Below are 144,179 nucleotides of genomic sequence, written 5' to 3'. Positions count from 1 at the left end.
GAAAAGGCTACTTAAGGAGCCTGAAGAATTATTCAGCCAAACTCTCAATGATCAACTGCTTGGTTCATTAACTTTCAGTAGTCATGACCAGTAAATCCCTGCTTTAAAAAATACACTAATGAACACTAATGCAACAAAAGATGGTATATATTTTAAAACTGTATAAAATCTTTCATTATGAGTATTCTCAGCTTCTGGTCTATGGGTAGGCTCACTCAGACCACCTGGAAAATAGATGAGAGAGCTGCTCAAGGGAGTAAGTGCTAAAGTCACAGAAATTTGGAAGGATGTACTCTTAATTGTTTAAATTGTGGAGGGGCTATTTAATAAATCTAGTCTTCTATAGTCAGCCTTCAGTGTGGGTAAGATGCTCTTTCTGTCCCCAATAATCTCATTGGTACATTCCCTTAAGGGTGTCTGTTCACTCATTCACCCACCAAGTGCTATTCAGTACTGAATGGTACAACAATACTTTCTACCTTACTAAGAAAAATACAAGGCTTGTGATTGTGACTTCAAGGTGCTAGCAAGTATGTATTGTGATTCACGATAAAGCAAGAGATTTTGGAATGGTATTCTAGTGTCAGCTCTCCTACCAACCAGCAGTCAGCTTTATGTCTCTGGACCTCAGTTTCACAAAATGAGGAGTACTACTAGATACACTACTAGATTTTCAGCCATTTGAGAAGAGGAGCCTTTAAAGCATTTCTCCTTGAAACTGAGCATTTCTGAGGAGTATTATGTGTGTGTTCATGGTGGGGAAGGAGATGCAGATGAACTCCCGTAATGAGTGAAATAAGTGTGTCACTGTAGCTTTATTACTTTTCTCTGAAGAATCCACAGAGTGGGTGACTCCTGGTTTGGAAATGTATCAGGTAAGGTTTGAAACCTCATGTTGATCCTAAATGTGCGAGTGGGGGGTCCAGGGACTAGATGCTCTTCAAAGGCAAACCCTTCATTTCATTTGTCTTTGCAGCCTCAGAACCCAGCAGAACCTACTGCGCCTAATGCAGGTGCAGGTGCACTCTACTTGTAGAATAAATGACTGAATGAATTCTCAACCCTAAAAGTTAATAATCCCAAAAAGGAAAAATATCAAAAGATAATTATTGCAAATGAAATCTTTAGTTTTTATTAACCAAGTATGAACAACTTTTTACCTATGACTAACAGTTGAATTTTTAAAGACATGCTCTCAATTTCTTGTGGGGCCATTTTTCTGCTTGTAATCAACACCTCACAGTGATGAAAAATAATCTCTGATTCTTGTGAGAAATTGCTTCCTTCGTTGTTCTTAACAATCTGAGTGGAAGTGGTCTTACTAGCCACTGTCATTCCTACCTTGGCAATTTTGACTGCAGACCCATAACCAGTGGAAAATGCACAGCCAATGAGGCAAACTTTCTCCAGCGGTGCAGCTGCATCAATTTTGGCCACAGAGTCCTCTTCCACCACGGTGTACTGGGAGAAGGTGCTGATGCCAGATAAGTGGTGGACGGGCTTCCCCCTGCAGGTGAACCTCGTGGTGCCATCCTGCATGGTCCCCCGAGGCTTTCCCACACTGGTCATGCAACACACAGACACACAGAGCATGAGACATGAGCATAACTAATGTATAAACTCAAGGGCTGTGCAAAGAGAGGATGAAAAACCTACCCGTTTTTCAAGCAGAAGTTGCTTTCAGGGTGTTTACAAATTCTGCATTTTCCACACTGAGGAATACAGAGTGGGATGACTTTATCACCTGGAGGGGGATAAAACAAATTCTTCTTAAATTTCCAGAAATTTATAGAGGAAGAACTTAGACCTCATGTGTATATATTCGAGGTGTATGGCTTTGAGAAGAGTGTCCATGAACTAGGGTCCAATCACCACTGTGCCACTGGTCATTGCCTGCCAACATTGGTTTTGGTTTGGGTTACATGTGCCTGCAGATTCCCAAAGAGGAAACATAAAGGTGGAAAACAACATGGATGTTAAAAATTATTTCTGTAGAGTTAACTTTTATTGAGTGTCCTGATTTCTCCTGGGGCTTTACACACATCATCTCGCTTAATCCTTGGCTAATTAAATCTCCAATATTCTCACTGTAAGTGTCAATAACATTTTCAGTTGGAAGTGGGCTGCCATAGTCTCACAGGACGTTGGGGAGATGTGATATTTTGTAATAGTTTGAGCTAAAATAAAAATGAGAATTTGGATAACCAATTTTTGGCCTTTCAAAATGACTATGCTTATCTTTCATATGTAGTGAATGCTTTTTAAAAATATCTCAATTTCTTTTTGAGGAAAACTGACAAAAATAGGACAAAGAAGAATGGAAGGAATGCCTCCAAAAACTTCAACCCTCAACAATGAGTTAGGCACTTTCTTTTAGGAGGAAAACTGACTTTCAAATGTTTTTAGTTGATAATTTATGAATTATTTATCCTTCTATGGTGAAAGCAGAAGCGGTGAGAAGAAAGGGTGTCATTTTCTTATTAACTTATTTCTGGCTACAGGAAGTACGAAGAGCACAAGCTCAAACTAGACCGTTGGTTTTATTTGCTGTTCACGGCTTATTTAAGTATTTTGTAAGTTGGAAGATCGAAATCTATTGGCTAAAGGGATTTCTTTAGAATTAAACATAATTTTTATTTATAATCATCTGTTCTACCTATCCCACAAGACCAAGAGAAATGGTTGGCCCATCATATTTTGTAGATATATGTTATGTGGGAATGGTGATATGAAAATTTTGTGTTTAGTCACCCTTTCCCTGTGAAAATATTTATATCACTACACAATAAAATTAGGGTAAAATAAATATTAAAAATAAAATAATTCATAATTTGTAGCCAGTCACATTTAGTCATGGCTAAAGGTGATACAACAGACTGTTTATGGCCAGATGCCTTCATGTATTCTGTTTCATTCACTCCCTGTTCAAGAAGAGAGGCTGTGTGGGAAGAGGAAATTGGTGAACGGGCTCCACGTGCTACGTAAGGAAAGGTCATGTTGATTCGGCTGTAGCCACACGGCCCCCTTTTGTGAACTCAGCACAGAGCAGTCTCCATGCACTGATCTAGAGCCTCAGCACCAAGGCTTGTGTTTTCTCCCTGGTCCCATGGCCAGTTCTGTTTGGGCCCTGACAGAGGACAGTGCCCAGCAGCACTAAACCGGGGTTATTAGGGGATGAACTCCACAGTGGCAGCCCCTGTGTCTCCTGTGATCTCTCACATCCTGTGCTCTAACCTAGTGTCTGGCGTCGTGTATTAATACGGTGCTCAGTAAACGTGCTGAAGGGGAGAACACGTGAGTGCCTGGATGCACACGTGCCCGAGTCAGGCAGGGAGGGAGGGAGGGAGGAGGACACACTTCAGGGCCAGCTGGGCTGTGACCTTGGGCAAGATCTTTCATCCCCATTGCCTCAGTTTCCTCATCCAGGATGGACATCTTGGGGTCTTGAACCAAGGCACCTCCCCTGAATGTGAATTCTGTACCTGGTTTGACTGTGGTCACCCCTTCTCCAACGCTCTCCACGATGCCAGCTGCCTCGTGACCTACTATCACAGGAAGAGGGATGGCAATGGTGCCGTTGGCCACATGGTCATCGGATCGACAGATTCCTGTGGCCACTATCTACAGAATAAAGAGAAGGTGATCAGATTCAGAAAAGATTATGACCCTCAGATGGATTTAGCATACCCAATTTTCCGGAATTGTGCTTCTAAAACCTTTTTAAGGATTTTGCGAAGAATCGTTACTCTTTCCAAATACAAAAGATCCAGTTTATCCCCAAGCAAGGCTATCCAGTCTAAAACCCTTCTCTACCTTCCTTTCCTGAATTAAAGAATTTAGAATAATCTGAGCAATAATCTATATTGAAATATTTATCTTACATAACAAAAGAATGCATTTTTATAGAAGTAGAAATTACACATTAACTACAAGAAAGTATCTAATGCTAATTGAGTTTGAAATCTTGATATATCCCTTTGCACTTTTTAAATATACAGACACACAAACTTTTTTATTTTACTGGGATTGTATCGTATATACTCTTTGGTCACTTTTAAAAAATTTAACAATTCATATTCACATCTCTCCTTGACAACAAATGTAATTCCATTGTCTGAATTACCATATAAAATGTGCCTCTTAATGGATTTTTGGTTTTTCCATTTTTAATATTTTCTGAATTTTTTTAAAGCTAAAATTAAATGAAAGTGGAAAAATGTTTCACCTTAACACGAACTTCATAGGCCTTAGGGGGCGCCACCTCCACCTCCTCAATGGAAAAGGGTTTGTTTAGCTCCCATAGCACAGCGGCTTTGCATTTTATTACCTGGAAAATGAAACAAATGATGATACCAGTTTGTCTCCACTCTCGAAGTCAGGGCTTGGGTCTTCTTGTCTTTGTACGTGGAACATCGAGGCCCATGTGTGATACCTAACAAGTGCTGCATAGACATAAACACTTCTGGTTTACAAAGAGAATAAAACTGTCTTTCTAAAAAAAAGTATAAAGCTATACCATAAGGAAAGAGAAATGTACTTAAGTGTAATAAGACACTGAGATAAAAGAGAATATATTATTTTAGGCCATCCCCATCATATTTTTTTCCCCAAAGGTGTCTATTTTGGGTATTTCCTAACGCTGTCCTAAAATCCATTGTTTACAAATAACTGTTGGTTTCTACATAAAGTTCCAAGTCACTATTATTTTCCTGACAGAGCTGGTGTCTGTTCCCTTAAATCCATTACTTCCTTGCTCAATATTCTGCTTAGGACAAAAGATCTGTCTTTGTAATGACAGTTACATACTTACTTGCCCCCTGCCCTGGGATGACTTCTCTATTTGCCTTTTCTCCTCTGATTTCTCTTCCCACCCCTTCTGAGTGCTACTCCTTTGCATCATTCATCTGAAACTTAGCTTTGGCAGCCTGTTTTGTTATGTAATTCATGTGTAGGGGCTCCTTCCAGAGTAGATTGGGGCCAAAAATTACAGAGGTTAGAGCTACCGGGGTGTGTGTGCATGTTTGTGTGTGTATATACACTCACAGAAACACACACATGTATTTTAAAACTGGAGAACTGTGTGTTTGAATTTCTAGCTGGCATACCTTATCCATAGATGCTCCTAAAAATAAAAGTTGAATACATATTTTCAGTGCATGGGAATGTGTCATAAAACCTATCTTCATTGTTGTAAAATGTGTACAGTTAACAGAGCTCTTTCTAGAGAGAATTGACATGATTGCAAATATGATAAATTCAATAGAAATTTAATCTTCTGAGAATTCATTTCATTATTTGTCTAATCCTTCCACTTTGCAGGGTGATCAGCATGGTCAATGCCAAAGTAAATATGAGAATCCTTGGGAACATCATCCTCATAGCAGGAAGGTCCTGACTCTCAGGTGCCTGTGATGTGGCAGGCACACTGTGGCCTGTGCGGGGTGAGTTTCAGGCTTCGCCTTTAAACCTGACCAGGGGCTGCCAGGATGGTATTACTGAATTATTGGGTTTATTTTCCAGATGAAAAGATTGAGGATTAATTGACTTGGATTGAATGATTTTCCCAAAGTCACAAAGCTGGCTGTCTAGGGAGTGAAGATCAATTCAGCCTTACCTTTCACTGCCCCATGGTAGTTAAAAATTAACAAAAAGTTTAATACGACAGCAATAATAGTGATGACTAGATTTATCAACTTATTTCTGTGTACCAGGTACTGTTCTGCATGCTTTACAGCATTAGTTTATTAAATTCTCATAACCACCTTATGAAGTAGATGTTAGTGCTATCACCATTTAGCATCTGAGGGAAATAAAATGCAGGCAGGACAAACATAAATGAAATGCTATCAAAGTGGAAAGTTACTAACGCTGCACCTGAGAGGGGAGGATCCATTGCTTATTTCATCATTTACTATTTCGTTAATATGGTTGGTTTACACTTCACTTTCACTTAATGAACTCATTATTTAGGTTAAGCTGAGTTTTGGTAAATTTAATTTTTCTTTTTCCTAATTATTTTTCCTTTAGAAAGCAAATTCTAATCAGTAATGTATGAAAATAAAGTGGAATAAGAACACTGACAATTGGCCACTTGTGATTTCCAACCAATCTTATTGACATGAGCCTGTTTTGTCTGACAGTGTGTGTGCATAGAAACGTCAGAACCTTTAACTTGAGATCCTAGCAAGACGTTTTACTGTGTGCTCCACTCCTAACACAACAAATGTGCTGGAAATGTTGCCCAGCCTCTTGGAAGGAAGCAATTAAATACAGGATTTGATTACATTGAATGGCCACATCCATTTCTGTGTCCCTGTCAACACATTGAAGAAATAAGTATAAATTTAAGGAAGGCTTAGGACCTGTGTTCCTAGCTTTAATAAGTAATTCAAATTGTATTGGTATTAATTTTCCATAAAATCATGCTGACTTTTGTATGGGGAAGAGATTGTTCTATAGGATTTCTATGGAAATTGCCTAAATTTTGCCTTCACAGACCTTTTTAAATCAGAATTTGCATGGTGATGTTTTCTTGCTTAACCTTGATGATTCTAATGCTTGGAGATCGATGTGCATTTTGTAAGTGATTTTATTTAAGGTTAAAAGGATATTTTGGTCTGCTCAATCAAACTCTTCTCACAAAACTTTTGTCACACTTAACTTTCTGGTGTTCATAAAAATAAGGTGATTACAAAGAATAACAGATTTAAATTATGATTTCTTAATATAAAGACAACTTTTTTTACAGCTCATTTCTCTGAAAAAAAGATAACTTCGTGATTAAAGGCTTTTCTGACTTTAGATTTACAAATTAGTTACAATTAGCTTGGAATAAACTCACTTTACTGCAAATATTTAAAGTAGGAAATATAGACTTTAACAGATAGAAATTTGATACATTTTTGTTGAAGTTATTTAGGATAGCTTATTTGCATTGTAGTTTAGTAGACATTATAAATTGTAGCATATATTGCATATTGTATTCAGTGTATCATTTCTAATTGAGACATCAATTTTAAATTAGTCACCAAATACTGTATCCTTTTGTCTATTATACTAACGAGAATGTATTTCCAACAGTAATGGTTTTTTGCTTACTTTTCCTGCTGTGCTCATGTTGTTGCTGTCTTCTCTACAGACCAGGAGACTGGTGAGTTCTTGTGCACTTCTTCCTTGCTTGAGTGCATAAAGTAGATATATTGCACAGATATTTTATTTGAGGAACACCCAATTCCACACGTGATCTGTGTCTTTAAGCCACACCTATCAGATTATTCTCAGAGTAAGCCAAATAGGAGAGAACCGGGCACTGAACCAGCACACAAAACCTTGACATTGTGATATGCTTATTTCAGATAACATTTGGTTTTCATTAGGTTAAATATTTCCCTGCACATAAATTTTAACCTCCCTCTTCCAGTCTCCCTCTGTCTCTTGAACTCTGTTTCTCATCTCTCAATCCTACATAGGTCATTCAGAATTCTGTTTTCCCTTTGCACTGAGCTCCAACCTTGAATCCACATGGTGCAGTTAGCAGGGAGGAGGACTGAGGAAGCAGCGCAAATAAGGTAGGACAGAGAGCTGGGAGCCAGAGGAATGTGCGTGATCCAGCACCTTCCTCTTACAGCAGGGAATCAGACACACAGTCACCATCCCTGGCATTTCTGCTCCATGCAACACCAATCAGCATTGACTGAGCACCTCCCTATGCCAAGCTCTAAGCTGGGTCCAGTGGGGGGCAGCGTTGAATAAGAGATGACTTCCACCCATGCCAAGAGGCAGTAAGGAGCAGTGGTTATGGCATGGCTTTTGGGATCAGGTGGACACCATTTCTTATTAGTTGTGTGAACTTGGACCTATTATTTAACTGTTCTTTGCCTTGGCTTTAGTATCTGTAAGATGCGGATGAATAATAGTACTACTTGAATGGACTGTTCGATGAGTAAATGAAGTGATCCATGGAAAGCATCTCTGGCAGATAGGATAATCTGCAGTAGATATTAGCTACAATTATTATCCATAAGATTTACGAGGGAAAAGGTGCACAGGTAGGCAAGCCTGCCTAACCTGGCAGTGCGACATCACAGGGAGGATTTCTGATTGCAGGACTCAGAGCAGGCTTTGTGGAGAGATGATGTTTGAGTTAGAGACTCAGTAATGATCATTTTGGCAAATAGATCAAAAATTGACTTGGGTATTCCATTGTCCTTTGTTCAATGCTGTAACTGTGGGAAAGAGAATACGAGTTTGATTTTTAATAAATCTCAAGTCTTCTACCAACACTTGGGGAACCAGAGCGCATTTAACTACTTAATTAGATGTAGTCTGTCCACATATGCTCATAAACATAAACTGCAAATTTCTCTAGAATTGTCAAGGGCACAACATTCTCGTCTGTTTCCAACTACACCAATTATGCAGGTGCAGAGAGCTATAGAAGGGGTGCACTACTCCACCCAGCAGAGGGGCTAGAAAGGTCTTCCAGCTCTTCACTGTGGTCTTACGAGCATTGAATAGGCCTCACTTTTAGAGAATGGCCATCAATCCTCTCTCCCACTCTCCCACCTTTCCTTGTGGGGAGCAGTGCGGAGGAAGGAGTCTGGCTGCTTATTGGAGAGGCTGAACGGTAGCAAGGAACTGACTTGCTGCAATCAATTTGAAAGACTCATTGGATTGGTGTGTTTGCAGAGTGATGGGCAGAGATGGTGGGGTGTTAGAAATCATTTGAATTCTTATGTTTTCAGAACCCTACTGGGAGATTTTCCATAGATTATCAAATATCATCCTCAAATATCATAAAGTCAGGACCCCACCATGACTGGCATTGCAGTGGACAGTTGGAATCCTAGGATCCAATGTTGAAGGAAAACAGGTATTATAGAAAACAGGAACTCGCTCTGAACGCCTGCTCATGAGAACAGGACATCAAGCAAAGATGCCCCAACAGAGATTAAAATTGGATGTTTACATGCAGTTTCATCTCTTCCGTACTCACCGCCTGAGCAGCTGACTGATGACCTACTGAGGGTGACAGAATCCTGGTTTTCCTCTTTATCTTGGGACCCACTGGTGCTGTTCAGTGGCATCAGTAATCAACCCTTCCCTGAACCGCACTGTGCTGCCTTAGAAGTGTTCACAGCCATTGTGAACCAACCCCGGGGTCAGACAGTTACATTTAATAGTCCAGGTTTTGTGGAATATGTGGTGGATCAGTCCGGGGAGCAGGACAAAGCTTTTATGACCACAGTACTTTTGCACGGGCATTTAGACACTCTTCCTTTCTCTGGATCTCATAAAGGCATTGCTGTCAAAGGATTAGGAATCAGTGCATGCATGCTCTCCCGGGGCCATCCTGAAGGCCTGCCTCGACCCCTAAATATCTTTTTCTTCGTTTTTGACATAATGATTATAACCATACTCTTCAAAGAAAACAAAACACTTTCGCTAATGTGGTCTCCTTCACTCATCATAAAAATGAGTGGCGTTGGCAGAGCAGTGATGAGTTCTCCATTTGTTCACAAATGAAGAAACAGGCTCAGAGAGGTTAACTGTCTTGCTCAAGGTCACACAGTATGTAAGTGGCAGATCCTTTTACTTTAACTCTTGTTGTCTCTTACATAATATAAAATGATTGCAATGGGAACTCGATTTGGTGGTACTTGAAGTACTTTTAAATGTACCAAACCTTTTATTATCTAGCATTAAAAAACTCACCCTGGGATTTATAATTGATATCAGAGTTTTCCCTGAGAGCAAGGTATTTGTAATGATTTAAAAAACAGGGTAAATCAGGTAGGTTAGTAGAATGCTGAGTCTTGGGAGAATTGAAGAGCAATTGTATCCTCTTCACAATTGTTTCTTAGGTTCATCTGTATTGGGACAAACACATGGGGAGGAACCATAATCTTAGTGCTAAAGCAATGGGTTAGGTTTCAGTATTTCTTTTGCTGGGAAACTCTGCTGTTTAAGAAGATAAGTCGTTTTAAACATCTTTGTTTTTTCTCTTCTATCTTATTTAGTTCATCCATTTATTCAATAAGCATTTGTATTATAACAGGGTTGAAAACTTATGCACTTATGCATACTACCTCTAATAAATATAGTCAAGATGTGATTTTAAAATTATGTCTAAAAAAATGCGGGCCACTGTAATGATTTAAATAATTCTTTTAGGTTGTTCCCTTTATCTTTTGATAAAAAGAAATGCTCAGTTTCCTAGAGTTTCCCTGTTCCCTGATTCTCTCCCAGGGCATCTGGGAGAAAGAAGACTTCACAACCTCCTTGGCTGGGGACAGGTGGGCTCCGCAGCCCTTGCGACACATTCCTTCCCTCTGTCTTCACCAGGGTGCTCCTATCTCCCTGGCCGCTGCTCCCTACTGCGCTTGTAGCGGGGGCCAGGGGCCTCCTCTGGTGGGGCTCCTGGTCTGGTTTCCTTTGGTTGTTTAGAGCCAGGGTTGCTCTCCTGATCACTCAGCTCACCCGACCTCTCACTGTGACAACAAACCCCTGTCCTCCATGTGGCCTCCTGCTCTGATGGTCCACCCCAAGCCAAGGCTGGGGAGTCTGTTACCCCTGGCAAATGCAGCCCTATGGGCAGGGCTGTCACCTAGCCCTCAAGTTACCTGATTGCTCAGTCATTCCCCTCCTCCTCTGGCTCTCCCCTGCAACAAGAAGATAATGGAATATTTAGTTTCTGCCCCTACGTTTTAGTACCAGAAAGCTGCCCTGAAAAGCAAATCTTTAGGGATGATTTCTGTCTGACCACTCTTTGTTGCTGAATTAAACTCTGAACTGGCTCTGCCCAGGTTGGGCTGGGTGGTTTCCAGCTGGGCTCTTTGCACAGACCCAGAGGAGACCCAACAGCTCCCTCTCTGCCTCTCCCCACAGTCCCCTCCCTTTCCTAGCCCCAGTCCTGGCTGAAGCCAGAGAGAAGAACTCAAGACACTTGGGCTGTTTTCTCCTTTTCCCTTTCCCGTCTCCGTCCCACAGCCCCCTAGGCCCAGGGGACTGGCCTCCCTCCCTTCCTCTGCATCACAGCCTCTTCCTGCCTCCTGCAGCAAGCCCGGGCTGTCACCAGCAGAAGGGACAGGCCTTACCATTGTGTCAGAAATCTGAGTCTCCTACAGGCTTTATAAAAAAGCAAGATACAAGAATTGCAAAATTCTCTCCCCTACAAAGCTTGGCTTGTACGTTTTTTGTCTTATTTCAAAGTTCTATTTTCAATGTCAGGAAGTAATTGGCAACAATCTTGGTCCACGTTTCTCTGGTCACCAATCACACAGAGGTTTCAGGTCAGTTGAGAAGAAGGTCTCCACTAAGCAGATAATGCCACAGAGACATAAACAATTCTCACCCAGAAGGCCAGCTGTAAAGCTGGGTGGAAAATTCCAGTGTCTTTTAAATCTCCCTTTTTTTGCCAGAGTTGAAGGTCATGGTTGAGGAGAGGAAACATCTGCTTCTCTCCTTCTGGACGGCCATCTCTGTCATCATGCATTCTGAGCTTATCACATGTTTACTGAACAATTGCAGGACTCACGTAACTGCAGGGTTAGCACACGAAAAATCAATGAAAATCTCCTGGTCTTTAGGAGACAAGCCCTCCCAAATATGCACATACTCTAGCAAAAACAGCCCAGCCTCTGAGGCTTCCTCTGCGTGCTCACCCTGTTTGCCTTGCTGCACAAAGAAAAGAAAGAGACATACTTCTCACTCTGTGTGGCTATGTTCCAGGCTGGCATGGCACCACGCATTTCAACTTGGTTTCCAAGGCTCTCCCCTTAAAAAGCAAATAAGGAAAGAAGTGTTTAATCTTGCTCTCATGGAATGAAAATCTACTTGGAACAGCACGCAGTGACTAGAAAGAGAAAAAGGCTCAGGCACTGAGTCAGAGTTGACAGGTGTCTTTCTAATCATGCTACCATAATTGCAATCATTAGTTAACCAACAAGGTTTAATATTAGGGTGTGTTTGTGCACCTCACATAAAATAATATTCTTAAGAGTCTGAAAAGTTCAGTAAAAGTTAATCATAAGGCCAGTTTGTACAATTTTTCTAGAAGCAAATAGATAAATAAAAAGAATCTGTGTGCAAGCTGATTATTTAGAGCATGAAAATGTTAGGAAGTACAATTAATCGCAAAAGAATATAATTTTTCTCTTTCTACCATCAACTTAAAATTTGACATCAGTTTCCATATGTTTATTCTAAGATCTCAGAATTGTATAGTTACTCTGAATTTAATGATAGTATTCGAAGCATTAGAATTCTAAGCATTATGCCTTTTGAAGATTTGAGAATCTCTGCTCTATAAGGCTTTTCTGATTCTAAAACTCTGTAGGAAAAATTAAAACATTCCTATTGCACTTTGAAGATTTTTACAAAAATTTTTACAGCTAGATGAGATTATTTAGTCTAAATTATTTTACACATGATGGAAACAAAGGTCCTCTGAGATTATGCAAGTTTTTGGGGTCATACAGAGTTGGCAAAATATCTGGAATGGGAACTCCATGCATTTTCTAGTATACCTCACTAATGAGGGTCTGATCACAGGTTTCTTAGTTCTCTAGGTTATTGTATTTGGGGATTAAATTATTGGGTTAACATGATAGGTGAGTAGCTATGCCTTCTATGTCTCCATCCAACAAAACCGACAATGACTGCCAAAACATGGCACCCACAGCGTAAATTCAAAGACCATAGTCAGATTAGATTTTCCATCTGTACTGAGAGTATAGTTCAAGGCAAAGAAGACTGAGACATGACAGAGAGGATCATTTTGTATCGATAAAAGGAAAACTGCACAGTCAAGAAATTAAACAATAGGACATTTTAAAAGTTAGAATTATAGAGAAAATGAGAGAAGTAAACACTTAATGGAAACTTGGAAGTGCCAATCTAATCTAAGGAGAGTAGGGCATAAAGCTTGGGCCACCATCCACGAGGAAGTCTGGGCACCAGGTTACAAAATACCAACCAAGGCTTAAGCCTTCACTTCTCAAGGTGAGGTTCACAGCCCAGCATCATGGGCATCACTGGGGAGCTTAGAAGAAATGCAGAGATGCCCACCCCACACCTACTGAAGCAGAATCTATATCCTAACAAGATCTCCAGGTAATTCCTATGCACATTATTCTTTCATAATCAGACATATACTTGATATGTAAAGAAGACCTTGAATAATAATAATAATCAGGTAACATTGTTAATGATATTAGTGCTGCATACTCTACATACAGAGACTATCTGTTCCAAGCATTTTTGGAAGACTTACAAAATGCACGAGGCTGTAGACAAAACTCCTATTATCTTCAAAGAGCAGAAATTCTATATGTCATATAGCCTGAAAACTAGATTAAAATGTAATTACACAGGTTTAAACAAACATGTTAACTAACTGATCAATAAACAAACAAAAATCCCAGTTAAGTATTGTTTCAAAGAAGAAATTGAAAATGAAATAGTGGACTTTTTGGAATGCTACATACTAAAGTTTGTAAGATGCTCTCAGCTGTATTCATAGGGAAAAGCCTAACTTATTTAATAAGAAAAACGACAATTGTGATATTTCAGTTAAGGAAGTAGAAAAACTCTAACAGCTTTGTGGAAAGGGAGAGGCCAATATACACATACCTGGTGGGAAAACTGATTCAATCAAGAGCTTCTTTACATGGTTTGTGAATCATATTCTTCAACAGTCATTGTTCTTTAACTGGCGTGGAAGCCAGTTACTGCTTAGACAGCACTGTGCTGCGCCCAGCCAACTCCCTAAACGTGGACATCTCCAATGGCCTGAAAAGTGCAGACCCAGTGCTAGAATTGCCCATTCACTAAGTAGAGACCTCAGAAGGGTTTCACCCCATTAGGACAACCTGATGACCTTCTCAGGAACAAGGGAGGGGGCGAGTGTCCTATTTCCTTTTATTAATTTCCCAGAGCAAATAATGTGGGCCCCTAGTGGTATATAATCACAATATTTTTCTGCCCTGATTTAAGACACAAACGATAAGCTTCCTGTCAAATTTTATGGACAAATGAAAGGTCAATACGTGTGATTTTCTAAACGAAGAATTTTAAAGAGATGTGTGTTCATCACGTGTGTGCTGCTCTTACTGTAAATATTCAGTATTTTTCAGAACAGGGGTCCAGCTCTTGGCATACTTTCCTGAAGAACAATCGCAAATAAACATCATTCGTCATATCTGTTCTCACAAGGAAATAAAAAATTATATGGCTGGGCCAGGAGGTTGAAGTCAAGCTAGGAAAGGTAACAGCCAGGTCCTGCCGGGCTTTCAGCAGGGCGTGGCGATCGCGTGACACCAGGTGATCCGGACAGAGCACTCGGCTGGGAGGTGCTGCTCTGTCTTTCATCACAGCTTGTGCAAAGCACCAGTAGGGTGGGAAAGAATGAAACATACAGAAGTAGCTCTCTTTTCTTTAGAAACTCAGTTCAGCCAACTCTTCTTTAAATTTTATTTTATTTTACTTTTATTTATTTTTATTTCAGTAGATTTAGGGGGCTCTAAGTGGTTTTTTGATACATGGATGAAGGGTAGAGGGGTGCGGTGAGGACTTTTGGTGCACCTGTCACCCAGATAGTGTACACTGTACCCAAAGAGGTAATTTTTTACCCCCCAGCCTCTTCCCCCCTCCCCCTTCTGAGTCTCCAGAGTCCATTTTGTCACTCTGTTATGACCACGTACGACCGTGGTTTAGCTCCCGCTTCTAATCGAGGACATGTGGCATTTCTGTTTTCTTTCCGGAGATCCTTCACTCAGGATTATGGCTTCCGGTTCTATCCAAGTTGCTGCAAGAATGTTATTTCATTCTTTTTTGATGGCACCCCGTTGCAGAGGTGAGCTTCCGCTGCATCTGTGGTGCTCCTGCTGCTCAGCCAAGTCTGCCTCCTGGGCCTGCTGTGACAAGTTTCTGAGCCACTGCTTGTGTATGGCCGCCTCACTGTCACCTGCTCCCTCCCCCACTGCCCCTTGCCTGGGTCACAGAGCACCAGGCACAGCTGGGTGCTGGAGATCAGGGTGGCAGGCAGGGGAAGGGGCCCCCAGACCGCTTCTGTCCCCAAGGCTAGTGCCAATTCAATCCCCACTGTCAATTTTGCCCGTGGCTCCCGTGGGGATATTTGGAGGCCGAGGGCTCCGGGCCCTTCCCGCACTGTCTGAGTCCTGGACCTAAAAGAAGCTATTTGCTCTCCTGGAGGCTTCCTGCCACCAGGAGTCCTTTGCAATTTTGGGTAATGCTCCTTTCAGGGTCCTTCTTCTTTACAAAACGTCATTCTGGGGCAGCTTTTCCACTCTCTCCTTTTGAGTGGCAAGGACCCTGTTGGCTGTTTCTGCACATTGAAGCCCTCTGGCTGTTAGTGCTGCAAACTGCCTGCTACGGCTAGGGGTTCCCTCTGGCCCAGATTGAGTTTGCTGCTGGGAGAGACCATTCTGAACCTGAGTCCTAATTTACCGGGCGTGGGACTGGAGAGTTAGCTGAGGCAGCAGTGGCAGCCGGCGTCCCTTCCCCTTCGCTGAGCACCACTTGCTGGTGGGCCACATTCACTGGGGTCCCTCCTGCCAGGTCTGCCCCTAGGTCGTGTCCCTGCCTGGCATCTCACCCTGGCTGGCTGTGGGGGCTCTGGTGGAGGTGGGAGGACCTCATTTACCAAAAATCATACAAACACAGATCGTTTTGTATATCATAAAGAGTGAGTTTACCTCAAGCAGAGAGCTTGAAGATTCACTCTCCTCTTAGCTCCCCAGAGACTGAGAGTACCAGGTTCTCCCACCTCCTCCTGCACCAGCTCCAGGGCTGTGTGGATCAGCCCTCACTCTCATTCACGGATTGCAGAGCAAGTGCTGAGACTCCCAGGAGGCGATCTCCTTCCTTCTCCCCAGTGTCGCAGAGGAGCACCAGAGTCAGGAGGATCCAGAAGCTCCAAGGCCAATAGCGAGCACCCTTCACTCCGCTAGACAGCCGTGAGCGCATCTCTGCATGGCCCTCTCTTTTCAGAAGGGCATTGCCTGCCCCACTCCCAACTTCTTTAGCCCCAAGAAACTGCTTCTTCCTTAGCCACATCCATGTTCCCAGCCAGAAGAAGGAGGTAAGCTCTTTTGCTGTACACAAGGCCACACCAAAAAAAAAAAAAAAAGGAGTCCACTTTGGATGTCTGTCTCAGTCCCTTTCTGCCATGTGGTAAGGAGCTGAAGCTGAAAGGGACATAAGGCACTCACATCCACAGATAACCAGCAAGTGTCACTCTTCCATTGTGACCAAGGCTAAGGGACCCCTTTGGCTTTCCTAAAACTAGTCTCATTCAACTGAGGCTATTGCAGCCACTTCTCAAACAGACCTTTCGCTACTCCTGTACTTTATGACTTTCATTCTATACAGTTGTAGGCAGCTCACAAGATTTTCTTAAACCCCATATCCTCCCCCTGCCCTGCCCCAAGGGAGGGCCCAGTCTATAGGGAAGCCCCTCCTTTTAAAAGATCTCTAACTGCAGGCTTTGGTCCTCACTTTGGGAATACTTGTTAAAAGGAGGCAGTTTGTCCTGGTGATGTCTACCGTATTTCTAAACTTCAGGTAGCTGAGAGCCAAGCTACTCATACACAGGATGAACTAAACTTTAAAAGTTAATGATTATGGCTCAAGCCTGTAATCCCAGTGCTTTGCTTGAGGCCAGGAGTTCGAGAGCAGCCTGAGCAAAAGCGAGCCCCCATCTCTACAAAAAAAGAAAATTTATTATTTGGAGATACAGGCAGTCTCCCCAAATGATTCCCTCAGCCTATGAAATTGTAAGCAAGAAAATAATTACATACTGAGTAGGCCACTTTTTGTCCATTTTTTCTCATTCCTAAAACAATTCCCAGGTCCTCCATGGCCAAAGGGGGAGGATGTGCTTTATTCAAATTGCTCAGCTGGCCCAGCATTTTGGGGTTTGATGTCTTCATCAAGCACAAAATTTTCAGCTGTGGCTTTATTTTCCTCGACTCTACTTTCTATAGTAGAGAAGCAAAGAAGGCAGGTAGAAAAGTGTCCTAGGACACAGTCAGAAGGGAACTGCCGCTTCTGACTTCTGCTCCTATGAGCAGCATGAACTCACTCATGGCTAGACACTGCCACCTTCCCACCCTCTATAATCCTGCAGAGGAAACCAGTTCTGCTGGAATCAAGAACCTTTCATTTATGCATTTCAGGAACACCATTGGACGTCTATTCCTGTCAGCCTCTCTGCCAGCAGCTGAAGAAAAATGAATAGACCTATGAAGGAACAAACACACAAACAGAAAATTAAAATATAGCATGGTACACACAATGACAGGATTAGAGACAGAATTATACCCAGGTTATTGAGAGAACAGAGACACTTGAGATCAGAAGAGAAGTTCTGGAGGAGTGAAGACTAAACTGAATCCTAAAGTATGAGCAGGAATTTGCTAAGATGAGGGGGCAGGACAGGAGAATATTCTAGCAAGAGGAATAGCAAGAGAGAAAGCAAGAAAGAAAAAGAAACTCCATCATGGGGGGTGCAGCATTTTGATGGAGCATGAGCATTGTGGGTAGTGCAGGGGGTGATGGGAGCCCAGACAGCCCATCTTGAGGGGCCCTTGATGCCCGTTAGTAATCCTGGAAGCAAAGTGGAGCCCTTGAATGATTGTTAAGCAAAAGAGTGGCACAGTTAGATTTGCCTTTTGGATGCTTCAGTATAGGGACGGTGTGGAAAATATATCTGTGAGGATGAAGGCAAAAGTAAGGGTATATAAAATTTCCCAGTATTCCCTTTGTAATTGCCTTGGTGGAAATAGGAGGATAGCAAAATTGCCCTTTAAGTACTGGCAATTTTCCAAAGAAAATTAAGTCACACAGGCTATGTTTTGGTGAGTACTTTGTGATTTCTGAAATATTACTAAACTTGTCTCTAATGAATAATAAAGCAGTTAAATCCATGGTAACTAGACCCTGACTCCTGTATCTTGGTTTTAAGGAAAATGCCACCCATGTTCCCAGCTTATCATTTTTCACATTTAATCCGCTTGCAAAAGAGTCATTTAACCATCTAGAGGAATTTTCTAAGAGTGTTGCATTAGTTGACAAGTGAGATAAGGTATAATTCATTTGTATCTGAACACATTCACTAAAATATTTTATAGAAGTCCTAGACAGCTTTGGGAGTAGTGCCAAGAGTTCACGACTCTCCCAACAAATCGGGTCCCGGGCAGGAATATCGCAAGAGATTGGAAATATAGATTAAAGTGATGGGGAAATCAGGGGACCTCCAGCATTCCCATGAGCCAGGAGGTCTGGGAGATGTGGAGAACCCAACAAGGATGTCTGGAAGGAGGAACTAGAGAGGGAGCAGAACAACAACAATGATGATCTAGAAGCCACGTGAACAGACTGAGAAAAAGGGAGCCACCAACTGTATCACATCCTCCCAATAGTTCATGTAGGACCAGTGTGAGATTGCCCATTGTCTGTGTCAAAATTGAGGTTGATGATGACCTTGACAAGACCTGTGCAGCAGAGAGGTTGGGGCAAGATCCTAATCCCAGTGGGCTCCAGAGACAATGAGAGGAAAGGAACCGGAAGCAGAAACAGTGAGTGGGAGACAATTCTTTTTCTAAAGTAAAGAAGTTTCTCTGCAATAGGAGCAGAGATATGAGGCCGCTGGAAAAAGAAGTGTGGGGTGGGTGTCAAGAGAGGGATGTTTTTGTGTGTGTGTGTGTTTCCTTGAGTCCTAGTTTCTTAAGATGGGAAAATACAGTTTATTTGTACACTTCTGGGAATAATCCAATATGGGGAAAGGTAATAATTCAGGAGAGAAACAGACAAATAAAAGATAGTAAACTGTGAGGATTACTCAGTGAAATCTAAAGAGAAATGTGTGCCTAGTCACAGGTTGGAAAAGCAGAGATGATGTCCCAAAACTTGTGACTGATTTTCTGGCAAAGAAATTTGTCCTGGACCAGTTGATAACCCACGTGTTACCTTTTAAAAAAATCAACGAAGGATTTGAACTGCTCTATTCAGGGTAAAGGTAGGGTTTCTTTATGGTGATCTTGTTTTTTCGCTACAAGATACTTTTAGAATTCAGGACTCACACATGTGCCTGTTATCTTTATATCCTGTTTGATTTCATCTAGCAGGATCTATATAGCTGATTACCTCTTCATAGACTTCATAACCACTTTTAAAAAATCCTTTGGACTTGGTGTATTTTTTCATATCAGGTTTATTTCATCTTGGCTATTTTAATTTCATCATAAATTTTCAATAATGCTATAAAATCTTCTGATTTTACAGTTTTCAAAGGGCTTTTTCAAATGTGCATTCTTCTGATTCTTGTAGGTCAGATATTGTTGTGTCATTTTTAGATGTAGACACTAAGGTAGTGTAAGTAACTTGTCTGGCCTCCTGGGGGCAGCACCAGGATGCAGACTCAGTGCAAAGCCTGTGTCTTCTCAGCAGGTGGCAAACCTCACTGACAGAGCCTGGCCAGCTCCAGGTAAACACGGGTCTTGCAGTCACTGCTCTTCTTGCCTCTGGAGTTGGGCAAGGGTGGAGGTGGAGTATGAAGAATTCGCTCAAATTCCAACTACAACGTTGGCTTCCTGGAGATTTGGAACAGCAATCAAAGAGCCTGTCTATAAGATGAAATGTGATTTCCTTTATGGGGTCTATACATATTTATTGAGCATCCATTACCCACCAAGGATTTGAGTTTCATCAATAAAAGAAACTGTAGCTTAATCTGAGATCCACATTCTCATTGACGTTTCAGCTGAGTGCTTTGTCCGTGTTATGTCGCGTCTCTACATCTGGTCTGGCCTATGGGATCATGTATCATGAACATACATTTAAATTATTTTTAAGCCACTAAACAGTGGGTTTCTGTAGAAAAACTGTTGGAACCACCCACTACTCCTTTACTCAGATAAGCAAAATTAATAGCTTAGTGTGCCCTACTTGAAAATAATTACTAGTTTTTTCCAAAGAAACAAAAATTCTGCTCTCACGAGTTTTGCCTCAATTATCACCTTAGCTCAGTGACTTCCAACGTGATGTTTATAAACGTAAACTCTTCAATTTTATTTCCTTCCTCACAGCTCTATTTGAATGTCCCACTTCCATCAACTGTCCTCAGCATAATTCCTGCACCAGGACATTTTATCTCAGCAAATAATGTCACTGATTCCACTTTTGCAGACAAGGAGCCACAGCATCGGGTCTTTCTTTTTCCCGCTTCCCCACCACACACAGATCGAGGCTGAGCCCCGATCATGCGACCCCTACTTTCTCCTCCAGCGCCCCTCCCTCTTCTCCCCCAGGGTAGCTGCTTCTGTTCAGTCTAATCATCTGGGACCCCCACACACAGTAGCGTGATAACAGGTTTCCTGCCATCTTTACCATCCTGCTCAGCTCTTCACTAAGCTGCCAGGCTCAAGTTACCCCCCAAATGGCAACGCCTTAGCATGGCTCTGAGAGCATTTACTATTGTATTATTGGACCCAAACCTACTTTCATTTATTAATTTGTCTAGTAACCTAATAAGCAAGCATTTAGCTTCTACCCTACCACCCTCTGCACTGGGCTCTGGGGAAAGCCAGGTGAGTAGGTCTCATACACTTGTGGGTCTCTCAGGCATCAAGGATTCTAAGCACATTGGATCCCCTACCCCATCCTGTCCACACCTTCCTAGGTTTATTCATGCTTTCCCTTTCACCTGAACACTCTTTCCATCTTGTCGGCCTATTGCAGCTATACTGATGCTGCCAGAATCAGCTCAGATGCCCTTATCAGAGATGGACAAAGAAATAGCAGTGCAATTCACAATTGCAAAGATTGGAAACAGCCCAAGTGCCCATCAATCCATGAGTGGATTAATAAAATATGGTATATGTATAGCATGGACTTCTACTCAGCCACAAAAAACAATGATGATCTAGCATCTCTTGCATTATCCTCAGTAGAGCTGGACCCATTCTACTAAGTGAAGAATCACAAGGATGGAAAAACAAGCACCACATGTACTCCCCATCAAATTGGTATTAACTGTCAACACTTATGGGCACATATAATAGTAACATTCATTAGGTGTCAGGCAGGTGGGAGGGAAGAGGAGGAGATGGTTGTATTCACACCTAATGGGTGCGGTGTGCTCCATCTGGGGGATGGACACACTTCAAGCCCTGAGCCAGATACGTCAAAGGCAATGTATCTAACCTAAGCATTTGTACCCTCATAATATGCTGAAATAAAAAAGAAAATTAATTGGTGAGGACATCAAGCCCAAAGGATTTCCACTTACAGAATTTACCAAAGTTTCTATAACAGATACGAAGGATAATTGTTTAAATTATTCTTGTTTGAAAGATGTGAAAACAAATCACAAAAAATTCTCCTTTTACATTTCAACATTCGTACTGACTGTCCTGATGTTTTGAGATCCTCAGTGGCAGGAGGTCTGTGTTGTGCACTGATGACCTGGAGCCTCCCTTTCTACACATCCCTCCCCAGAGATCATGGGTCTGTCTCACAGATACAAGCAGAAGTGGAATATTTGGTGAAGAGATAGAAGCTTTATGAAGGTTTATGCACCTTTCTAAATATTTAGAGTCTTATGAGCACCTGGGAATTAGCAGGGAGCTTAATAGCAATATTTTAAAACTTAATTTACATTTTAAAAGGCTGTAATTATATATTTGAAAACACATATACTTGGATTTCTATGTTGGAATAGAAATGTCTTTAGCTCCTATGCGTTAAAACTGATATAGCATATAAAGATATGGTAATTGTATTTCCTAAATATATTCGTTTAATACCTTGTAACCATTTTTTATTGGAATGTGATTGTTAAAAAACACTTGTCATAAATTAACTTGGATTAGGTTTTGAAATCAGCTCATTGCATCATACTTTGCTTAATTAGATTAAGAAAGAAATAGGGTTATTTAAGGGAAGGGCATTTTTTTCAATGATTAAGAATCATCATTATATAACATGCTGAAATTGAAAAAGTGGCTATCCAATTTTCCCAGCACCATTTATTGAATAAAGATTCATTTCCCCAGGGTATGTTTTTCTCTGCTTTGTCAGAGATTGGATGGCTATATGAAGATGGTTTTATATCTGGGTTCTCAGTTCTGTTCCATTGGTCTATGTCTCTATTCTTGTGCCAGAAACTTTTCAAAAGAAGACAGAAGAATGGCTAACAAACATATGAAAAAATGCTCAATATCTCTAATCATCATGGAAATGCAAATCAAAACCACAATGAGATATCACTTAACTCCAGTGAGAAAGTCTTTTATCAACAAGTCCCAAAACAATAAATGTTGGCATGGATGCGGAGAGATAGAAACATTCATACACTGCTGCTGGGACTGCAAACTAGTACAACCTCTGTGAAAAGTAATATGGAGATACCGCATAGAACTACAAGTAGAACTACCATTTGATCCAGCAATCCCATTACTGGGCATCTACCTAAAAGAAAAAAAGACATCCTATAAAAAAGACATCTGCATTAGAATGTTCATAGCAGTACAATTCATAATTGCAAAGCTGTGGAAACAACCCAAATGTCCATCAATCCATGAGTGGATTAATAAAATGTGGTATATGTATACCATGGAGTTCTATTCAGGCACAAAAAAAACAATGGTGATATAGCACCTCTTGTATTATCCTGGATAGAGCTGGAGCCCAATCTACTCAGTGAAGCATCACAAGAATGGAAAAACAAACACCACATGTACTCACCATCAGATTGGTATTAACTGTCAATGCTTATGTGCACATATAGTAGTAACATTCATCAGGTGTCAGGCAGGTGGGAGGGGGAGGGTATATTCACACCTAATGGGTGCAATGTGCACCGTCTGGGGGATGGACAAGCTTGAAGCTCTGACTCTGGTAGGGCAAAGGCAATATATGTAACCTAAACATTTGTACCGCCATAATATGCTGAAATTAAAGAAAACACAGTGAGATATTCTCTTACCCCAGCTAGAATGGCTTTTATTAAAAAGTTCAAAAACAACAGATGCTGGCATGAATGCAGAGAGAAAGGAACGCTGAGACACTCTTGGTGGGACTTCAAATAAGCACAAATTCTATGGAAAACAGTATGGAGAGTCCTCAAAGAACTAAAACTAGACCTACCATTCAATCCAACAATCCCACTACTGGGCCCAAAAGAAAATAATCATTTCATCAGAAAGACACCTGCACTTGAATGTTTATTGCAGCACAATTCAGAATGGCAAAGATGTGGAATCAACCCAAGTGCCCATCAATTCATGAGCAGATTAACAAAATGTGGTGTATGTATACCATGGAGTACTACTCAGTCATAGAAAGAAATGAATTAATGTCTTTTCCAGTAATTTGGATGGAATTGGAGACCATTATCCTAAGTGAATTTTTAATATCGTGAGAGTGTAAAAACAAACACTACATGTACTCTCTAATAAGTTGGAACTAATTGATGGGAATCTGTGGGCACAGAAAGTAAAAATTGTTGGAAATCAGGAAAGGGGGAAGGAGTTCAGGGGAGGATTAAAAACCTACCTAACAGGTACAATGAACACTACTTGGGTGGTGGGCACACTTATAACCCTGATTAACACATTATAAAAGGTATCTATTTAACAAAAATATTTGTACCCTCTTAATATTTTGAAATAATGATAATAGTAAAAAAGAAGTCCATGTAGAGTGCACCGTATTGTGACAAATGCAAAGGAGAAAAATAGAGAGAGGGCAGTAGGTAGTCTGGGAGAACAGGGGTGGGGGAGGGGATTGCTATTTTATAAAGTAGTGGGATCCGCAGGAAGTTTGTGTTGTGCACTAGTGACCTGGAGCCTCACTTTCTACAGTTCCCTCCTCTGAGATCGTGGACCTTTCTCACAAACACAATCAGAAGCAGAATATTTGGTGAAGATGTAGAACCTTTTATGAAGGTTTATGTGCCTTTATAAACATTTAGAGTTTTATGAGCACTTGGGAATCAGCAGGGGGCTTAATAGTAATATTTAAAACTTAATTTACACTGTGTATGGCTTTAATTATATATTTGAAAACATATATGCTTGGATTTCTATGTTGGAATAGAGATGTTTTTGAGAGTTTTAACTAGCTCGTAACACTTAAAACAGATATGGCATATAAAGATATGGCAGTTGTATTTCCTGAAGTATATTCATTTAACACATTGCAACTATTGTTTTCATTTGAATGGAATTTTCTCGAAACACTTGTTATAAATTAACATGGTCTACGTTCTGAAATCAGCTCATTGTATTTTACATTGCTTGATCAGATTAAGAAAGATATAGGGTTATTTAGAGGGAAGGGCATATTTTTCAATGATTAACTCTAAGAATCATCATTATATAATTGGGTAAAACTGAAAAAAAGTACATTATTAGGGTGCATGAGGCATTTGCCAGAATATATAAATATTTCAGAAAATTTACCTTTTTACAATACTACTTAAATACAAAAGTGCAGCTAGAATCACATTGTAATATTTACCACAATATTCAGTTTGATAAAGTAGAATTACAAGTTCCTAAGTCCCTATTTACTATTTGGTAATGATTCCATTTCATGGAAAGTGCTTTTGGTTTGGTACAACTGCACTGGCATATCTGTGTATACCCATAAGACATTAAAATTCTTAATAAAACTAAACACTTTAGAAAATGTTTTGTGGTGATAAATTTTAATTGAAAAGAACAATTTTATTTTGGTGTTTTCTTGATTATGGAAAAGTGTTGAAGTATCTAAAAAATACTTAAAATACTTCATGAAAAAATAAGACGTTGGGTGGGTGGAGCAGAAATTGGGGATTTCGACATATATCTCTCCCACACTGTTCCTTACAGTGAAGCATCCAAAGGCAAATCTAATTGTGCCACTCTTTTGCTTAACCATCATTCAAGGGCTCCACTTTGCTTCCAGGATTATTAACAGGCATCAAGGGCCCCTCAAGACAGTCTGTTGGGGCTCCCATCACCCCCTGCACTACCCACAATGCTCACGCAACATCAAAATGCTGCACCACTATGATGGAGTTTCTTTTCCTTTCTTGCTTTCTCTCTTGCTATTCCTCTTTCTAGAATATTCTCCCATCCTGTCTTCTCATCTTAGCAAATTCCTGCTCATACTTTAGGATTCAGTTTAGTCGTCATTCCTCCAGAACTTTTCTTCTGATTTCAAGTGTCTCTGTTCTCTCAATAACCAGGGCTGTGTCAAACCCACAAAGGAAAAGAGCAACGGGGGGCTCTCTGTCATCCCTATTGGCTTCCCCTCTGTTTACTGCTCTGGACATTTCCTTTCTTCTCAAGCCCCTTCAACGTACTCACTCTGGTGCTTTCTTTTCTTTTCCTTTTTCTTTTTTTTTTTCATCATTGCTTTTTTTTTTTCTTATTTCAGCATATTGTGGGGGTACAAAAGTTTAGGTTACATATATTGCCCTTGCCCCCCACCCTCACCCCCTCGAGTCTGAGCTTCAAACGTGTCCATCCCCTAGACAGTGCACATCACACTCATTATGTGTGTATACACCATCCCCTCCCCCACCCACATCTGCCCGACACCCGATCAATGTTATTCCTAAATGTGCTCTTAGGTGATGATCAGTGAAACCAACTTGATGGTGAGTACATGTGGTGCTTATTTTTCCATTCTTGGGATACTTCACTTAGTAGAATGGGTTCCAACTCTTTCCAGGAAAATACAAGAGGTGCTAGATCACCATTGTTTCTTATAGCTGGGTAGTGTCCATGGTATACATATACCACATTTTATTAATCCACTCATGTATTGATGAGCACTTGGGTTGTTTCCACATCTTTGCAATTGTGAATTGTGCTGCTATAAACATTCGAGTGCTTTCTATCTTAGCAAATTATAACCATTAAAAAAGACATTAGCTCAGGTAAGGGAAGAATAAAAAATGAAAGAATAAGGAATAAAGACATCAAGTAAATCTGTAACACATAAGTTTACTAGAGGGTGTGCTTCTGGACCAGCGGCCCGGGCCAGATGTCCTTCGCCTGCCCCACGCAGGTGTTCCACGGCTCCAACTGCGGGCAGGTGGATGCCCCGCGCTGACCCGAGCCTTTGGCATCCTGGCGGCCCAGGTGCCAGCTGTGCGGGTCCTGAATGCCAACCCCGCAGAGCAGGTGCGGCCGGAGGGCGGCGACGCTGGACGTGCTGGATGCGGGCGCCGCAGAGGCGAACTTGGATCAGGCCAGCAGGGCGGAGATGCAGATCCGCATCGAGGCCGGCGGGGCCCGGCGAAGGCCCTCGAGGGCATGCCCCTGGTCAGCGGGGACACCGAGGCTTGGGGCTGAGACGGGATGTCCCGGGCAGGCCTGGGGCTGGGCTCCGCTGTCCGGAGCACCCCCCCCCACGACAGGCGACCCGCCCTCAGCCCGCGCCCCAGTAAGACCACGAAGCAGGACCTTGGCGGGTGCCAAGATCTGTATGAACCTGTCCAGTTAGCTAAAGAGCAAACACCGTCTTTCAAGGTGCATTGAATACAGAACATTCGTTACAGACGTCTTGGAAGCCTAAAAGGGTATATTGAGGACTCCCAGAACATTAAGTCCTGGAGGGCTGGGGAAGCAAAAAGAAACTGAGACCTCAGAGGACGGTCCCCTGGCGCTTGGCGCGGGTCCTCTGGACAAGGGTGGAGGCCAGGGCTTGGTCTGAAGGCCCAGCCGGCACCTGCGCTGCCAGAGCCCGTCCTCTGGGGACAGAGCGCAGGTGCTGCACGGAGCGACGCTAGCCGGACCTGCCAAGAGTCCCCTGTCCCCTCTGGCTGCCTTCAGATCTCCCTGGCACCTCTCTGGGGCGGAACTGCTAGGACGGCCCGACGCCAGGAGAATCCGGGAAAGCCAGTTCTCAGCCCCAGCGGCGCAGAGCAAACTAGAACAGCCTAACATTTATATTTATTTACTTTCGCCCCAACCTGCGCTCATCCCTGCTTCCCTCCAGTTGCCCCAGACAGGGCGTCTCGCTGTTAGAAAACTAACGTCCTCCGTCCGGCCCTTCCAGCGCCTCCCTCCTCCAGCACCCAGGGCTGTGTCCCCGCAGGGTCACTCCTGGCTTTTGCACAGGTCACCAACTACTGTGAAACAAACTCCCGCTTGGTGGGTTTTTTCCTGCAGCTGCTCTCCTGTCTCCTTCCTTGCTTCCCTTTGCTGACAAACTTAGCTCATGTTGACTTCTGAGATCGTCTCTGTCTCCAAGAACACAATCACCGGAGCCAAGATGTCTCTGTTTTTTGCTAAAGGAATAGCCTTATCATAAAACTCAGTAGTTTGCCCCCAGAATATTTTGTAACTCATTGTTCCCCTAGATAGAGTTGATTAGAGGATCTGTAGTAGCCTTTTAGGAGACTTTGACCCTAAACCACACTGCCTGTTAGTATGTAAATCCCGTTGCCAAGAGCCTGTATCTACCCTATATAATAGCTGTGTGGAGTTTCAGTCTTAGATATATTTTTTTGTGGGAGAGAAATATATCCATCCAGACATTCTCCTTTCATCTATTTTCATAAACCTTTACTTTATAAACTATATCTTTGGCTCTGTCTATTATTATTATTATTATTATTATTCTTTTATTTCTGTTTCCTACTATTTTTTCATCCTTTGCGATGACCCCTGCCTGAGAAATCTGATCAGAATAAAAAACCTCTTTGTGAGGAGCCTAGCTAACTCCCCGCAATTAAACATATTACCCTTGAAGCTAAGGCGTTTTGCTCCTTAGCCTGACTCAGTCCTATTATATTTGAAAGCTATTAGACTCTTTATGCATTCATGCAAACAGGTGCACCTTTTCCCTTTCCAAATATCTTTTAAGTAAATATTTACCATATTGCTCTGCCAAGTCATCTGGCCTATAAAACAAGGAAACTGGACGACATGATTTCTGAGATCCTTGCCAGTTACAGTGTTTTCCCTTAGGCTGACCAAATGTGGGGGCTGACTTTGTGGCTAGGCTAGGTAGCTGAATGTCTTAAACTGTTCTGCCCCTCTCCCCTTTTGTAGAAGAGGGGAAAGAATATGGGCTTCTGAATCACAGAGATGGGACTTGGGACTCAGCCGCTGCCCCTGACAAGCTTCGGGACACCTGTGAGGATGATATGGCTCCCTACACCTGCATAACCTCAACCTTCTGGTCTGAACTGATTGTTTTATGGCCAGACGTCTGACCTACCTGGAGACCTGACCCAGCTGAGTGACAGACAGGTTCTAGGTAAAAGATAAAAGCATTAGGGCCAGGCAGAAAGGAGAGAAAAGAGAGACAGAAGCAAAGATGAGAGGTAGTCAGTTAGCTCCTGAGGTCCAGTTGTTCAAGACATACCACCCACTTCTCCTTTGATATTTCTATGATTGCCTGTTGTATTCATACTATAAGATTCTTATTAACCTTGGCCTAAGTGTGGTTCTATTCTTAAAGCCAACATCTCTGACTTAGAAAAGGCATTCAGGGACCTGTAATCTTCTCTTACTTCATCTGTAAAATGAGAATAATAATACCTTCCTTGTAGGCTTGCTCTGAGGATGATATTTGATAATCTATGGAAAATCTCGAGTAGAGTTCTGAAAACATAAGAATTCAAATGATTTCTAATACCCCACCATCTCTGCCCATCACTCTGCAAACACACCAATCCAATGAGTCTTTCAAATTGATTGCAGCAAGTCAGTTCCTTGCTACCGTTCAGCCTCTCCAATAAGCAGCCAGACTCCTTCCTCCGCACTGCTCCCCACAAGGAAAGGTGGGAGAGCGGGAGAGAGGATTGATGGCCATTCTCTAGAAGTGAGGCCTATTCAAGGCTCGTAAGACCACAGTGAACTGCTGGAAGACCTTTCTAGCCCCTCTGCTGGGTGGAGTAGTGCACCCCTTCTATAGCTCTCTGCACCTGCATAATTGGTGTAGTTGGAGACAGATGAGAATGTTGTGCCCTTGACAATTCTAGAGAAATTTGCAGTTTATGTTTATGTGCATATGTGGACAGACTACATCTAATTAAGTAGTTAAATGCGCTCTGGTTCCCCAAGTGTTGGTAGAAGACTTGAGATTTATTAAAAATCAAACTCGGATTCTCTTTCCCACAGTTACAGCATTGAACAAAGGACAATGGAATACCCAAGTCAATTTTTGATCTATTTGCCAAAATGATCATTACTGAATCTCTAACTCAAACATCATCTCTCCACAAAGCCTGCTCTGAGTCCTGCAATCAGAAATGCTCCCTGGGATGTCGCACTGCCAGGCTAGGCTGGCTTGCCTACCTGTGCACCTTTTCCTTCGTAAATCTTATGGATAATAATTGTAGCTAATATCTACTGCAGATTATCCTATCTGCCAGAGATGCTTTCCATGGATTATTCATTTACTCATCAAACAGTCCTTTCAAGTAGTACTATTATTCATCCGCATCTTACAGATAATAAAGCCAAGCCAAAGAACAGTTAAATAATAAGTCCAAGTTCACACAGCTGGTAAGAAATGGTGTCTGCCTCATCCCAAAAGCCATGCCATAACCACTGCTCCTTACTGCCCCTTGGCATGGGTGGAAGTCATCTCTTATTCAACCCTGCCCCCCACTGGACCCAGCTTAGAGCCTGGCGTAGGGAAGTGCTCAGTCAATGCTGATTGGTATTGCATGGAGCAGAAATGCCAGGGATGGTGACACCTTGCCTGTGACTAATTGGCTGTCTGATTCTCTGCTGTGAAGAGGAGAGTGCTGGATCAGACACGTTCCTCTGGCTCCCAGCTCTCTCTGTTCTACCTCATTTGTGCTGCTTCCTCAGTCCTCCTCCCTGCTAACTGCACCATGTGGATTCAAGGTTGGAGCTCAGTGCAAAGGGAAAACAGAATTCTGAATGGCCTATGTGGGATTGAGAGATGAGAAACAGAGTTCAAGAGAGAGAGGGAGAATGGAAGAGGGAGATTAAAATTTATATGCAGGGAAATATTTAACCTAATGAAAACCAAATGTTATCTGAAATAAGCATATCACAATGTCAAGTTTTTGTGTGCTGGTTCAGTGCCCAGTGCTCTCCTATTTGGCTTACTCTGAGGATAATCTGATAGGTGTGGCTTAAAGACACAGATCACGTGTGGAATTGGGTGTTCCTCAAATAAAATATCTGTGCAATATATCTACTTTATGCACTCAAGCAAGGAAGAAGTGCACAAGAACTCACCAGTCTCCTGGTCTGTAGAGAAGACAGCAACAACATGAGCACAGCAGGAAAAGTAAGCAAAGAACCATTACTGTTGGAAATATATCCTCATTAATATAATAAATAAGGGGATGAAGTATTTGATGGATAATTTAAAATTGATATCTAAATTAGAAATGATATATTGAATACAATATGCAATATATGCTATAATTTATAATGTCTACTAAACTACAGTGCAAATAAGCTATCCTAAATAACTTCAACAAAAATGTATCAAATTTCTATCTGTTAAAGTCTATATTTCCTACTTTAAATATTTGCAGTAAAGTGAGTTTATTCCAAGCTAATTGTAACTAATTTGTAAATCTAAAGTCAGAAAAGCCTTTAATCACGAAGTTATCTTTTTTTCAGAGAAATGAGCAGTAAAAAAAGTTATCTTTATATTAAAAAACCATAATTTAAATGTGTAATTCTTTGTAATCGCCTTGTTTTTATGAACACCAGAAAGTTAAGTGTGACAAAAGTTTTGTGAGAAGAGTTTGATTGAGCAGACCAATATATCCTTTTAACCTTAAATAAAATCACTTACAAAATGCACATAGATCTCCAAGCGTTAGAAGCATCAAGGTTAAACAAGAAAACATCACCATGCAAATTCTGATTTAAAAAGGTCTGTGAAGGCAAAATTTAGGCAATTTCCATAGAAATCCTATAGAACAATCTCTTCCCCATACAAAAGTCAGCATAATTTTATGGAAAATTAATACCAATACAATTTGAATTACTCATTAAAGCTAGGAACACAGGTCCTAAGCCTTCCTTAAATTTATACTTATTTCTTCAATGTGTTGACAGGGACACAGAAATGGATGTGGTCATTCAGTGTAATCAAATCCTGTATTTAATTGCATCCTTCCAAGAGGCTGGGCAACATTTCCAGCACATTTGTTGTATTAGGAGTGGAGCACACAGTAAAATGTCTTGCTAGGATCTCAAATTAAATGTTCTAACGTTTCTATACACACACTCTGTCTGACAAAACAGGCTCATGTCAATAAGCTTGGTTCGATGAGTGGCCTATAGTCAGTGTTCTTATTCCACTTTATTTTCATACATTACTGATTAGGATTTGCCTTCTAAAGGAAAAATAATTAGGAAAAAGAAAAATTAAATTTACCAAAACTCAGCTTAAGCTAAATAATGAGTTCATTAAGCAAAAGTGAGGTATAAACCAACCATATTAATGAAAATAATAAATGATGAAATAAGCAATGGATCCTCCCCTCTCAGGTGCAGCGTTAGCAACTTTCCACTTTGATAGCATTTCATTTATGTTTGTCCTGCCTGCATTTTATTTCCCTCAGATGCTAAATGGTGATAGCACTAACATCTATCTACTTCATAAGGTGGTAATGAGAATTTAATAAATTAATGCTCTAAAGCACTTAGAACAGTACCTGGTACACAGAAATAAGTCGATAAATCTAGTCATCGCTATTATTGCTGTCGTTATTAAACTTTTTGTTAACTTTTAACTTCCATGGGGTAGTGAAAAGTAAGGCTGGATTGATCTTCACTCCCTAGACAGCCAGCTTTGTGACTTTGGGAAAATCATTCAATCCAAGTCAATTAATCCTCAATCTTTTCATCTGGAAAATAAACCCAATAATTCAGTAATACCACCCTGGCAGCCCCTGGTCAGGTTTAAAGGCGAAGCCTGAAACTCACCCCGCACAGGCCACAGTGTGCCTGTCACATCACAGGCACCTGAGAATCAGGACCTTCCTGCTATGAGGATGTTTCCAAGGATTCTCATATTTACTTTGGCATTGACCATGCTGATCACCCTGCAAAGTGGAAGGATCAGACAAATAATGAAATGAATTCTCAGAAGATTAAATTTCTATTGAATTTATCATATTTACAATGATGTCAATTCTCTCTAGAAAGAGCTCTGTTAACTGTACATGTTTAACAACAATGAAGTTAGGTTTTATGACACATTCCCACGCACTGAAAATATGTGTTCAACTTTTATTTTTAGGAGCATCTATGGATAAGCTATGCTAGCTAGAAATTCAAACACACAGTTCTCCAGTTTTAAAATATATGTGTGTGTGAGTGTATATACACACACAAACAGACACACACCCCACTAACACTAACCTCTGTAATTTTTGGCCCCAATTTAATCTGGAAGGAGCCTCTACACATAGTTTACATAACAAAACAGGCTGCCTAAGCTAAGTTTCAGATGAATGATGCAAACAAGTAGCACACAGAAGGGGTGGGAAGAGAAATCAGAGGAGAAAACATAAATAGAGAAGAGAAATCATCCCAGGGCAGGCGGCAAGTAAGTGTGTAACTGTCATTACAAAGACAGATCCTTTGTCCTAAGCAAAATATTGACCAAGGAAGTAATGCATTTATGTGAACAGACACAGGCTCTGTCAGGAAAATAATAGTGACTTGGGACTTTATGTAGACGCCAACATTTGTTTGTAAACAATGGATTTTAGGACAGCATTAGGGAATACCCGAAATAGACACCTTTGGGGGAAAAACAACATGGGATGGCCTAAAATAATATATTCTCTTTTATCTCCGTGTCTTATTACAATTAATTCTGTTTCTCTTTCCTTACGGTATTGCTTTATAGCTTTTGAAAAAGACAGTTTTATTCCCCTTGTAAAGCAGAGGTGTTCATGTCTATGCAGCACTTGTTAGGTACCACACTTGGGGCTAGATGTTCCATGTACAAAGACAAGAAGACTCAAGCCCTGACTTCAACAGTGGGGACAAACTGGTAGCATTATTTTGTTTCATTTTCTGGGTAATAAAATGCAAAGCCGCTGTGTTGTGGGAGGTTAACAAACCTTTTTCCACTGAGGAGGTGGAGGTGGCGCCCCCTAAGGCCTATGAAGTTCATGTTAAGGTGAAATATTTTTCCACTTTCATTTAATTATAGCTTAAAAAAAATTCAGAAAATATTAAAAATGGAAAAACCAAAAATCCATTAAGAGGCACATTTTATATGGTAATTCAGACAATGGAATTACATTTGTTATCAAGCAGAGATGTGAATATGAATTGTTAAATTTTTTAAAAGTGCCCAAGAATATATACAATATAATTCCAGTAAAATAAAAAACACTTTGTGTGTCTATATATTTAAAAAGTGCAAAGGGATATATCAAGATTTCAAAATCAATTAGCATTAGACACTTTCTTGGAGTTAATTCGCAATTTCTACTTCTATAAAAATGCATTCTTTTGTTATGTAAGATAAATATTTCAAGATACATTATTTCCCAGATTATTCTAAATTCTTTAATTCGGGAAAGGAAGTTAGAGAAAGGTTTCAGACTGCATAGCCTTGCTTGGGGATAAACTGCATCTTTTGTACTTAGAAAGAGCAGGGATTATTAGGAAAATCCTTAAAAACGTTTTAGAAGCACAATTTCAGAAAATTCATATGTTAAATCCATCTGAGGGTCATAATCTTTCTGAATCTGATCATCTTCTCTTTACTCTGTAGATAGTGGCCACAGGAATCTGCCGCACGGATGACCATGTGGCCAACGGCACCATTGCCATCCCTCTTCCTGTGATAGCAGGGCATGAGGCAGCTGGCATCGTGGAGAGCATTGGAGAAGGGGTGACCACAGTCAAACCAGGTACAGAATTCACACTCAGGGGAGGTGCCTTGGTTCAAGACCCCAAGATGTCCATCCTGGATGAGGAAACTGAGGCAATGGGGATGAAAGATCTTGCGCAAGGTCACAGCCCAGCTGGCCCTGAAGTGTGTCCACCTCCCTCCCTCCCTCCCTGCCTGACTCGGGCACGTGTGCATCCAGGCACTCACGTGTTCTCCCCTTCAGCACGTTTACTGAGCACCTATTAATACATGACGCCAGACACTAGGTTAGAGCACGGGGACATGAGAGATCACAGGAGACACAGGGGCTGCCACTGTGGAGTTCATCCCCTAATAACCCAGTTTAGTGCTGCTGGGCACTGTCCTCTGTCAGGGCCCAAACAGAACTGGCCGTGGGACCAGGGAGAAAACACAAGCCTTGGTGCTGAGGCTCTAGATCAGTGCATGGAGACTGCTCTGTGCTGAGTTCACAAAAGGGGGCCGTGTGGCTACAGCCCAATCAACATGACCTTTCCTTACGTAGCACATGGAGCCCGTTCACCAATTTCCTCTTCCCACACAGCCTCTCTTCTTGAACAGGGAGTGAATGAATTGGGATTTTTTAAAGCTCACCAGATGAGTCTAATATACAGCAAAGCTTGGGAACCACTGACCTAGCTCAACACCCTCAACTTAAACATGAAACAACTAAAGCCAAAAGATTGGACGTGAGAGTCTGAGTGGCTCTTGATAACAGCCAAGGCCTGGCACTTTATAAAGCCTAGGCACATTCCAACATTCAATACTTAATCCACTTTTGCATTTTCTGAATACACAGGTCACCCAGGGCTCTACCTGTGCTGTGTTTGGCCTGGGAGGTGTTGGCCTGTCTGTCATCATAGGCTGTAAGGCAGCCGGAGCGGCCAGGATCATTGCCGTGGACATCAACAAAGGAAAATTTGCAAAGGCCAAAGAGCTGGGTGCCACTGAATGCATCGACCCTCAAGACTACAAGAAACCCGTCCAGGAGGTGATAATGGAAATGACCGATGGAGGTGTGGATTTTTCGTTTGAGGTCATTGGTCGGCTTGACACCACGGTATGTACAACCATATGTGGGAAGTTCTGCTTCTGATCTTTTAGGCAGCAGATTATAAATATTGTGTATAAAAAACATTTTTAAAATATTGAATGGTAATTTTCCACCTCCTGTTTGTTACCTCGCTTGTTTCATTTATTGTTGAGAAATATTTCATTCCATCAACTAAGCAGGCCTGCCTCGAGTAATATTTCCATTTTAGAAAAGAAAAGGGTTTGTTTTTGAATTGAACCACTACAGATTTACTTTATTAATTTTTAGTAAAAAAATTCAAACTCAACTAAAAATAACTAATATAAATTCTGTTCTCCAATTGGTATTATTTTTCCTCCACATTCTTAAGAAAAATGGCTTAACAATTCTTTATGTGCTTTACTGTATTCCAATTTTTCATATATATCATATTTTTCCTAAAAGGAATGAGCAATTTTAGGTCAAGAATTATTTCATTAACTGAAAATGTGCCCTAAGGAAAGTGACTGCTTTAATGCACCCTGTATTTTACCACGGAGACTGCACAGTGCCTGGCACATAACTTGTACCCAACACCGATATGTTGGACTGAATACTTTAAAAAGTCAACAATTTCCCAGCCCCCAAATTTGAGAGATACATTCCTATCTCATTGCACTGTTTATGGTTTACATGAGATAGTGCCTGTCAGATACTTAGCACAGTGCCACCTGTCATGCAGTAATCTCTCAGGAAATGTCAGCCAGCATTATTAATAGGAAATACTATTTCCAATCTTGCAGTGCTTATGTCATCTTTGAAATATACACGTTATTACTCTCAAATAAGTACAGATATCATCAGCTTAAATGGAAAACACATCTCGAGCTATATTTCACCCACACTGAATTCTCTAGAATCCTACTGAAAACATCCACAGAGACCAACAAATCCCCGTTGTTGAGGTTCTCCAGGACGTCCCAGCAGTGTGGTGAAGGGGAGCAGCACCCTGAAAGCAAAGCCCTTTGCAGCCATGACCTGGGACAATATGCTGCACAAGCATGAAGTTTCACGAGAATCCAACTTTCTATAGCTTTTCTCCTTATGCTCTTTTTCTGTTGTTTTCCTCCCTTTTCTCATGTGGAACTGAGTTGCTACCTTATTTGAAGATACCAAATGCCAGACAGCCACATGTTCTGAGGATGTCTGGTCTTCCAAGTGTCATAATCCAAAATCAAAGGACTGATCATTATTTGCTTTGGGGGATCCTGTACCGTTATCTAACCACAGAACATGTACAAAAGGATGACTACAGGGCGACGACTTTCTGGACTGTCTTTTGAGGATCCAGAATAATAAGTGTAGTTTAAAATGAAACCAGTGTGCATTTGGGAGAGGTAAAAACAATGTTTAAAACATATTCAATTTAGAAATGGAGAGTAGAAAAAGAATCCATCAAAAAGGCAAACAATCAAGTGGGAAAGAGACAAATTTTGATGACGTAATCACACCTTTTTCACCATCAAACCATCTGGTTCAATGTACTAGTTTCAAATTATCTACTTAATAAATCAATGAAAAATGAATTAACCAGCTCAAAGATTGCCTGAGAATCATGTGATGATTAAACAGTATCCTTCCTTAAGGAACCAAAAGCTACATATGTTTGCAACGATGTTTGCCTCCTTATTACTTTATGAGAAAGTTTTGACTATACACAAATGCATTCATCCATTCTTTCATTCAAAAAACATTTCCTGGCACTTCCTAAATCCACAGCACTAATCTAGGCCCAAAAACGAATGAAGAACAAAAAGACATAATCTCATCCTTCTGCACACTCACAATCACACTAAATCAATATGACATCATACTGTGCATTATCAATAGAGACTATCAGAGAGTTTACTTTAAGGATGTTAAGTGTTGATTTTATTCCAGATGGCTGCCCTGTTATGCTGTCATGAGGCGTGTGGCACAAGCATCGTTGTCGGGGTCCCTCCCGATTCTCAAACCCTCCCTATCAACCCTCTACTGCTGTTGACTGGACGCACCTGGAAAGGGGGTATTTTTGGAGGTACGTACTTATGCTTAACAGCCAAATTGTCATTAACCTCAGAATCTCTCCCCTTTTAAAGTGACAAGGCCAGGTTTTGGAAAGGAACATGGTCAAAAATTAATCCAAATTTCCATTGTATCTGTAGGCTCCAAATGAACTAGATGTGGAACTAGGGAAGACAGAAGGTCCCAAGACAAAATTTTCTAGTGTCCCCCAAAACTAACTAGGACCTCTTTTTATACTTGTGACCACATAAGACACCAAAATTTCTGATAGGGCACAGGAAGTCTATGGGACATGTGAATCTATAATTCATGTCTACACTCATTGCCCAAATTGAGACAACTGCTAAATTTGCTCCTTGACTTTGGGCATAATCATCTGCACTACAATTTCTCTGTGAGACAGCTAATAACTAAGGACCCTTGTTTATCTGGGAAGATTTTTTTTAAAACCAAAGCACTACAAAAGGACACCTACCAAAGCACTCTGTCTCCCAGTAACCTCCGTAATAGCAGTCTGAGGAATGCAGCACTTTTGTAAACTTTTATCTTAATCTTATTTGGAAGGTCTTCTCTCCAATTCTCCTCCTTATCCCTGGCTGAATCTAACAATGATATTGTCTTCTTTTCAGGCTTTAAGAGTAAAGATTCTGTCCCCAAACTTGTGGCTGATTTTATGGATGAGAAGTTTTCATTGGATATATTAATAACCAATATTTTGCCTTTCGAAAAAATAAATGAAGGATTTGACCTGCTTCGCTCTGGAAAGAGGTAGCCTTTAAGTTGTTGGTTTTTCATTTTTGCTTCTTCTGGTAAGGGGTTGGCTAGCAGAGAATGAAAAAATAGAACACCTGTAATCCTAGCACTCTGGGAGGCCGAGGCGGGCGTATCCTTTGAGCTCAGGAGTTTGAGACCAGCCTGAGCAAGAGCAAGACCCCGTCTCTATTAAAAAAATAGAAAGAAATTATTTGGACAACTAAAAATATATAGAAAAAATTAGCCGGGCATGGTGGTGCATGCCTGTAGTCCCAGCTACTTGGGAGGCTGAGGCAGGAGGATCGCTTGAGCCCAGTAGTTTGAGGTTGCTGTGAGCTAGGCTGATACCACAGCACTCTAGCCTGGGCAACAGAGTGAGACTCTGTCTTAAAAGAAAAAAAAAATACTAAAAAAATTTTAAAAAGAAAAGAAAAAGTAGAACAATGAGAAAAAATCAGAGTGCCTTGGTTTTCCGTTACCAGCTCAGGTTCACATGTAGAGCACCTGAGATCCTATTGTGGGGAGTTGAGAATAGTTGCGTTACATTTTCTATTCTGTTGAAGCCAAATTATGTTGGTTACAGCAAAAATGAAGGATCAGAACTACTCAGCCTTCTTTACAAGGGGACACTCACCTCTGAAAAAACAAAAATCGGGTCACACGATCCTCATTACACCATGGACTCACTGAACCCTCTGCCTGGACTCTTAAATAAGGCTGACATTTAAGGGCTGTAAATTTAAATTATATTCAGGACATGCCCAATACTTTCATTATGGGAGGAATTAGAACTACGTTGGGATTTTTTCTATTCAGATACTACTAGTTTTTCTTTTTTGTTTTTTGCAGCTTACAAAGAAGTTTTTGCACATAAAAGTTATTATGAAGGGGAAGGGTGCAAAATGCTGTTTAATTGTTTGTCTTTACTTTTCTCCCAAGCTTAGAAAAATAAGCCAATTGTATTAAATATTTACTACTTCTAACATTTAACATTTACAGCCACCTAGTGAGATGAATTTTGCCACCTGCATTTAAACAAAGCACAATTAGTAATAGGCAGTTGTATCCACTCCCTGCCTTCCAGCTCCATAGTCCATGCTTTTTCTGTTACCCCACACTTCCTCTCATGGGGTTTTCAACTTTAAATAGTATTTCCTAGGCACTCACATAAAATATTATACTAGATACTTCAGCTGACAAATATTCTTGAGCAAGGAAAGAAACAGGCAACTAGACAGCACCAGCTGTTCCACTGATTTTCTTATCTGTATTATCTTATGTGATTCCCAAACAATACTGATATGCCAGTTCTGATTTCACCACCTTGGAGAGAAGAAACCCGAGACTCAGAGACGACACATCTAGGCCAGAACCATGCAGGTAGCTGAGAAGGGAGCGGAATTCAAAGATCTGGTTGTTAGCAAATCAGTTCACTTTCTATTAAGCCACACCGCAACAGTACGTGTGTGTGTGTGTGTGTGTGTGTATACATACATATATATATATAGAATACAGTAGTCATCAAACGTTAGTTATTATCCTCATCATCATCATCATAATCAGGTTGGAAAGATCATGGCATATAAAGAGATGACCAAACACAGAGAGCAGTATTGAGCAACAGAAGAATTCACTAGGCATGCCTAAATTCCCTTTATGAGAGTGTCATACAATTCAATATCTGTATTTAAATGTAATGAATCCTAACAATAAGCAAAAATCAAAAATTGTAATGGTTAATACTGGTAAGGGTAAGGTGATGTGGGCACCTACATATGCTGCTTGTAGGAATATTAATTGTTTTTTCCTTTTGGAAAAGGAATTTGGTAATTTGTACCAGAAATTGAGAAAACTTAGATCCTGTGTGCCAGAAATTCCATTTCTAGAAAACTACTCTACAGAAATAATCAAATATTCAATGTACATATGTGTTTAAGCATGTTTACCTGTTACCCATAATATAAAAGACTGGAAACATCCTGAACGTTCAACATTAAGGGAATGATTGAATAAATTCCAATCATTTATTAGAAATTCATAACCTATTAAAAAGAAGTGATTTTATTACATTGGGAGCATCTCTTGATGTAATCTTGGTTCATAAAATAGAGAATACAAATTGTATATACACTATGATCCCAAATTTTCAGCAAGCACAGTAAACAATGTAGATACATCTAGAAAAAAGTTGATTAAAATACCAGAAAATACAACAACGGTTATTTCTAGGTTGTGGGATTACAGATTATTTTTACTTTCTTCTTTATACTGTCCTGTACTTTCTAAATTATCTACGTATATTCTTTTTTTTCAGTATTTTTTTATTATTTCAGCATATTATGGGTGTACAAAAGTTGAGGTTACATATATTGCCTTTGCCACCCCACCCCCCCCACCCCCAAGTCAGAGCTTCAAGCGTGTCCATCCCCTAGAAGGTGGGCATCGCACTCATTATGTATGTATACATCCATCCCCTCCCCCCCATATATTTAAAAAAAATTAAAGAGGAATGAAGACCGTCTTCTTCTAAAAGCATTTAACCATCAGAAGATGGTTTATAGAAAGGGTATAATGTGTAATGACAAGTGTAGATGTTACATTTCTAACCTTACAAGAATGAAGTCTCTTACAGTTAATACAAATAGCTTTATTATCTACTTTTAAGAATCCTTAAACATCTCTGCATTAAAGCATTATTAAATTTTCAGCATAGCCTTAACATCATTAAACTAACAGTTCCTTCAGGCTTGTATCTTGTAATTTATACAATTTTGTATTTATGCAATTTGAAATGCCAGCACGCCACACTAGATGTATGACGTGAACCAAATTACAAATCTCTCTAAATCTCAGTTTCTATAATCTCTGAAATTCAAGTAAGATGAAAGCCTACTTACCCATGGCTTAGGTTGAGGTTGATGTTTAAATGAGACAATGCATGAAAAGTGTGCACAAAGTTTGTGGCAGATAGGAAGAAATTTTTGCATGTTATTACCCATTGTTGTTTTATATTCCCTCATTTGCCAGGAACATGGAAACTGAAAAATGAGTTTTTGAGGATGCTAATATAGAATTGAAGTCTAAATGACAGGCATATTCAGGATGTTATGAGCAAGCTTAAGATCGGAGAAAATTCAAGAGGGAAGAACCACAACAAAAAAGATGAACTGTGTTTTATTTGATATGACCCAAATAGTTAGGGGTGGGAATGCAGTAGCTGGGAGCCCAGACAGATTTTCACTAAGACACCTCAGATGCTCCCTGGACCCTCACAAGGAAGAGCGTGAATTGTCTCAGTGTTGGACACATTGTCTTTTCCTTCCCTTTGCAGTATCCGCACAGTCCTGACGTTCTGACACCACACAGACGCCTTCCCTTGAAGCAGCCTCCAGCCGCCTCCACCCCGCACCCTCTGCAACACCAACTGGGCAACATCACTGATTCTGCTCTGCAGAGATGTTATCGATAAATCACACACGAGAGCTTTCCAAAACTAACAGAAATTGATAGGAAATTATTTTTCAAGCCAATGTTTAAAATCCAGGGAGAGATTTTATAGATAAGATGTTGAATAAACTGGGGGATTGGGACCACTAAACTTTTCTTCTTAATCATTCTACTCATGTCGCCTTTCCCATTGAGGAAATAAACGTCTTGTGCCTTCTTGCATTTTTTGTGTCTTTTTAACCCATAGTCGTTGAAGCCCAGTGAAGGGAACCCTCCACTTGTGGCACACACGTCAGGCTACCGAGCTTGAGGTCCTCTACCTCTACCTCTATTTCCACTACCTGTGTTTTCTTTTTCTATAGAATGTGTTGAGACTCCAGGGTAAAAACTGCAGTAGGACAGACCCAGGTTCATAAATAGAGAAGATCCAGAACTTCAAAATCCAGGGAATTCCTTACTAACTCAAAGAAAATGTCACACATTTTCATACAGTGAAGGAGAGTGTCTATATTCTTTTCACGCTATTAGTTTACACTGAATATATAATTATTCTTTTAAATAAAAACAGGTTTCATGCTTCATGTGATAAATGTGAGGTTCAGATGCTAGTTGGGAAAATTGAACTATTCCTTTAACCGTGTTGAAAAACTCTGTAATTTTTACTCATGAAACTGCTTCATTGGCTAAACGGTCTTAGTTAACGACTACAATTGACTGAAAATAAGTCATAAAGAAATTAAAAATCGCATAGAGATAGGATGGCAGCAGCTATGAGCACAGCATATAAAATGGGTAACCAAGTAATGGCACCAGCACCTAAGCAGTACATTTGCTAAGTAGATAAATACACATATACAGAGGTGCATTGTTACAAGCATTACCTTGAATCTAGAACTTTTCTATTAAGTACCGTGTCTTAAATCAAATCTATGATCCTCAAGTAAGTTTAATATTTTGAATATGCAAAGGCCTATGGTACCCATTTGTTAATGCTTTCCCACTCGCAGAGGAAGATTTGCATTTTGAGCTTTATCTCCAATGTGTAATGAAAAGTTAATTCCCAGTCAAGGAATTACAGCTATCTCCAAAAGTGCTACTTGCTGCTATGTCTACGGTCTGTTTCATATCACAGAAAGGACCCTAGACAGAGAGTAAAATAATCTATCTACCATTTACTGTGTAACCCTCAGTAAGTCCCTGAAACTCTCTGAGCTTTTTCATCCTTTCTTTCGAAAACAATTAAGCTGCCCGCACCCATTATAGCCTTATCGAGTTGAATGAGATGATGCTAGTGAAAGAGCTTTGCCAATTGCAAAGTGCCACCAAAATGTGGGGAACATTTCATTGTTTTCTCAAGATGCTGAAGGAGACACTCAGTGTCAAGGCACCTTTCAGAATGTCCCTAACACAACATCATAAGACACTACCTGTTGCAATGTGCACTGTGATTTTCACTTTGGTGCTGACAAGGTGAGACCCACACAAGGAGGAAGTAGTTCTAAATGTCCACCTAACCACAGAGGTCATTAACTCCTGCCAGAGGCCAGGAGGTCTGGATCCAGCTTCTACCCTCCTTCCTCCCTGGTTAGGGGAGCAGGTAGAGAAGAGGTGTCAGGTGGACACTTTCAGTGTTTTCACATAGTGGGCAGGTGTGTGGGGGGGGGAACTTCTGTACCCATTACTAGTTGTTAGTTATGTTGACCTTGGCAAGGAAGGAGGCAGGTTGAAATCAAAATAGAAAAGTGGAACCACAGAGTGGCTTGTATCCCAACAGGACTGTAATGGTGCATGTGGTCAGTGTGGCCTCTAGTAACTTTTGACTCTAGAATCAAAAACTTCCATGTTTGCTGCTCTCTCCCTCAAAATATAGCTCTGTGAATGTACATAGCTTGCACACACTTTTAGCAAATAGCAAAAAGGTTAGTCAAAATAAAGATATTTGCAAGGTTCTAAGTGAAAAAATTTCATGTTGATGGTTTAATTAATAACTCTGATACACTGACTTAGCACCTCCAGAAATAGTACATAATAAAAAGAAATAATAAAGATGAGCTCTGAATTGGCTCTTTGGTACTTTGCAATTCACACAACCAGCTCTAGGATTAGAAAGTCATCTTGACAGAATTATTAGATAGTTACTCAGAAGTTGAAGTAGAGTGAGCACAAATAAGTATTGGATAATTATGAATGTATGTGACCATGGCATGGCATAAGAAGAGAAAGAAAAATTGGTGGTGCAATAATATCAATAAAAGTTGAGTAGGTAGCAAACACTATTTTGATGAGACAAGTGCTTGGATATGTGAACTTGGTTTCTCATTCCATTTGCTTGGATCTCAGGCTTGAGAAGACCATGTGCACAGCACCGTCACAGTCACCAAGAGAATCCAGAGCTTGCTTAAATTCTCACAGACAAAACTAACAGACAGAGATAACTACAGAGAGAGAGAAAGATCTACTTACCATGTCCACACTTACCCTTTGAGGGATTTGACATGTCAATAAATAACTCAATAGCTCTGTTATCAGTGAAAGCAGGTGAGAGAAATCAACAGATCATTCTTATCTAAACAAATTTAAGGACTGCCATTCATTCATAAACCAATAATTTCCAGTGTTTGGGGAGATATCTAACTGCCTTCAACAGAAATATCTACAGTTTTGAAACAAAAAAACACTTTTAGTTCCCTGCAAATTTAAATAATAAATATCACTTGAGTGATAGCATGTTGTAGGGTGAGTGGGAGGAATGAGTTGAGAAATAACTTTAAGACTATTTCTGTTGAACCTGAATTCAAGCCTCAGGAAGTTGGAAGGAAATCAAAAGCTGAACTGAAGTCAATTCCTTCACTGATGGAAGGAAACCCTAAGGTTATAGGTTTTATCTTTCCCAAATATTCAAACTATAATGAATAGCAGAAATGGTTTGGAGCACTCAATCATCATTTATTATACATTCAATAACTTCTCCTCCTTCTGGGACATTTGAAGACACAGGACATTCAAGGACTACTAAGATTATATGATCATCTTAATAGATGCAGAAGGAGCATTTGACAAAATTCACTACCCTTTCATGATAAAAATCCTCACCCAACGAGGCATAGAAGAAACATGTCCAAAAATTATAAAAGCTATATATGACAAACCCAAAGCCAACATCATACTGAAAGGGGAATAGTTGAAAACACTCTGCCTTAAAACTGGAATAACACAAGGGTGCCCACTGTCACCACTTCTATTCCACATAGTGGTGGAAGGACCATCCTGAACTAGCACACAAGAAAAGGAAATAAAGGGTATCCAAATTGGCAAACAGGAGGTGACACTGTCACCTTTTGCTGATCATCTTGTATCTAGAAAATCCCAAAGAGTCCACCATAAGACTCCTGGAATTGATAAATAAATCTGGCGAAGTCTCAGGTTGCCAAATCCATGTACACAAATCAGTAGCATTTCTGTACACCAATAAGAGTCAAGCTGGGAGTCAAATCAAAGACTCAATACAATTCACAACAGCTACAAAGACAATAAAATACCTAGGAATATACATAACCAAGGCTGAAAGATCTCTACAAGAACAAGTTAGGAACACTGAGGAAAGAGATTACAGATGACACAAACTAATTAAGGTACATCTCATGCTCATGGATTAGTGGAATCAACACTGTTAAAATCTCCATACTGTTCAAAGTGATTTACAGATTCAATGTAATACCCATCAAAATACCAACATCATATTTCACAGATCTAGAAAAAATAATTCGATGCTTCATTTGGAACCAAAAAAGAGCCCAAATAGCCAAAGCAATCCTAAGCAAAAAGGACAAATCTGGAGGCACCACATTACCAGACTTCAAATTGTACTGCAAGGCTATGGTAACCAAAAGAGCATGGTACTGGTATAAGAGCAGAGACATACTCCAATGGAACAGAAGACAGAACCTATATAAAACCATCTACCTGTATACAACCAACTGAATTTTTTTATTCTTATTTCAGCATATTGTGGGGGTACAAAAGTTTAGGTTACATATATTGCCCTTCCCCCCTGACTCCCCTGAGTCAGAGCTTCAAACGTGTCCATCCCCTAGACAGTGCACATCACACTCATTATGTATGTATACACCCATCCCCTCCCCACCCATATCTTCCCGACACCTGATCAATGTTATTCCTAAATGTGCTCTTAGGTGACGATCAGTGAAACCAATCTGATGGTGAGTACATGTGGTGCTTATTTTTCCATTCTTGGGATATTTCACTTAGCAGAATGGGTTCCAACTCTTTCCAGGAAAATACAAGAGGAGCTATATCACCATTGTTTCTTATAGTTGAGTAGTACTCCATGGTATGTATATATATATATATATATATATATATATATATATATATATATATATATATATACCACATTTTATTAATCCACTCATGTATTGATGGACACTTGGGTTGTTTCCACATCTTTGCAATTGTGAATTGTGCTGCTATAAACATTCAGGTACAGGTATCTTTGTCATACAATGTCTTTTGTTCTTTTGGGTAGATGCCCAATAATGTGATTGCTGGATCAAACGGTAGGTCTACTTGTATCTGTTTAAGGTATCTCCATATTGCTTTCCACGAAGGCTGCACTACTTTGCAGTCCCACCAGCAGTGCATGAGTGTTCCTATCTCTCCGCATCCAGGCCAACATTTCTTGTTTGGGGACGTTCAGATAAAGGCCATTCTCACTGGCATTAAGTGAGATCTCATTGTGGTTTTGATTTGCATTTCCCTGATGATTAGAGATGTTGAGCATTTTTTCATATGTTTGTTAGGCAATCTTGTGTCTTCTTTGGAAAAGTTTGTGTTCATCTCCTTTGCCCACTTTTTGATAGGGTTGTTTGATTTTTTCTTGCTCATTTTCCCAATATCTAAATAGATTCTAGTTATCAGCCCTTTATCAGATGTACACCGTGTGAAAATTTTTTCACATTCTGTAGGTTGTCTGATTGCTCTCATGACAGTTTCTTTGGCAGTGCAGAAGCTTTTTAATTGGATCAGATCCCATTTATTTATTTTTGTTGTTGCTGTGATTGCCTTTGGAGTCTTCTTGATAAATTCTTTGCCTAGGCCAGTGTCTGTAAGAGTTTTTCCCACATCTTCTAGAATTCTAATAGTTTCGCACGTTAGGTTTAAGTCTGTTATCCACCGTGAGTTGATTTTTGTGAGAAATGAAAGGTAGTGCGTCCTGTTTCAGTCTTCTACATGTGGCTAGCCAGTTTTCCCAGCACCACATATTGAATAAGAATTCTTTTCCCCACTGTATGTTTTTGTGTGCTTTGTCAAAGATTAAATGGCTATATGAGGATGGTTTTATATCTGGAATCTCAGTTCTTTTCCACTGGTCTGTGTCTCTGTTCTTGTGCCAATACCAAGATGATTTAATAACAACATGCTTGTAGTATAGTTTGAAGTCTGGTAAATTAATACTTCCCATTGTATTCTTATCACCTAAAATTGCTTTTGCTAAACGGGGTCTTCTCTGGTTCCATACAAAGTGTAAAATTATTTTTTCTATATCTGTGAAAAATGATGGTGGTAATTTAATAGAGATTGCGTTAAATCTGTAGATCACATTGGGTAGTATAGACATTTTAACAATGTTGATTCTTCTGAACCACGAGCATGGTACGGTATTCCGCCTGTTTACATACTCTGCAATTTCCTTATCAGTGTTTTATAGTTCTTCCTGTAGAGGTCTTTTACCTCCTTAGTTAAATATATTCCTAGGTACTTTATTTTCTTTTTGGTATTGCGAAGGGTATTAAGTCTTTGATTTGGTTCTATTTGACTGTTATTGGCATATATGAATGTCTCTGATTTGTTTGTATTGATTTTGTATCCTGAGATTTTACTGAATTCATTTCTCAATTCCAGGAGTCTCTTGGTTGAATCCTTGGGATGTTCTAGATACAATATCATATCATCAGCAAAGAGTGAGAGCTTGATCTCTTCTGCCCCCATTTGGACACCCTTGATTCTGATCTCTTGCCTGATTGCTCTTGCAAGGACTTCCAGCACTAATTTGAATAGCAGTGGAGACAGTGGGGAAACTTGGCAAACTTGTCTGGTTCCAGTTCTCAGTGGAAATGCTTTACATTTTCCCCCATTCAGTATGATGTTGGCTATCGGTTTGTCATATATGGCTTATATCACTTTTAGGTAGGCCCCATCTATGCCTATTTTGTTAAGTGTTCTTATCATGAAAGGGTGTTGAATTTTGTCAAATTCTTATTCTGCGTCTATTGAGAGAATCATATGGTCTTTGTTTTTGCTGCTATTTATATGATGAATTGCATATATAGATTTGTGTATGTTGAACCATCCTTGCATCACTGGGTGAAGTCCACTTGGTCATGATGGATTATTTTCTTGATAAGCACCTGGACTCGGTTTCCTAGGATTTTGTTGAGAATTTTTGCATCTATATTGATAAAGGACACTGGTCTGTAGTTTTCTTTTTTTGCTGCATCATTTCCTGGTTTCGGTATCAGGGTTATGTTTGCTTCATAAAATGTACTGGGGAGGATTCCAACCTACTCGCCGTTGTGGAATGCCCTTTCACAAGACAGATGTCAACAAACACGCTGTTCTCTCAAATATGCTCCCCATGGCAGCAACCCAGCCTCCACAGGCACAAGGCTGGCCAGCACTTCACCTTTCTCAACACTTTTGGCTTCAGAATCAAAATCAAAATGAAATGCTAATTGGACAATAATTGATGGTTTTGAATGTGCGTATTTTCAAAAATTATTCTAGCAACTTAAAATCTATTCTGTTCTAAATAAAATACTTTATTTATTCTAATTTTCTATAAAAGATTTATTTTTCTTTTTGGAGGCAGTCTTGCTTTGCCGCATGGACTTGAGTGCAGTGGCATGATCATAGCTAACTGCACCCTCAAATCCTGGGATCAAGTGACCTCCTGCCTCAGCCTCCCAGGTATCTGGGACTTCAGGGCACACTGTCACAGCCAGCTAGTTTTTCTTTTTTCTTTCTTTCTTTCTTTTTTTTTTTTTTTTGTAGAGGCAAGATCTCACTATGTTGCACAACCTAGTATTGAACTCCTGACCTCAAGGGACTCTCTCACCTTGGCCTCCCACACTGCTAGGTTTACAGGCATGAGCCACCACACTTGGCCCTATAGAATATTTATCTATTCTATGCTAAAGTCTGATTAACTGCTGCTAAATTACCTCTCCTAAGCTTTGCTTTGCACTTCATTTTTCAACATGCTTTAAAGTTTTCAAACTATTTATGCACATCTGTGGGGTTATAATTTTTCTTTCCTGCAATCTTTAGAATAATATTAATCTCACCATTTTGCCAAGTCACTTAACCCAAAAATGAAGGATTTAGACTGAGGATAATTCTGACAGTTACAATAAGCTTTCTTAGGCCCATGTGAATTATGAGGGCTCTAGAGAAAAGGAGATAGTTTGATCCCTTACAGAAATGCTGGTCTTTCCCTGAGAACCTCTGTATAGTCACAGTGGAGATGCCAGCCCTGTTCTTCCTGTTAATCTGTGGTAACTTGTTATATCAGCTATAGGAAATTAATACCCGCTATTGCAGACATGACCATCTCAGGCCTCTGGGTAGTCAAGTCTCCCTCTCACACAGCCTGGAAATGTTCTCCAATTGTAGAAACCCAAGATTAGACTGGGTCCACCTAGATGATACAGGAGAATCTCCCGATCTCAAATTCTTTACGTTAATCACATGTGCAGTATCTCCTTCACCATGTAAAGCAACATATCCATAGGTTCCAGGGATTGGGAGTGGACGTCTTTGAGGGCCATTATTCTGCCTGCCACCTGAACCAAACATAGCCTCTCTCCGGTTGATCTCAATTTAGAAGATCACACTTAAATGGAAATGTAATATAGAATTTGGCTGCCTTAGAGAGAGAGAGAGAGAGAGAGAGACAGAGAGAGAGAGAGAGAAACAGAGGTAAGTGATGCCCTTCTGGCACTTAGAGATTGACAGGTTTACCTTTGGACATCCCAGATGTTCCAGGCTGTCATGGCCATCTGAAACTAGACCACTGATGCCCACTCATGTATCCCCTGCACTTCACACTTGTCTATCTAAATTTCTGGAAGGCAGGGCAAGGAGTAAGAGCACAGTACTTGCTACATGGTATTAGGAGGGATCTCCTGACTCCACGGAGTTTGTCCCAATGCATTTTGTGGTTCACGGAGCCATGTGTTCATGAAGTGATGGAAGTTTATAAGAGGGCATCAGAGACCCCCAAGTATCTGGGCCCTAAAAACAAGGTGGTAGCGGCTGCAATTCCCTCAGGTGCTGGGTCTGCAGTTGTGGGACAGGAGTAAAACATATGCTATTGATTCCATCTGTACCTCTCAATTCCAACTCATCTTTCTTCACAAATCTTAATAAAATACCTTTCCCCTGAGGCTTCTTTGACTCTCAAAGTAGAAGTCAATCCCTTCAATTTAGACAAAAAATATACAAGCACTCACTCTGAGTCGGGCATTAAGTGCTGAGAATGCATAAGGGAAAGACAGGCTGGTGTCTTCCTCCTCTGAGTCACTCTCAAACCCTCTCTTGGCGCCGACCATTTCCCATCTCACATGAGAGTTCTCTGTCTTCTCGAATGACCACTGACCCCAATGCTGATCTGTAATCCCTTAAAGTGGAGTCACTGAATAGTCTAGATTATGAGATTTCTCACAGGTAGCTCAGTCGCTGTCCTAACAAATATGAGCACAGGAATTCAATAATCATTTATTAAACACCTGCTGTCTACATGGTACTAGGTGCAGTTGAGAATATAAGTGAAATTTAAGAAGGCCCCTGACCAGAAATTTCTGATAGAATTTCAGAGTCTGGTCCCTACACTAAATACATAGAACAACGAAAGAGAAGAGGTCCCAAATATCACAGGAGGGACGTCGGTGCTAGGGGGAGGCAGAGAAGGGAAGGATGCCTGTGATTTGCAGCTAATATTTGTCCACAAGCGGGGCCTTGTCCTGGGTCTCTAAGTTGGGCAGGATCTGAATGGGTCACAGGGACAGAAAACAGGAGAGAGAGCATGGCGAGAAAGGGCTTGAGAGGGGAACAGATGTCTGCTTGGGGGACAACAGAAACACAAACTCTCAAAGAACCTGGGCCTGTACTGGAGCTGGGGAGGGGCAGAGTGAAGGGGAAGGTTAAAGCCAGATCATGGGTCCCCTTGGAGACCAGACATCAGATCTGGGACTCTCTTCTTTCCTTCACACCTCTCCAAACTGAAGTCCTGGGGTTCCCCCTTGCTGCTCTGTTGGGTGAATGTTTCTCAGCCCTGGTGTCCATCTCCATGACTCATAATTAAAGCTTCCTGACACAGCCATGAGCTAGTCAGGAAATTGTTCCCTTGGCAAATCTGCAGAAATATGTCCTTTAAGTTAAACTATCCATGTTGACAGATTACATCTAACTAGAGAGCTCACTGGATGATTTTATGACATCTCCAAGTGTAAATGAAAGAAAACTCCAATCCTATTCTCTGAAAACCATGCACATAACTAGTTACATTGACCAAAGGACAATGGAAATGATCCAATGAGGATTTTCTTGATGTTCTGAGATTATTTAAAGTCTAGCTCAAATGCCTGCTCCTCCACGATGGCTCCTCTAAGTCCTTCATTCAGAGGGACTGTGTCCTTCCCTCTCTGCTCCCAAAGCACTAACCTATCCCTGTGATGGGTACTCCCAGTCATGCTGATATGCAGACGTGGCCGCCTGTGTGCCTTTTCCCCACAGACTATGAGCTTCATTGTGTAAATAATAACTTCAGCTAACATTTATTGAGGGTTCTCCCACCTGCCAAGTTCATGGTAATTGCTTTATTTCACTTATTCACCAAACACTCCTTTAAACTGGTACTTATCCTCATCTTACAGATAATAAAGCCAGGGCAAAGAACAGTTAAATAGTAAGACAAAGTTCACCTAGCTGGTAAGATATGGTGTCTGCCTGATCCCAAAGGCCATGTCATAACCACTGCTCCTTACTGGTTCTTGGCATGGGTGGAAGTCATCTCTTACTCAACCCTGCCCCCCACTGGACCCAGCTTAGAGCCTGGCATAGGCAGATGCTCAGTCAATGCTGACTGGTGTTGCATGGAGCAGAAATGCCAGGGATGGTGACACCTTGGCTGTGACTGATTGGGTGTCTGATTCCCTGCTGTGAAGAGGAGAGTGCTGGATCAGACACGTTCCTCTGGCTCCCAGCTCTCTCTGTCCTACCTCATTTGTGCTGCTTCCTCAGTCCTCCTCCCTCCTAACTGCACCATGTGGATTCAAGGTTGCAGCTCAGTGCAGAGAAAGGAAAACAGAACTCTGCCTGCGAGAGGGAATCATGGAATTAGAGAGAGAGGGAGATTAAAATTTATTCCTATGTGTAGGGAAATATTTAACCTAATTAAAACAAAATGTTATCTGATATTAACAAATCACAAAGTCAAGGTTTTGAGCAGTAGTTCAGTGCCCTTTTCTTTCCCATTTGACTGACCTAAGCATAATTTGATGGGTGTGGCCTAAAGATACAGATCACATGTGGAATTGGGCATTACTCAAGCAAACACAGTATCTGTGGTCTATATATATGCCCTCAGGCAGGGAAGAAATCCACAACCTCATCAGTCTCTTGGTCTGCAGAGAAGACAGCAACAACATGAGCACAGCAGGAAAAGTAAGCAAAGAACCATTACTGTTGGAAATATATCCTCATTAATATAATAAATAAGAGCATGGAGTATTTGATGGATAATTTAAAATTTATGTCTAAATTAGAAATGATACACTGAATATGATGCACAATATATGCTACAATTTATAATGTCTACTTAACTACAATAGAAATAAGCTATGCTAACTAACTTTAACAAGAATGTATAGAACTGGTATCTAAGTCTTTATTTCCCCCATTTAATAAATTCATAGGAAAGTGATAGTTTATTCCAAGCTACTCATAACTAATTTGTAATTCTAAAGTCAAAAAAGCCTTAGTCAAGAAGTTATTTTATTCAGAGAAATATGACGTGTAAATATTAGAAGTTATCTTTATATTAAGAAATCCTAGGCCGGTGTGGTGGCTCATGGTTGTAATTCTAGCAGTCTGGGAGGCCAAGGCAGAAGGATTGCTTGAACTCAGGAGTTCAAGACGAGCCTCAGCAAGAGCAAGACCCAGTCTCTACTAAAAATAGAAAAATTAGCCAGGCGTGGTGGCACACACCTATAGTCCCAGCTACTCAGGAAGCTGAGGCAGGAGAATAGCTTGAACTCAAGAGTTTGAGGTTGCAGTGAGCTATGATGACACCACAGCACCTACATAGGGTGACAGAGCGAGACTTTGTATCAAAAATAAAAAAAGAAAAGGAATCCTAATCTAAATGTGTTATTCTTTGTAATCATTCTTTTTATGAACACCAGAAAGTTAAGTCTCACAAAAGTTTGTGACAGGAATTTCATTCACAAGACTGAAATATCCTTCTAATCTTACTATAAAATCTCTTAAAAATACATATAGCATCGCAATCATCAAAGTTAAGCAAGACAACATGAACATGCAAATTTTGGGGTCTCTTATGGCACCCTTAGGCAATTTCCAGAGAAATCCTACAGAACAATATCTTCCGCCTATAAAAATCAGTGTCATTTTACAGAAAATTAATACCAATACGATTTGAATCAGTTATGAGCACTAGGAACATAGGTTCTAAGACTTCCGTAAATTTATATTTATTTGTTCAATGTGTTGACAGGTACAGAGAAATGGATGTGGTCATTCAGTGTAATCAAATCCTGTATTTAACTGCTTACTTAAGAGAAGCGTGGCCACATTTCCAGCACATTTGTTGTGTTAGGAGTGGAGCACACAGTAAAATGTCTTGCTAGGATCTCAAGTTAAAGGTTCTGACGTTTCTATACACACACACTGTCAGACAAAACAGGCTCATGTCAATAAGATTGGTTAGATGAGTGGCCAATTGTCAGTGTTCTTATTCCACTTTTTTTCATTTGTTACTGATTAAGATTTGCCTTCTAAAGGAAAAATAATCAGGAGAAAAATTAATTTACCAAAAATCAGTATAAGCTACATAATGAGGTCATTAAGTGAAAGTGAGGTATAAACCAACCATATTAATGAAAATAATACATGATGAAATAAGGAATCAATCCTCCCCTTTCGGGTGCAGTGTTAATAACTTTGCATTTTGATCTCATTTCGTTTATGTTTGTCCTGCCTGCATTTTATTTCCCTCAGACGCTAAATGGTGATAGCACTAACATCTATCTACTTCATAAGGTGGTAATGAGAATTTAATAAATTAATGCTGTAAAGCACTTAGAACAGTACCCAGTACACAGAAACAAGTCGATAAATGTTAGTCACACAACAAAAGCACTATTATTGCTTTTGTTATTAAACTTTTTGTTAACTTTTAACTACCATGGGGCAGTGAAAGGTAAGGCTGCATTGATCTTCACTCCCTAGACAGCCAGCTTTGTGACTTTGGGAAAATCATTCAATCCAAGTCAATTAATCCTCAATCTTTTCATCTGGAAAATAAACCCAATAATTCAGTAATACCATCCTGGCAGCCCCTGGTCAGGTTTAAAGGTGAAGCCTGAAACTCACCCCGCACAGGCCACAGTGTGCCTGCCACATCACAGGCACCTGAGAATCAGGACCTTCCTGCTATGAGGATGATGTTTCCAAGGATTCTCATGTTTACTTTGGCATTGACCATGCTGATCACCCTGCAAAGTGGAAGGATTTGACAAATAATGAAATGAATTCTCAGAAGAATAAATTTCTATTGAATTTATCATATTTGCAATCATGTCAATTCTCTCTAGAAAGAGCTCTGTTAACTGTACACATTTTACAACAATGAAGATAGGTTTTATGACACATTCTCACGTACTTAAAATATGTATTCAACTTTTATTTTTAGGAGCATTTATGGATAAGCTATCCTAGCTAGAAATTCAAACACAGTTCTCCTGTTTTAAAATATATGTGTGTGTGTGTGAGTGTATACACACACATAAACACACACACACCTCTATAGCTCTAACCTCTGGAAATTTTGGCCCCAATCTAATCTGGAAGGAGCCTCTACACATGAATTACACAATAAAACAGGCTGCCAAGGCTAAGTTTCAGATGAATAATGCAAACAAGTAGCACACAGAAGGGGTGGGAAGAGAAATCAGAGGAGAAAAGGCAAATAGAGAAGAGAAGTCATCCCAGGGCAGAAAGCAAATAAGTATGTAACTGTCACTACAAAGACAGATCCTTTGTCCTAAGCAGAAAATTGAGCAAAGAAGTAATGGATATATGTGAACAGACACCAGCTCTGTCAGGAAAATAATAGTGACTTGGAACTTTATGTAGAAGCCTACAGTTGTTTGTAAACAATGGATTTTAGGACAGCATTAGGGAATAGTGGGAATAAACACCTTTCGGGGGAAAAAAACAACATGGGGATGGCCTAAAATAATATATTCTCATTTATTTCACTATCTTATTACAGTTAATTCCGTTTCTCTTTCCTTGTGACATTGCTTTATTCTTTCTTTTATTTTTAGAGAGACAGTTTTATTATCTCTTTAAACCAGAGGTGTTCACGTCTATATAGCACATGTTAGGTACCACACATGGGCCTCGATGTTCCATGCACAAAGACAAGAAGACCCAAGCCCTGACTTCGAGAGTGGAGACAAACTGGTATCATCATTTGTTTCATTTTCCAGGTAATAAAATGCAAAGCCGCTGTGCTATGGGAGCTAAACAAACCCTTTTCCATTGAGGAGGTGGAGGTGGCACCCCCTAAGGCCTATGAAGTTCGTGTTAAGGTGAAACATTTTTCCACTTTCATTTAATTTTAGCTTTAAAAAAATTCAGAAAATATTAAAAATGGAAAACCCAAAAATCCATTAAGAGGCACATTTTATATGGTAATTCAGACAATGGAATTACATTTGTTGTCAAGGAGAGATGTGAATATGAATTGTTAAATTTTTTAAAAGTGACCAAAGAGTATATACGATACAATCCCAGTAAAATAAAAAAGTTTGTGTGTCTGTATATTTAAAAAGTGCAAAGGGATATATCAAGATTTCAAACTCAATTAGCACTAGATACTTTCTTGGAGTTAATGTACAATTTCTACTTCTATAAAAAATGCCTTCTTGTGTTAGATAAGATAAATATTGCAAAATAGATTATTTCCCAGATTATTCTAAATTCTTTAATTCGGGAAACGAAGTTAGAGAAAGGTTTCAGACTGCATAGCCTTGCTTGGGGATAAACTGCATCTTTTGTACTTGGAAAGAGCAGGGATTATTAGCAAAATCGTTAAAAACCTTTTAGAAGCACAATTTCAGAAAATTGGGTATGTTAAATCCATCTGAGGGTCATAATCTTTCTGAATCTGATCATCTTCCCTTTACTCTGTAGATAGTGGCCGCAGGAATCTGCCGCACGGATGACCATGTGGCCAACGGCAGCATGGTCCACCCTCTTCCTGTGATCGTAGGTCACGAGGCAGCTGGCATCGTGGAGAGCATTGGAGAAGGGGTGACCACAGTCAAACCAGGTACAGAATTCACACTCAGGGGAGGTGCCTTGGTTCAAGACTCCAAGATACCCAGCCTGGATGAGGAAACTGAGGCAATGGGGATGAAAGATCTTGCACAAGGTCACAGCCCAGCTGGCCCTGAAGTGTGTCCTCCTCCCTCCCTCCCTCCCTGCCTGACTCGGGCACGTGTGCATCCAGGCACTCACGTGTTCTCCCCTTCAGCACGTTTACTGAGCACCTATTAATACACGACGCCAGACACTAGGTTAGAGCACAGGGATGTGAGAGATCACAGGAGACACAGGGGCTGCCACTGTGGAGTTCACCCCCTAATAACCCCGGTTTAGTGCTGCTGGGCACTGTCCTCTGTCAGGGCCCAAACAGAACTGGCCGTGGGACCACGGAGAAAACACAACCCTTGGTGCTGAGGCTCTAGATCAGTGCATGGAGACTGCTCTGTGCTGAGTTCACAAAAGGGGGCCGTGTGGCTACAGCCGAATCAACATGACCTTTCCTTACGTAGCACGTGGAGCCCGATCACCAATTTTCTCTTCCCACACAGCCTCTCTTCTTGAACAGGGAGTGAATGAAACAGACTAAATGAAGGCACGTGGCCATAAACAGTCTGTTGTATCACCTTTAGCCATGACTAAATGTGACTGGCTACAAATTATGAATTATTTTATCTTTAATATTTATTTTACCCTAATTTTATTGTGTAGTGATATAAATATTTTCACAGGGAAAGGCTGGGTAAACACAAAATTTTCATATCACCATTCCCACATAACATATATCTACAAAATATGATGGGCCAACCATTTCTCTTGGTCTTGTGGGATAGGTAGAATAGATGATTATAAATAAAAATTATGTTTAATTCTAAAGAAATCCCATTAGCCAATAGATTTCAACCTTCCAACTTACCAAATAGTTAAATAAGCTGTGAACAGCAAATAATAAAACCAACGGTCTAGTTTGAGTTTCTGCTCTTCGTACCTCCTGTAGCCAGAAATAAGTTAATAAGAAAATGACACCTTTTCTTCTCACCCCTTCTGCTTTCACCAAAGCAGGATAAAGAGATAATTCATAAATTATCAACTAAAAACATTTAAAAGTCAGTTCTTCTCCTAAAAGAAAGTGCCTAACTCATTGTTGAGGGTTGAAGTTTTCGGAGGCATTTCTTCCATTCTTCTTTGTCCTATTTTTGTCAGTTTTCCTCAAAAAGAAATTCAGATATTTTTAAAAATCATTCACTACATATGAAAGATAAGCATACTCATTTTGAAAAGTCAAGAATTTGTTATCCAAATTCTCATTTTTATTTTAGCTCAAATTATTACAAAATATCACATCTCCCCAACGTCCTGTGAGACTATGGCAGCCCACTTCCAACTGAAAATGTTATTGGCACAGTGAGAATATTGGAGATTTAATCAGTTAAGGATTAAGTGAGATGATGTGTGTAAACCCCCCGGGAGAAATCAGGACACTCAATAAAAGTTAACTCTACAGAAATAATTTTTAAAATCCAAGTTCCCTTCCACATTTACATTTCCTCTTTGGGAATCTTCAGGCACATGTAACCCAAACCAACACCAATGTTGGCAGGCAATGACCAGTGGCACAGTAGTGACCGGACCTTAGTTCATGGACACTCTTCTCAAAGACACAAACCTCCAATATATACACGTAAGGTCTAAGTACTTCCTGTATACATTTCTGGAAATTTAAGGAGAATTTGTTTTATCCCCTCCAGGTGATAAAGTCATCCCACTCTGTACTCCTCAGTGTGGAAAATGCAGAATTTGTAAACACCCTGAAAGCAACGTCTGCTTGAAAAGCGAGTAGGTTTTTCATCCTCTCTTTGCACAGCCCTTGAGTTTGCACATTAGTTATGCTTGTGTCTCATGCCCTGTGTGTCCGTGTGTTCACTGACTAGTCTGATCAATCCTCGGGGGACCATGCAGGATGGCACCACGAGGTTCACCTGCAGGGGGAAGCCCGTCCACCACTTCCTCGGCATCAGCACCTTCTCCCAGTACACCGTGATGGATGAGAATGCCGTGGCCAAAATTGATGCAACTGCTCCGCTGGAGAAAGTTTGCCTCTTGGGCTGTGGATTTTCCACTGGTTATGGGTCTGCAGTCAAAATTGCCAAGGTAGGAATCACAGTGGCAAGTAAGACCATTTGCGCTCAGATTGTCAAGAACCACAAAGGAAGCAATTTCTCACAAGAATCAGAGATTATTTTTCATCACTGTGAGGTGTTGATTATGAGCAGAAAAATGGCCCCACAAGAAATTGAGAGCATATCTCCAAAAATTCACCTGTTAATCATAGATAAAAAGTTGTTCATACTTGGTTAAAAAAAACTAAATATTTCATTTGCAATAATTATCTTTTGATATTTTTCCTTTTTGGAATTATTAACTTGTAGGGTTGAGAATTCATTCAGTCATTTATTCTACAAGTAGAGGGCACCTGTACCTGCATTAGGCGCAGTAGGTTCTGCTGGGTTCTGAGGCTGCAAAGACAAATGAAATGAAGGGTTTCCCTTTGAAGAGCATCTAGTCCCTGGACCCCCCACTTCCACATATAGGATCAACAGTAGATTCCAAACCTTACCTGATACATTTCCAAACCATGAGTCACCCACTCTGTGGATTCTTCGCAGGGAAGTGATAAAGCTTCGGTGACACACTTATTTCACTCATCATGGGAGTTCATCTGTGTCTCTTTCCCCACCATGAACACACACACACACACACACACACACACACACTCCTAAAAAGTGCTCAGTTTGAAGGAGAAACACTTTAAAGTTTCATCTTCTCAAATGGCTGAAAATCTAGTAGTACTCTTCGTTTTGTGAAACTGAGGTCCAGAGACCTAAAGCTCACTGCTGATTGGTAGGAGAACTGACACTAGAATACCATTCCAAAATCTCTTGCTTTATCTTTAATCACAATACATACTTGCTAGCACCTTTAAATCACAATCACAAGCCTTGCCTTTTTCTTAGTAAGGTAGAAAGAATTGTTGTACCATGCGGTACTGAATAGCATTTGGTGGATAAATGAGTGAATAGACACCCTTAAGGGAATGTACCAATGAGATTATTGGGGACAGAAAGAGCATTTTAGCCACACTGAAGGCCAACTATAGAAGACTAGATTTATTAAATAGCCCCTCCACAATTTAAACAATTAAGAGTACATCCTTCCAAATTTCTGTGACTTTAGAACTTACTTCCTTGAGCAACTGTCTCATCTATTTTACAGGTGGTCTATGTGAGCCTACCCATAGACCAGAGGCTAAGAATACTTATAATGAAAGATTTTATTCATTATTAAAATACAGATCATCTTTTGTTGCATTACTGTTCATTAGTGTATTTTTTTTTATTTCAGTTCATCATGGGGGTACAAAAGCTCAGGTTATATACATTGTCCATGTCCCGCCCATCCCCCCGAGTCAGAGCCTCAAGCGTGTCCATTCACCAGATAGTGCACCTGGCACTCACCATGTAGTCATACCTCCATCCCCTCCCCCCCACCTCCCCAAGTCAGCACCTTCAAGCATGACCATTCCCCAGATGGTGCGCAACGCACTCATCATGTAGGCATACACCCATCCCCTCCCCCCACCCCCGTCTCAGTCTGATATCCAGTTGGTACCCTTCCCTGATGTGCATTTAGGTGATGATCAGGGAAACCAATTTTCTGGTGAGTACATGTGATGCTTGTTTTTCCATTCTTTGGATACTTCACTTAATATAACGGGTTCCAATTCTCTCCAGGAGAACCAAAGAGATGTTGTATCATCGTTATTTCTTATAGCTGCTTGGTTCATTAACTTTCAGTAGTCATGACCAGTAAATCCCTGCTTTAAAAAATACGCTAATATTACTCATTAGTGTATTTTTTAAATCAGGGATTTACTGGTCATGACTACTGAAAGTTAATGAACCAAGCAGCTGATCATTGAGGGTTTGACTGAATAATACTTCAGTCTCCTTAAGTAGCCTTTTCCACTTATGCCATTTGCCACAAACTGCCTTTGTGGATGTAGGAGACACTAAGGCTGCCTATCGACGGCTTTCAGCCATGTAGATTCTCTTCAAGATTGCAGTCACTGACATTTAGAACTCAAAGGTCATCCAGTCCCAGGTTCCCAGCCTGGGCATCCCATTGCAGTCACCTGGGACTAGGCCATACATGCAGAGATTCTGATTTAATTGTTATTGGCTGTTACCTGGGCATTGGGATTTTTTAAAGTTCACCAGATGAGTCTCATATGCAGCAAAGCTTGAGAACCACTGACCTAGCTCAACACCCTCAACTTAAACATGAAACAACTAAAGCCAAAAGATTGGACGTGAGAGTCTGAGTGGCTCTTGATAACAGACAAGGCCTGGCACTTTATAAAGTCTAGGCACATTCCAACATTCAATACTTAATCCACTTTTGCATTTTCTGAATACACAGGTCACCCAGGGCTCTACCTGTGCTGTGTTTGGCCTGGGAGGTGTTGGCCTGTCTGTCATCATGGGCTGTAAGGCAGCCGGAGCGGCCAGGATCATTGCCGTGGACATCAACAAAGGTAAATTTGCAAAGGCCAAAGAGCTGGGCGCCACTGAATGCATCGACCCTCAAGACTACAAGAAACCCATCCAGGAGGTGATAATGGAAATGACCGATGGAGGTGTGGATTTTTCGTTTGAGGTCATTGGTCGGCTTGACACATTGGTATGTACAATGACATGTGGAAATTTCTGCTTCTGCAATCTGGAATATGGTTTTAGGTGGCAGAATATAAATGTTGTGTATGAAGAATATTTTTCAAATAATGAGGAGTAATTTCCCATCTCCTGTTTGTTACCTGGCTTGTTTCATTTATTGTTGAGAAATCTTTCATTCCATCAGCTAAGCAGGCCTGCCTCGAGTAATATTTCGTTGTTAGAAAAGGGTTTGTTTTTTTATTGAACCATTACAAATTTACTGTATTAACTTTTAGTTATAAAATTCGAACTCAAGTAAATATAACTAATATAAATTCTGTTCTCCAATTTGTATTATTTTTCCTCCACATTCTCAACAAGAATGGCTAGAACAATTCTTCACGTGCTTTACTGTATTCCTATTTTTTTATATATCATACTTTTCCTTAAAGGAATGAGCAATTTTAGGTCAAGAATTATTTCATTAACTGAAAATGTGCCCTAAGGAAAGTGACTGCTTTAAGGTACCCTATATTTTACCATAGAGAGAGCACAGTGCCTGGCACATAACTTGTACCCAATATCAATATTTTGGACTCAATACTTTAAAAAGTCAACAATTTACCAGCCCCCAAATTTGAGAGATACATTCCTGTCTCATTGCACTGTTTACGGTTTACCTGAGATAATGCGTGTCAGATACTTAGCACAGTGTCACCTGTCATGCAGTAAGATCTCAATAAATGTCAGCCAGCATTATTGATAGGAAATACTATTACCAATCTGGGAGTGCTTATGTCATCTTTAAAATACACATCCTATTACTTACAAATAAGTACAGATATCATCAGCTGCAATGGAAAACACATCTGCAGCTATATTTCACCCACAATGAGTTCTCTAGAATCCTGCTGAAAACGTCCACAGAGACCAACAAATCCCCATTGTTGAGGTTCTCCAGGACATCCCAGCAGTGTGGTGAAGGGGAGCAGCACCCTGAAAGCAAAGCCCTTTGCAGCCATGACCTGGAACAATATGCAAAGACTTCATACAAGCATGAAGTTTCAAGAAAATCCAACTTTCTATACCTTTTCTCCTTATGCTCTTTGTCCAAAGTTTTCCTCCATTTTCTCATGAGAAACTGAATTGCTACTTTATTTGAAGATACCAAATGCCAGACAGCCACATGTTCTAACGATATCTGGTCTTCCAAGTGTCATAATCCAAAATCGAAGGACTAATCATTATTTGCTTTGGGGGATCCTGTACCGTTATCTTACCACAGAACATGTACGAAAGGATGACTAGAGGGAACGACTTTCTGGACTGTCTTTTGAGGATCCAGAATAATAAGTGTAGTTTAAAATGAAACCAATATGCATTTAGAGGAGGTAAAAAACAATGTTTAAAACATGTCCATTTTAGAAATGGACAGTAGAACAAGAATCCATCAAAAAGGCAAATCATCAAGTGGGAAAGAGACAAATTTTGATGATGTAATCACACCTTGTTCATGATCAAACCATGTGATTCAATGTACCAGGTTCAAATCATCTATTTAATTAACCAATGAAAAATGAATTAACCAGCTCAAAGATTGCCTGAGAATCATGTGATGATGAAACAGTGCCCTTCTTTAAGGAACCAGAATTTACATATGTTTGTAACGATGTTTGCCTCCTTATTACTTTATAAGAAAGTGTTAACTATACACAAATGCATTCATCCATTCTTTCATTCAAAAACCATTTTCTGGGCATTTCTTAAATCCACAGCACTAACCTAGGCCCAAAGAGGAATGAACAAAAAGACATAATCTCCTCCCTCCCCACACTCACAATATCGCTAAATCAATATGACATCATACTGTGCATTATCAGTGGAGACTATTAGAGGGTTTACTTTAAGGATGTTAAGTGTTGATTTTATTCCAGATGGCTGCCCTGTTATGCTGTCATGAGGCGTGTGGCACAAGCATCATTGTCGGGGTCCCTCCCGATTCTCAAACCCTCCCCATTAACCCTCTACTGCTGTTGACTGGACGCACGTGGAAAGGAGGTATTTTGGGAGGTACGTACTTATGCTTTGGGGCCAAATTGTTATTAACCTCAGAATCTCTCCCCTTTTACAAGTGACAAGGCCAGGTTTTGGAAAGCAACATGGTCAAAATTTAATCAAAATTCCTATTGCATCTATAGACTCCAAATCAACTAGATGTGGAACTAAGGAAGACACAAGGTCCCAAGACACAATTTTCTAGTATCCCCATAAACTTACTAGGCCCTCTTTTAATCCTTGTGACCGCATAAGACACCAAAATTTGTAATAGGGCATAGAAATTCTATAGGACACATGAATCTATAATTCATGTCTACATTCATTGCCCAAATTGAGACAACTACTAAATTTGTTCCTTGTCTTTGGGCTTAATCATCTGTACTATGATTTCTCTATGACACAGCTAAGAACTAAGGACCTTTGTTTATCTGGGAAGATTTCTTTTAAAGCCAAAGCACTGCAAAAGGACACCTACCAAAGCATTCTGTCTCCCAGTAGCCTCCGTAATAGCAGTCTGAGGAATGCAGTACTTTTAAAACTTTCATCTTAATCTTATTTCGAAAGTCTCTCCAATTCTCCTCCTTATCCCTGGCTGAATCTAACAATGATATTGTCTTCTTTTCAGGCCTTAAGATGAAAGAGTCTATCCCCAAACTTGTGGCTGATTTTATGGCTAAGAAGTTTCCATTGGATCCATTAATAACCAATGTTTTGCCTTTTGAAAAAATAAATGAAGGATTTGACCTGCTTCGCTCTGGAAAAAGGTAGATTTTAAGTTGTTGCTTTTTGGTTTTTGCTTTTTCTGGTAAGGGGTTGGCTAGCAGAGAATGAAAAAGTACAACAATGAGAAAAAATTGGACTGCCTTGGTTTTCCGTTACCAGCTCAGGCTCACATGTAGAGCACCTGAGATCCTATTGTGGGGCACTGAGAACATTTGTGTTACATTTCCTATTCTGTTGAAGCCAAATTATGTTGGTTACAGCAAATCTGAAGGATTAGAGCCACTTATCCTTCTTTACAAGAGGACACTCACCTTTGCCAAAAAAAAAACTGGGTCACGTGGTCCACATTACACCATGGACTCACTGAAGCCTCTGCCTGGACCCCTAAATAAGGCTGACATTTAGGGGCTGTAAATTTAAATTATATTCAGGACATGCCCAACAGTTTCATTATGGGAGGAGATAGAACGATGTTGGGATTTTTTCTATTCAGATAGTATTAGTTTTTCTTTTTTGGTTTTTGCAGCTTACAAAGAAGTTTTTACCCTTAAATGTTATTATGAAGGGGAAAGGTGCAAAATGCTGTTTAAATGTTTGTTTTAACTTTTTTGTAAAGCTAGAAAAATAAGCAAATTCTATTAAATATTTACTACTTCTAACATTTAACATTTACAGTCACCTAGTAAGATGAATTTTGCCACCTGCATTTAAGCAAAGCACAACTAGTAATAGGCAGTTGTATCCACTCCCTGCCTTCCAGCTCCATAGTCCATGCTTTTTCTACTACCCCACACTTCTTCTCATGCAGTTTTTCAACTTTCAATAGTATTTCCTGGGCACTCACATAAAATATTATACTAGATACTTGATCTGACAAATATTCTCGAGCAAGGAAAGAAACAAGCAACTAGACAGCACCAGCTGTTCTACTGATTGTCTTATCTGTATTATCTTATGTGATTCCCAAACAATACTGATATGGCCAGTTCCGATTTCACCATCTTGGAGAGGAGAAACCTGAGACTCAGAGACGACACAGCTAGGCCAGAACCATGCAGCTAGCTGAGAAGGGAGCAGAATTCAAAGATCTGGTTGTTAGCAAATCGATTCACTTTCTATTAAGCCACAGTGCAACAGTACGTGTGTGTGTGCGTGTGCATACATATATATAGAATACAGTAGTCATCAAATGTTAGTTAGTATCCTCATCCTCATGATCATGATCATGATCATCAGGTTGGAAAGATAACGACATCTCTTTGGTTCTCCTGGGGAGAGTTGGAACCCTTTATATTAAGTGAAGTATCCCAAGAATAGAAAAACAAGCATCACATGTACTCACCAGAAAATTGGTTTCCCTGATCATCACCTAAACGCACATTGGGGAATGATACCAACTGGATATCAGACTGAGGCGGGGGGTGGGGGAGGGGATGGGTGTATGCCTACATGATGAGTGCGTTGCGCACTGTCTGGGGAATGGTCATGCTTGAAGGTGCTGACTCGGGGAGGTGGGGGAGGAGGGAGGGGATGGAGGTATGACTACATGGTGAGTGCCAGGTGCACTGTCTGGAGAATGGACACGCTTGAGGCTCTGACTCAGGGGGATGGGCGGGACATGGGCAATATATATAACCTGAGCTTTTGTACCCCTATAGTAAGCTGAAATAAAAATTAAATAAATAAAATAAAATAAAATTTTACATAATTTTCAGGAAAAACTCATATTTCTAAAACAAGGGATATTGTATAGGAATTTTAGCTATATTTTAATGGAAAGAAGATATATATTTGCACAATACAGCAATTATAGTATGAATAAAATGTTCCTGTTTTAAGTTTTATAATATATGAGCTAATGAGCCAGTGATTCTCCATAGAAACCATCACTTAGAATAATTCATAATTTTGATACCATTTACCACTTTTGACTTCTAGTGAGTCTAAGTTGGTGACAATTACTTCAGGAGAGAATTGTGCACAATAGACTATGCTTACTGCAAGTTGTTTAACATGGTTTTATGAGATTATATTTTGTAGTGCTTGCAGAAATAAAATACATACCCTGATAAACTATAATCACTCCTAGGTTGGCCAGTAAGGACAAACACTATAGTCAAATTGCTTAACGAAGTAAAAGGAAATGAGCCTATATAACACAAGCCAAGCAAAAGAAGACCAACAAGAATCCAAAGAGTTGACAGGGATGTATTAGTATCCAATCATGAGAAGCATATCATATCCTTCCATTTTTAAAGTTATACAACTTCAAAGGAAAACTTATTTGTTGGATGTGCTTCATATAATAAAGAATAAATGCCTCAAAAAAAAAAAAAAAGAGAGATGACCAAATCCAGAGAGCAGTATTGAACAACAAAAGAATTCACGAAGTGTGCCTAAATTCACTTTATGTGAGTGTCATACACTTCAATATGTACATTTAAATATAATGAATTCTACCAATAAGCAAAGATCAAAAATGGTACTGCTTAATACTGGTAAGGGTAAGGTGACGTGGGCACCTACATATGCTGCTTGTAGGAATATTAATTGTTATATGCTTTTGGAAAAAGAATTTGGTAATTTGTATCAGAAATTGAGAAAACTTAGATCCTGTGTGCCAGCAATTTCATTTTTAGAAAACTATTCTACAGCATAATAAAATATTCAAACATACATATGTGTTTAAGCATGTTTACCTGTTACCTATAATATAAAAGACTAGAAACATCCTGAAAGTCCAACATTAAGGGAAGAATTAAATAAATTCCAATCATGTATTAGAAATCCATGAAGTCATTAAAAAGAAATGATTACATTACATTGGGAGATTCTCTTGATGTAATTTTGGTTCATAAAATAGAGAATACAAATTACATATGCAATATGATCCCAAATTTTCAACAAGGACAGTACAAAATGTACCTATGTCTAGAATAAGTTGATTAATATACAAGAAAATACAACAATGGTTATTTCTAGGTTGTGGGATTACAGATTATTTTTACTTTCTTGTTTATACTGTCCTATAGTTTCTAAATTCTCTGCATATAAAACAATTTAAAGAGGTATGAAGGCAATCTTCTTCCAAAAGCATTTAACCATCAGAAGATGGTTTTTAGAAAGGGTATAATGTGTAATGCCAAGTGTAAATGTTACATTTCTAAACTTTACAAGAATTTAGTCTCTTACAGTTAATACAAATAGCTTTATTACCTACTCTTAAGAATCTTTAAACACCTCTACATTAAAGCTCTATTAAATTTTCAGCATAGCCTTAACATCCTAAAATTAACAGTTCCTTCAGGCTTGTATCTTGCAATTTATACAATTTTGTATTACTGCAATTTGGAATGCCAGCACGCCACACTAGATGTATGATGTGAACCAAATTACAAATCTCTCTAAAACTCAGTTTCTATAATTTCTGAAATGGAAGTAAAATGAAAGCCTACCCCATGGTTTAGGTTGAGGTTTAAATGAGATAATGCATGAAAAGTATACACAAAGTTTGTGACAGATAGGAAGAAATTTTTACATGTTTTTACCCATCATTGTTTTATGTTCCCTCATTTGCCAGGAACATGGGCACTCAAAAATGATTTTTTCAGGATGCTGATATAGAACTAAAGTCCAAATGACAGTCATATTCAGGATATTATGAGAAAGCTTAAGATTGGAGAAAACATAAGAGAAAAGAACATCAACAGAAAAAGATGAACTGTGGTTTTTTTTGTTGTTGTTTGTTTTTTTAAATTTTTATTATAGTTTTTTTTTAATTTCAGCATATTATGGGGGTACAAAAGTTTAGGTTACGTATATTGCCCTTACCTCCCCTCCTCCCTGAATTAGAGCTTCAAGAGTGTCCATCCCCCAGACGGTGCACATCGCACTCATTATGTATGTATACACCCATCCCCTCCCCCCCACATCTGCCCAACACCTGATTAATGTTATTACTAAATGTGCTCTCAGGTGATGATCAGTGAAACCAATTTGATGGCGAGTACATGTGGTGCTTATTTTTACATTCTTGGGACACTTCACTTAGTAGAATGGGTTCTAGATCCATCCAGGAAAATACAAGAGGTGCTATATGACCATTGTTTCTTATAGCTGAGTAGTACTCAATGGCATACATACACCACATTTTATTAATCCACTCATGGATTGATGGGCATGGGTTGTTTCCACATCTTTGCAATTGTGAATTGTGCTGCTATAAACATTCAAGTGCAGATGTGTGTTTTATAGAATGGCTTTTGTTCTTTTGGGTAGATGCCCAATAATGGGATTGCTGGGTCAAATGGTAGGTCCACTTGAATCTGTTTAAGGCGTCTCCATATTGCTTTCCACAGAGGTTGCACTAGTTTGCAGTCCCACCACCAGTGTATGAGTGTTCCTATCTCTCCACATGCACACCAACATTTATTGTTTTGGGACTTTTTGATAAAGCCCATTCTCAATAAAGATAAGTGATATCTCATTGTGGTTTTGATTTGCATTTCCCTGATGATTAGAGATGTTGAGCATTTTTTCACATGCCTGTTGGCCATAGTTCTGTCTTCTTTGGAAAAATTTCAATTCATGTTCTTTGCCCACTTTGATAGGGTTGTTTGATTTTTTTCTTGCTGATTTACCTAAGTTCTAAGTAGATTCTAGTTATCAGCCCTTTATCGGATGTGTAGCATGCGAAAATTTTTTCCCGTTCTGTAGGTTGTCTGTTCTCAAGACAGTTTCTTTGGCTGTGCAGAAGCTTTTTGATTTAATCAGGTCCCATTTGTACGTTTTTATTGTGGCTGTGATTGCCTTTGGGGTCTTCTTCATAAATTCTTCCCCTCAGCCAATGTCTATAAGAGTTTTTCCCACATTTTCTTCTAGAATTCTAGTAGCTTGACATCTTAGGTTTAAGTCTATTATCCACTGAGATTTGATTTTTGCGAGAGGTGAAAGGTGTAGGTCTTGTTTCAGTCTTCTACATTGTGCTATCCAGTTTTCTCAGCACTGTTTATTGAATTAGGAATGTTTTCCCCGGTGTATCTTTTTGACTGTTTTGTCAAAGATTACATGGCTATATGAGGATGGTTTTATATCTGGATTCTCAGTTCTGTTCCACTGGTCTGTGACTCTATTCTTGAGCCAATACCAAGCTCATTTAATAACCCCAGCCTTCTAGTATAGTTTGAAGTCTGGTAAATTAATACCTCCAATTTTGTTCTTATTGCCTAAAACTGTTTTTGCTAAACAGGGTATTCCCTTGTTCCATACAAAGTGTAAAATTATTTTTTCTGTATCTGTGAAAAATGATGGTGGTAATTTAATAGGGATTGCATTGAGTCTGCAGATCACTTTGGGTAGTATAGACATTTTAACAATGTTGATTCTTCTGATCCATGAGCATGGTATGGTTTTCCACCTGTTTAGCTGCTCTGCAATTTCCTCCTTCAGTGTTTCATAGTTCCTCCTATAGAGGTCTTTTACCTCCTTAGTTAAATGTATTCCTAGGTACTTTATTTTCTTTGTTGCTATTGTGAAGGGTATTGAGTCTTTGATTTGGTTCTCAGTTTGACTGTTATTAGCATATATGAATGCCTCTGATGTGTGTATTGATTTTGTATCCTGAGACTTTACTGAATTCATTGATCAATTCCAGGAGTCTCTTGGTTGAATCCTTGGGGTTTTCTAGATATAACATCATATTATCAGCAAAGAGTGAGAGTTTGATCTCTTCTGTCCCCATTTGGACACCCTGGATTCTGCTCTCCTGCCTGATTGCTCTCGTAAGGACTTCCAGCACTATGTTGAATAGCAGTGAGGACAGAGGGCAGCCTTGTCTGGTTCCAGTTCTAAGTGGGAATGCTTTCCATTTTTCCCCGTTAAGTATGATTGAACCGTGTTTATATTTGATTTTATCTAATACATAAGAATGGGGTTGCAGTGGCTGGGAGCACAAGAGAGTTTTCACTAAGACATGTTAGATGCTCCCTGGACCCTCACACAGAAGAGTGTGAATTGTCTCAGTGTTGACAAACTATCTTTTCCTTCCCATTACAGTATCCGCACCATCCTGACGTTCTGAGACCACACAGACGCCTTCCCTTGAAGCAGCCTCCAGCCTCCTCCATCCCGCATCCTCTGCAGTACCAACTGAGCAATATCATTGATTCTGTTGTTCAGAGATGTTATCAATAAATCACACATGAGAGCTTTACAAAAGAAACAGAAATTGATGTGAAATTATACTTCAAGCAAATGTTTAAAACCCAGTGAGAGCTTTTACAGATAAGATGTTCAATAACAGCTGGGGAATGGGACCACTAACTTTCTTTCTTAATCATTCTACTCATGTCGCCTTTCCCATTAAGGAAATAAACGTCTTGTGCCTTCTTGCATTTTTTGTATCTTTTTAACCCAGAGTCATTGAATCCCAGTGGAGGGAACCCTCCACTTGCCCCGAACACACACGTCAGGCTACTGAGCTTGAGGTTTTCTACCTCTACCTCTTCTTCCACTACCCGTATTTTCTTTTTTTATACAATCTGTCAAGACTCCAGGGTAAAAACTACAGATGGCAAAGGATAGACTCAGGTGTATAAACAGAGAAGATCCAGAACTTCTAAATCCAAGGAATTTCTTATTAACTCAAAGAAAATATCACACATTATCATACAGTGAAGAAGAGTGTCTCTATTCTTTTCAAGCTATTAGTTTACACTGAATAGATAATTTCTCTTATAAATAAAAACAGGTTTCATGCTTCATGTGATAAATGTGAGGTTCAGATGCTAGTTGAGAAAATTGAACTATTCCTTTAACCAGGTTGAAAAACTCTGTAATTTTTACTCATGAAATGGTTCATTGGCTAAATGGTCTTGGTTAAGGATTACAATTCACTAAAAATCAGTCATAAAGTATTTAAAAATCATATGGTAGCTTGGAGAATAGGGTAGGATGGCAGGAGCTATAAGCACAGCATATAAAATGGGCAACCAAGAAATGGCACCAGGACCATAAGCAGCATATTTTCTAATTAGATATATACACCTATACAGTGGGTACATTTTTACAAAAATTAACTTCACTCTAGAAGTTTTCTATTAAGTACTGTCTTAAATCAAATCTATGATCCTCAAGTAAGTTTAATATTTTGGATATGCAAAGGCCTATGGTACCCATTAGTTAATGCTTTCACACCCGCAGAGGAAGATTTGCATTTTGAGCTTTATCTCCAATGTGTAATGAAAAGTTAATTCCCAGTCAAGGAATTACAGCTATCTCCAAAAGTGCTACTTGCTGCTATGTCTACGGTCTGTTTCATATCACAGAAAGGACCATAGACAGAGAGTACCATATACTGTGTGACTCTCACTAATTCCTGAACCTCTCTGAGCTAGTTCATCCTTTCTTTCGAAAACAATTAAGCTACTCCCACCCATTATAGCTTTATCAAGTTGAATAGGATGATCCTAGTGAAAGAGCTTTGCCAACTGCAACGTGCCACCAAAATGTGGGGAACATTTCATTGTTTTGTCAAACAGGCTGAAGGAGACACTCAGTGTCAAGGCACCTTTCAGAATGTCCCTAACATAAAATCATAAGACACTACCTGTTGCAATGTGCACTGTGATTTTTACTTTGGTGCTGACAAGGTGAGACCCACACAAGGAGGAAGTAGTTCTAAATGTCCACCTAACCACAGAGGTCATAAATTCCCGCCAGTGGCCAGGAGCCCTGGATCCAGCTTCTACCCTCCTTCCTCCCAGGTTAGGGGAGTAGGTGGAGAGGGGGTGTCAGGTGGACACTTTCAGTGTTTTTGCAGAGTGGGCAGGTGTGTGTTGGGGGGAAACTTCTGCACCCATCACTGGTTCTTAGTTATATTGACCTTGGCAGGGAAGGAGGCAGGTTGAAATCAAAATAGAAAAGTGGAACCATAGCTTGGCTTGTATCCCAACAGGACTGTAATGGTGCATGTGGTCAGTGTGGCCTCCAGTAACTTTTGACTCTAGAATCAAGAACTTCCATGTTTGCAACTGTCCCCCAAAAAATGTAACTCTGTGAAAGCACATAGCTTGCGCACACTTTTAGCCAATACCAAAAGGTTAGTCAAAATAAAGATATTTGCAAGGTTCTAAGCGAAAAAATTTCATGTTGATGGTTTAATTAATAACTCTGATACACTGACGTAGCACCACCAGAAATAGCACATAATAAAAAGAAGTAATAAAGATGAGCTCTGAATTGGCTCTTTGCTATTTTGCAATTCACACAAACAGCTCTAGGATTAGAAAGAAAGTCATCTTAACAGAATTGTTAGACATTTATTCAAAAGTGGAAGCAGAGTGAGCACAAGTATGTATTGGATGATTATGAGTGTATCTGACCATGGAATAGCATAAGAAGAGAAAGAAAAATTGGTGGGGCAAGGATATCAATAAAAGTAAGGTAGGTACCAAACACTATGTTGATGAGATGCATGCTTGGATATGTGAACTTGGTTTCTCATGCCATTTGCTTGGTTCTCAGGGTTGAGAAGACCATCTGCAAAGCACCGTCACAGCCACCAAGAGAATCCAGAGCTTGCTTAAATTCTCACAGACAAAACTAACACAGAGTTAACTAGAGAGAAAGATCTGCTTTCCACGTCCATTCTTGCCCTTTGAAGGATTTGACATGTCAATAAATAACTCAATTGCTCTGTTATCAATGAAAGCAGGTGAGAGAAATCAATAGATCGTTCTTATCTAAACAAATTTAAGGACTGCCATTCATTCATAAACCAATAATTTCCAGTGTTTGGGGAGATATCTAACTGCCTTCAACAGAAATACCTACAGTCTTGAAACAAAATAACACTTGTAGTTCCCTGCAAATTTAAATAATAAATATCACTTGAGTGACAGCATGTTGCAGGGTGGGTGGGAGGAATAAGTTGAGAAATAACTAAGACTATTTCTGTTGAACCTGAATTTAAGCCTCAGGAAGTTGGAAAGAAATGAAAAGCTGAAGTGAAGCAAATTCCTTCACTGATGGAAGGAAACTCTAAGGCTTTAGGTTTTATCTTTCCCAAATCTTCAAACTATAATGAATAGCAGAAATTATTTAGAGCACTCAATCATCATTTATTATACATTCAATAACTTCTCCTCCTTCTGCAACATTTAAAGACACAGGACATTCAAGGCCTACTAACAAGAGCTGATACCCATTCTTCAGAAATTATTCTATAACATTGAGAAGGAGGGAATCCTCTCTAACTCATTCTACAAAGCCAATATTACCTTGATACCAAATCCAGGAAAGGAGACAACAAAAAAAGAAACCCATAGACAAATATTCCTTATGAATATAGATAGAAATATCCAGAATAAAATACTGGCAAACTGAATTCAACAGCACATCAAAAGATAATCCACCATGACCAAGGGGCTTCATCTCAGGAATGCAAGGGTGGTTCAAAATGTGCAAATCAAGAAAGGTGATTCACCACATAAACAGAAGCAAAAACAAATTTCATATGATCATCTGAATAGATGCAGAAGAAGCATTTGACAAAATTCAGCACCCTGTCATGATAAAAATCCTCAACCAAGTAGACATAGAAGAAACATGTCTGAAAATTATAAAAGCCATCTATGACAAACCAAAAGCCAATATCATACTAAAAGGGGAATAGTTGAAATCATTCTCCCTTAGAACTGGAACAACACAGGTGTGCCCACTGTCACCACTTCTATTTAACATAGTGGTGGAAGTCCCACCCAGAGCTAACAGACAAGAAAAAGAAATAAAGGGTATCCAAATTGGGAAACAGGAGGTGAAGCTATCACTTTTTGCTGATGATATGATCTTGTATCTAGAAAATCCCAAAGAGTCCACCATAAGACTCCTGGAATTGATAAATAAATCTGGCGAAGTCTCAGGTTGCCAAATCCATGTACACAAATCAGTAGCATTTCTGTACACCAATTAGAGTCAAGCTGGGAGTCAAATCAAAGACTCAATACAATTCACAACAGCTACAAAGACAATAAAATACCTAAGAATATACATAACCAAGGATGAAAGATCTCTACAAGAACAAGTAAGGAACACTGAGGAAAGAGATTACAGATGACACAAACTAATTAAGATACATCTCATGCTCATGCATTGGTGGAATCAACATTGTTAAATTCTCCATACTGTTCAAAGTGATTTATAGATTCAATGTAGTACTCATCAAAATACCAACATCATATTTCACAGATCTAGAAAAAATAATTCGACACTTCATTTGGAACCAAAAAAGAGCCCAAATAGCCAAAGCAATCCTAAGCAAAAAGAACAAATCTGGAGGCACCACATTACCAGACTTCAAATTGTACTGCAAGGCTATGGTAACCAAAAGAGCATGGTACTGGTATAAGGGCAGAGGCATACACCAATGGAACAGAAGACAGAACCCATATAAAACCATCTATCTGTATACAACCGACTGATTTTGACAAAGCAAACATTACCCGCTGGGGAAGGGAAGCCCTATTCAAAAAACGGTGCTGGGAAAACTGAATAACCACATTCAGAAGAATGAAACAGGACCCCTATCTCTCACCATATCAAAAATTCATTCAAGATGGATAAAAGACCTAATTGTAAGGCACAAAACCATAAAAATTCTAGGATAAAATATAGGAAAATCTCTTCTAGACATTGACCTAGGCAAAGAATTTATGACTAAGACACCAAAAGCAAATATAACAACAACAACAACAACAACAAAATGAGACTTGATTAAATTAAAGAGATTACACACAGTGAAGGGAATAATGAAGAGTAATAGAAAAGCTACAGAATAGGAGAAAATACTCATCAACAATACATCTGACAAAGAGCTAATATCCAGAACCGACAAAGAACTCAAACAAATCAGTAAGAAAAAAAAATGAGTATGCTGGTTGACTTCTGAGCATGAAAGAGATTTGAGGCTGTCTGAACTATCTGTTCTCCCTCTTTCCAATAGTTCTGAGGACAAAGACAAGAGCAAAGAGGGAGAGAAGATAAAAGTTACATCCAAAACTAATACGTCAGGGAGAAAGTAGAAATGTTTAAGCTGAAAGGTCCATGCTGGGATTACATTGATTGTTACTTTATGCAAATATTTATACCTAAATTTAATGGATCAGAAGAAGTTTGACAAAAAGAAAATGGGGGAGGTCACTGCAGACCAAGGGTTCAGGACAGAAAAGGAAAGTCTGTATAATGAATTACAAGCTGTTAGTATTGTTGGCACGTAAATTTCACAACAGGAAGTATCTATGGCTAGGGAACAATGGTTCCCGGATTCCTCACAAGTTGAGATTTTATCCTCTGGGTCTGGAAAGTGGGAGTTCTATTAAAATTTTTCTGAGCAGATTGGTGATATGTTCAGATTGGCACATTAGAAATTCATTCTTGTGGCCCTGGGGAGGGTGCATTAGAGGTGAGGAGAGGAACAGAGAGAATGAGGAGGTTTCAGCTATGTACAGGCAAGACAGAATAGGGCCTGTTTCAGAGCAGTAGCAAAGGGAAAGGAGAACAACAAATGAATGAGACACTCTCAGGAAGGACAGATGACTTGGCAGCAAGATCAAGGGAGTATGGGGCATGATGTAGAGGGCAGAGGCTAATTCCAAAGTATCAGCCTGACAGTTTGGTGTAAACCGTAGAACCCTTCACCAGAAAAGGATCTAAAAACCGTCTCAGGCATTTGTGGTGAAGATTGTAGTCTTAGTCCATTTTCTGCTGCTAGTACAGGATACCTGAGACTGTGCCATTTATTAAAAAGGGAAATTGATTGGCGTACAATTCTGGAGGCTGCAAAGTCCAAGATCAAAGTTCTGACAACTGTCCAGGGACTTATTGAGCATCACCACATGGTAGAAGGGGAGAGGGAAAGAGAGTGCAAGAGGGGACAGAACTTACCCTTTTATAATGTCATTAATCCCACCCATGAAGACAGAGCCCTCATGGCTCAATTACCACTTAAGGGATTCACCTCTTAACACTGTTAAAATGGCCACTGGATTTCAATAGGAGGTTTAGAGAGGGCAAACATTCAAGTCATAGCAATGGTTAAGTTTGGCAAGGGAGTTGATGACTTTGAAATGCCTCTAGGATTTTCAAATGGAGTTGTTTTTACAAAGTCTGGAGCTAAGAATGGATGGGACCATTGTTGTAGGGCCAATCCTTAGTCACTTTTGGGTGGAAAAGATCTCTCACCCCAATTGATAATAGAGCCCTTACAATCTCTTTGTTACATTGTCATAACTGCAAAAAGGATTGGTTAAGTCCTCTACACAAAATTCTTTTATGTGAGTGTCAGAAGTGGAAATAAAGAATTTTAGTATCCAGCCATTATATAGGATTTCTAAATTATGTTAGGCTTTGTTTCTATTCTTATAGTCTTTTCTATTTTAGAATGAATTTTCGATGTTTAAAAATTTGTAGCAAGTAGTATTGTACTGTCAGTTTCTTATATGCCTTCCTATAAGACAAAATCTTATCCCAGGTGACTTTCCCACCCTTAATCAGCAGTCTTTTTCACATCATTGAAAAGTTTCCAGAAATACTCTGTCTTCTCTGAAGCTTTTCTTAAAAGCGATCCCTTTCTAAACATCTCCCTTGATTACACATAAAGTTTGTACTAAATGTGTGAAAATGCACTTGAAAAGATAAACGCACTTGTAGGTGGTTAATTATATGAAACATTTCTTCTCATGTTGTTAGTATTATTTCTGAGTAAAAAATTACCAGAAAATTATTGGCTTGGATGAACACTCATTTATTATCTCATGGTCTCTCCAAGTAGAAAGTCTGGGCACAGCTGAACTGGTTTCTCTCATTGGGGTCTCAAGGTGTTAGCTGGCCTGCATTCCTTTCTGGAGCTGGAGCCCTCTTTCAAATAATTCAGTTGTGTTGTGGGAGTGAGGTTTCCATTCTCTTGTGGACTGTCGAGCAGGCAACAATCTCAGCATGGTTCATCTGAACACCCTCTCATGCTTCCAATATCCTGACTTCCAGAACCGCTCCAGAGTTCTAGAACCCTCCAGTTATAACAGAGCCTTATATAATGTAACATGATCATGGATGTGACTATACCATTAACATTTGCCATGTAACATACCTTAATCAAGGGAGTGACTATCATAACATCCTTAAAAGACCTGTCCTCAATTAAGTGTAAAAAACTACACAAGATATGTATACATGGGAGTTGGAATTTGGAAGTCACCTTAGAATTCTATCATAATGTCTTTGTCAGTTGGGGCTGCTACAGACTGGGTGGCTTAAACAACAAACACTTATTTTGTACACTTATGGAGGCTAGGAAGTCCAAGATGAAGGTGCCAGCAGATCTGGTTTCGGCTGAAGACCACCTTCTTACCCTATGGACAGATGCCTTCTCTCTGTATTCTCACATGACTGAGAGATCAATCACCATGTGTCTCTTCTTACAAAGGCACAAACTCTATTCACAAAAATAGAATCAAATCCCAAAGAAGTCACCTCCAAATATCATCACATTGGGGAGTATCCTACAACATACGAATTTTGGTAGTACACAAACCTTCAGCCCATATCACACAATATGACAATAGAATTCATCAGACAATCCTCAATATCTAGTTCTTAAAAATTATTAAAGAACATAATTGACAGAAATTTGTCCTGCCTGTCTTCAAGACTATCAAGAACATTATGTAAAGCAATTTTTACTAAGGAGAAAATGGTTTAAATAGTTTCAGTGATTTGTATTTCTGTATGTAAGTATTGTTACAGACAGGTTGTCTCTCTATTGGCCCGGCTGGAGTGCAGATGTGCAATGACAGCTCACTGCAAACTTTAACTCCTGGGCTCAAGCAATCCTCCTGCCTCAGCCTCCTGAGTAGCTAGAACTACAAGTATATGTCACCACACACAGCTGATTTTTCTTTTTTCTAGAGATTGGGGGTCTTGCTTTGTTGCTCAGACATCTCTCAAACTCCTGACCTCAAGAGATCCACCTGACTCAACCTCCCAGATTGTATTTGTGTATAAATAGATATTCTAGCACAGAAATTATTGGCTAGGTTTGTAATCAACTACATCTACAGAAAAGGAGCAGAAATGGTCTCTGATGACTTCACAGGTGTTGAAAACAGGATTATCAGATTGACACACACAGGCATGACAAGGACAGGGAAAAAATGTGCATGGAATGTGAGAATATATTGCTTTGATTCTTTGACTACCCACGATGTATATATAAACTCACATAAAGTGGAAGTATGACTTTGAAAATTTCATGGAAGTATTTAAAATCAAGTTCTGAGCCTGGGTAAAAATTTCAAATTGTCAAAATAATACATTTTTAAAAAGAGCTTCTAGTCAACTAATTGTCAAAATATTGCAAACTGTTCTCTGCCATCCCTATCACCTTAGGAGGACTTTCAGAAACTCTTTGTCCATATTTGATATTACTCACCGGATCATTTAGGATCCTACGTTATCTAAGGCAGATAGACAAAGCTGGAAATTAAAAAGAAAAAATTCTCACAGGCCTTAATAGAAAACATTTAGAGCTAAGAAGTGTGAGATTATTAAAATATCTAATAGATATTTGGCTACAGTCTTACAAGAGTAATGTGAGCAAACTCTTGGAGTTGCCTGGGCAGTCCTGGATTGTGCCTTTTTCTTCCAAGTGGCTTATATTTGGTTTTTCAGTTGTCCTCTTGGACCCCAGAATGCTGGCAGCCAGCCATCTGTCTTCTACACAGAAACTTGGAAAAAGTTTCTATGAAAACTCTGACTAGCCCAAGAGCAAAGACCTAGGCAGGCTGACATTGCAGACTGCATGGGAGTAAAGCCCACCAGATAATTCCATAGCCAATTTCAAGGGATACAGATGCCACCCACGTGTCCAGAGCTTCCCAAAACTTGTTAGTGCTCCATTCTTCAACAGAACACACAACCAAGAATAATCAGACATCTGAGGTGACTCCAGATTTCTAACATGAAAGAGAACAAAGCAAAGAGAAACAAAATTAGAAGAAATAATCCATAAAATGGAAAAATAAAAAATCTTCTCTAAAGGTCATTTTAATATCTCTAAGGAGACAAGATGATATTGTATGTGTAAAATATGGCCATGGTTCCATAAAAACAATCCCTTGGGAACTAAGAAGTATCATAGCAGGAGTGGAAATGCAAAAGAAACAAACATAAAAGATCTCAATAAAGATATCCCCCAGTGCACCTTTCCTCCAGAAGATGCCTAATGAAGCGCCCCTCAAACTGGTAAATTAATTCAAGGAAAGACATGGCATCTGGGCAGCGGATGCCTCATCCTGGAGAGAACGAAGAGATCCCCAGGATGAGGTGAGGACGCGCTAGGATGGCAGGTGTGGCCAGAGGCAAAGCACCCCCTGCCCACACTGGACCAAGTCAAAGCCTCCAGAGAGACACTTGGCTGGGAACAGAATTTCCAGTGACTGTCCCAACCCTGGCTTCAAAAGACCTTGTGTCTCAAGCAACTGACATTGAAGCAGAGTTCACATATGTACTGGAAAGTTGTGCTACAAAACTCAACAAGTGGCTTCAATGCTGACAAAGAGAGAAGAAAAACATTTGTCTATAAAATGGAAATAATGGTAGAACCTACCTCACAGAGTTATTGTGCGGTTTAAGTGGGTTCACAAAAGTAAGCCCTTAGAATGGTACCTGGCTATCCGGAAAGTATCCAGCCATTCTTCATATAACAAAAATGGTCACTCGCCAGGATACTTTCCAGACAGTCCTGGTATACTGAGGGTGACAAGGATATTAACTCTCATCATCATCATCATCATCATCGGGTAGGTTATTGAACTTTGGAGTTAAGCTTCCTGGCATCCTGGCTCTAGCACTAGTGGTGTTACCTGGGGAAATCTGTGTAAACTCTCTAAGCTTCAGTGCCTTCATCTATAAATGTGCATGGCAGGGTACCCACCTCAGAGTTAATTCTACAAATTGAATTAAATGAGACAATGTATGCACAGCACCTAGCAAAGTAAGCACTCTGTAAGTCTTAGATATTGACACTAACAATTGTAGTTTTCACGTAAAACAATATGCTTAAGTTTTGAAAAGGAAAAAATTCCTCACCATTAAAGAACTCTTTTTCATTTTCAGGTACTGTTATTTTGTCACAGTCATGGCATTTGTTTTACTTTGCATTGTTTCAGTAAACATTTGGTATTTCCATATCATCTCAGTAATTATATTTTTAAGAATCTGCAAAGCATATCATCAGCATAATTCAAAATAAATCACCAAAACAGATTTGGAGTTTAAGATGGCTTGTAGTTTGGCTCTCACAGAAAAATCTTGGATAAACATGTTTGTTACTTTGGACTTTGGCTTCTTAGATTATTTTCCAAGTCCTTTCAAAAGACAAATGTCAACAGACACACTGTTCTCTCACACATGCTCCCCACGGCACCAATCCAGCCTCCATGGTCACAAAGTTGGCCAGCACTTCACCTCCCTCAATAGTTTTGGCTTCAGAATCAAAATCAAAATGAAATGCTAATTGAATACTATTGGATGGTTTTGAATGCGTGTATTTTCAAAAATTATTCTAGCAACTTAAAATCTATTCCATTCTAAATAAAATACTTACTCTATTTATTCTAATTTTCTATAGAATATTTATTTTTCTTTTTGGAGACAGATTCTTGCTTTGCTGCATGGACCTGAATGCAGTGGCATGATTGTAGCTGAAAGCAACCCCAAATCCTGGGCTCAAGTGACCTTCTGCCTCAGCCTCCCCGGTAGCTGGAACTACAGGTGCACGCTATCACAGCCAGCTCGTTTTTCTTTTTTTCTTTTTATTTTTTGCAAAGACAAGATCTCACTATGTTGTTCAAGCTGGTCTTGAACTTCTGACCTCAAGGGATTCTCTCACCTTAGCCTCCCAAAGTGCTAGGTTTACAGGCATGAGCCACTGCACTTGGCCCTATAGAATATTTATCTATTCTATTCTAAAGTCTGATTAAATGCTACTAAATTCCCTCTCCTAAGCTTCATTTTGCACTTCATTCCTCAACATGCTTTAAAGTTTTCCAATTATTTATGCACATCTGTGGGGTCATAATTTTTCTTTCCTGCAATCTTTAGAATAATGTTAATCTCACCATTTTGCCAAGTCACTTACCCAAAAATGAAGGATTTAGACTGAGGATAATTCTGACAGTTACGATAAGCTTTCTTAGGCCCATGTGAATTATGAGGGCTCTGGAGAAAAAGGAGATAGTCTGATCCCTTGCAGAGATGCTGGTCTTTCCCTCAGAGGCTCTGTATAGTCACAGTGGAGATGCCAGCCCTGTTCTTCCTGTTAATCTGTGGTAACGCGTTATATCAGCAATAGAAAATTAACACCTCCCTGTTGCAGACATGATCATCTCAGGCCTCTGGGTAGTCAAGTCTCCCTCTCAGACGACAGCCTGGAAATGTTCTCCAATTTTAAGACCCAAGATTAGACTGGGTCCACCTAGATGATACAAGATAACCTCCTGATCTCAAAATCTTTAGCTTAATCACATGTGCAGTATCTCCTTCGCCAAGTAAAGCAACATATTCATATGTTCCAGGGATTAGGAGTGGATGTCTTTGGGGGCCATTATTCTGCCTACCACATGGGCAATCCCTGACCTAAGCTGAACCAAGCATAGCCTCTCTCCAGTTGATCTCAATTTAGAAAATCACACTTAAATGGAAAAGTAATGTAGAATTTGGCTGCTTTAGAGAGGGAGAGAGAGGGGGGGAGGGAGAGGGAGAGAGAGGGGGGAGAGAGAGAGAGAGAAGCAGAGGGAAGTGATGCCCTGTGGCACTTAGAGATTGACAGGTTTACCTTTGGACATTCCAGATGTTCCAGGCCGCCATGGCCGTCTGAAACTAGACTGCTGATGACCACTCATGTATCCCCTGCACTTCCCACTTGCCTATCTAAATTTCTGGAAGGCAGGGCAAGGAGTAAGAGCACAGTACTTCCTAGACGGTAATTACAAGGATCTCCTGACTCCACGGAGTTTGTCCCAGTGCATTTTGTGGTTCATGGAGCCATGTGTCCATGAAGTGATGGGAGCTTATAAGTGGGTAGGAGGGTCCCAAATGTATCTGGGCCCCAAAAACAAGGTGGTAGTGGCTGCAATTCCCTCAAGTGCTGGGTCTGCAGGTGTAGGAGAGGAGAAAACATATGCTATTGATTCCATCTGTACCTCTCAATTCCAACTCATCTTTCTTGACAAATCTTAATAAAATATCTTACCTCTGAAGCTTCTTTTACTCTCAAAGTAGATGTCACCCCTTCAATTTAGTCAAAAAATAGATGCCCAATAATGGGATTGCTGGATCTAATGGTAGGTCTATTTGAATCTGTTTAAGGTATCTCCATATTGCTTTCCACAGAGGTTGCACTAGTTTGCAGCCTCACCACCGGTGTATGAGTGTTCTTCTCTCTCCACATCCACGTCAACATTTATTGTTATGGGACTTTTTGATAAAGGCCATTCTCACTGGAGTTAAGTGATATCTCATTGTGGTTTTGATTTGCATTTCCCTGATGATTAGAGATGCTGAGCATTTTTTTCATATGTTTGCTGGCCATTCTTCTGTTTTCTTTTCAAAAATTTCTATTGATGTCCTTTCCCCACTTTTTGATAGGGTTCTTTGATTTTTTCTTGCCGATTTTCCTGAGTTCTAAATACATTGTAGTTATCAGTCCTTTATCAGATGTGTAGCATCCGAAAAATTTTTCCCATTCTATAGGTTGCCTGTTTGCTCTCAAGACTGTTTCTTTGGCTGTGCAGAAGCTTTTTAATTAAATCAGGTCTCATTTATTTATTTTTGTTGTTGCTGTGATTGCCTTTGGGGTCTTCCTCATAAATTCTTTGCTAGGCCAATGTCTAGAAGAGTCTTTCTCACATTTTCTTCTAGAATTCTAATAGTTTCACACCTATGGTTTAAGTCTGTTTTCCATCGTCATTTGATTTTTGTGACAGGCAAAAGGTGTGGGTCCTGTTTCAGTCTTCTACATGTGGCTATCCAGTTTTCCCAGCACCATTTATTGAATAAGGATTCTTTTCCCCAGAGTATGTTTTTGTCTGCTTTGTCAAAGATTAGATGGTTATATGAGGATGATTTTATATCTGAATTCTCAGTTGTGTTCCACTAGTCTGTGTCCCTATACTTGTGCCAATATCATGTAGTTTTAATAACCACAGCCTTGTAGTATAGTTTGAAGTCTGGTAAATTAATACCTCCAATTTTGTTCTTATTGCCTAGAATTGCTTTTGCTAAATGGGGTCTTCTCTTGTTCCATACAAAGCGTAAAATTATTTTTTCTATATCTGTGAAAAATGATGTTGGTAATGTCATAAGGATTGCATTGAATCTGTAGATCACTTTGGGTAGTATAGACATTTTAACAATGTTGATTCTCCCAATTCACAAGCATGGTATCGTTTTCCACCTATTTACATGCTGTGCAATTTCCTTCTTCAGTGTTTCATAGTTCTCCCTGTAGAGGTATTTTACCTCCTTAGTTAAATATATTCCTAGGTACTTTATTTTCTTTGTTGCTATTGTGAAGGGTATGAGTCCTTAGTTTGGTTCTCTGTTTGACTGTTATTGGCATATACGAATGCCTCTGATTTGTGTGTATTGATTTTGTATCCTGAGACTTTACTGGATTCATTTATCAATTGCAGGAGTCTCTTGGTTGAATGCTTGGGGTTTTCTAGATATAATATCATAGCATCAGCAAAGAGTGAGAGTTTGATCTCTTCTTTCCCTATTTGGACACCTTTGATTCTGCTGTCTTGCCTGATTGCTCTCACAAGGACTTCCAGTACTATGTTTAAAAGTAATGGGGACAATAGACAGCCTTGTCTGGTTCTAGTTCTGAGTGGGAATGCTTTCAATTTTTCCCCATTCAGTATGATGTTGGCTGTGGGTTTGTCATATATGGCTTATATGATATTTAGATAGGCCCCATCTATGCCTATTTTGTTAAGCGTTCTTATCATATAAGGGTGGTGAATTTTGTCAGATGCTTTTTCTGCATCTATTGGCAGGATCATATGGTCTTTGTTTTTGCTTCTATTTATTTAGTGAATTACATTTATAGATTTGCATATGTTGAACCATCCCTGCATCTCTGGGATGAAGCCCATTTGGTCATGATGGATTATTTTCTTCAAAACACGTGGATTTGATTTCCTAGGATTTTATTGAGATTTTTTGCATCTATATTCATAAGGGATACTGGTCTGTAGGTTTCTTTGTTGCATCCTTTCCTGGTTTTGAAATCAAAGTTATGGTGGCTTCATAAAATGTGTTGGGGAGAATTCCATCCTTCTTGATGTTATAGAATAAGTTTTGTAAGATGGGCAGCAGTTCTTCTTTGTAGGTGTGGTAAAATTCAGGTGTGAAGCCATCTGGTCCAGGATTTTTCTTTATGGGAAGGTTTTTTATTGCTGTTTCAATTTCAGTTCTTAATATTGGTCTGTTCAGGAATTCTAATTCTTCCTGGTTTAGCCTAGGGAGGCTGTGTTTTTCTAAAAATTTTTCCATTTCCTCCACATTTTCCAGTTTGTGTGCATAAAGGTTTTTATAGAATTCATATATGATATCTTATATTCCTGTGGCAGCTACCCAAAGGAACAAAAGTCATTCTATAAAAAAGATATATGCACCTGAATGTTTATAGCAGCACAATTGACAATCGCAAAGATGTGGAAACAACCCAAGTGCCCATCAATACATGAGTGAATTAATAAAATGTGGTATATGTATACCATGGAGTATTACTCAGCTATAAGAAATAATGGTGATATAGAATCTCTTATGTTCTCCTGGAAAGAGTTGGAACCCATTCTACTAAGTGAAGTATCCCAAGAATGGAAAATTAAGCACCACATGTATTCACCATCAAATTGGTTTCACTGATCATCAACTAAGAACACATTGGGGAATAGCACTAATTGGGTGTTGGGCAGATGTAGGGGGGAACGGATGGGTGTATATACACATAATGAATGCGATGCACACTGTCTGGGGAATGGACACACTTGAAGCTTTGTGTTGGGGAGGTGGGGGAGGGCAAGGGCAATATATGTAAACTAAACTTTTGTACCCCGATAATATGCTGAAACAATAAAAAATAAAATACAACGCTATGTGGGGCTTTAAAAATATATATATATCCAAGCACTCACTCTGAGTCAGGCATTAAGTGTGGGTATGAACAAGGTAAAGACAGGGTGGTGTCTTCCTCCTCTGAACCCACTCTCAAACCCTCTCCTGGCACCGAGCACTTCCCACCTCACATGAGGGTTCTCTATATTATCGACATGACCACTGACCCCACTGCTAATCTGTAATCCCTTAAAGTGGAGTCACTGAATATTCTAGATTATGAGATTCCTCACAGGTAGCACAGTCCCTGTCCTAAAAAAATGAGCACAGGAATTCAATAATCATTTATTAAACACCTACTGTCTACATGATACTAGGTGCAGTGGAGAATACCAATGAAATTTAAGAAGACCCATGACCGGAAATTTCTCATACAATCTGAGAGTCTGGTCCCTACACTAAATACATAGAAGAATGAAAGAGAAGAGGTCCCAAATATCACAGGAGGGACGCCAGTGCTAGAGGGAGGCAGAGAAGGGTAGGATGACTGTGATATGCAACTAATATTGGTCCACAAGGAGGCCTTGTCCTGGGTCTCAAAGTCTATGCAGAATCTGAATGGGTCACGGGGACAGAAAAGAAGAGAAACAGCATGACCAGCAAGGGCTTGAGAGGGGAACAGACGTCTGCTTGGGGGACAACAGAGACACAAGCTCTCAAAGAACCTGGGCCTGCACTGGAGCTGGGGAGGGGCAGAGTGAAGGGGAAGGTTAAAGCCACATCGTGGGTCCCCTTGGAGACCAGACATCAGATCTGGGACTCTCTTCTTTCCTTCACACCTTTCCAAACTGAAGTCCTGGGGTCCCCCCTTGCCGCTCTGTTGGGTGAATGTTTCTCAGCCCTGGTGTCCGTCTCCATGACTCATAATTAAAGCTTCCTGACACACCCATGAGCTAGTCAGGAAATTGATCCCTTGGCAAATCTGCAGAAATGTATCCTTTAAGTTAAACTGTTCATGTTGACAGATTTCATCTAACTAAAGAGCTCACTGTACGATTTTATGATGCCTCCAAGTGTGGACAAAAGAAAAATCAAACCCTATTCTCTGAAAGCCATGCACATACTAGTTACATTGACCAAAGGACAATGGAAATGATCCAATGAGGATTTTCTTGATGTTCTGAGATTATTTAAAGTCTGCCTCAAATGCCTGCTCCTCCACGATGGCTCCTCTAAGTCCTTCATTCAGAGGGACTGTGTCCTTCCCTCTCTGCTCCCAAAGCACTAACCTATCCCTGTGATGGGTACTCCCAGTCATGCTGATATGCAGACTGTGTGCCTTTTCCCCACAGACTATGAGCTTCATTGTGTAAATAATAACTTCCGTTAACATTTATTGAGGGTTCTCCCACCTGCCAAGTTCATGGTAATTGCTTTATTTCACTTATTCACCAAACACTCCTTTAAACTGGTACTTATCCTCATCTTACAGATAATAAAGCCAGGGCAAAGAACAGTTAAATAGTAAGACAAAGTTCACCTAGCTGGTAAGATATGGTGTCTGCCTGATCCCAAAGGCCATGTCATAACCACTGCTCCTTACTGGTTCTTGGCATGGGTGGAAGTCATCTCTTACTCAACCCTGCCCCCCACTGGACCCAGCTTAGAGCCTGGCATAGGGAGATGCTCAGTCAATGCTGACTGGTGTTGCATGGAGCAGAAATGCCAGGGATGGTGACACCTTGGCTGTGACTGATTGGGTTTCTGATTCCCTGCTGTGAAGAGGAGAGTGCTGGATCAGACACGTTCCTCTGGCTCCCAGCTCTCTCTGTCCTACCTCATTTGTGCTGCTTCCTCAGTCCTCCTCCCTGCTAACTGCACCATGTGGATTCAAGGTTGCAGCTCAGTGCAGAGAAAGGAAAACAGAACTCTGCCTGCGAGAGGGAATCATGGAATTAGAGAGAGAGGGAGATTAAAATTTATTCCTATGTGTAGGGAAATATTTAACCTAAATAAAACAAAATGTTATCTGATATTAACAAATCACAAAGTCAAGGTTTTGAGCAGTAGTTCAGTGCCCTTTTCTTTCCCATTTGACTGACCTAAGCATAATTTGATGGGTGTGGCCTAAAGATACAGATCACATGTGGAATTGGGCATTATTCAAGCAAACACAGTATCTGTGGTCTATATATATGCCCTCAGGCAGGGAAGAAATCCACAACCTCATCAGTCTCCTGGTCTGCAGAGAAGACAGCAACAACATGAGCACAGCAGGAAAAGTAAGCAAAGAACCATTACTGTTGGAAATATATCCTCATTAATATAATAAATAAGAGCATGGAGTATTTGATGGATAATTTAAAATTTATGTCTAAATTAGAAATGATACACTGAATATGATGCACAATATATGCTACAATTTATAATGTCTACTTAACTACAATGGAAATAAGCTATGCTAACTAACTTTAACAAGAATGTATAGAACTGGTATCTAAGTCTTTATTTCCTCCATTTAATAAATTCATAGGAAAGTGATAGTTTATTCCAAGCTACTCATAACTAATTTGTAATTCTAAAGTCAAAAAAGCCTTAGTCAAGAAGTTATTTCATTCAGAGAAATTAGAAGTGTAAAAATAAGAAGTTATCTTTATATTAAGAAATCTTAGGCCGGTGGGGTGGCTCATGCTTATAATCCTAGCAGTCTGGGAGGCCGAGGCAGAAGGATTGCTTTAACTCAGGAGTTCAAGACCAGCCTCAGCAAGAGCAAGACCCAGTCTCTACTAAAAATAGAAAAATCAGCCAGGTGTGGTGGCACACACCTATAGCCCCAGCTACTCAGGAAGCTGAGGCAGGAGAATAGCTTGAACCCAAGAGTTTGAGGTTGCAGTGAGCTATGATGACACCACTGCACCTACATAGGGTGACAGAGCGAGACTCTGTATCAAAAATAAAAAAAGAAAAGAAACCGTAATTTAGATGTGTTACTCTTTGTAATCACATTCTTTTTATGAACACCAGAAAATTAAGTCTGCCAAAAGTTTCGTAAGAGGAATTTAATTCAGAAGACTGAAATATCCTTCTAATTTTACCATAAAATCTCTTAAAAAAACATATAGCATTGCAATCATCAAAGTTAAGCAGGACAACATCAACATGCAAAGTCTGGGGTCTCTTATGGCACCTTTTAGGCAATTTCCAGAGAAATGCTACAGAACAATATCTCCCGCATATAAAAATCAGTGTGATTTTACAGAAAATTATTACCAGTAAGATTTGAATCACTTATTAGCACAAGGAAAACAGGTCCTATGACTTCCGAAAATTTATATTCATTTGTTCAATGTATTGACAGATACAGAGAAATGGATGTTGTCATTTAATATAATGAAATCCTGTATTTAATTGCTTACTTCCAAGAGGCTGGGCAACATTTCCAGCATATTTGTTGTGTTAGGAGTGGAGCACACAGTAAAACGTCTTGCTAGGGCCTCAAATTAAACATTCTGACGTTTCTATACACACACACTGTCAGACAAAACAGGCTCATGTCAATAAGATTGGTTCGATGAGTGGCCTATTGTCAGTGTTCTTATTCCAGTTTATTTTCATTTACTACTGATTAGGAATTGCCTTCTAAAGGAAAAATAATTAGGAATAAGAAAAATTAAATTTACCAAAACTCAGCTTAAGCTAAATAATGAGTTCATTAAGTGAAAGTAAAGTGTAAACCAACCATATTAATGAAAATAATAAATGATGAAAATGATGAAATAAGCAATCGATCCTCCCCTCTCAGGTGCAGTGTGAATAACTTTGCATTTGATAGCATTTAATTTATGTTTGTCTTGCCTGCATTTTTTTTTCCTCAGATGCTAAATAGTGATAGCACTAACATCTATCTGCTTCATAAGGTGACTATGACAATTTAATAAACTAATGCTGTAAAGCACTTAGAACAGTACCTGGTACACAGAAATAAGTCGACAAATGTTAGTCACCACTATTATTGCTGTTGTTATTTAACTTTTTGTTAACTTTTAACTACCATGGGGCAGTGAAAGTTAAGGCTGGATTGATCTTTACTCCCTAGACAGCCAGCTTTGTGACTTTGGGAAAATCATTCAATCCAAGTCAATTAATCCTCAATCTTTTCATCAGGAAAATAAAGCCAATAAGTCAGTAATACCATCCTGGCAGCCCCTGGTCAGGTTTAAAAGTAAAGCCTGAAACTCACCCCACACAGGCCACAGTGTGCCTGCCACATCACAGGCACCTGAGAGTCAGGAACTTCCTGCGATGAGGATGATGTTTCCAAGGATTCTCACGTTTACTTTGGCATTGACCATGCTGATCACCCTGCAAAGTGAAAGGATTTGACAAATAATGAAAATGAATTCTCAGAGGAATAAATTTCCATTAAATTTATCATATTTGCAATAATATCAATTCTCTCTAGAAAGAGCACTGTTAACCGTACATGTTTTACAACAAGGAAGATAGGTTTTATGCCACATTCCAAGGCACCTAAAATATGTGTTCAACTTTTATTTTTAGGAGCATCTATGGATAAGCTATGCTAGCTAGAAACTCAAACACACAATTCTCCAGTTTTAAAATATATGTGTGTGTGTGAGTGTATATACACACACAAACACATACACACACGGTGCTAGCTCTAACCTCTGTAATTTTTGGCCCCAATCTAATCTGGAAGGAGCCTCTACACATGAATTACATAACAAAACAGGCTGCCTAAGCTAAGTTTCAAATGAATCACACAAACAAGTAGCACACAGAAGGGGTGGGAACAGAAATCAGAGGAGAAAAGGCAAATAGAGAAGAGAAGTCATCCCAGGGCAGGCGGCAAGTAAGTTTTAACTGTCATTACAAAGACAGATCCTTTGTCCTAAGCAGGAATTGAGCAAGGAAGTAATGGATTTATGTGAACAGACACCAGCTCTGTCAGGAAAATAATAGTGACTTGGGACTTTATGTAGAAGCCAACAGTTGTTTGTAAACAATAGGTTTTAGGACAGGGTTAGGAATTAGTGGGAATAAACACCTTTGGGGAAAAGACAACATGAGGATGGCCTAAAATAAAATATTCTCTTTTATCTCAGTATCTTATTATACTTTATTCTGTTTCTCCTTTCTTCTGGTATTGTTTTATACTCTTTTTTACAAAGACACTTTTATTCCCTTTGTAAATCAGGCTTCTTCATCTCTATGCAGCACTTGTTAGGTACCACACTTGGGGCTCGATGCTCCGTGTACAAAGATGAAGAAACCTAATCCCTGACTTCAAGACTGGGAACAAACTGGTGTCATCATTTTCGTTCATTTTCCAGGTAATAAAATGCAAAGCCGCTGTGCTATGGGAGCTAAACAAACCCTTTTCCATTGAGGAGGTGGAGGTGGCGCCCCCTAAGGCCTATGAAGTTCGTGTTAAGGTGAAACATTTTTTCCACTTCTATTTAATTTTAGCTTTAAAAAAATTCATAAAATGTTAAAAATGGAAAAACCAAGAATCCATTAAGAGGCACATTTGATATGGTAATTCAGACATTGGAATTAAATTTGTTATCAAGGAAAGATGTGAATATGAATTGTTAAATTTTTAAAAACTGACCAAAGAGTATATACAATATAATCCCACTTAAATAAAAAACAATTTGTGTGTCTGGAAATTTAAAAAGTACAAAAGGATATATCAGGATTTCAAACTCAATTAGCATTAGATACTCTCTTGGAGTTTATCTGCAATTTCTACTTCTATAAAAATGCGTTCTTGTGTTATATAAGGTAAATATTTCAAGATAGATAATTTCCCAGATTGTTCTAAATTCTTTAACTCAGGAAAGGAACGTAGAGAAGGGTTTCACACTGCATAGACTTGCTTGGGGATAAACTGCAGCTTTTGTATTTGGAAAAAGTAGGGATTCTTAGCAAAATCCTTAAAAATGTTTTAGAAGCACAATTTCAGAAAATTGGGTATGTTAAATCCATCTGAGGGTCATAATCTTTTCTGAATCTGATCATCTTCTCTTTACTCTGTAGATAGTGGCCACAGGAATCTGTCGATCCGATGAGCATGTGGTCAGCGGCACCATTGCCAACCCTCTTCCTGTGATAGCAGGGCATGAGGCAGCTGGCATCGTGGAGAGCATTGGAGAAGGGGTGACCACAGTCAAACCAGGTACAGAATTCACACTCAGGGGAGGTGCCTTGGTTCAAGACCCCAAGATACCCAGCCTGGATGAGGAAACTGAGGCAATGGGGATGAAAGATCTTGCACAAGGTCACAGCCCAGCTGGCCCTGAAGTGTGTCCTCCTCCCTCCCTCCCTGCCTGACTCGGGCACGTGTGCATCCAGGCACTCACGTGTTCTCCCCTTCAGCATGTTTAATGAACACCTATTAATACACGATGCCAGACACTAGGTTAGAGCACAGGGACATGAGAGATCACAGGAGACACAGGGGCTGCCACTGTGGAGTTCACCCCCTAATAACCCCGGTTTAGTGCTGCTGGGCACTGTCCTCTGTCAGGGCCCAAACAGAACTGGCCATGGGACCAGAGAGAAAACACAAGCCTTGGTGCTGAGGCTCTAGATCAGTGCATGGAGACTGCTCTGTGCTGAGTTCACAAAAGGGGGCCGTGTGGCTACAGCCGAATCAACATGACCTTTCCTTACGTAGCACGTGGAGCCTGATCACCAATTTCCTCTTCCCACACAGCCTCTCTTCTTGAACAGGGAGTGAATGAAACAGACTAAATGAAGGCACCTGGCCATAAACAGTGTATTGTTTTACCTTTAGCCATGACTAAATGTGACTGGTTACAAATTATGAATTATTTTATCTTTAATATTTATTTTACCCTAATTTTATTGAGCAGTAATATAAATATCTTTACAGGGAAATGGTGACGAAATAGAAACTTTTCATATCACCATTCCCACATAACGTTAATCTATAAAATGTGGTGGGCCAACAATTTCTCTTCGTCTTGTGGGATAAGCAGAATAGATGACTATAAATAAAAATTATGTTTAATTCTAAAAAATCATTTTAGCCAATACATTTGACCATCCACCTTACCAAATACTTAAATAAGCTGCAAATGGCAAATAATAAAACCAATGGTCTAGATTGAGCTTCTGCTCTTCGTACTTCCTGTAGCCAGAAATAAATTAATAATAAAATGACACCTTTCCTTTTCACCCCTTCTCCTTTCACCATGGCAGGAAAAAGAGATAATTCATAAATTATCAACTAAAAACATTTGAAAGTCAGTTCTTCTCCTAAAAGAAAGTGCCTAACTCACTGTGGAGGGTTGAAGTTTTCGGAGGCATTTCTTCCATTCTTCTTTGTCCTATTTTTGTAACTTTTCCTCAAAAACAAATTAAGATAGTTTTAAAAAGCATTCACTACATATGAAAGATAAGCATATTCATTTTGAAAAGTCAAGAATTGGTTATCCAAATTCTCATTTTTATTTTAGCTCAAATTATTACAAAATATCACATCTCCACAATATCTGGTGGTAGTATGGCAGCCAACTTCCAACTGAAAATGTTATTGACACTTACACTGAGAATACAGAAGATTTAATTAGTTAAGGGTTAAGCTAGATGATTTGTGTAAAGCCCCAGGAGAAATCAGGATGCTCAATAAAAGTTAACTCTACAGAAATAATTTTTAAAATCCATGTTGTTTTCCACATTTACTTTCCTCTTTGGGAATCTTCAGCCACATTTAACCCAAACCAACACCAATGTTGGCAGGCAATGACCAATGGCACAGTAGTGATTGGACCGTAGTTCATGGACACTTGCCAAAGACACAAACCTCCAATATATACATATAAGCTCTAAGTTCTTCCTCTATAAATCTCTGGTTTTAAGAAGATTTTGTTTTATCCCCCTCCAGGTGATAAAGTCATCCCTCTCTTTGTTCCTCACTGTGGAAAATGCAGAATTTGTAAACACCCTGAAAGCAACTTGTGCGTGAAAAGCAAGTAGGTTTTTCATCCTCTCTTTGCACAGCCCTTGAGTTTGCACGTTAATTATGCTCGTGTCTGATGTCCTGAGTTTCTGTGTGTTGCATGACCAGTGTGGGCAAGTCTCCGGGGACCATGAAGGATGGCACCATTAGGTTCACCTGCAGGGGGAAGCCCGTCCACCACTTTGCTGGCATCAGCACCTTCTCCCAGTACACCGTGGTGGATGAGAACGCTGTGGCCAAGATTGATGCAGCTGCACCACTGGAGAAAGTTTGCCTCATGGGCTGTGGATTTCCCACTGGTTATGGGTCTGCAATCAAAATTGCGAAGGTAGGAAGGACAGTGGCAAGTTAGATCATTTGCACTCAGATTGTCAAGAACCACAAAAAAAGCAATTTTTCACAAGAATGAGAGATTATTTTTCATCGCTGTGAGGTGTTGATTACGAGCAGAAAAGTGGCCCCAGAAGAAATTGAGAGCATATCTCCAAAAATTCAGCTGTTAGTCATAGATAAAAAGTTGTTCATAATTGGTTAAGAAAACTAAAGATTTCATTTGCAATAATTATTCTTCGATATTTTTCCTTTTTGGGATTATTGATTTTTAGGGTTGAGCATTCATTTAGTCATTTATTCTACAAGTAGAGTGCACCTGCACCTGCATTAGGCACAGTAGGTTCTGCTGGGTTCTGAGCTGAAGGGTTTACCTTTGAAGAGCATCTAGTCCCTGGACCCCCCACTCGCACATTTAGGATCAACATGAGGTTTCAAACCTTACCTGATACATTTCCAAACCAGGAGTCACCCACTCTGTGGATTCTTCAGAGAAAAGTAATAAAGCTACAGTGACACACTTATTTCACTCATTACGGGAGTTCATCTGCATCTCCTTCCCCACCATGAACACACACATAATACTCCTCAGAAATGCTCAGTTTCAAGGAGAAATGCTTTAAAGGCTCCTCTTCTCAAATGGCTGAAAATCTAGTAGTGTATCTAGTAGTACTCCTCATTTTGTGAAACTGAGGTCCAGAGACATAAAGCTGACTGCTGGTTGGTAGGAGAGCTGACACTAGAATACCATTCCAAAATCTCTTGCTTTATTGTGAATCACAATACATACTTGCTAGCACCTTGAAGTCACAATCACAAGCCTTGTATTTTTCTTAGTAAGTTAGAAAGTATTGTTGTACCATTCAGTACTGAATAGCACTTGGTGGGTGAATGAGTGAACAGACACCCTTAAGGGAATGTACCAATGAGATTATTGGTGACAGAAAGAGCATTTTACCCACACTGAAGGCTGACTATAGAAGACTAGATTTATTAAATAGCCCCTCCACAATTTAAACAATTAAGAGTACATCCTTCCAAATTTCTGTGACTTTAGCACTTACAGGTGGTCTGAGTGAGCCTACCCATAGACCAGAAGCTGAGAATACTCATAATGAAAGATTTTATTTATTATTAAAATATAGACCATCTTTCTTTGCATTAGTGTTCATTAGTGTATTTTTCAAAGCAGGGAATTGCTGGTCATGACTACTGAAAATTAGTGAACCAAGCAGTTAATCATTGAGAGTTTGACTGAATAATTCTTCAGGCTCCTTAAGTAGCCTTTTCCACTTATGCCATTTGCCACAAACTGCCTTTGTGAATGTAGGAGACACTAAGGCTGCCTATCGACGGCTTTCAGCCATGTAGATTCTCTTCAAGATTGCAGTCACTGACATTTAGAACTCCAAGATCATACAGTCCCGGGTTCCCAACCTGGGCATCCCATTGCAGTGACCTGGGGACTGGGCTGCATCTGCAGAGATTCTGATTTAATTGCCATGGGCTGTTACCTGGGCATTGGGATTTTTTAAAGCTCACCAGATGAGTCTAATATGCAGCAAAGCTTGGGAACCACTGACCTAGCTCAACCACCTAAACTTAAACATGAAACAATTAAAGCCAAAAGAGATTTTGACAGCAGATTGGACATGAGAGTCTGAGTGGCTCTTGATAACAGACAAGGCCTGGCACTTTATAAAGTCTAGGCACATTCCAACAATCATTACTTAATCCATTTTTGCATTTTCTGAATACACAGGTCACCCAGGGCTCCACCTGTGCTGTGTTTGGCCTGGGAGGTGTTGGCCTGTCTGTCATCATGGGCTGTAAGGCAGCCGGAGCGGCCAGGATCATTGCCGTGGACATCAACAAAGGTAAATTTGCAAAGGCCAAAGAGCTGGGCGCCACTGAATGCATCGACCCTCAAGACTACAAGAAACCCGTCCAGGAGGTGATAATGGAAATGACCGATGGAGGTGTGGATTTTTCGTTTGAGGTCATTGGTCGGCTTGACACCATGGTATGTACAATGATATGTGAAAATCTCTGCTTCTGCAATCTGGAGTATGCTTTTAGGCGACAGCATATAAATATTGTGTAGAAAGAATATTTTTTAAATAATGAATGGTAATTTTCCATCTCCTGTTTGTTACCTGGCTTGTTTCATTTATAGTTGAGAAATCTTTCATTCCATCAGCTAAGCAGGTCTGCCTCGAGTAATATTTCCTTTTTAGAAAGGAAAAGGGTTTCTTTTTAACTGAACAATTATGGATTTACTTTATTAATTTTTAGTTATAAAATTGAAACTCAAGTAAATATATCTAATATAAGTTCTGTTCTCAAATTGGCATTATTTTTCCTCCCATTCTCACAAAAATGGCTTAACAATTCCTTACATGCTTTACTATATTCCAATTTTTTTATGTATCACACTTTTCCTAAAAGAAATGAGCAATTTTAGGTCAAGAATTATTTCATTAACTGAAAATGTGCCCTAAGGAAAATGACTGCTTTAAGGTACCCTATATTTTACCATAGAGAGAGCACAGTGCCTGGCACACATCTTGTACCCAATATCAATATTTTGGACTCAATACTTTAAAAAGTCAACAATTTACCAGCCCCCAAATTTGAGAGATACATTCCTGTCTCATTGCACTGTTTACGGTTTACCTGAGATAATGTGTGTCAGATACTTAGCACAGTGCCACCTGTCATGCAGTAAGATCTCAATAAATGTCAGCCAGCATTATTGATAGGAAATACTATTACCAATCTGGGAGTGCTTATGTCATCTTTGAAATACTCTCAAATAAGTACAAATATCATCAGCTGCAATGGAAAACACATCTGCAGCTATATTTCACAAACAATGAATTCTCTAGAATCCTACTGAAAACGTTCACAGAGGCCAACAAATCCCCATTGTTGAGGTTCTCCAGGAAGTCCCAGCAGTGTGGTGAAGGGGAGCAGCACGCTGAAAGCAAAGCCCTTTGCAGCCATGACCTGGGACAATATGCTACACAAGCATGAAGTTTCAAGAGAATCCAACTTTCTCCAAGGCTGTAGTTTGCCTCCTTATGCTCTTTTCCTATTGTTTTCCTCCATTTTCTCATGAGGAACTGAATTGCTGCCTTATTTGAAGATACCAAATGCCAGACAGCCACATGTTCTGAGGATGTCTGGTCTTCCAAGTGTCAATCCAAAATCCAAGGCCTAATCGTTATTTGCCTTGGGGGATCCTGTACCGTTATCTTACCACAGAACATCTACAAAAGGATGACTAGAGGGGGACGACTTTCTGGACTGTCTTTTCAGGATCCAGAATAATAAGTGTAGTTTAAAATGAAACCACTGTGCATTTGGGGGAGGTAAAAAACAATGTTTAAAACATGTCCATTTTACAAATGGACTGCAGAACAGGAATCCATCAAAAAGGAAAACCATCAAGCAGGAAAGAGACAAATTTTGATGATGTAATCATAGCTTGTTCACCATCAAACCATCTGGTTCAATGTGCCAGGTTCAAATCATCTACTTAATAAATCAATGAAAAATGAATTAACCAGCTCTAAGATTGCCTGAGAATCATGTGATGATGAAACAGTACCCTTCCTTAAGGAACCAGAATTTACATATGTTTGTAACGACGTTTGCCTCCTTATTACTTTATGAGAAAGGGTTAACGATACACAAATGCATTCATCCATTCTTTCATTCAAAAACCATTTTCTGGGCATTTCCTAAAACCACAGCACTAACCTAGGCCCAAAAAGGAATGAAGAACAAAAAGACACAATCTCTTCTCTCTGCACACTTACAATCTCGCTAAATCAATGTGACATCATACTGTGCATTATCAATAGAGACTATCAGAGAGTTTACTTTAAGGATGTTAAGTTTTGATTTTATTCCAGATGGCTGCCCTGTTATGCTGTCATGAGGCGTGTGGCACGAGCATCGTTGTCGGGGTCCCTCCCGATTCTCAAACCCTCTCCATCAACCCTCTACTGCTGTTGACTGGACGCACCTGGAAAGGGGGTATTTTTGGAGGTACGCACTTATGCTTTAGGGCCAAATTGTCATTAACCTCAGAATCTCTCCCCTTTTACAAAGTGACAAGGCCAGGTTTTGGACAGCAAGGTGTTCAAAAACTAATCACAATTCCTATTGCATCTATAGTCTCCAAGTCAACTAGATGTGGAACTAAGGAATACAGAAGTTCCTAAGACAGAATTTTCTAGTGTCCCCATAAACTAACTAGGACCTCTTTTTATACTTGTGACTGCATGAGACACCAAAATTGCTGAAAGGGCATTGAAAGTCTATGGGACACGTGAATCTATAAATCATGTCTACACTCATTGCCCAAATTTAGACAACTGCTAAATTTGCTCCTTGACTTTGAGCATAATCATCTGCACTATCATTTCTCTATGAGACAGCTAATAACTAAGGATCTTTGTTTATCTGGAAAGATTTCTTTTTTAAAGCCAAAGCACTGCAAAAGTATATTTATCAAAGTACTCGGTCTCTCAATAACCTCAATAATAGCAGTCTGAGGAATGCAGCACTTTTTATAAACTTACATCTTAATCTTATTTGGAAAGTCTTCTCTCCAATTCTCCTCCTTACCCCTGGCTGAATCTAACAATGATATTGTCTTCTTTTCAGGCTTTAAGAGTAAAGAGTCTGTCCCCAAACTTGTGGCTGATTTTATGGCTAAGAAGTTTTCATTGGATCCATTAATAACCAATGTTTTGCCTTTTGAAAAAATAAATGAAGGATTTGACCTGCTTCGCTCTGGAAAGAGGTAGATTTAAGTTGTTGGTTTTTGGTTTTTGCTTTTTATGGTAAGGGGTTGGCAGAGAATGAAAAGGAGGAGAAAAAATTGGACTGCCTTGGTTTTCTGTTACCAGCTCAGGTTCACGTGTAGAGCACCTGAGATCCTATTGTGGGGCGCTGAGAACAGTTGTGTTACATTTCCTATTCTGTTGAAGCCAAATTATGTTGGTTACAGCAAATGTGAAGGATCAGAGCCACTCAGCCTCCTTTACAAGAGGACACTCACCTTTGCCAAAAAAAGGAAATCAGGTCACATGATCCTCATTACACCATGGACTCACTGAAGCCTCTGTGTGGGCCCCTATATAAGACTGACATTTAGGGGCTGTAAATTTAAATTATATTCAGGCCCTGCCCAACACTTTCATTATGGGAGGAGATAGAACTACATTGTGATTTTTTTCTATTCAGATACTATTAATTTTTCTTTTTTCATTTTTGCAGCTTACAAAGAAGTTTTTACAAATAAAAGTTATTATAAAGGGGAAGGGTGCAAAATACTATTTGAATGTTTGTCTTAACTTTTCCCTTAAGCTTAGAAAATAAGCCAATTCTATTAAATATTTACTGCTTCTAACATTTAACATTGACAGCCACCTGGTAAGATGAATTTTGTCACCTGCATTTAAACGAAGCACAACTAGTAATGGGCAGTTGTATCCACCCCCTGCCTTCCAGCTCCATAGTCCATGCTTTCTCTGCTACCTCACACTTCCTCTCATGGGGTTTTCAAGTTTAGATAGTATTTCCTGAGCACTCACATAAAATATTATACTAGACACTTCATCTGGCAAATATTCTAGAGCAAGGAAAGAAACAAGCAACTAGACAGCACCAGCTGTTCTACTGATTGTCTCACCTGTATTATCTTATGTGATTCCCAAATAATACTGATATGGCCAGTTCCAATTTCACCATCTTGGAAGAGAAACCTGAGACTCAGAGACAACACATCTATGCCAGAACCATCCAGGTAGCTGAGAGGGGAGCAGAATTCAAAGATCTGGTTGTTGGCAAATCAATTCACTTTCTATTAAGCCACAGTGCAACAGTACATATGTGTGTGTGTGCATGTGCATACATATATATAGAATACAGTAGTCATCAAACGTTAGTTATTAACCTCATCATCATTATCATCATTATCATGATCAGGTTGGAAAGATGATAGCATATAAAGAGATGACCAAGCCCAAAGGCAGTACTGAACGACAAAAGAATTCACTAGGTGTGCCTTCACTTTATGAGAGTGTCATACAATTCAATATGTGCATTTAAACATAATGAATCCTACCAATAAGCAAAGATCAAACATTCTAATGCTTAATACTGGTAAGGGTAAGGTGACTGCTTGTAGGGATACTAATTGTTACATCCCTTTGGAAAAAGAATTTGGTAATTTGTATCAGAAACATTGAGGAAAATTAGATCCTTGTGACAGCAATTTCATTTCTAGAAAACTATTGTACAGAAATAATCAAATATTTAAGCATACATATTTGTTTAAGCATGTTTACCTGTTACCTATAATATAAAAGGCTAGAAACATCCTGAAAGTCCAACATTAAGCAAATGGTTAAATAAATTCGAATCATGTATTAGAAATCCATGAAGCCATTAAAAGAAACAAATTCATTACATTGGGAGATTCTCTAGATGTAATCTTGGTTCATAAAATAGAGAATACAAATTACATATACAATATGATCCCAAATTTTCAACAAGCACAGTAAAAAACGTACCTATGTCTAGAAAAAAGTTGATTAAAATACAAGAAAATACTAACAATGGTTATTTCCAGGTTGTGCGATTACAGATTATTTTTCTTTCTTCTTTATACTGTCCTGTACTTTATAAATTATGTATATATATTCTTATATTTGTATAACATTTATATGCAAAAAAATTAAAGTTATGAAGATCATCTTTTTCTGAAAGCATTTCTCTCTCAGAAGATGGTTTACAGAAAGGGTATAATGTGTAATGCCAAGTGTAAATGTTATATTTGTAACCTTTACAAGAATGAAGTCTCTTACAGTTAATACGAATAGCTTTATTATCTACCTTTAAGTATCTTTACACATCTCTGCATCAAAGCTCTATTAAATTTTCAGCATACTTTTAACTTAAAATATCACTTCCTTCAGGCTAGTGTCTTAGAATTTATACACTTTGTATTTATGCAATCTGGAATGCCAGCACGCCACACTAGATGTATGACGTGAACCGAATTACAAATCTCTCTAAATCGCAGTTTCTATAATCTCTCAAATGGAAGTAAAATGAAAGCCTACCTACCCCATGGTTTAGGTTGAGGTCGAGGTATAAATAAGATAAGGCATGAAAAGTATCCACAAAGTCTGTGACAAATAGGAAGAACTTTTCACATGTTATCACCCATTGTTGTTTATATTCCCCCATTTGCCAGGAACATCGGCACTCAAACATGATTTTTTGAGGATGCTAATATAGAACTGAAGTCCAAATGACAGTTAAATTCAGGATGTTATGAGCAAGCTTAAGATTGCAGGAAACAGAGAGAGAACAACAGCAACAGAAAAGATGAACTGTGTTTTTATCTGATTTGAATCTAACACATAGGAACGGGGATGCCATGGCTGGGAGCACATTTTCACTAAGACACGTCAGATGCTCCCTGGACCCTCACAAGGAAGCGCGTGAATTGTCTCGGTGTTGACACTCTGTCTTGTCCTTCCCTTTGCAGTATCCGCACCGTCCTGACGTTCTGACACCACACAGACGCCTTCCCTTGAAGCAGCCTCCAGCCGCCTCCACCCCGCACCCTCTGCAACACCAACTGGGCAACATCACTGATTCTGCTCTGCAGAGATGTTATCAATGAATCACACACGAGAGTTTTCCAAAAGTAGCAGAAATGGATAGGATATTACTTTTCAAGCAAATGTTTAAAATTCAGGGAGAGCTTTTGTAGATAAGATGTTGAATAAACTGGGGAATTGGGACCACTAAACTTTCCTTCTTAATCATTCTACTCATGTCACCTTTCCCATTGAGGAAATAAACGTCTTGTGCCTTCTTGCATTTTTTGTGTCTTTTTAACCCACAGTGGTTGAAGCCCAATGGAGGGAACCCTCCACTTGCCCCGAACACACACATCAGGCTACCGAGCTTGAGGTCCTCTACCTCTACCTCTATTTCCACTACCTGTGTTTTCTTTTTCTATAGAATATGTCGAGACTCCAGGGTAAAAAATGCAGTATAGCAAAGGATAGATTCATGTGTATAAACAGAGAAGATCCAGAACTTCAAAATCCAGGGAATTTCTTACTAACTCAAAGAAAATGCAACACATTTTCATACAGTGAAGGAGAGTGTCTCTATTCTTTTCATGCTATTAGTTTACACTGAATAATTACTCTTTTAAATAAAAAGAAGTTTCATGCTTCATGTGATAAATGTGAGGTTCAGATGCTAGTTGAGAAAACTGAACTATTCCTTTAAACATGTTCAAAAATCTATAATTTTTACTCATGAAAGTACTTCATTACTAAACGGTCTTAGTTAATGATTACAATTGACTGAAAATGAGACATAAAGTAACTAAAAACCATATAGTGGCTGGAAGTATAGGGCTAGGATGGCAGAAGCTATAAGCATCGCATATAAAATGCATAACCAAGAAATGGCACCAACACCAAAAGCAGCACATTTTGTAAGTCAATATATACACCTTTACAGTGGGTACATTTTTACAAAAATTAACTTCAATCTAGAACTTTTCTATTAAGTACCGCGTCTTAAATTAAATTTATGATCCTCAAGCAAGTTTAATATTTTGAATATGCAAAGGCCTATAGTATCCATTTGTTAATGCCTTCCTACTCTCAGAGGAAGATTTGCATTTTGAGCTTTATCTCCAATGTGTAATGAAAAGTTAATTCCCAGTCAAGGAATTACAGCTATCTCCAAAAGTGCTACTTGCTGCTATGTCTACGGTCTGTGTCATATCACAGAAAGGACCGAACACAGAGTGTAAAATAATCTATCTATAATTTACTGTGTGACCCTCATTAAGTACCTTAAACTCTCTGAGCTTGTTCATCCTTTGTTTTGAAAACACTTAAGCTACCCCCACCCATTAAAACCTTATGGAATTGAATGTGATGATGCTAGTGAAAGAGCTTTGCCAACTGCAAAGTGCCACATAAATGTGGGGAACATTTCATTGTTTTGTCAAAGATGCTGAAGGAGACACTCAGTGTCAAGGCACCTTTCAGAAGGTCCCTAACATAACATCAGGAGAACTACCTATTACAGTGTGCACTGTGATTTTTCCTTTGATGTTGACAAGGTCAGACCCACACAAGGAGTAAGTAGTTCTAAATGTCCAGCTAACCACAGAGGTCATCAATTCCTGCCAGTGGCCAGGAGCCCTGGATCCAGCTTCCACTCTCCTTCCTCCCAGGTTAGGGAAGCAGGTGGAGAGGGGGTGTCAGGTGGACACATTCAGTGTTTTCTCAGAGTGCGTAGGTGTGAGGGAGGGGGATACTTCTGCACCCATCACTGGTTCTTAGTTATATTGACCTTGGCAGGGATGGAGGCAGGTTGAAATCAAAATAGAAAAGTGGAACCACAGCATGGCTTGTATCCCAACAGGCCTGTAATGGTGCATGTGGTCAGTGTGGCCTCCAGTAACTTTTGACCCTAGAATCAAGAACTTCCATGTTTGTGACTCTCCCCCAAAAAGTGTAACTCTCTGAATGTACATAGCTTGCACACACTTTTAGCCAATACAAAAAGGTTAGTCAAAACAAAGATATTTGCAAGGTTCTAAGTGAAAAAATTTCATGTTGATGGTTTAATTAATAACTCTGATACACTGACTTAGCAGCCCCAGAAATAGTACATAATAAAAGGAAATAATAAAGATGCACTCTGAATTGGCTCTTTGCTACTTTGCAATTCACACAAGCACCTCTAGGATTAGAAAGTCATCTTGACAGAATTATTAGATAGTTACTCAGAAGTTGAAGTAGAGTGAGCACAAATATGTATTGGATAATTGTGAATGTATCTGACCATGGCATGGTATAAGAAGAGAGAGAAAAATTGGTGGGGCAAGAATATCAATAAAAGTAGAGTAAGTACCAAACACTATTTTGATGAGATAAGTGCTTGGATATGTGAACTTGGTTTCTTATTCCATTCGCTTGGATCTCAGGGTTGAGAAGACCATGTGCACAGCACCGTCACAGTCACCAAGAGAATCCAGAGCTTGCTTAAATTCTCACAGACAAAACTAACAGACAAAGATAACTAAAGGGAGAGAGAAAGTTCTGCTTTCCATATCCATACTTACCCTTTGAGGGGTTTGACATGTCAGTAAATAACTCAGTAACTCTATTTTCAATGAAAGCAGGTGAGAGAAATCAACAGATCATTCTTATATAAACATATTTAAGGACTACCACTCACCCAGAAACCAATAATGTCCAGTGTTTTGGGAGATAACTAATTGCCTTCAACAAATATAACTATAGTTTTCAAAAGAAAAAAATATTGTTAGTTCATTGCAAACTTAAATAAGAAATATCACTTGCATGATAGCATGTTGCACAGTGGGTGAGAGGAATAAGTTGAGAAATAACTTTAAGACTATGTCCTTTGAACCTGAATTCAAGCCTCAGGAAGTTGGAAGGAAATCAAAAACTGAACTGAAGTAAATTCCTTCACTGATGGAAGGAAACTCTAAGGCTTTAGGTTTTATCTTTCCCAAATCTTCAAACTATAATGAATAGCAGAAATCGTTTGGAGGACTCAGTGATCATTTATTTTACATTCAGTAACATCTCCTCATTCTGGGACATTTAAAGACAGAGGACATTCGAGGCCCACTAAGAACAACTGATACCTATCCTACAGAAATTATTCTATAACATGGAGAAGGAGGATATCCTCCCTAACTCATTCTACAAAGCTAATATTACCTTGATATCAAATCTTGGAAAGGACACAGAAAAAAAAGAAAACCATAGACAAATATTACTTATGAATATAGATGCAAATATCCTGAATAAAATACTGGTAAGCTGAATTCAACAGCACATCAAAAGATAATCCACCAGGACCAAAGGGGCTTCATCTCAGGAATGCAAGGATGGTTCAGCATGTGCAAATCAAAAAAGGTGGCTCACCACATAAACAGAAGCAAAAAAAAGATCACATGATCATCCCAATAGATGTAGAAGCAGCATTTGACAAAATTCAGTACCCTTTTGTGATAAAAAATCCTCACCCAACTAGCCATAGGAGAAACATGTCCAAAAATTATAAAAGGCATATGTGACAAACCCAAAGCCAAGATCATACTGAAAGGGGAATAGTTGAAATTACTCTCTCTTAGAACTGGAACAACACAAGAGTGTCCACTGTCACCACTTCTATTCCACATAGTGGTGGAAGTCAAACCCAGAAATAGCAAACAAGAAAAAGAAATAAAGGGTATCCAAATTAGGAAACAGGAGGTGACACTATCACCTTTTGCTGATGATCTTGTATCTGGAAAATCCCAAAGAGTCCACCATAAGACTCCTAGAATTAAAAAATAAATCTGGCGAAGTCTCAGGTTGCCAAATCAATGTACACAAATCCATAGCATTTCTATAAACCTGTAAGAGTCAAGCTGAGGGTCAAACCAAAGACTCAATACAATTCACAACAGCTACAAAGGAAATAAAATACTTAGGAATACACTTAACCAAGGAGATGAAAGATCTCTACAAGAACAAGTAAGGAACACTGAGGAAAGAGATTGCAGATGACACAAACAAATTAAAATACATCTCATGCTCATGTATTGGTGGAATCAACATTGTTAAAATGTTCATACTGTTCAAAGTGATTTATAGATTCAGTGTAATACCCATCAAAATACCAACATCATATTTCACACATCTAGAAAAAATAATTCGATGCTTCATTTGGAACCAAAAAAGAGCCCAAAGCAATCCTACACAAAAAGAACAAATCTGGAGGCATCACATTACCAGACTTCAAATTGTACTGCAAGGCTATAGTAACCAAAAGAGCATGGTACTAGTATAAGAGCAGAGACATAGACCAACAGAACAGAAGAGAGAATCCATATAAAACCATTTACCTGTATACAACCAACTAATCTTTGACAAAGCAAACATTACCTGCTGGGGAAGGGAAGCCCTATTCAAAAAATGGTGCCGGGAAAACTGAATAACCACATTCAGAAGAAAGAAACAGGACCCCTATCTCTCACCATACACAAAAATTAATTCAAGATGGATAAAAGACCTAATTGCAAGGCATGAAACCATAAAAATTCTAGGATAAAATGTAGGAAAAACTCTTCTAGACATTGACCTAGGCAAAAAATTTATGACTAAGATACCAAAGGCAAATATAACAACAACAATAACAACAAAATGAGACTCGATTAAATTAAAGAGATTACACACAGTGAAGGAAATAATCAAGAGTGATAGAAAACCTACAGAATAGGAGAAAATACTCATCAACTATACATCTGACAAAGGGCTTATATCCAGAACCTACAAAGAAAAACAAATTAGCAAGAAAAAAAAAAATGAGCATGCTGGTTGACTTCTAACCATGAAAGAGATTTGAGGCTGTATGAGCTATCTGTTCTCCCTCTTTCCAATAATTCTGAGGAAAAAGAAGAGAGCAAAGAGGGAAAGAAGATAAAACTTACATCCACAACTAATATGTAAGAGAGAAAGTGGCAATGTTTAAACTGAAAGGTCCATGCTGGGATTACAGTTATTGTTACCTAATGCAAATATTTATACCTAACTTTAATGGAACAGAAGGAGTTTAACAGAAGGAAAATGGGGGGAGGGCACTGCAGATCAAGGGTTCAGGATGGAAAAGCAGAGTGTGTATAACAAATTACAAGCTTATAGTATTGTTGCAATGTAAATTTCACAACAGAAAGTGTCTATGGCTAGGAAATAGTGGCGCCTGGATTCCTCACAAGAAGTTGAGGTTTTGTCCTTTGGGTCTGGAAAGTGGGGGTTCTATTAAAATTTTTCTGAGCAGATTGGTGATATGTTCAGATTGGCACATTAGAAATTCATTCTTGTGGCCCTGGGGAGGGTGCATTAGAGGTGAGGAGAGGAACAGAGAGAATGAGGAGGTTTCAGCTATGTACAGGCAAGACAGAGCAGGTCCTGTTTCAGAGCAGTAGCAAAGGGAAAGGAGAACAACAAATGAATGAGACACTCTCAGGAAGGACAGATGACTTGGCAGCAAGATCAAGGGAGTATGGGGCATGACGCAGAGGGCAGAGGCTAATTCCAAAGTATCACCCTGACAGTTGGATGTAGACCATAGAACCCTTCACCAGGAAAGGGTCTAAAAACCATCTCAGACATTTGTGGTGAAGATGGTAGTCTTAGTCCATTTTCTGCTACTAGTACAAGATACCTGAGACTGTGCCATATATAATGAACACAAATTGATTGGCCCACAATTCCAGAGGCTGCAAAGTCCAAGATCAAAGTGCTGACATCTGCTGAGAGACTTCTTGCATCACATGGCGGAAGGGGAGAGGGAGAGGGAGAGAAGGAGGGGACGGAACTTACCCTTTTATAATGTCATAATGCCACCCATGAGGACAAAGCCATCATGGCTTAATTACCTCTAAGGGATTCACCTCTTAACATTGTTATAATGGCCACTGAACTTCAACATGAGTTTTGGAGAGGAAAAACATTCAAGCCATAGTAATGGTTAAGTTTGGCAATGGAGTTGATCAGTTTTAAATGCCTCTAGGATTCTCAAATGAGTTGTGTTTAGAAAGTTCACAGCCAAGAATGGGAGGGACAATTGTTGTAGGGCCAACACTTAGTCAACTTTGGGAGGAAGAGATCTCTCACCCCAATTGATAATAGAGCCATTACGGTCTCTTTGTTACATTGTCATAACTGCAAAAATGATTGGTTAAGTCCTCTACATAAAACTCTTTTACATGAGTGTCAGAAGTGGAAATAAAAAATTTTAGTATTCAGCCATTATATAGGATTTCTAAATATGTTAGGCTTTGTTTCTATTCTTATAGTCTTTTCTATTTTAGAATGAATTTTCGATGTTTAAAAATTTGTAGCAAGTAGTATTGTACTGTCAGTTTCTTATACGCCTTCCTGTAAGGCAAACTCTTATCCCAGGTGACTTTCCCACCTTTAATCACCAGTCTTTTCCACATCATTGAAAAGTTTCCAAAAATACTCTGTGTTCTCTGAAGCCTTTCTTACAAGTGATCCCTTTCTAAATATCTCCCTTAATTACACATAAAAGTTTGCACCAAATGTGTGAAAACATACTTGAAAAATTAAACATAATCTACTGACTCTTCATATAGAGTATGGTCGAATCTCACCCACAAACACCACCTACTGGCTCAGAGACTAAACACGGTGTGTCATTATCGGAACAAAAATCTAAAGGTAAGAAGCAACAGCTGATCCAGATGGGAAGGAATAGGCAAAAGAATTCTGGAAATATGAAGAATCACATGGAAAGCACACCCCCAAAGAGGGACACCAGCTCTCTACCAATGGACATTAACCAAATTCAGAACACTAAAATGACAGAAGAATAATTTAGGAATACTCAGTAATTATATTTTTAAGAATCTGCGAAGCACATCATCAACATAATTCAAAATAAATCACCAAAACAACTTTGGACTTTAAGACGGTTTGTAGTTTGGCACTCACAGAAAAATCTTGGATAAACATATTTGTTACTTTGGATTTTGGCTTCTTAGATTATTTTCCAAGTCCTTTCACAAGACAAATGTCAACAGACATTCTGTTCTCTCACACATGCTCCCTACGGCACCAATCCAGCCTCCCCAGTCACAAAGTTGGCCAGCACTTCACCTCCCTCAACACCTTTGGCTTCAGAATCAAAATCAAAATGAAAGGCTAATTGAATACTATTGGATGGTTTTGAATTCAAGTATTTTCAAAAATTATTCTAGCAACTTAAAATCTATTCCATTCTAAATAAAATACTTAACTCTGTTTATTCTAATTTTCTATAGAATATTTATTTTTCTTTTTGGAGATAGAGTCTTGCTTTGCTGCATGGACCTGAGTGCAGTGGCATGATTATAGATCACTGCAACCTCAAATCCTGGGCTCAAGTGACCTTCTGCCTCAGCCTCCCCAGTAGCTGGGACTACAGGTACACACTATCACAGCCAGCTAGTTTTTCTTTTTTTTACAGAGATAAGACCTCATTATGTCAGTCAACCTGGTCTTGAGCTCCTGACCTCAGGAGTTCTCCCATCTTGGCCTCCTAAAGTGCTAGGTTTACAGACATGAGCCACTACACTTGGCCCTATAGAATATTTATCTATTCTAAAGTCCAATTAATGGCTGCTAAATTCCCTCTCCCAAGCTTCATTTTGCACTTCATTCCTCAACATGCTTTAACGTTTTCTGACTATTTATGCACATCTGTGGGGTCATAATTTTTCTTTCCAGCAATCTTTAGAATAATATTAATCTCACCATTTTGCCAAGTCACTTACCCAAAAATGAAGGATTTAGACTGAGGATAATTCTGACAGTTACAATAAGCTTTCTTAGGCCCATGTGAATTATGAGGGCTCTGGAGAAAAAGGAGATAGTCTGATCCCTTGCAGAGATGCTGGTCTTTCCCTCAGAGGCTCTGTTTAGTCACAGTGGAGATGCCAGCCCTGTTAGTCCATGGTAAATTGTTAAATGAGCAATAGAAAATTAATAACCCCTATTGCAGACATGACCATCTCAGGCCTCTGGGTAGTCAAGTCTCCCTCTCAGATGACAGCCTGGAAATGTTCTCCAATTTTAAGAACCCAAGATTAGACTGGGTCCACCTAGATAATACAAGATAAGCTCCCGATCTCAAAATCTTTAGCAAAACCACGTATGCAGTATCTCCTTCGCCATGTAAAGCAACATATTCATAGGTTCCAGGGATTGGGAGTGGACGTCTTCGGGGGCCATTATTCTGCCTACTACATGGGCAATCCCCGACCTAACCTAAACCAAGCATGGCGTCTCTCCAGTTGATCTGAATTTAGAAGATCATACTTAAACGGAAATGTAATATAAAATTTGGCTGCCTTAGAAGGGGGGGCGGAGAAAGAGAGAGAAGCAGAGGGAAGTGATGCCCTGTGGCACCTTTGGACATTCCAGATGTTCCAGGCTGCCACAGCTGTCTGAAACTAGACCGCTGATGCCCACTCATGTATCCCCTGCACTTCCCACTTGCCTATCTAAATTTCTGGAAGGCAGGGCAAGGAGTAAGAGGAGAGTACTTCCTAGATGGTATTAGCAAGGATCTCCTGACTCCATGGAGATTGTCCCAGTGCATTTTGTGGTTCACGGAGCCACGTGTTCATGAAGTGATGGAAGCTTATAAGAGGGCACCAGAGACCCACAAGTATCTGGGCCCTAAAAACAAGGTGGTAGCGGCCGCAATTCCCTCAGGTGCTGGGTCTGCAGTTGTGGGACAGGAGTAAAACATATGCTATTGAGTCCATCTGTACCTCTCAATTCCAACTCATCTTTCTTCACAAATCTTAATAAAATATCTTTCCCCTGAGGCTTCTATGACTCTCAAAGTAGAAGTCAATCCCTTCAATTTAGTCAAAAAAACATACAAGCACTTACTCTGAGTCGGGCATTAAGCGATGAGACTGCATAAGGGAAAGACAGGCTGGTGTCTTCCTCCTCTGAGTCACTCTCAAACCCTCTCCTGGCGCCGACCACTTCCCATCTCACATGAGGGTTCTCTGTCTTCTCGAATGACCACTGACCCCACTAGCTAATCTGTAATCCCTTAGAGTGGAGTCACTGAATACTCTAGATTATGAGATTCCTCACAGGTAGCTCAGTACCTGTCCTAACAAATATGAGCACAAGAATTCAATAATCTATTAAACACCTGCTGTCTACATGGTACTAGGTGCAGTTGAGAATATAAGTGAAATTTAAGAAGGCCCCTAACCGGAAATTTCTGATAGAATTTGAGAGTCTGGTCCCTACACTAAATACATAGAACAACGAAAGAGAAGAGGTCCCAAATATCACAGGAGGGACGCCGGTGCTAGGGGGAGGCAGAGAAGGGAAGGATGCCTGTGATTTGCAGCTAATATTTGTCCACAAGCGGGGCCTTGTCCTGGGTCTCTAAATTGGGCAGGATCTGAATGGGTCACAGGGACAGAAAACAGGAGAGAGAGCATGGCGAGAAAGGGCTTGAGAGGGGAACAGATGTCTGCTTGGGGGACAACGGAGACACAAGCTCTCAAAGAACCTGGGCCTGCACTGGAGCTGGGGGGCGCAGAGTGAAGGGGAAGGTTAAAGCCAGATCGTGGGTCCCCTTGGAGACCAGGTGTCAGATCTGGGACTCTCTTTTTTCCTTCACACCTTTCCAAACTGAAGTCCTGGGGTCCCCCCTTTCCGCTCTGCTGGGTGAATGTTTCTCAGCCCTGGTGTCCATCTCCATGACTCATAATTAAAGCTTCCTGACACAGCCATGAGCTAGTGAGGAAACTGTTCCCTTGGCAAATCTGCAGAAATATGTCCTTTAAGTTAAACTGCCCATGTTGACAGATAACATCTAACTAAAGAGCTCACTGCATGATTTTATGACAACTCCAAGACTGGATAAAAGAAAAATCAAATCCTATTCTCTGAAAGCCGTGCACATGCTAGTTACATTGATCAAAGGACAATGGAAATGATCCAATGAGGATTTTCTTCATGTTCTGAGATTATTTAAAGTCTACCTCAAATGCCTGCTCCTCCACAATGGCTCCTCTAAGTCCTTCATTCAGAGGGACTGTGTCCTTCCCTCTCTGCTCCCAAAGCACTAACCTATCCCTGTGATGGGTACTTCCCAGACAGGCTGATATGCAGACGTGGTATGCTGAAACACTATGAGGTTCATTGTATGAATAATAACTACAGCTAATATTTATTGAGGGTTCTTCTACCTGCCAAGTTCCTGGTAATAGCTTTACATGGCAGTCATCACTTATTCAACCCTGCCCCCCACTGGACCCAGCTTAGAGCCTGGCATAGGCAGATGCTCAGTCAATGCTGATTGGTGTTGCATGGAGAAGAAATGCCAGGGATGGTGACACCTTGGCTGTGACTGATTGGGTGTCTGATTCTCTGCTGTGAAGAGGAGAGTGCTGGATCAGACACGTTCCTCTGGCTCCCAGCTCTCTCTGTCCTACCTCATTTGTGCTGTTTCCTCAGTCCTCCTCCCGCCTAACTGCACCATGTGGATTCAAGGTTGCAGCTCAGTGCAGAGAAAGGAAAACAGAACTCTGCCTGCAACAGGGAATCATAGAAGTAGAGGGGGGGGGGATATGAAAATGTATTCCTATGCATACGGAAATATTTAACCTAATTAAAACAAAATGTTATCTGATATGAGCACATCACAAAGTCAACGTTTTGAGTAGTAGTTCAGTGCCCTTTTCTTTCCAATTTGACTGACCTAAGCATAATTTGATGGGTGTGGCTTAAAGACACAGATCACATGTGGAATTGGGCATTACTCAAGCAAACACAGTATCTGTGGTCTATATATATGCCCTCAGGCAGGGAAGAAATCCACAACCTCATCAGTCTCCTGGTCTGCAGAGAAGACAGCAACAACATGAGCACAGCAGGAAAAGTAAGCAAAAAACCATTACTGTTGGAAATATATCCTCATTAATATAATAAATAAGGGCATGCAGTATTTGATGAATAGTTTAAAATTGATATCTAAATTAGAAATGATACACTGAATATGATGCACAATATATGCTACAATTTATGATGTCTACTTAACTACAATGGAAATAACCTATGCTAACTAACTTTAACAAGAATGTATAGAACTGTTATCTAAGTCTTTATTTCCTCCATTTAATAAATTTGTAGTAAAGTGATAGTATATTCCAAGCTAATCATAACTAATTTGTAATTCTAAAGTCAAAAAAGCCTTAGGCAAGAAGTTATTTTATTCAGAGAAAAGTAAACTGTAAAAGTAAGAAGTTACCTTTATATTGAGAAATCCTAGACCGGTGGGGTGGCTCACACCTGTAATCCTAGCACCCTGGGAGGCAGAGGCAGAAGGATTGCTTGAGCTCAGGAGTTTGAGCTTGCAGTGAGTTATGATGACACCATTGCACTCTACACAGGGTGACACAGAGAGACTCTGTCTCAAAAATAAAAAAAGAAAAGAAACTGTAATTTAGATGTGTTATTCTTTGTAATCACATTCTTTTTATGAACACCAGAGAATTAATTCTGACAACAGTTTTGTGAGAGGAATTTAATTCAGAAGACTGAAATATCCTTCTAATCTTACTATAAAATATCTCAAAAATACATATAGCATTAGAATCATCGAGGTTAAGCAGGACAACATCAACATGCAAATTGTGGGGTCTCTTTTGGCACCTTTTAGGCAATTTCCACAGAAATTCTACAGAACAATATCTTCCACATATAAAAATAAGTGTGATTTTACAGAACATTAATACCAATACCATTTGAATCACTTACTACATTAGGAACACAGGTTCTAAGATTTCCATAAGTTTATATTTATTTGTTGAATGTGTTGACAGGTATACAGAAATGGATGTGGTCATTCAGTGTAATCAATTCCTGTATTTAATTGCTTACTTACAAGAGGCTGGGCAACATTTCCAGAATGTTTGTTGAGTTAGGAGTGGAGCACACAGTAAAACGTCTTGCTAGGATCTCAAGTTAAAGGTTCTGACATTTCTATACACACACACTGTCTGACAAAACAGGCTCATATCAATAAGATTGGTTAGATGAGTGGTCAATTGTCAGTGTTCTTATTCCACTTTATTTTCATTTGTTACTCATTAGAATTTGCCTTCTAAAGGAAAAATAATCAGGAGAAAAATTAAATTTACCAAAACTCAGCTTAACCGAAATAATGAGTTCATTAAGCAAAAATGAAGTGTAAACCAACCATATTAATGAAAATAATAAACGATGAAATAAGCAATCGATCCTCCCCTCTCAGGTGCATCATTAGTAACTTTGCATTTTGACAGCGTTTCATTTATGTTTGTCCTGCCTGCATTTTATTTCCCTCAGATGCTAAATGGTGATAGCACTAACATCTACTTCATAACGTGGTTATGAGAATTTAATAAATTAATGCTCTAAAGCACTTAGAACAGTACCTGGTATACAGAAATAAGTTGATAAATCTAGTCATCACTATTATTGCTGTCGTATTAAACTTTTTGTTAATTTTTAACTACCAGGGGTAGTGAAAGGTAAGGCTGGATTGATCTTCACTCCCTAGACAGCCAGCTTTGTGACTTTGGGAAAATCATTCAATCCAAGTCAATTAATCCTCAATCTTTTCATCTGGAAAATAAACCCAATAATTCAGTAATACCATCCTGGCAGCCCCTGGTCAGGTTTAAAGGCAAAGCCTGAAACTCACCCCGCACAGGCCACAGTGTGCCTGCCACATCACAGGCACCTGAGAATCAGGAACTTCCTGCTATGAGGATGATGTTTCCAAGGACTCTCATATTTACTTTGGCATTGACCATGTTGATCACCCTGCAAAGTGGAAGGATTTGACAAATATTGAAAATGAATTCTCAGAGGAATAAATTTATATTGAGTTTGTCCTATTTACAATGATGTCAATTCTCTCTGGAAAGAGCCCTGTTAACCATACATGTTTTACAACGATGAAGATAGGTTTTATGACACATTCCCATGCACTGAAAATATGTGTTCAAATTTTATTTTTAAGAGCATCTATGGATAAGCTATGCTAGCTAGAAATTCAAACACATAGTTCTCCAGTTTTAAAACATATGTGTGTGTGAGTGTATATACACACACAAACACACACACGCACCCCACTAGCTCTAACCTCTGTAATTTTTGGCCCCAATCTAATCTGGAAGGAGCCTCTACATATGAATTACATAACAAAACAGGCTGCCAAAGCTAAGTTTCAGATGAATGATGCAAACAAGTAGCACACAGAAGGGGTGGGAAGAGAAATCAGAGGAGAAAAGGCAAATAAAGAAGAGAAGTCATCCCATGGGCCTCGATGTTCCATGTACAAAGACAAGAAGACCCAAGCCCTGACTTCAAGAGTGGAGACAAACTGGTTTCATCATTTTGTTTCATTTTCCAGGTGATAAAATGCAAAGCCGCTGTGCTATGGGAGCTAAACAAACCCTTTTCCATTGAGGAGGTGGAGGTGGCGCCTCCTAAGGCCTACGAAGTTCGTGTTAAGGTGAAACATTTTTTCCACTTCTATTTAATTTTAGCTTTCAAAAAGTTCAGAAAATATTAAAAATGAAAAAACCAAAAATCCATTAAGGAGCACTTTTTGTAATCCAGACAATGGAATAACATTTGTTGACAAGGAGAGATGTAAATAGGAATTGTTACATTTTTAAAAAGTGACCAAATGGTATATACAGTACAGTATAATTCCAGTAAAATAAAAACCAATTTGTATATCTGTATATTTTAAAAATGGAAAAGGATATAGCAAGATTTCAAAATCAATTAGCATTAGATAATTTCTTGGAGTTAATCTGCAATTTCTACTTCTATAAAACATGCATTTTGTATTCTATAAGGCAAATATTTCAGGATCAATTATTTCACAGAATAGTCTAAATTTTTTAAGTCAGGAAAGAAAAGTAGGAAACAATTTCAGACTGGATAGCCTTTCGTGGGGATAAACTGCATCTTTTGTATTTGGAAAAAGTAGGGATTCTTAGTAAAATCCTTAAAAACGTTTTAGAAGCACAATTTCAGAAAACTGGGTATGTTCAATTCATCGGTGGATCATAATCTTTCTGAATCTGATCATCTTCCCTTTACTCTGCAGATGGTGGCCGTAGGAATCTGCCGCACGGATGACCATGTGGTCACCGGCACCATGGTCCTCCCTCTTCCTGTGATAGCAGGGCATGAGTCAGCTGGCATCGTGGAGAGCATTGGAGAAGGGGTGACCACAGTCAAACCAGGTACAGAATTCACATTCAGGGGAGGTGCCTTGGTTCAAGACTCCAAGATCATCCACCCTGGAGGAAACTGAGTCAATGGGGATGAAAGATCTTGCACAAGGTCACAGCCCAGCTGGCCCTGAAGTGTGTCCGCCTCCCTCCCTCCCTGCCTGACTCGGGCACGTGTGCATCCAGGCACTCACATGTTCTCCCCTTCAGCACGTTTACTGAGCACCTATTAATACACGATACCAGACACTAGGTTAGAGCACAGGATGTGAGAGATCACAGGAGACACAGGGGCTGCCACTGTGGAGTTCACCCCCTAATAACCCCGGTTTAGTGCTGCTGGGCACTGTCCTCTGTCAGGGCCCAAACAGAACTGGCCGTGGGACCAGGGAGAAAACACAAGCCTTGGTGCTGAGGCTCTAGATCAGTGCATGGAGACTGCTCTGTGCTGAGTTCACAAAAGGGGGCCGTGTGGCTACAGCCCAATCAACATGACCTTTCCTTACGTAGCACGTGGAGCCCGTTCACCAATTTCCTCTTCCCACACAGCCTCTCTTCTTGAACAGGGAGTGAATGAAACAGAATACATGAAGGCACCTGGCCATAAACAGTCTGTTGTTTTACCTTTAGCCATGACTAAATGTGACTGGCTACAAATTATGAATTATTTTATGTTTAATATATATTTTACCCTAATTTTATTGTGTAGTAATATGTTTTCACAGAGATATGGTGACTAAATAGAAAATTTTCATAACACCATTCCCACATAAAATTTATCTATAAAATATGATGGGCTAACCATTTCTCTTGGTCTTGTGGAATAGATAGAACAGATGACTATAAAGAAAAATTATGTTTAATTCTAAAAAATCATTTTAGCCAATAGATTTCAACCTTTCAGCTTACCAAATACTTAAATAAGCTGTGAACAGCAAATAATAAAACCAATGGTCTAGATTGAGTTTCTGCTCTTTGTACTTCCTATAGCCTGAAATAAATTAAAAATAAAATGACACCTTCCTTTTCACCCCTTCTCCTTTCACCATAGCAGGAAAAAGAGATACTTCATAAATTATCAACTAAAAACATTTGAAAGTAAGCTCTTCTCCTAAGAGAAAGTGCCTAAAACATTGTGGAGGGTTGAGGTTTTCTTTATCCTATTTTTCTTAGTTTTCCTCAAAAAGAAATTAAGATATTTTTAAAAAGCATTCACTATATATGAAAGATAAACAGACTCATTTTGAAAAGTCAAGAATTGGTTATCCAAATTCTCGTTTTTATTTTAGCTCAAATTATTACAAAATATCACATCTCCCCAACATCCTGTGGAGCTATGCCAGCCCACTTCCAACTGAAAATGTTATTGACACTTACAGTGAGAACATTGGAGAATTAATTAGTAAAGGATTAAGTGAGATGATGTATGTAAAGCCCCCAGGAGAAATCAGGACAGTTAATAAAAGTTAACTCTACAGAAATAATTTTTAAAATCCATGTTGTTTTCCACATTTACGTTTCCTCTTTGGGAATCTTCAGGCACATGTAACCCAAACCAACACCAATGTTGGCAGGCAATGACCAGTGGCACAGTCGTGATTGGACCCTAGTTCATGGACACTCTTGTCAAAGATATAAACCTCCTATAAATATAAATATAAATAAATATATATATATACACACACACACACACACACATATGAGCTCTAAGTTCTCCCTCTATAAATTTCTGGAAATTTAAGATTTTCTTTTATCCCCTCCAGGTGATAAAGTCATCCCACTCTTTACTCCTCAGTGTGGAAAATGCAGAATTTGTAAACACCCTGAAAGCAACTTCTGCTTGAAAAATGAGTAGGTTTTTCATCCTCTCTTTGCACAGCCCTTGAGTTTGCACATTAGTTATGCTCCTGTCTCATGCCCTGTGTGTCTGTGTGTTCACTGACTAGTCTGGCCAAGCCTCGGGGGACCATGCAGGATGGCACCACGAGGTTCACCTGCAGGGGGAAGCCTGTCCACCACTTCCTTGGCATCAGCACCTTCTCCCAGTACACCGTGATGGATGAGAACTCCGTGGCCAAAATTGATGCAACTTCCCCGCTGGAGAAAGTTTGCCTCATTGGCTGTGGATTTTCCACTGGTTATGGGTCTGCAGTCAAAATTGCCAAGGTAGGAATGACAGTGGCCAGTAAGACCGCTTACACTTTATAAAGCCCCTAGGCACAATCGAACAACCATTGCTTAATCCATTTTTGCATTTTCTGAATACACAGGTCACCCAGGGCTCCACCTGTGCTGTGTTTGGCCTGGGAGGTGTTGGCCTGTCCGTCATCATAGGCTGTAAGGCAGCCGGAGCGGCCAGGATCATTGCCGTGGACATCAACAAAGGCAAATTTGCAAAAGCCAAAGAGCTGGGTGCCACTGAATGTATCAACCCTCAAGACTACAAGAAACCCGTCCAGGAGGTGATAATGGAAATGACCGATGGAGGTGTGGATTTTTCGTTTGAGGTCATTGGTCGGCTTGACACCACGGTATGTACAACCATATGTGGGAAGTTCTGCTTCTGATCTTTTAGGCAGCAAAATATAAATATTGTGTATACAAAACATTTTAAAAATAATGAATGGCAATTTTCCACCTCCTGTTTGTTACCTGGCTTGTTTCATTTATTTTCAAGAAATCTTTCCCTCTATCAGCTTGAGCAAGCCTGCCTCAAGTAATATGCCTTCCTTAGAAAAGCTAAAGGGTTTGTCTTTTAACTGGACCATTACAGATTTACTTTATTAATTTTAGGAGAAATATTGAAACTCAAGTAAACATAAACAATACAAATTCTGTTCTCAAATTCGTTTTTCCTTCACATTCTTAACAAAAATGGCTTAACAACTGTTTATATGCTTTAATGTATTCCAATTTTTTATACATCATACTTTTCCTAAAAGGAATTAGCAATTTTAGGTCAAGAATTATTTCATGAACTGAAAATGTGCCCTAAGGAAAGTGACAGCTTCAATGCACCCTGTATTTTACCACAGAGAGAGCACAGTGCTTGTCACATAACTTGCACCCAGTATCTATATGTTGGACTGAATACTTTAAAACCCCCAAAATATCCATTTCAGCACATTGTTTATGGTTTACATAAGATAATGCGTGTCAGATACTTAGCACAGTGCCTCTGGCATACAGTAAGCTCTCAATAAATGTCAGCCAGCGTTACTGATATGCAATACTATTTCCAATCTTGCAGTGCTTATGTCATCTTTGAAATATACATCCTATTACGCTCAAATAAGTACAAATATCATCAGCTGCAATGGAAAACACATCTGCAGCTGTATTTCACCCACACTGAATTCTCTAGAATCCTACTGAAAACGTCCACAGAGGCCAACAAATCCCCGTTGTTGAGGTTCTCCAGGACGTCCCAGCAGTGTGGTGAAGGGGAGCAGCACCCTGAAAGCAAAGCCCTTTGCAGCCATGACCTGGGACAATATGCTACACAAGCATGAAGTTTCAAGAGAATCCAACTTTCTCCAAGGCTGTAGTTTGCCTCCTTATGCTCTTTTCCTATTGTTTTCCTCCATTTTCTCATGTGGAACTGAATTGCTGCCTTATTTGAAGATACCAAATGCCAGACAGCCACATGTTCTGAGGATGTCTGGTCTTCCAAGTGTCAATCCAAAATCCAAGGCCTAATCGTTATTTGCCTTGGGGGATCCTGTACCGTTATCTTACCACAGAACATGTACAAAAGGATGACTAGAGGGGGACGACTTTCTGGACTGTCTTTTGAGGATCCAGAATAATAAGTGTAGTTTAAAATGAAACCACTGTGCATTTGGGAGAGGTAAAAACAATGTTTAAAACATGTCCATTTTACAAATGGACTGCCGAACAGGAATCCATCAAAAAGGCAAATCATCAAGCGGGAAAGAGACAAATTTTGATGATGTAATCATAGCTTGTTCACCATCAAACCATCTGGTTCAATGTGCCAGGTTCAAATCATCTACTTAATAAATCAATGAGAAATGAATTAACCAGCTCAAAGATTGCCTGAGAATCATGTGACGATGAAACAGTGCCCTTCCTTAAGGGACCAGACATTATGTATGTTTGTAATGATGTTTGCCTCATTACTTTACAAGTAAAAATAAAATATACACAAACACATTTATCTAAAAAATATTTTTGGGCATTTCCTAAATCTACAGCACTAATGCAGGCACAAAGAAGAAAAAGACATAATCTCTTCCCTCCACACACTCACAATCTCGCTAAATCAATATGACATCATAACGTGCATTATCAGTACAGACTATCAGAAAGTTTAAGGATGCTAAGTGTTGATTTTATTCCAGATGGCTGCCCTGTTATGTTGTCATGAGGCATGTGGCACAACCGTCTCTGTAGGGATACCTCCTGATTCTCAGAGCCTCTCGATGAATCCTTTAATGCTATTGACTGGACGCACCTGGAAAGGAGGTGTTTTTGGAGGTATGTACTTACCCTTGAGGGCCAAACTGTCATTAACTTCAGAATCTCTCCCCTTTTACAAGTGACAAGGCCAGGTTTTGGAAAGCAACATGGCCAAAAATTAATCAAAATTCCCATTGCATCTGTAGGCTCCAAATCAAATAGATGTGGAACTAAGGGAGACAGAATTTTCTAGGGTCCCTTTAAACTAACTAAGATCCGTTGTTATACTCGTGACCTAATAAGACCAAAATTTCTAATAGGGCACAGAAAGTCTATGGGACACGTGAATCTATAATTCATGTCTACACTCATTGCCCAAATTGAGACAACTGCTAAATTTGCCCCTTGACTTTGGGCATAATCATCTGCACTACAATTTCTCTATGAGACAGCTAATAACTAAGGACCCTTGTTTATCTGGGAAGATTTTCTTTAAAAGCCAAAGCACTACAAAAGGACATCTATCAAAGCACTCTGTCTCTCAGGAACCTCAGTAATAGCAGTCTCAGGAATGCAGCACTTTTTATAAACTGTCATTTTAAACTTATTTGGAAAGTCTTCTCTCCAATTCTCCTCCTTACCCCTGGCTGAATCTAACAATGATATTGTCTTCTTTTCAGGCTTTAAGAGTAAAGAGTCTGTCCCCAAACTTGTGGCTGATTTTATGGCTAAGAAGTTTCCATTGGATCCACTAATAACCAATGTTTTGCCTTTTGAAAAAATAAATGAAGGATTTGACCTGCTTCGCTCTGGAAAGAGGTAGGCTTTAAGTTCTTGCTTTTTGTTTTTTGCTTTTTAGGGTAAGGTGTGGCTAGCACAGAAGGAAAAAGTAGAACAATGAGAAAAATGTGGACTGCCTTGGTTTTCTGTTACCAGCTCAGGCTCACATGTAGAGCACCTGAGATCCTATTGTGGGGCACTGAGAACAGTTGTGTTACATTTCCTATTCTGTTGAACCAAATTTTGTTGGTTACAGCAAATGTGAAGGATCAGAGCCACTCAGCCTTCTTTACAAGAGGACACTCACCTTTGCCAAAAAATAATCGGGTCACACGATCCTTATTACACCATGGACTCACTGAAGCCTCTGCCTGGACCCCTAAATAATAAGGCTGACATTTAGGGGCTGTAAATTTAAATTATACTCAGGACATGCCCAACACTTTCATTATGGGAGGAGATAGAACTACATTGGGATTTTCTCTATTCAGATATTACTAGTTTTTCTTTTTTTGTTTTTGCAGCTTAGAATTGGCAATTTTTCTAAGGTTTAGGGAAAAATAAGGCAAACATTTAAAATAGCATTTTGTACCCTTCCCCTTTATAACTTTTATTCGTAAAAATTTTCTTCTATTTCCTATTTCTAACATTTAACATTTACAGTCACCTAGTGAGATGAATTTTGTCACCTGCATTTAAACGAAGCACAACTAGTAATAGGCAGTTGTATCCACCCCCTGCCTTCTAGTTCCATAGTCCATGCTTTCTCTGCTACCCAACACTTCCTTTCATGCGGTTTTCAACTTTTAATAGTATTTCCTGGGCACTCACATAAAATATTATATTAGACACTTCAACTGACAAATATTTTTGAGGAAGGAGAGAAACAAGCAACTAGAGAGCACCAGTGTTCTACTGATTGTCTTATCTGTATTATCTTATGTGATTCCCAACAATACTGATATGGCCAGTTCCGATTTCACCATCTTGGAGAGGAGAAACCTGAGACTCAGAGACGACACATCTAGGCCAGAACCATGCAGGTAGCTGAGAGGGGAGCAGAATTCAAAGATCTGGCTGTTAGCAAATCAATTCACTTTGTATTAAACCACATTGACACCCAAGAGTACATATGTGTGTGTGTGTGTGTATGTATGTATACACATACATATATGGAGTACAGTAGTCATGAAACGTTAGTTATCATTGTCATCATCATCAGGTAGAAAGATGATGGCAAATACAGAGATGACCAAAACCAGAGAGCAGTGTTGAACAAAAGAATTCACTAAATTGACTTTATGTGAGTACCATACAATTGAATGGCCATAGTTAAATATAATGAATCCTACCAATAAGCAAAGATCAAAAATTGCAATGCTTAATATTGGTAAGGGTAAGGTGATGTGGGTACCTACATATGCTGCTTGTAGGAATATTAATTGTTACATCCTTTGGGAAAGGAATTTGATAATTTGTATCAGAAATTGAGAAAACATAGTTCCTTTGTGCCAGCAATTTCATTTCTAGAAAACTATTCTACAGAAATAATCAAATATTCAAACACACACATGTGTTTAAGCATGTTTACCTGTTACCTATAATATAAAAGACTAGAAACATCCTGATATTCCAACATTAAGCAAATGGTTAAATAAATTCGAATCATGTATTAGAAATCCATGAAGCCATTAAAAGAAACAAATTCATTACATTGGGAGATTCTCTAGATGTAATCTTGGTTCATAAAATAGAGAATACAAATTACATATACAATATGATCCCAAATTTTCAACAAGCACAGTAAAAAACGTACCTATGTCTAGAAAAAAGTTGATTAAAATACAAGAAAATACTAACAATGGATATTTCCAGGTTGTAGGATTACAGATTATTTTTCTTTCTTCTTTATACTGTCCTGTACTTTATAAATTATGTACATATATTCTTATATTTTTATAACATATATATGTAAAAAAATTTAAAGAGGCATGAAGACCATCTTTTTCTAAAAGCATTTCTCTCTCAGAAGATGGTTTACAGAAAGGGTATAATGTGTAATGCCAAGTGTAAATGTTACATTTCTAACCTTTACAAGAATGAAGTCTCTTGTAGTTAATACAAATTAGCTTTATTATCTACTTTTAGGAATCTTTAAACATCTCTGCATCAAAGCTCTATTAAATATTCAGCATAGTTTTAACTTAAAATATCAGTTCCTTCAGACTAGTGTCTTAGAAATTATATGCTTTGTATTAATGCAATGTGGAATGCCAGCACGCCACACTAGATATATGATGTTCACCAAATTACAATTCTCTCTAAGTCTCAGTTTTTAAAATCTCTCAAATAAAAATAGTATGAAAGCCTTCCCCACAGTCTTGTGGTTTAGGTTGAGGTTTAAATGAGATAATGCATAAAAAGTATCCACAAGTTTTGTGACAAATAGGAAGAACTTTTTACGTTATTACCCACTGTGGTTTTATATCCCTTCATTTGCCAAGCATATGGGCACTCAAAAATGATTTTTGAGGATTGTAATATAGAACTGAAGTCCAAATGGCAGTCATGGCCAAGATGTTATGAGCAAGCTTAAGAATGGAGAAAACACAAGAGAAAATAACAACAACCAAAAAGATGAACTGTGTTTTCATTTGATTTTATCTAATACACAGGAACGGGGATGCCATGGCTGGGAGCCCAGACAGATTTTCACTAAGACACCTCAGATGCTCCCTGGACCCTCACAAGGAAGCGCGTGAATTGTCTCGGTGTTGACACTCTGTCTTGTCCTTCCCTTTGCAGTATCCGCACCGTCCTGACGTTCTGACACCACACAGACGCCTTCCCTTGAAGCAGCCTCCAGCCTCCTCCATCCTGCACCCTCTGCAACACCAACTGGGCAACATCACTGATTTCTGCTCTGCAGAGATGTTATCAATGAATCACACACGAGAGCTTTCCAAAAGTAGCAGAAATTGATAGGATATTACTTTTCAAGAAAAATGTTTAAAATCGAAGTGAGAGGTACATAACATGTTGAATAAACTGGGGAATTGGGAACATTAAACTTTCCTTCTTAATCATTCTACTCATGTCGCCTTTCCCATTGAGGAAATAAACGTCTTGTGCCTTCTTGCATTTTTTGTGTCTTTTTAACCCACAGTGGTTGAAGCCCAGTGAAGGGAACCCTCCACTTGCCACGAACACACGTCAGGCTACCGAGCTTGAGGTCTTCTACCTCTACCTCTATTTCCACTACCTGTGTTTTCTTCTTTTATAGAATGTGTCAAGACTCCAGGATGACAACTACACTATGGCAAAGGATAGACTCAGGTTTATAAATAGAGAAGATCCAGAACTTCTAAATCCAGGGAATTTCTTACTAACTCAAAGAAAATGTCACACATTTTCATACAGTGAAGGGAAATAACTTTCTTCTTTTTGTGCTATTCATTTCCAGTGAATGTATAATTATTCTTTTAAATAAAAACAGGTTTCATGCTTCATGTGAAAAATGTGAGGTTCATATGCCAGCTGGGAAAATTGAAGTATTCCTTTAACCATGTGCAAAAAAACCTGTAATTTTTACTCATGGAAGTGCTTCATTGGCTAAATGGTCTTAATTAATGATTACAATTGACTGAAAACGAGTCATAAAGCAATTAAAAATCATATGGTGGCTTGAAGTATGGCAATAGGCTGGCAGCAGCTATGAGCACAGCATATAAAATGGGTAACCAAGAAATGGCACCAGCACCTAAGCAGTACATTTTCTAAGTGGATAAATACACATATACAGAAGTACATTGTTACAAAAATTAACTTGAATCTAGAACTTTTCCATTAAGTACCGTGTCTTAAATCAAATCTATGATCCTCAAGTAAGTTTAATATTTTGAATATGCAAAGGCCTATAGTACCCATTTGTTAATGCTTTCACACTTGCAGAGGAAGATTTCATTTTGAGCTTTATCTCCAATGTGTAATGAAAAGTTAATTCCTAGTCAAGGAATTACAGCTATCTCCGAAAGTGCTACTTGCTGCTATGTCTACGGTCTTTTTCATATCACAGAATGGACCCTAGACAGAGAGTAAAACAATCTATCTACCATTTACAATGTGAGCCTCAATAAGTCCCTGAAACTCTCTGAGCTGGTTCATCCTTTGTTTTGAAAAACATTAAACTACCCCCACCCATTATAGCCTTATCGAGTTGAATAAGATGATGCTAGTGAAAGAGCTTTGCCAACTGCAAAGTGCCACATAAATGTGGGGAACATTTCATTGTTTTGTCAAAGATGCTGAAGGAGACACTCAGTGTCAAGGCACCTTTCACAATGTCCCTAACACAACATCATAAGAACTACCTGCGCAGTGATTTTTACTATGGTGCTGACAAGGTGAGACCCACACAAGGAGGAAGTATTTCTAAATGTCCACCTAACCACAGAGGTCATAAATTTCTACCAGTGGCCAGGAGGCCTGGATCCAGCTTCTACCCTCCTATCACAAAAAGCGATAGTTTGGCTTCCTCTTTCCTGATTTGGATGCCCGTAATTTTTTTCTCTTGTCTGATTGCTCTAGCTAAGATTTCCAGCACTATGTTGAAAAGAAGTCATGACAGTAGACATCCTTGTCTCGTTCTACTTCTTAATGGGAATGCTTTGAACTTTTTCCCATTCAGTTTGACCCTGGCTGTGGGTTTGCCCTATATGGCTTTTATAATTTTGAGATACATTGCATTGATTCCTGGTTTCATGACAGTTTTTACCATGAAAAGTTGTTGAATTTCATCAAATGCTTTTTATGTCTCTATTGAGATGATCACATAATTTTTGTTTCTGTTTCTATTTATGTGGTGAATCATATTTATTGATGTACTCAAACTGCCCCATTAAAAATTGGGCTACAGACATGAACAGAAGTGCCTTTCAAAAGAAGATAGACAATCAGCCTATAATCTATGAAAAAATATTCAATGTCACTAATCATCAGGGAAATGCAAATTGAAACCACAATGAGGTTTCACCTTATGCCAGTCAGAATGGTCTTTATTAAAAAGCACAAAAACAGGCCGGGCGCGGTGGCTCACGCCTGTAATCCTAGCACTCTGGGAGGCCGAGGCGGGTGGATTCCTTGAGCTCAGGAGTTCGAGACCAGCCTGAGAAAGAGCGAGACCCCCGTCTCTACTAAAAATAGAAAGAAATTATCTGGTCAACTAAAATATATATGTGGAAAAAATTAGCCGGGCATGGTGGCACATGCCTATAGTCCCAGCTACTCGGGAGGCTGAGGCAGTAGGATTGTTTAAGCCCAGGAGTTTGAGGTTGCTGTGAGCTAGGCTGATGCCACGGCACTCACTCTAGCCCGGGCAACAGAGTGAGACTCTGTCTCAAAAAAAAAAAAAAAAAGCAGAAAAACAATAGATGTTGGCATGGATGCAGAGAAACACTTTTGATGGGATTGCAAATTACTATAACCTCTATGAGAAACAGTATGGGAGATTCCTCAAAGGGTTAAAAGTCGACCTACCGTTTGATCCAACAATCCCCACTACTGGGTATTTACCCAAAGGAAAACAAGTCAGTTTATCAAAAAGACACCTGCAAATGAATGTTTATTGCAGCACAATTCACAATTGCAAATATGTGGAATCAACCCAAATACCCATCAATTTGTGAGTGGATTAACAAAATGTGATATATGTATGCATGGAATACTACTCAGTCACGAAGAAGGATGATTTTATGTCTTTTGCAACAATTTGGATGGAACTGCAGACCATTATCCTAAGTTAAGTATCTCAAGAATGGAAAAACAAACACCACATGTACTCACTATTAAATTGGAACTAACGGATGAGCACACATGTACATAGAGGGAAGTAAAACTCAACAGAAATCAAGCAGGGGGACAGGGGAGGAGGCTGATGGCCAAAACCTGCCTGACAGTAACAATGAGCTCTATCTGGGTGATGAACACACTTATATCCTTGACTCAAGCATCAAAAAAGCAACCCATATAACAAAAAACATATCTACCCCCATAATATTTTAAAATTAAAAAAAAACTCTTGAAGACAATGTGGGGTAAACTCTTCCAAACATCAGCCTAGGCAAAGAATTTATGACTAAGAACCCAAAGGCAAATAGAGGAATAGCAAAAATAAGTGAAGGAGACTTGATTAAATTTAAAAGCTTCTGCACAACAAAGGAAATAATCAAGAATGAATAGACAAACTACAGAATGGGAGAAAATATTCCAAAACTATACATCTGACAAAGAACCAATATCCAAAATTTATGAAGAACTCAAACAAATCACCAAGAAAAACATGAAAAACAATATGCTGGTTAATTTCTTTTCCCAATAGTTCTCAAGAGCAAGAAGAGAGCAAAGACAGAGAGAAGATACAAGTTACACCCAAAACTCATGCCTGTAATCCTAGCACTCTGGGAGGCCGAGGCGGGAGGATCGTTCAAGGTCAGGAGTTCATGACCAGCCTGAGCAACAGCAAGACCTCATCTTTACTAAAAAAAAAAAGAAGAAGAAGAAAGAAAGAAAGAAAGAAAGAAAGAAAGAAAGAAAGAAAGAAAGAAAGAAAGAAAGAAAGAAAGAAAGAAAGAAAGAAAGAAAGAAAGAAAGAAGGAAAGAAAGAAAGAAAGAAAGAAAGAAAGAAAGAAAGAAAGAAAGAAAGAAAGAAAGAAAGAAAGAAAGAAAGAAAGAAAGAAAGAAAGAAAGAAAGAAAGAAAGAAATTAGATGAGCAATAAAAAATATATAGAAAAAATTAGCCAGGCATGGGGGTGCACGCCTGTAGTACCAGCTACTCAGGAGGCTGAGGCAGAAGGATTGCTTGAGCCCAGGAATTTCAGGTTCCTGTGAGCTGGGCTGATGCCATGGCACTCTAGCCTGGGCAACAGAGGGAGACTCTGTCTCAAAAAAAAAAAATTTTTTTTTGGATTGACAGAATAAAGAATAACATTCCATTTTGAATGGTAAGCAGATCTTTAAAAGAACAGATTATATCTTAAAATCTAGAGGGATGAATACAGTGCATCACTAAGTATATAAAGCAAGAAACAGAGTAATGTGTATTGTATGATCCAATTTTGGTAAAGAAAAAACGAACCAAATAAAAATTCCCACTTATCAATATATCATTTGGTATGAGTGTGAAGAAGGATATAGAAATGTACAAAACACCCTGTTTGTCTCACAAACTCGAGTTTGAAATAGTGGAAGAATTAAGGTTAACTCTTTTTTTTTTTTGAGACAGTCTTGCTCTGTTGCCCAGGCTAGAGTGCTGTGGCATCAGCCTAGCTCATAGCAACCTCAAACGCCTGGGCTCAAACGATCCTCCTGCCTCAGCCTCCCGGGTAGTTGGGACTACAGGCATGCGCTGCCATGCCCGGCTAATTTTTTTCTATACATATTTTTAACTGTCCAGATCATTTCTTTCTATTTTTAGTAGAGACAAAGTCTCGCTATTGCTCATAATGGTCTCAAACTCCTGACCCTGAGCAATCCTCCCACCTCAGTCTCCCAGAGTGCTAGGATTACAGGCATGAGTCATCGCACCTGGCCAGAATTAAGGTTAACTGTGTAAAAATAACGACTGGGTTTTACTTCCTGCAAGATGTGTGATTCTATTCCTTTATTACCTTATTAAGAAGCTGTAAAGAAATGAAATAAAGATTTTGGTGCCAACATTCATATGTAATTGTGAAATAACTTAAAGGTACTGTAATTGCTATTTTCATTATTTTAAAAAAAATACTTATAGCCAACTAATTGTCAAAATAATGTAAACTATCCTCTGCCATCCCTAATGCCTTAGGAAGACTTTCAAAAACTCTATTCATGTTTCATATTACTCACTGTATCATGTAGGAACCTAAGATTATTTAAGGCAGATACACAGGCTGGAAATTGAAAAAAAAATTCTCACAGGACTTAAACCATTTAGAGCTAAGAAGCGTGAGATTATTAAAATATCTAATAGATATTTGGGTACAGTATTACAAGAATAATGTGAGCAAACCTTTGGAGTTACGTGGGCAGTCCTGGATTGTGCCTTTTCCCCCCTACTGGCTTATATTTGGGTTTTCAGTTGTCCTCTTGGACCCCAGAATGCTGGCAGCCAGCCATGTGCCTTCTACACAGAAACTTGGAAAATGTTCCTATGAAAACTCTGACTAGCCCAAGAGTTTTAAGACCTAGACAGGCTGACATTGCAGACTGCATGGCAGTAAAGCCCACCAGATAATTCCGTAGCCATTCTCAAGGTATGCAGATGCCACCCACGTGTCCAGAGCTTCCCAAAGCTTGTTAGTGCTCCATTCCTAACAGAACACACAACCAAGAATCATCAGACATCTGAGTTGACTCCAGCTTTCTACCATGAAAGAGAACAAAGCAAAGAGAAACGAAATTAGAAGAAATAATCCATAAAATGGAAAAATAAAATATCTTCTTTAAAGCTGTTGTTAAGATCTCCAAAGAGAAAAGAAGATATTGTATGTGTGCAATAAGGACACGGTTCAATTAAAAAACAATCCCTTGAGAATTAAGAAGTATGATAGCAGGAGTGGAAATGCAATAGAAACATAAAAGATCTCAATAAAGATATCCCCCAGTGCACCTTTCCTCCAGAAGATGCCTAATGAAGCGCCCCTCAAACTGGTAAATTAATTCAAGGAAAGACATGGCATCTGGGCAGCGGATGCCTCATCCTGGAGAGAATGAAGGGATCCCCCAGGATGAGATGAGGACGCGTTAGGATGGCAGGTGTGGCCAGAGGCAAAGCACCCCCTGCCCACACTGGACCAAGTCAAAGCCTCCAGAGAGACACTTGGCTGCGAACAGAATTTCCAGTGACTGTCCCATCACTGGCTTCAAAAGACCTTGTGTCTCAAGCAACTGACATTGAAGCAGAGTTGACATATGTACTAGAAAGTTGTGCTACAAAACTCAACAAGTGGCTTCAATGCTGACAAAGAGAGAAGAAAAACATTTGTCTATAAAATGGAAATAATGGTAGAACCTACCTCACAGAGTTATTGTGTGATTTAAGTGGGTTCACAAAAGTAAGCCCTTAGAATGGTACCTGGCTATCCGGAAAGTATCCAGCCATTCTTCATATAACAAAAATGGTCACTCGCCAGGATACTTTCCGGACAGCCCTCGTACACTGAGGGTGACAAGGATATTAACTCTCATCATAATCATCATCATCATCAGGCAGGTTATTGAACTCTGGAGTTAAGCTTCCTGGCATCCTGGCTCTAGCACTAGTGGTGTTACCTGGGGAAATCTGTGTAAACTCTCTAAGCTTCAGCGTCTTCATCTATAAAATGTGCATCTATAAAATGTACCCACCTCAGAGTTAATTCTGCAAACTGAATTAAATGAGACAATGTATGCACAGCACCTAGCAAAGTAAGCACTCCATAAATCATAAATATTGATAACAGTAATTTGTGTTGTTAGTGGAAAATAATACTTTTAAGTTTTGGAAAGGAGAAAATTCTCCACCATTAAAGAACTATACTTTTTGTTTTCAGGTACCTTTCTGTTGTGACAGCCATGGCATTTGTATTACTTTATATTGTTTCAATAAACGTTTGGTATTTCCATATCATCTCGGTAATTATATTTTTAAGCATCAGCCAAGCACATCATCAGTGTAATTTAAAATAAATCACCAAAACAGCTGTGGGACTTTAAGATGGTTTGCAGTTTGGCTCTCACAGAAAAAATCGGGATAAACATTTTGGATTTTGGCTTCTTAGATTATTTCCCAAGTCCTGTGGCAGGACGAATGTCAACAAACATGCTGTTCTCTGACACATGCTCCCCATGGCAGCATTCCGGGCTGTACGGTCACAAGGTTGGCCAGCACTTCACCTCACTCAACATCTTTGGCTTCAGTATCAAAACCAAAATGGAATGCTAACTGAACAGTAATGGATGGCTTCAAATGTGCATATTTTCAAAAATTCCTCCAGGAACTTAAAATCTATTCCATTCTAAGTGGGGTATTTATTTTAATATTCTATGGAATATTTATTTTTCTTTATGGAGACAGGGTCTCTCTTTGCTGCCTGGACGAGAGTGCAGTGGTGTCATTGTAGCTCACTACAACCTCAAATTCCTGGGGCTAATGCGATCCTCCTGCTACAGCTTCCCAAGTAGTTGGGACTACAGGTGTGCACCACCATGCACAGCTAATTTTTCTCTGTTTTTTTTTTTTTTATTTTTTTATTTTTGCGAAGAGAGGGTCTCACTATGTTGCTCAAGCTGGTCTTGAACTCCCGACCTTAAGGAACCCTCCCACCTTGGCCTCCCAAAGTGCTAGGTTTACAGGCATGAGCACCACACACAGCCCTACTGAAAATGTATTTATCTATTCTATTGTAAAGTTCTATTTAGTGCTACTGAATTCCCTCTCCCAATCTTCATTTTGCACTTCATCCCTCGACATGCTTTAAAGCTTCCAGAGTATTCATGCACATATGTAGGTTATAATATTTCTTTCTAGCAATCTTTAGAATAATATTAATCTCACCGTTTTGCCAAGTCACTTAACCCAAAAAGTAAAGGATTTCGACTAAGGTCAATTCTGACAGTTAAAATATTCTTTCTTAGGCCCATGTGAATTATGAAGACTCTGGTGAAAAAGGAGATAGTTCGATCCCTTGCAGAGATGCTGGTCTTTCCCTCAGAGGCTCTCTATGCTCATATTAGAAATGCCAGCCCTGTCCTTCTTGTTAATCTTCCAAGACAGTCTGGTAGTTTGTTATATCATCAGTAGGAAATTAATACCCCCCTGTTGCACACATGACCATCTCAGGCCTGTGGGTAGTCAAGACTCCCTCTCCAACTTCAGCCTGGGTAGTTTCTCCAATTTTAAGAACCCAAAAGATTAGACTACAGATTACATCTAACTAGAAAGCTCACTGTACGATTTCATGATGCCTCCAAGACTGGATAAAAGAAAAATCAAATCCTATTCTCTGAAAGCCGTGCACATACTAGTTACATTGACCAAAGAACAATGGAAACGATCCAATGAGGATTTTCCTGATGTTCTGAGATTACTTAAAGTCTAGCTCAAATGCCTGCTCCTCCACAATGGCTCCTCTAAGTCCTTCATTCAGAGGGACTGTGTCCTTCCTTCTCTGCTCCCAAAGCACTAACCTATCCCTGTGATGGGTACTTCCCAGACAGGCTGACATGCAGACGTGGCTGCCTGTGTGCCTTTTCCCCACAGACTATGAGCTTCATTGTGTGAATAATAACTGCAGCTAATACTTATTGAGGGTTCTCCTACCTGCCAAGTTCATGGTAATTGCTTTACATGGGTTATTTCACTTATTCACTAAACACTCTTAAACTGGTACTGATCCTCATCTTCCAGATAATAAAGCCAGGTCAAAGAACAGTTAAATAGTAAGTCCAGCTTCACACAGCTAGTAAGATACGGTGTCTGCCTGACCCCAAAAGCCATGCCATAACCACTGCTCCTTACTGCCTCTTGGCATGGGTGGAAGTCATCTCTTACTCAACCCTGCCCCCCACTGGACCCAGCTTAGAGCCTGGCATAGGGAGATGCTCAGTCAATGCTGACTGGTGTTGCATGGAGCAGAAATGCCAGGGATGGTGACACCTTGGCTATGACTGATTGGGTGTCTGATTCTCTGCTGTGAAGAGGAGAGTGCTGGATCAGACACGTTCCTCTGGCTCCCAGCTCTCTCATTTCTACCTCACTTGGGCTCCTTCCTCAGTCTGCCCCCTCCTAACTGCACCATGTGGATTCAAAGTTGCAGCTCAGTGCAGAGAAAGGGAAACAGAACTCTGCCTGTGAGAGGGAATCATGGAATCCGAGGGAGGGGGAATGAAAATTTATTCCTATGCATAGGGAAATATTTAACCTAATCAAAATAAAATGTTATCTGATATTAGCACATCACAAAGTCAAGGTTTTGAGTCGTAGTTCAGTGCCCTTTTCGATCCCATTTAATTGACCTAAGCATAATTTGATGGGTGTGGCTTAAAGACACAGATCACATGTGGAATTGGGCATTACTCAAGCAAACACAGTATCTGTGCACTGCATATATGCCCTCAGGCAGGGAAGAAGTCCACAAGAACTCACGAGTCTCCCGGTCTGCAGAGAAGACAACAACAACATGAGCACAGCAGGAAAAGTAAGCAAAAAACCATTACTGTTGGAAATATATCTTCATTACTATAATAAATAAGGGGATGCAGTATTTGATGAATAATTTAAAATTGATATCTAAATTAGAAACGATACACTGAACATGATGCACAATATATGGTACAATTTATGAAGTCTACTGAACTACAATGGAAATAAGCTATCCTAAATAACTTTAACAAGAATGTCTAGAACCGGTTTCTAAGTCTTTATTTCCTCCATTAAATAAAATTGTAGTAAAGTGATAGTTTATTCCAAGCTAATCATAACTAATTTGTAATTCTAAAGTCAAAAAAGCCTTAGTCAAGAAGTTATTCCATTCAGAGAAATGTGAAGTGTAAAAATAAGAAGGTATCTTTATATTAAGAAATCCTAGGCCGGTGGGGTGGCTCACGCCTGTTATCCTAGCCCTCTGGGAGGCCGAGGCAGAAGGATTGCTTGAACTCAGGAGTTCAAGACCAGCTTCAGCAAGAGCAAGACCCCGTCTCTACCAAAAATAGAAAAATGAGCCGGGCATGGTGGCCCACGCCTCTAGTCCCAGCTACTCAGAAAGCTGAGGCAGGAGAATCACTTGAGCCCAGGAGTTTGAGGTTGCAGTGAGCCACAATGACACCACTGCACTCTACACAGGGTCACAGAGCAAGACTCTGTCTCAAAAATAAAAAAAGACAAGGAACAGTAATTTAAATGTGTTATTCTTTGTAATCACATTCTTTTTATCAACACCGGAAAGTAAAGTCTGACAAAAGTTTTGTGAGAGGGATTGAATTCAGATATCCTTCTAATCTTACTATAAAATATCTCAAAAATACATATAGCATTAGAATCATCAAGGTTAAGCAGGACAACATCAACATGCTGGAGTCTCTTGTGGCACCTTTTAGGCAATTTCCAGAGAAATCCTACAAAACAATATCTTCCGCATATAAAAATCAGTGTGATTTTACAGAACATTAATACCAATACGATCTGAATCACTTATTATCACTAGGAACTAAGACTTTCATAAGTTTATATTTATTTGTCCAATGTACTGACAGATACAGAGAAATGGATGTGGGCATTCAGTGTAATCAAATCCTGTTTTTAATTGTTTACTTACAAGAGGCTGGGCAACATTTCCAGCATATTTGCTGTGTTAGGAGTGGAGCACACAGTAAAACGTCTTGCTAGGATCTCAAGTTAAAGGTTCTGACGTTTCTATACACACACACTGTCTGACAAAACAGGCCCATGTCAGTAAGATTAGTTGGATAAGTGGCCAATTGTCAGTGTTCTTATTCCACTTTATTTTCATTTGTTACTCATTAGAATTTGCCTTCTAACAGAAAAATAATTAGGAAAAAGAAAAATTAAATATACCAAAATTCAGCTTAACCTAAATAATGAGTTCATTAAGCGAAAGTGAGGTATAAACCAACCATATTAATGAAAATAATAAATGATGAAATAAGCAATCGATCCTCCCCTCTCAGGTGCAGCGTTAGTAACTTTGCATTTTGACAGCATTTCATTTATGTTTGTCCTGCCTGCATTTTGTTTTCCTCAGATGCTAAATGAGTGTATATACACACACAAACACACACACACCCCACTAGCTCTAATGTCTATAATTTTGGCCCCAATCTAATCTGGAAGGAGCCTCTACACATGAATTACTTAACAAAACAGGCTGCCTAAGCCAAGTTTCAAATGAATAATGCAAACAAGTAGCACACAGAAAGGGTGGGAAGAGAAATCAGAGGAGAAAACGCAAATAGAGAAGAGAAGTCATCCCAGGGCAGGGGGCAAGTAAGTATGTAACTGTCATTACAAAGACAGATCCTTTGTCCTAAGCAGAAAACTGAGCAAGGAAATAATGGATTTATGTGAACAGACACAGGCTCTGTCAGGAAAATAATAGTGACTTGGAACTTTACTTAGAAGCCAACAGTTGTTTGTAAACAATCAATTTTAGGACAGCGTTAGGAAATAGCAGGAATAAACACCTTTGGGGAAAAAACAACACGGGGATGGCCTAAAATAGTATGTTCTCTTTTATCTCAGTATCTTATTACACTTAATTCCGTCTCTCTTTCCTTATGGTATTGCTTTATACTTTTTGAAAAAGATGGTTTTATTCTCTTTGTAAACCAGAGGTGTTCATGTCTATGCAGGACTTGTTAGGTACCACACATGGGCCTCGATGTTCCATGTACAAAGACAAGAAGACCCAAGCCCTGACTTCAAGAGTGGAGACAAACTGGTATCATCATTTTGTTTCATTTTCCAGGTGATAAAATGCAAAGCCGCTGTGCTATGGGAGCTAAACAAACCCTTTTCCATTGAGGAGGTGGAGGTGGCGCCTCCTAAGGCCTATGAAGTTCGTGTTAAGGTGAAACATTTTTTCCACTTCTATTTAATTTTACTTTTAAAAAAATTCAGAAAATATTAAAATGCAAAAATCAAAAATCCATAATAGTTACATTTTATATGGTAATTCAGACAATGGAATTACATTTGTTATCAACGAGAGATGTGAATATGAACTGTTAAATTTTTAAAAAGTGACCAAAGAGTATATACAATATAATCCCAGTAAAATAAAAGTTTGTCTGTCCATATGTTTAAAAAATGGGAAGGGATATATCAATATTTCAAAATCAATTAGCATTAGACACTTTCTTGTAGTTAATCTGCAATTTCTACTTCTATAAAAATGCATTCTCTTGTTATGTAAGATAAATATTTCAACATAGATTATTTATTCTAAATTCTTTAATTCAGGAAAGGAAGGTAGAGAAGGGTTTCACACTGCATAGCCTTTCTTGGGGACCAACTGCGTCTTTTGTATTTGGAAAAAGTAAGGATTATTAGTAAAATCCTTAAAAACTTTTTAGAAGCACATTCGAGAAAATTCCGTATGTTAAATCCATCTGTGGGTCATAATCTTTCTGAATCTGATCATCTTCTCTTTACTCTGTAGATAGTGGCCACGGGAATCTGTCGATCAGATGACCATGTGGTCAGCGGCACCATTGCCATCCCTCTTCCTGTGATAGCAGGGCATGAGTCAGCTGGCATCGTGGAGAGCATTGGAGAAGGGGTGACCACAGTCAAACCAGGTACAGAATTCACATTCAGGGGAGGTGCCTTGGTTCAAGACCCCAAGATACCCAGCCTGGATGAGGAAACTGAGGCAATGGGGATGAAAGATCTCGCACAAGGTCACAGCCCAGCTGGCCCTGAAGTGTGTCCTCCTCCCTCCCTCCCTGCCTGACTCGGGCACGTGTGCATCCAGGCACTCACGTGTTCTCCCCTTCAGCACGTTTACTGAGCACCTATTAATACACGATGCCAGACACTAGGTTAGAGCACAGGATGTGAGAGATCACAGGAGACACAGGGGCTGCCACTGTGGAGTTCACCCCCTAATAACCCCGGTTTAGTGCTGCTGGGCACTGTCCTCTGTCAGGGCCCAAACAGAACTGGCCGTGGGACCAGGGAGAAAACACAAGCCTTGGTGCTGAGGCTCTAGATCAGTGCATGGAGACTGCTCTGTGCTGAGTTCACAAAAGGGGGCCGTGTGGCTACAGCCCAATCAACATGACCTTTCCTTACGTAGCACGTGGAGCACGTTCACCGATTTCCTCTTCCCACACAGCCTCTCTTCTTGAACAGGGAGTGAATGAAACAGACTAAATGAAGGCACCTGGCCATAAACAGTCTGTTGTATCACCTTTAGCTATGACTAAATGTGACTGGCTACAAATTATGAATTATTTTATTTTTAATATTTATTGTACCCTAATTTTATTGTATAGTAATATAAATATTTTTAAAGGCAAACAGTGACTAAATAGAAAATTTTTATATCGCCATTCCCACATAATGTTAATCTATAAAATATGATGGGCCAACAATGTCTCTTGGCCTTGTGGGATAGGTAGAATAGATGACTATAAATAAAAATTATTTTTAATTCTAAAAAGTTCCTTTAGCCAATAACTTTGATCTTTCAGCTTACCAGATACTTAAATAAGCTGTGAACGGCAAATAATAAAACCAATGGTCTAGACTGAGCTTCTCCTCTTCGTACTTCCTGTAGCCTGAAATAAGTTAATAATAAAATGACACCCTTCCTTTTCACCCCTTCTCCTTTCACCATGGCAAGAAAAAGAGATAATTCAAAAACTACCAACTAAAAACATTTGAAAGTCAGTTTTTCTCCTTAAATAAAGTGCCTAACTCATTGTGGAGGGTTGAGGTTTTCAGAGGCATTTCTTCCCTTCTTCTTTGTCCTATTCTTCTTAGTTTTCCTCAAAAAGAAATTAACATTTTTAAAAAGCATTCACTACATATGAAAGATAAGCATACTCATTTTGAAAAGTCAAGAATTGGTTATCCAAATTCTCGTTTTTATTTTAGCTCAAATTATTACAAAATATCACATCTCCCCAACGTCCTGTGGAGCTATGGCAGCCCACTTCCAACTGAAAATGTTATTGACACTTACAGTGAGAATATTGGAGATTTAATCAGTTAAGGATTAAGTGACATGATGTGTGTAAAGCCCCAGGAGAAATCAGGACACTCAATAAAAGTTAACTCTACAGGAATAATTTTTAAAATCCACGTTGTTTTCCACATTTACGTTTCCTCTTTGGGAAACTTCAGCCACATGTAACTGAAACCACCACCAATGTTGGCAGGCAATGACCAGTGGCACAGTAGTGATTGGACCCTAGTTCATGGACACTCTTGCCAAAGGCACAAACCTCCAATATATATCGATATGTAAGCTTTAAGTTCTCCCTCTATAAATTTCTGGAAATTTAAGAATTTGTTTTATCCTCCTCCAGGTGATAAAGTCATCCCACTCTTTACTCCTCAGTGTGGAAAATGCAGAATTTGTAAACACCCTGAAAGCAACGTCTGCTTGAAAAGCGAGTAGGTTTCTCATCCTCTCTTTGCACAGCCCTTGGTTTGCGCATTAGTTATGCTCCCGTCTCATGCCCTGTGTGTCTGTGTGTTCACTGACTAGTCTGGCCAAGCCTCGGGGGACCATGCAGGATGGCACCACGAGGTTCACCTGCAGGGGGAAGCCCGTCCACCACTTCGTCGGCATCAGCACCTTCTCCCAGTACACCGTGATGGATGAGAACGCCGTGGCCAAAATTGATGCAACTGCCCCGCTGGAGAAAGTTTGCCTCATTGGCTGTGGATTTTCCACTGGTTATGGGTCTGCAGTCAAAATTGCCAAGGTAGGAATGACAGTGGCCAGTAAGACCGCTTACACTTTATAAAGCCCCTAGGCACAATCGAACAACCATTGCTTAATCAATTTTTGCACTTTCTGAATACACAGGTCACCCAGGGCTCTACCTGTGCTGTGTTTGGCCTGGGAGGTGTTGGCCTGTCTGTCATCATGGGCTGTAAGGCAGCCGGAGCGGCCAGGATCATTGCCGTGGACATCAACAAAGGAAAATTTGCAAAGGCCAAAGAGCTGGGTGCCACTGAATGTATCAACCCTCAAGACTACAAGAAACCCATCCAGGAGGTGATAATGGAAATGACCGATGGAGGTGTGGATTTTTCGTTTGAGGTCATTGGTCGGCTTGACACCACGGTATGTACAACCATATGTGGGAAATTCTGCTTCTAATCTTTTAGGCAGCAGAATATAAATATTGTGTATAAAGAATATTTTAAAAATAATGAATGGCAATTTTCCATCTCCTGTTTGTTACCTGGCTTGTTTAATTCATTTTTGAGAAATCTTTTCTTCTATCAGCTAAGCAAGCCTGCCTCAAGTAATATTTCTTCTTTAGAAAAGGAAAAGGGTTTGTCTTTTAATTGGACCATTACAGATTTACTTTACTAATTTTAGGAGAAATATTCAAACTCGAGTAAAAATAAATAATACAAATTCAGTTCTCCAATTCATTTTTCCTTCACATTCTTAACAAAAGTGGCTTAACAATTGTTTATATGATTTAATATATTCCAAGTTTTTTTACATATTATATTTTGGCCAGAAGGAAAGAGCAATTTTCAGTCAAGAATTATTTCATTAACTGAAAATGTGCCCTAAGAAAACTGACTGCTTTAATACACCCTGTATTTTACGACGGAGAGAGCACAATGCCTGGCACATATCCTGTACCCAATATCTACGTATTGGACTGAATACTTTAAAACCCCCAAAATATCCATTTCAGCACATTGTTTATGGTTTACATAAGATAATGTGTGTCAGATACTTAGCACAGTGCCACCTGTCATGCAGTAAGCTCTCAGGAAGTGTCAGCCAGCACTACCGATATGAAATACTATTTCCAATCTTGCAGTGCTTGTGTCATCTTTGAAATACACATCCTATTACTCTCAAATAAGTATAGATATCATCAGCTGCAATGGAAAACACATCTCGAGCTATATTTTACCCACATTGAATTCTCTAGAATCCTACTGAAAAAGTCCACAAAGGCCAACAAATCCGCACTGTTGAGGTTCTCCAGGACGTCCCAGCAGTGTGGTGAAGGGGAGCAACACCCTGAAAGCAAAGCCCTTTGCAGCCTTGACCTGGGACAATATGCTACACAAGCATGAAGTTTCATGAGAATCCAACTTTCTGTAGTTTTCCTTCATTTTCTCATGTGGAACTGAATTGCTACCTTATTTGAAGATACCAAATGCCGGACAGCCACATGTTCTGAGGATGTCTGCTCTTCCAAGTGTCATAATCCAAAATCAAAGGACTGATCATTATTTGCCATGGGGGATTCTAAACAATTTTCTTACTACAGAACATGTTCAAAAAGGTTACTAGAGGGGAAGACTTTTTGGACTGTCTTTTGAGGATCCAGAATAATAGATGTAGTGTAAAGTAAAACCAATATACATTTAGGGGAGGTAAAAACAACATTTAAAATATGTCCCTTTTAGAAATGGACAAAAGGATGGTAATTGATTAAAAATGGAAACCATCAAGTGGACAAGAGATAAATTTTGATGATGTAGTCATTGCATCTTCTTCACCATCAAACCATCTGGTTCAATGTGCCAGGTTCAAATCATCTACTTAATAAATCAGTGAAAAGTAAATTAACCAATCCATAGGTTGCCTGAGAATCATGTGACGATGAAACAGTGCCCTTCCTTAAGGAGCCAGACTTTATGTATGTTTGTAATGATGTTTGCCTCCTTATTACTTTATAAGGAAAAATAAAATATACACAAACACATTCATCTAAAAAATATTTTTGGGCATTTCCTAAATCTACAACACTAATGCAGGCACAAAGAAGAAAAAGACATAATCTCTTCCCTCCACACACTCACAATCTCGCTAAATCAGTATGACATCATACTGCACGCTATCAGGAGAGACTATCACAGAGTCTATTGTAAGGATGCTAAGTGTTGATTTTATTCCAGATGGCTGCCCTGTTATGCTGTCATGAGGCGTGTGGCACAACTGTCTCTGTAGGGATACCTCCTGATTCTCAGAGCCTCTCAATGAATCCTTTAATGCTATTGACTGGACGCACCTGGAAAGGAGGTATTTTTGGAGGTATGTACTTACCCTTGAGGGCCAAACTGTCATTAACCTCAGAATCTCTCCCCTTTTACAAGTGACAAGGCCAGGTTTTGGAAAGCAACGTGTTCAAAAATTAATCAAAATTCCTATCGCATCTGTAGGCTCCAAATCAACTAGATGTGGAACTAAGGAAGACAGAAGGCCCCAACACAGAATTTTCTAGGGTCCCTTTAAACTAAGACCCCTTTTTATACTCATGACCTCATAAGACCAAAATTTCTAATAGGACAGAGAAAGTCTATATGACACGTGAATCTATAAATCATGTCTACACACATTGCCCAAATTTAGACAACTCCTAAATTAGCTCCTTGATTTCGGGCATAATCATCTGCACTATAATTTCTCTATGAGACAGCTAATAACTAAGGACCCTTGTTTATCTGGGAAGATTTTCTTTAAAAGCCAAAGCACTACAAAAGGACATCTATCAAAGCACTCTGTCTCTCAGGAACCTCAGTAATAGCAGTCTCAGGAATGCAGCACTTTTATAAACTTCCATCTTAATCTTATTTGGAGGTCTACTCTCCAATTCTCCTTCTTACCCCTGGCTGAATATAACATGATATTGTCTTCTTTTCAGGCTTTAAGAGTAAAGAGTCTGTCCCCAAACTTGTGGCTGATTTTATGGCTAAGAAGTTTCCATTGGATCCATTAATAACCAATGTTTTGCCTTTTGAAAAAATAAATGAAGGATTTGACCTGCTTCGCTCTGGAAAGAGGTAGGCTTTAAGTTCTTGCTTTTTGTTTTTTGCTTTTTAGGGTAAGGTGTGGCTAGCACAGAAGGAAAAAATGAAAAGATGAGAAAAAATTGGAGTGCCTTGGTTTTCTGTTACCAGCTCAGGTTCACGTGTAGAGCACCTGAGATCCTATTGTGGGGCTCTAAGAACAGTTGTGTTACATTTCCTATTCTGTTGAACCAAATTTTGTTGGTTACAGCAAATGTGAAGGATCAGAGCCACTCAGCCTTCTTTACAAGAGGACAATCACCTTTGCCAAAAAAATAATCGGGTCACACGATCCTAATTATACCATGGACTCACTGAAGCCTCTGCGTGGACCCCTAAATAAAGCTGATATTTAGGGGCTGTAAATTTACATTATACTCAGGCCATGCCCAACACTTTCATTATGGGAGGATGCAGAACTAAGTTGGGGTTTCTCTATTCAGATATTACTAGTATTTTGTTTGTTTGTTTTTGCAGCTTACAAGAAAATTTTTACAAATAAAAGTTATAAAGGGGAAGGGTACAAAATGCTATTTTAAATATTTGCCTTACTTTTCCCTAAACCTTAGAAAAATTGCCAATTCGATTTCCTATTTCTAACATTTAACATTTACAGTCACCTAGTGAGATGAATTTTGTCACTGCATTTAAACGAAGCACAACTAGTAATAGGCAGTTGTATCCACCCCCTGCCTTCTAGCTCCATAGTCCATGCTTTCTCTGCTACCCCACACTTCCTCTCATGGGGTTTTCAACTTTTAATAGTATTTCCTGGGCACTCACATAAAGTATTATACTAGATACTTCATCTGAGAAATACTTTTGAGGAAGGAAAGAAACAAGCAAGTAGACAGCACCAGCTGTTCTACTGATTGTCTTACCTGTATTATCTTATGTGATTCCCAAACAATACTGACATGGCCAGTTCCAATTTCACCATCTTGGAGAGGAGAAACCTGAGACTCAGAGACGACACAGCTAGGCCAGAACCATGCAGGTAGCTGAGAGGGGAGCAGAATTCAAAGATCTGGTTGTTAGCAAATCCATTTGCTTTCTATTAAACCACATTGACACCCAAGAGTACATATGTGTGTGTGTGTGTGTGTGTGTGTGTGTGTGTGTGTGTGTGTATGTATACACATACATATATGGAGTACAGGAGTCATCAAACGTTAGTTATCATTGTCATCATGATCAGGGAGAAGGATGATGGGCAAATACAGAGATGACCAAAACCAGAGAACAGTGTTGAACAACAAAAGAATTCACTAAATTGACTTTATGTGAGTACCATATCATTGACTAGGCATAGTTAAATATAATGAATCCTACAAATAAGCAAAGATCAAAAATTTTAATGCTTAATATTGGTAAGAGTAAGGTGACATGGGTACCTACATATGCTGCTTGTAAGAATATTAATTGTTACATCCTTTGGGAAAGGAATTTGATAATTTGTATCAGAAACATTGAGAAAAGTTAGATCCTTTGTGTCACCAATTTCATTTCTAGAAAACTATTCTACAGAAATCATCAAATATTCAAGCATACATATGTGTTTAAGCATGTTTACCTGTTACCTATAATATAAAAGACTAGGAACATCCTGAAAGGCCAACATTAAACAAATGATTAAATAAATTCTGATCATTATTAGAAATCCAAGAAGCCATTAAAAAGAAACGATTTCATTACATTGGTGGATTCTCTTGATATAATCTTGGTTCATAAAATAGAGAATACAAATTACATATACAGTATGATCCCAAATTTTCAACAAGCACAGTAAAAAATCTACCTATGTCGAGAAAAAAGTTGATTAAAATACAAGAAAATATTAACAAAGGCTATTTCCAGGTTGTGGGATTACAGATTATTTTTCTTTCTTCTTTACACTGTCGTGTACTTTATAAATTATGTACATATATTCTTATATTTTTATAACATATATATGTAAAAAATTTAAAGAGGCATGAAGACCATCTTTTTCTAAAAGCATTTCTCTCTCAGAAGATGGTTTACAGAAAGGGTATAATGTGTAATGCCAAGTGTAAATGTTACATTTCTAACCTTTACAAGAATGAAGTCTCTTGTAGTTAATACAAGTTAGCTTTATTTTCTACTTTTAGGAATCTTTAAACATCTCTGCATCAAAGCTCTATTAAATATTCAGCATAGTTTTAACTTAAAATATCAGTTCCTTCAGACTAGTGTCTTAGAAATTATATGCTTTGTATTAATGCAATGTGGAATGCCAGCACGCCACACTAGACATATCATGTTCACCAAATTACAATTCTCTCTAAGTCTCAGTTTTTAAAATCTCTCAAATAAAAATAGTATGAAAGCCTTCCCCACAGTCTTGTGGTTTAGGTTGAGGTTTAAATGAGATAATGCATAAAAAGTATCCACAAGTTTTGTGACAAATAGGAAGAACTTTTTACGTTATTACCCACTGTGGTTTTACATCCCTTCATTTGCCAAGCATATGGGCACTCAAAAATGATTTTTGAGGATTCTAATATAGAACTGAAGTCCAAATGGCAGTCATGCCCAAGATGTTATGAGCAAGCTTAAGATTGGAGAAAACACAAGAGAGAAGAAGAACAACCAAAAAGATGAACTGTGTTTTCATTTGATTTTATCTAATACACAGGAACGGGGATGCCATGGCTGGGAGCCCAGACAGATTTTCACTAAGACACCTCAGATGCTCCCTGGACCCTCACAAGGAAGCGCGTGAATTGTCTCGGTGTTGACACTCTGTCTTGTCCTTCCCTTTGCAGTATCCGCACCGTCCTGACGTTCTGACACCACACAGACGCCTTCCCTTGAAGCAGCCTCCACCCGCCTCCATCCCGCACCCTCTGCAACACCAACTGGGCAACATCACTGATTCTGCTCTGCAGAGATGTTATCAATGAATCACACACGAGAGCTTTCCAAAAGTAGCAGAAATTGATAGGATATTACTTTTCAAGAAAAATGTTTAAAATCGAAGTGAGAGGTAGATAAGATGTTGAATAAGCTGGGGAATTGGGACCATTAAACTTTCCTTCTTAATCATTCTACTTATGTCACCTTTCCCATTGAGGAAATAAACGTATTGTGCCTTCTTGCATTTTTTGTGTCTTTTTAACCCACAGTGGTTGAAGCCCAGTGAAGGGAACCCTCCACTTGCCACGAACACACGTCGGGCTACCGAGCTTGAGGTCTTCTACCTCTACCTCTATTTCCACTACCTGTGTTTTCTTTTTTTATAGAATGTGTCAAGACTCCAGGGTGACAACTACACTATGGCAAAGGATAGACTCAGGTTTATAAATAGAGAAGATCCAGAACTTCTAAATCCAGGGAATTTCTTACTAACTCAAAGAAAACGTCACACATTTTCATACAGTGAAGGGAAATAACTTTCTTCTTTTTGTGCTATTCATTTCCAGTGAATGTATAATTATTCTTTTAAATAAAAACAGGTTTCATGCTTCATGTGAAAAATGTGAGGTTCAGATGCCAGCTGGGAAAATTGAAGTATTCCTTTAACCATGTGCAAAAAAACCTGTAATTTTTACTCATGGAAGTGCTTCATTGGCTAAATGGTCTTAATTAATGATTACAATTGACTGAAAACGAGTCATAAAGCAATTAAAAATCATATGGTGGCTTGAAGTATGGCAATAGGCTG

General features: G+C 39.4%; 5 protein-coding genes and 1 long non-coding RNA gene across 10 annotated transcripts in view; 4 read left to right on the top strand and 2 right to left on the bottom strand.

Moving 5' to 3' along the window:
• The window catches only part of LOC123627353 (alcohol dehydrogenase 1-like), a 15,156-nt gene extending 7,957 nt beyond the window's left edge, over positions 1-7,199 (bottom strand). Inside the window, exons 1-5 of one of the 2 annotated variants that reach the window (XM_045536874.1) lie at positions 7,099-7,199; positions 4,226-4,327; positions 3,483-3,621; positions 1,657-1,744; positions 1,342-1,561 (exon numbers count right to left, since the gene is read on the bottom strand). In XM_045536874.1, the coding sequence (XP_045392830.1) occupies positions 1,342-1,561; positions 1,657-1,744; positions 3,483-3,621; positions 4,226-4,327; positions 7,099-7,116 (567 nt within the window). In that variant the 5' untranslated portion in view covers positions 7,117-7,199. The remainder of the gene's footprint in view (positions 1-1,341; positions 1,562-1,656; positions 1,745-3,482; positions 3,622-4,225; positions 4,328-7,098) is intronic. The other variant, XM_045536875.1, reaches the window with a different exon arrangement.
• A 22,974-nt stretch (positions 7,200-30,173) lies between these two features.
• Positions 30,174-69,713, top strand: LOC123627350 (alcohol dehydrogenase 1C-like). 3 transcript variants are annotated; one of them, XM_045536870.1, is made up of 9 exons: positions 30,174-30,294; positions 54,991-55,092; positions 55,697-55,835; positions 57,577-57,664; positions 57,760-57,979; positions 60,308-60,568; positions 62,475-62,610; positions 63,224-63,362; positions 69,376-69,713. In XM_045536870.1, the coding sequence occupies exons 1-9, from the start codon at positions 30,277-30,279 to the stop codon at positions 69,398-69,400; spliced, it is 1,128 nt and encodes a 375-aa protein (XP_045392826.1). In that variant the 5' UTR covers positions 30,174-30,276; the 3' UTR covers positions 69,401-69,713. The 3 variants fall into 3 exon arrangements, with proteins under 3 accessions (XP_045392826.1, XP_045392825.1, XP_045392827.1); XM_045536869.1 differs by lacking the exon at positions 30,174-30,294 and adding an exon at positions 51,839-51,919; XM_045536871.1 differs by lacking the exons at positions 30,174-30,294; positions 54,991-55,092 and adding exons at positions 51,857-51,919; positions 54,826-54,990.
• On the bottom strand, positions 53,964-111,850 carry LOC123627352. 2 transcript variants are annotated; one of them, XR_006731248.1, is made up of 3 exons: positions 111,770-111,850; positions 88,736-88,857; positions 53,964-53,991 (listed from the first exon to the last, which is right to left on the bottom strand). It is a non-coding gene; the product is annotated as an uncharacterized LOC123627352 (long non-coding RNA). The 2 variants fall into 2 exon arrangements; XR_006731249.1 differs by lacking the exon at positions 111,770-111,850 and adding an exon at positions 91,827-91,893.
• LOC123627348 (alcohol dehydrogenase 1C-like) lies at positions 86,696-100,747 on the top strand. The gene is made up of 9 exons (XM_045536867.1): positions 86,696-86,777; positions 89,850-89,951; positions 90,559-90,697; positions 92,432-92,519; positions 92,615-92,834; positions 94,599-94,859; positions 96,757-96,892; positions 97,514-97,652; positions 100,410-100,747. The coding sequence occupies exons 1-9, from the start codon at positions 86,760-86,762 to the stop codon at positions 100,432-100,434; spliced, it is 1,128 nt and encodes a 375-aa protein (XP_045392823.1). The 5' UTR covers positions 86,696-86,759; the 3' UTR covers positions 100,435-100,747.
• On the top strand, positions 111,312-123,098 carry LOC123627349 (alcohol dehydrogenase 1C-like). The gene is made up of 9 exons (XM_045536868.1): positions 111,312-111,400; positions 113,921-114,022; positions 114,629-114,767; positions 116,519-116,606; positions 116,702-116,921; positions 117,026-117,286; positions 119,120-119,255; positions 119,858-119,996; positions 122,763-123,098. Exons 1-9 carry the CDS (start codon positions 111,314-111,316, stop codon positions 122,785-122,787), a joined length of 1,197 nt encoding a protein of 398 aa, XP_045392824.1. The 5' UTR covers positions 111,312-111,313; the 3' UTR covers positions 122,788-123,098.
• An 8,983-nt stretch (positions 123,099-132,081) lies between these two features.
• Positions 132,082-143,615, top strand: LOC123627351 (alcohol dehydrogenase 1C). The gene is made up of 9 exons (XM_045536873.1): positions 132,082-132,170; positions 134,457-134,558; positions 135,150-135,288; positions 137,026-137,113; positions 137,208-137,427; positions 137,532-137,792; positions 139,604-139,739; positions 140,350-140,488; positions 143,281-143,615. Exons 1-9 carry the CDS (start codon positions 132,153-132,155, stop codon positions 143,303-143,305), a joined length of 1,128 nt encoding a protein of 375 aa, XP_045392829.1. The 5' UTR covers positions 132,082-132,152; the 3' UTR covers positions 143,306-143,615.
• Positions 143,616-144,179: the final 564 nt, after the last annotated feature.

Source organism: Lemur catta, chromosome 24, assembly GCF_020740605.2.
Source record: "Lemur catta isolate mLemCat1 chromosome 24, mLemCat1.pri, whole genome shotgun sequence".
In the NCBI taxonomy this organism is placed as follows: domain Eukaryota; kingdom Metazoa; phylum Chordata; class Mammalia; order Primates; family Lemuridae; genus Lemur; species Lemur catta.
This window is presented reverse-complemented; position numbering and strand designations above follow the sequence as displayed.

Excerpts from the sequence above, each read along its gene's own strand:
- LOC123627350 (XM_045536870.1), top strand. Across the intron at positions 55,093-55,696 it reads CCTATGAAGTTCGTGTTAAG|ATAGTGGCCGCAGGAATCTG; the intron begins GTGAAACATTTT and ends TTTACTCTGTAG. Across the intron at positions 60,569-62,474 it reads TTGGTCGGCTTGACACATTG|ATGGCTGCCCTGTTATGCTG; the intron begins GTATGTACAATG and ends ATTTTATTCCAG.
- LOC123627348 (XM_045536867.1), top strand. Across the intron at positions 92,520-92,614 it reads AACTTGTGCGTGAAAAGCAA|TGTGGGCAAGTCTCCGGGGA; the intron begins GTAGGTTTTTCA and ends TTGCATGACCAG. Across the intron at positions 96,893-97,513 it reads GAAAGGGGGTATTTTTGGAG|GCTTTAAGAGTAAAGAGTCT; the intron begins GTACGCACTTAT and ends TCTTCTTTTCAG.
- LOC123627349 (XM_045536868.1), top strand. The coding sequence starts at position 111,314 with ATGCCCTCAGGCAGGGAAGAAATCCACAACCTCATCAGTCTCCTGGTC. Across the intron at positions 119,256-119,857 it reads GAAAGGAGGTGTTTTTGGAG|GCTTTAAGAGTAAAGAGTCT; the intron begins GTATGTACTTAC and ends TCTTCTTTTCAG. Across the intron at positions 119,997-122,762 it reads CTGCTTCGCTCTGGAAAGAG|TATCCGCACCGTCCTGACGT; the intron begins GTAGGCTTTAAG and ends TTCCCTTTGCAG.
- LOC123627351 (XM_045536873.1), top strand. Across the intron at positions 134,559-135,149 it reads CCTATGAAGTTCGTGTTAAG|ATAGTGGCCACGGGAATCTG; the intron begins GTGAAACATTTT and ends TTTACTCTGTAG. Across the intron at positions 139,740-140,349 it reads GAAAGGAGGTATTTTTGGAG|GCTTTAAGAGTAAAGAGTCT; the intron begins GTATGTACTTAC and ends TCTTCTTTTCAG.